Source organism: Melanotaenia boesemani, chromosome 2 (genome assembly GCF_017639745.1).
Source record: "Melanotaenia boesemani isolate fMelBoe1 chromosome 2, fMelBoe1.pri, whole genome shotgun sequence".
NCBI classification, from domain to species: Eukaryota; Metazoa; Chordata; class Actinopteri; order Atheriniformes; family Melanotaeniidae; genus Melanotaenia; species Melanotaenia boesemani.
The window spans coordinates 30,421,480-30,540,379 of NC_055683.1; the positions used below are offsets into that span (position 1 = coordinate 30,421,480).

The 118,900-nt window shown below is 39.1% G+C and overlaps 3 protein-coding genes across 14 annotated transcripts in view; all 3 read left to right on the forward strand.

The window, feature by feature from the left end:
• arf2a (ADP-ribosylation factor 2a) overlaps positions 1–2,895 on the forward strand; it is an 8,141-nt gene extending 5,246 nt beyond the window's left edge. The window contains exons 4-5 of the mRNA XM_041969893.1: positions 3–127; positions 907–2,895. Coding sequence (XP_041825827.1) covers positions 3–127; positions 907–1,068 — 287 coding nt within the window. The 3' untranslated portion in view covers positions 1,069–2,895. The remainder of the gene's footprint in view (positions 1–2; positions 128–906) is intronic.
• Positions 2,896–12,757: 9,862 nt separating this feature from the next.
• Positions 12,758–113,300, forward strand: si:ch211-278a6.1 (SRC kinase signaling inhibitor 1). Of its 12 annotated transcripts, none has more exons than XM_041968601.1 (23): positions 12,758–13,035; positions 73,558–73,587; positions 74,431–74,783; positions 81,739–81,765; positions 91,154–91,349; positions 92,005–92,016; positions 92,447–92,742; positions 94,117–94,925; positions 95,066–95,167; positions 95,582–95,709; positions 97,261–97,281; positions 97,928–98,088; positions 100,287–100,462; positions 101,379–101,509; positions 101,758–101,905; positions 102,676–102,979; positions 103,093–103,357; positions 103,463–103,602; positions 103,718–103,867; positions 104,284–104,415; positions 105,928–106,824; positions 108,579–108,716; positions 112,995–113,300. In XM_041968601.1, the coding sequence occupies exons 1-23, from the start codon at positions 13,014–13,016 to the stop codon at positions 112,998–113,000; spliced, it is 4,644 nt and encodes a 1,547-aa protein (XP_041824535.1). In that variant the 5' UTR covers positions 12,758–13,013; the 3' UTR covers positions 113,001–113,300. The 12 variants fall into 12 exon arrangements, with proteins under 12 accessions (XP_041824535.1, XP_041824540.1, XP_041824508.1 ...); XM_041968574.1 differs by lacking the exon at positions 12,758–13,035 and adding an exon at positions 14,158–14,333 and having other exon boundaries at positions 112,998–113,300; XM_041968570.1 differs by lacking the exon at positions 12,758–13,035 and adding an exon at positions 14,159–14,333.
• LOC121628160 (uncharacterized serine-rich protein C215.13-like) lies at positions 113,292–115,548 on the forward strand (the record flags this gene model as incomplete). Its single annotated transcript, XM_041967089.1, has 1 exon — positions 113,292–115,548. A coding segment is annotated over one exon (558 nt), but the record flags the coding sequence as incomplete, so codon positions are not given.
• Positions 115,549–118,900: the final 3,352 nt, after the last annotated feature.

Genomic DNA, 118,900 nt, shown 5'->3' on the forward strand with positions numbered 1-118,900 from the left:
AGGCCTTATCTTTGTAGTGGACAGCAATGACAGGGAGCGAGTGGGTGAGGCGAAGGAGGAGCTGATGCGAATGCTGGCTGAGGATGAGCTGAGGGATGCTGTGCTGCTTGTGTTTGCTAATAAACAGGTAGGGTATATTCTCATTGACAAGTATGGTCGTCATATAGAGCTTCTGTAAGTTTAAAAATGTATTTTAGACTATTTATTTTTACTATTTGATTTCTGTTTTTATCAAAAACTGTCTAGAAAGTAAATCCAAATTGCTAGTCCTCAGATTTAGTACCCACCATGGTGGTCAAACTGTTCCACGCACAAAAACTGCTATAAAATCATCATACAGCTATTTTTTGCTGCCTCTTTTTTCATAAATCATTCAAACAATCTGCTCAAAAATTCAATAATTTTTTGGATTTTAACCCTTTAAATGCCAGTTTGAATATATGAATTACTCATTCATTAAAAAAACAAAAAAAACAAAACAAAACACACACCTGGAATTATTTTCCATATAATAAATATTAGAAGGATGAGTGTGTGGTGGTGACATTTGCATATGTCAAAGCAACTAAATAGATTTTATTCCATTTGTATTTTTTTTATGATGCTACATTTATGTAGTATCAGAAACTCTCTCTGGGGACTCTGATGGCATAAATGTATTCATTGTACTCATGAATTAACTCATGTCTGTGGATCTATTGTTCCAGCTCATGTCGGCATCACACATCTCACAGCAGCAGTCACATGTTCAGCATTTAGCTGGTCACATGAAGGCTAATAATGCCTCCATCTTTCTCTCTTTGCCTTATAGTATAAAATTCTGTAAAATAAGGATGTGTGCTGATTCCAGCTAGCTGTTCTCTTCTCCCACTTCTGTTATGTAAATATTGCTCTTTGCTCTTCTAGGACCTTCCCAACGCCATGAATGCAGCTGAGATCACAGACAAGCTGAGCCTGCACTCCCTGCGCCACCGTAACTGGTATATCCAGGCTACGTGTGCTACCAGCGGAGATGGGCTTTATGAGGGTCTGGACTGGCTTTCAAGCCAGCTGAAGAATGCAAAATGATCCACCTGTTCCTCCTCTCCATCTGTCAGCTGTCTGCAGTGTTTTTGGGAGACTGCACTGGTCCTGGTCTGGCTTTCTCCTTCTTTTTTTTCCCTCTGTTTCTTCTGAATTGTTGGACCTTTGGCCAGTGCTTTCCTGTACCCATGTACTGTATGTGTGTGCTTGGATAAGTATTTTTTGAATAAATGAATGAATGTTTGTATGTGGGAGCCCTGCTGTGCCTTGACCACAGTTTGCTCTCTGTCACCTCATTCCCCCAGTGTCAGCCCATCCAAAGGCACTGGGTTTCTACAAAGCAAAAAGCAGCAAAAGATGCTGAGTGCTCTGTGTCATCTACAAAGAATGTTTTAAAAGAAAAACCAAATGATAACAATTCAGTTTTAACATTTGCTAATGACATTAAGGCCTTTTGATATTAGTTCAACCTGCTGAGATGAACCATGTAACATTTGACATTCTTCAAAAAAGTTTATCTTTTTAGAATTAAAAGCAAATTTTCTTAGTGACTTTAAGTCCACACACTGCAGGTCCTTAATGAGCAGAATGTAACCCTTCTTCACACCAATTTCTGTAGTTTTTACATTTAAGTTTTTAATCTTTTTTCAGCCCCTCCTGTTAAGATGTCAGATACAACTTTGTGTTTGCTTTTTTGTCATTAAGACTTAATTTCTTTTTTTTAATTTTGTGCATGTAAAGGATCAAAGCATCAGCTAAGAACTGGATCTGAAAAAGGCAATAACTGTTGCAGGGCATGTTTACATATGTGAAGGAGTGTAACTACTGCATGTGTTGTGGTTGTGTTTATCCTCTGGGCCTGTGTGGGTTTCAGCCTCACCCGATCCATTGCAATGACGAGGCCTTTGTTTTTCATTTGTGCATTAAGACTTGCTCCCACTCTGGTTTTTTATTTACTGGTAGATATTTTTATTCTCTTGTAAGTCTCTTGGTTAGGGTGTTTTTTATTATCTTTTTTTTTATTATGTTATTGTTGATCCATGTATGACCTGGTTTACTCCAGTGTGAGCTTCCAGGTGTGCTATTTTTTTTAATGAGTAAAATGCTCTTGGGACCAATTGGTTTGCTTCAGCAGGACACGTATGTGCTCTTGGCCTTTTATTTTTCAGTGCTGTGTACATGTTGAATCGGAAGTATATCACTTGGCCCTGTAAACAGTTACTCACCATTTTAATCTCTGTTGCTTCGGGCCAGGCCACTTCCCCTGTTTGTTATTTACATCTAATGATGCGATTTTTCACAACCCCATCAGCTTGCAAAACACAGGCTTGTGTGAAGATAGCCATTCATCTCTCAACTATTGCAGTGAACCCACATACAATAACATTTCTCATTCTTCTACACCAGCAGACAGTTGTTCCATTTCAGGCAGAATAGTTTTCCCCACACCCATTGATCTCACAGGTCTCTGCAATAATAATAATAATACTACAAAAAACTGTCTTGAACATTCTTCAGCCCTGAGTAAAGATGGCTTACACTGACCTCAACAGGGAGCATCGTATTGTTTTGTTTTTGTAAAACTGGACATTTAGGTGTTTTGTTTGAAAATTGTAAAAAAAAAATGACCAGTCTGTTTCCTTATGTTACATATCTAGTTAGAAATGAAGATCTAAAAAAATACAAATGATTTAAAAATGGATAAAAATGTGTTTTAACTCATCTTCCACCCTTTGTTCAGATGTGAAGCTTTAATTTTCAAGATCATTTCTGTACAAATTACATTGTGTTCAAATATTTTTGTTTGTGTGCCTTTTTAAGCTCATCCTGTAACATCTGATAAATGCACTATATTAAAGAGAATCTCTATTATATGCTTTTCCTTCTAGCCTGATTGGAATCATTTAAAGATATCAGTCTAGATAAATCTTTCCTTTTCACTGAGTCTACAGAATTAAAGTTATCAGTTGTTCTGGCTGAAAATGTCAGATTAAAGTTTAAACTATGGGTCAATCCATTTTGAGTTTGTTTAAATGTCATGGTGTGATGACATACATTAACTTTGATCTTTATGATGGCTATGACAGAAAAGTGACTAAATATATATTTTGAAATAAAGTAGCAGCATCTCAGCATCTGCTCTCCCAGCAAAATTCAGATTTTAATGCACTTTAAATATTATTTGATCGCTTGTCTTGTATAGAAAATGCAGATTTAAGTCACACCAGCCTCAATTGTGTTATCTGGTCATAAAAAGGTTAGGATGCAAATATCTTCTCAGAACTTACTATTATCAGTCATTCATAGTTTCCCCCCAAAGCACAATTTAGACGGCTTTATTATTGTATAAACTAATGCTATTTGTCAGTTGTTACAAATAAGTGGTTGGATTTGTATAGAATGTGCCTTCAAAACAGCTTTTAAAATTAAACCTAAACTTGTTGCAGTACAGTTTTATTACCACTAGAGGGCAATCACACAACACTAATATAAAAAATTATTCTACCATAAAAAAAAAAAAAATCCAGCAAAGAGTAAAGATGCTCACCTACATGTCAGACCGATATGATCTCTAGAGGACCGCAGTTAAATCTTGTTATTAAATAAAGTTGTTAATTTGAATGTTAATTATTATAATAACTGCACCATTAGGCTGGACATGGTATGCCACCAGAGATCAGACATAAAACATCCTGTTAGCAAGGGGGATCATTTTCAGAACTGCCCAGCTGTTGCAGGCTAGCTTGACAAATGTTAATGAAGACTCTGTTCTACTATGGGGAGATTCCGAGATGAGAATCAGTTCCTAAATACCGCTGTTCAGGCTTCTTTTACGCTCCATCTGAAATTCAGGTGGCCAATTCTCCATAGAGTTGTTACCTTGGAAACAGCACCTTATGTATTTATAGAGAGCAGCTGAGAAGACATGTTAAAAGGAGAGCAAGAGACCAGACGGTGTTTGAGGTTTTCTTTGTGCTTTCAGAGCACAGTCTGGGATGGAGATGATATACTTCTTGTTCACTAAGGCACTTTAATTGAGCAGAGGGTAACTTGTGATCTCATCCATGTGCAGACATTATTTCACACCTTTCATTAGCAGCTTCTGCCTCCTACATTGAACTACAACATGCTTGATGACCTAATCTGCTGTTTTTTATTCTAAACTTCCTGCTTTATTGAGGCTCATCTGAGGTAATTATCTTCTATCATCCTGATTCATCTGAAGCAATTTGACTGGTCCAACATGCTCTCCTGACATAATCTATCTCTCTTTCTCACATGCTGCAACGATCAGATAAAGCTAAAATGATCTGTAATTATTTTAATAAAATATGTACTGTCACACTTTATCCACACACAGTGCCACACTTGACCTTTAGTAGGTGCTTTGTGTGGATTCATCCCACCTCGAAGTGTGACATCACACTCTTAAGTTTCACAGCATATTAAACCTTTGCTCACCCCAGTGTGACATTTTCAGCATCTTTTAGTGCCTCTCTGACCTCCTGCAGTGGAAAGTAACCAGTTTACTTTAGTACAGCAGCACTAAAGTATGATTTTATAGTCTGCATGTGTATTACTATTTTAATGGTATTCAACATAAAAAAAAGAAAAAAAAGATGGCAGAATGAATTTGTGTGGCACATTTGCATTTTTTTCTCTTTTACTACATCATTTATTATCTTAAATCCTCCCAGATTGATCTTCTGACCCTTCAGGGAAGTTTCAGTTTTCTGTGAGGAACTGCTGGACTAAACTACTCATAAAGTAATAAAACTTTTCCTGGCCTGACGAGGGAAATTTAGCATTCATCCGCACCAGCATGCTGATGATGCATAAGCCACAAGTTATGTTTTTGCAGCTTCAGTATTTTCACCACATTTAGCTATTTCTGTATCTTTAATCAAGGACTTTTACATGCGATCAAGTGCATTTAGTTGGTTGTAATAGTCTTTGCACTGACATAAAGGATCAATATGCTTCGTCCAGCACTGATCTCCATCCCAGGGGAGAGCTGCAGTGCACCATTATTTTTCATTGATCAAGCTCAGTCAAGAGACAGTTAAAATCAATTGCAAAGGGCAAGAAAAGAATATGTTTACTCAAAAGTGTATGCTTTGACATTAAAGATAAATCTTCATCTCCAGTATCAAAGCAGAGGTGCTTTAAAATGTATTCATTTTTAAAGACTTGTTAGCTAAAGACAATGACCCATTAATTTGAATCATGTGTGTTGCAGAAGGAAACACTTTAAACCTGCAGGACTCATAAGGTCCGGAGTTTGTGAACCCTCATCTACAGTGTATAATCAATATTAAAAAGCTTCAGAGAATCAGGAGGAATCTCTGTGCGCATGGGACAAGGGCAATACTCAAAACTGGATGTTTGTTTTCCTTGGGCCCTCATGCACAACCACATCAATAATAGGCATGACTCTCTGCCGGAAATCACTCCATTGGCTCAGGAACACTTCCCGAAATCCTTGTGAACACAGATTAACATGCAATCCACAAATGAAAGTTAAAGCTCTATCATGCAAAGGTGAAGCCATTGTGTGAACACAGTCTGTAAACTTTGCTGTTTCCTCTGGAGCAAAGTTAATTTCAGTGGTCTAAGGCAAAGTGGGAAACTGTTCATCTGTGGTCAGATGAATGAAAATTTGAAATTCTTTTTGGAAAATGACTGACATTGTGTCCTGTGGACTAAAGAGGAGAGGGACCATCAGCAGACAGTTCAAAAGCCTGCATCCATGATGATATGAGGTTGCCCATGGCAAAGGTTTTAGAGCAGCCAGCTCCCATCCAGAAACCATGTCTTTCAGGGAAGGCCTTGCATACTTCAGCAGCACAATGTTAAATCACTGCCTGGTTTAACATTCTCCCTTTCACAAATAGAAAATTTTGATGCATTATGAAACAAAACATCCAACAATGAAGGTGCCACACAATGGTAAAAATCTCCTTGGTCCAACTTTTTGAGATCTGCTGCTGCCATCAAATTCCAAATGACCTAATATTTTCCATGAAATGCTAAAATATCCCAGTTTTAACATCTGATATGTTGTTTATGTTGTATTGGAAATTAAACACGGGGTTTATTGGATTTGTAAATTATTGCATTCTGTTTTATTTTATTACATCATATACTTTTTAGGAAATTTAATATATATGAGACTGGGTGATATAATATTCAAATTCGTTGTGCAAAATTATGTAAAAAAATAAACAAAACAAAAAAATAAATAAGTAAGAACTCTGTATGATGTTAAATATAATGCATTCATGGATTTATTGTGTGTAATATAAATGGTCACTTTAGTGGCACATAGCAGTCACAGAAGGTGCACAGCAGTGTGCTTGCATCTCTGTTGGTATTTTAAATCAAATCCTGACCGTCCAACCCACACACATACGGCAAAGTAAACAGAGTTCACCACTGACAACACCTTTCTAAAAGACTGGTCATATCTAGCCTTTCACATCACCATGGAAACACACAATTCTCCTGCTTCATCAACAGTGGACCTACACTAAGACCAAGAATGCTCCAGCTTCACAGATGAATTTGTGAGGATCCAGCACAAGTTCAGTTATTTTGTAGATTATATATGTATATATATATATATATATATATATATATATATATATATATATATATATATATATATATATATATATATATATATATATATATATATATATATATAGGTCATGACAAAACAATTACAGTCTGCCAGGAAAGAGAGAAAAACACAAACGAATATTCGAAAGGATTTTTATATATTTTATTTTATTTATATATATATATATAAATAAGTAAAGTAAAATGAAAACTGAGTAAATCTGTTGGATCTACTGCTTTAATCTTTAACATATAATCTTTCGTTTGTTTTGAAAAAGATTTCCAAGGCTTAAAGGGTTAGTGCACTCAAAAATGTGTGAACATTTTTTTTCTTTCTTTATGATATATATATATATATATATATATATACATTATCTATTTTAAAAAACTGGATTTTGTGGGTAAAAAAAGGCCCCTAAAGGCCCTCTACAGGGTAAAACCAGGTTTTATTTTTCTTCAAGTAGAGCTGTACATTGTGCTTGTAATGAAGTTGTATGTTTTTAAGTGTTCTTTTGAGGGATTTGTGTTTGCGCATGCTGTTTAAACTAAAAGAGTATTTTCATCCAAAGGTAAGTTTCTAGTTGTGCTAGCATGTGCTTTAAATAATGATTGTTGCTAGTTACCAAGGGGACTATTCTCTTTATAAACAACTAATAACAACTGAAAATAAACCTTACAAATAACTGAATCAATGTGATTTTTGTATGTATTCAAGTATGAATGCACATATTTTTCTTTTTCTTCCTTGTTGCTGTCATTTGTTTTGTGAAACTCTTTGATCTTCATATCGCTAGGAGAGGTGCTGTAGAAATAAATGAAGTTGGAGTTAAAACAAATACTACACAGTAAAATCACAGTTGTGCTTTGAAGTTTATTTTTATGTGGGATGACTGGAAAGATATAAAAATCCTTTGAAATTTAGCCTTCCTCTTGCAAACAAATCACCTCTTCTCTTCTCTAGTTCATTGATGCACTACTAATCAAACACACACACACACACACACACACACACACACACACACACACACACACACACACACACACACACACACACACACACACACACACACACCAAAACCAAAAACACTGCTAGTATATGCCAACTAAGCCTGGATAATCTCACTATCTGCCAGGTGAAACACATACTATACTATATCACTATGCTTGCCCTTATGTTTTAGTGTTTTCCACCATCATTAGCCCCTTTTTTCTTGCTCTCGCCTGTTTGCACATGATCAAAATAGCAGAGCGTTTTAAATGCATTTTAGCTTCTGTGATCTGAGCGTGTCTGATGCACAGGAATAATTCAACTCTGTTTGTGACATGATTTTTGTAGACAGGCAGTACTGTGCAAAAGTGTTTTGCCGCCCCTCATTTTTTTTACATTTTTCTTCCAAGTAGAATTAAAAGAAAGTCTTGTAATCTTTTAAAGTGATCTTAAGCAACAGTTCTCCAGGCTGACTGAAGGACTTTCAAAGTTTTTATTTTGGACATTGGCATCATCATTGAGGTATAAAAAAGAATCCAGCTGAATGAACGAGCCAGTGTTGTAACTGTAGGTTTAAATAGTTTGTTCCTATTTCTTTGGTATTTTTGCAGTAGCAAGATGATCACAAAAAAAGAACTTTAAGCCAAATTACACAATAACTGGACTGAAAATCAGTGGCAACAGGTTCCATGAAATGATGAATCCTCCCCAGAGCCGAATCCTCAGTATTATTGAAGCAGTGTGGGATCATCACAGAAAAACAGAAGAAAAGGCAGCCAACATCCAAAGAAGAGCTTTGAAATGTCCTTCAAGAATCCAGGAGAATTATATCTGAAGACGGCTTCAGAAAAGAAAAGCGGGTTAAGACTGTTGAGGAAATATACTAATACCTAATAGTAGCTTTCAAGCACATTAGAATTTTGCTAATTCTTTTTGCCTTATAGGCCCATACTGTATTTCCATTTATGTTTGTACAGGTTTCATTAAATTGCTCTAAATTTCCTGCCTAAAAATAAATAAAGAAATAAGGAAGTGACTAGACTTTTTCCCCAGTGTTATAGTTATCTGCCACTTGACTGCTGTGCCTCAGGTGGTTTGCTGAACTATTTACTCATTTCAGTGTGCAGAATGTGCCTGGGTCTTGCATATTGTACATAATAATCACGGAGTATTTTTTGTCCAGCGGTTTGAGGTGTCTCTCAGGAGAATAGCCACATAGTAATACCAGGCTGGACCACATGTATAATAGCTGCTCAGACTCTTTATTTTAAGACTTTAGGAGGTGTTTACTGTTGTCCCTCATGGCTGAATGTGGTTCATTATTTCCAGTGGACATTGCGAATACTGATTTCCACAGGGGCAGTTGGGACAATTTGTCTAAGTAGGTGAAATAGTAGCAGTGACTGCTGGATTTATTCAACATTTAAAATATTTAGATGATAAATTTTTTACTTTGGACTACAGGGGTCTCCATTCAGAGTTTATCAAAGGCTGATGTAAAATGAAAAGAGGTAATATTCATTATTGTGGTCATTTATACTGCACCTCCATCTTATCTCATGCCTGTTATCCTTGTACCCAGAGGATCCTGGTAGCACTGAACATACACTGTCTTTGGCTGGTTGTCTGAGCTGAAGGTTACAATGACACACATGCAACTATGTGCATATATTTGCACATGGATTGATTACATGATTGATCTATTTTGACAGTTACCTTTTCTATTTTTCATATGCAGCAAGAACAGCTCAGCATCTTCCCTGCGAAGGTCGTCTTCCTACATTTAAGTCACACCGTCACTAACAACGCCCCCCCCCTCATTTCATAACCTCAGATAGCCAGACTCCACTGAAGCGAGGGTAGATTTATTGTGCCACAGACTGTGCTGAAGGGTTTCTGGGTCGATGAGCTCGCACAGCTAAGATGGAGAGGAGGAAGGAGGACATCCAGGGCAAACTGGGCTCCTTCTCCTCCTTAGGGACATCCAAGAATTTCTTCCAGGAACATGAATTTCAAAATGGTTATTTGGAAAGTAAAAATAATATTTTAGGCTGAGAGTCCTGAAAACTCACTCTGCAGTTTGGTCCTTTCCGGAGCCAAAAATAAAACAGCAGATGTCATTTTATTAGGAAATAGTGGCAGAGTGTGCTCATCAACACCTCACAGTTACTTAGTCAGCATGTTGCACCTCTGCATGAGCTGCTCCCTGCTAAAGCAAAGTATACAAGCTCTAAAGCACAAAAAACAGAAAAAAAAAACAGAACACATAAAAACAACAAAAAAAAAACAAAAAACATCAGCACTACCCAATCTCCACTATAATTGCTATTAAAAATGTAATAAATCGGTGTAACTACATCCACTACTTCTGGCTGATTATGTACCTCAGCAGTTTTGTTACTAACTGTACATGAAATATGATGACAAAGCCGTAGTATAAATGGAGTAATAAAATAGGAAAAACTGTCATGAATAAATATTCCTGTCAAGTGCACATGCTGTGCGATGTGTATGAGGTGTTCCCTGTCAACATACTGTTTATCACATGAAATGGGCTGTTGAGTACGCTGCCACAGAATGTAAATGATGGGAACCAGGGACAAAAGTTAAGTAAACCATCATCACTGCAAGGGATATTTTGGATACAACATATTTAGATGTGGGTATCCCATATACAAATGTAGATTTGGTGCAAAGCCCAACTCCACAGTAGCAAGCCACTTGGAAACTTCTCCTGCCTCCATGATAAACTGTAGATTTGGCACACTTGTCTTTACAAACACCCTGCTGCTGATCCCATATGCCACACTGAATATTCACTACTTGCAAGAACTAGCTTGTCGCTAGTTTTAGGGGATGCTAAATTATACTTGTTGCCTCTTTGAAAAAACACCATCAGCACCAATATACAGCTGGCATAAAAATGATTAAGCTCCTCCACAGAAGAATATCCAAGACTTTTATGGCTTTTCCAGATGATTTTGCACATATAAAGAATATTTTCTTTGTGCTTTTGAGTCAACAGTGGTTTACATCTTGGAATTGTGGCATATAATCCTTAAACATGCGATGCCCAGGTATTGCAGCAACCTTACTTTTAATACCGACTGTGATTCAGAGATTCAGTACATTTTTTTGTGTATCTCTATTCCTAAATAGCCAAAGCAGTGATCAAAACAAATGAAATTATTTCCCCAAGGGTTTAATAAATTACAAATGTAGCAACAGCTAAAGCAGGCAGGTGCATGACAGTCATATTCAGCTACTTAATAGGCAGATTCAGTTTGTGATCAGGTAATTGCAACCTGCACAGTGTAATAACATGAGAAAAATAAAGGATTAATATGGCATTTTGATTATCTAACAACAATAGCATCATGTACAGAGTCTTGTAAACCTCCCTTGCTATAACTTTAACATGCAATCTATTCTGTCACAGGCTTTTTTCAGCCTGTTTTCAGCTCAGGTGGTGGACATTTCACCCGACAGGCTGGTGCATTTTTTCCCATGAACCAGCTAGATGTGGCGGACATCCCAGCATGCTGCGTAAGTCCCAAGCACCCTGATCATATATTATTCATTCCTCTCATCACTGAAGAGACCTTCCACCCTCTGCCTCTCTCTCTTTCTCCAGCCTCTTAACTTCTTAATTCATCAGCACTTTTCAGCAGCTGTAGCAAAGGACAACCTGTTCTTATTCCCAGCTCTTCAAAACTGCTGTTTTGTCAAAGCTATTAGCATCACTGAGATACATACTCTGTGTCCTTGACATTGGAAACCTTCATGCACAAGCCAGGTAATATTTAGCATCAGGAGCAAAGTACTACCTTTAGAATGCCAGACAAGGCCCCCATTACATTGGTATTACATCTTCTGCAGTGGGTGGGAGTCCAGCCAGGTCAGTGTGACAAAAATATTAAAATCATTAGATGGTGTGTTTGAGGCTCATTGTGGACATTTGGGCACCAACTTGTAGTGACTGTGTGGTCCCAGACTTGGTAGTTTACATGTCTGCATCTTTCTGTAGAAGCTGATGATTAAGTAGCATAGTGTAAATCTTTTTTTATTTTAGTTTTATTTGTGATTGGTAAAATTTAAATTTAAAAATGTATGTGGTTTTGGTAACAGCGGTGTGTGAGGCTGTATAATAATGAGGTTGGACATAATCACCATGTTTGACAGTAAAATTCAGAAACTTGTTCATTTAACCCTTTTATGTTTTCTTCTTGTATCTATTTTTTTTCACTTGCCCTACATCAGATACAAATTTTCATATGATTTCTGTCAGTATGGATCTTTCTCCATTAAGAGGCACTTTTTATTAGCAAATATGCCTCTGTTGTAAATCAGGACGCTGATTGTTGGTGACTTACGGTGACAGCTGACAGGATCCAGAAGAGAAATAATTTATGCTCACAAACAAACATCCAGCAGTACAGAGCCACAGGCCACATTGATGCTGAGTTTGCTCTCTTGTGGCATCACTCTCACTGGATCTGCGGTTGCCATGCCAATCAACTACGCCTCACCTCTGGGCCAGCACAGTTTCATCATTAGCTGCTGTTGTCAGGAGGATGTTTCTCATCCCCCCCTTCCATCCCAGCTTCTCTTGCATCACCAGCACCACCCTCTCCAATCATCACCCTTATATCTGGTACAGTAGATGCTTCAAGCACTTCTCCACCCGCCTCCCCCCTCTGGTAACTCATCCGTGGAGCCCCACACATGACCATGTCCCTGGACTCCCCTCTATTACCATATCATGAGATGTGCCTTAGGCGTGTAGCAATGCAGTGCACTGCCTGTGTCTTTAAGAGGAGAGAGAGTATAATGTGTAACAAGAAGGAAAAAAAAGGCATGAAGAGTGCTAGTGAGATAGAGTGGGTGAGGAAGTGTAAATTTATCGTTGGTAAAATTTTTACCTCATTCTTTCCTGAATGCTGAGCATCCCTGCACCGGCATGCACACTCTTCCAAAGCTCAAACTGCTAAAGTGTACGCCCATCTCCTTTCTCTCTCTCCCACACACCCACACTCAGGCTCTCTCAGCCAGCCTCTCCCTCACACACATATACACACACACACACGTGCTCGCAGCCACACGCGCGCAGTGCTGTCAGGAGCGTTACCGCTGGACCATAGCCATCTCGAGAAGGAGGTTCCGGCGGAGGCAAGAGAAAGCCAGAGAGAGACAAAGGAAAGGAGGACGGTAGAAAGCGAGGAGCGAATAGGAGCGTGGGGACCGGCAAAAGGAAGGAGAGACACAGCGCTTTGTGAAGAACAGAAAGAGAGGAACAGGAGGAGGGAGGAGTAGAGAGGAAAAAAGAGGAGGGGGAACAGGAAACGCGATCACTTTCAGCTGCAGCCGTTCGTGTCGCAGCATGGGCAATGCACCATCCCAAGGCATGTCAACCCTATGTTTATGCATACTTGTGTGGCAGGTATCTTTTTTTTTTTTTTTTGGTCTGTGGCTTGTGCCACCAAACCAACTGGTTGTCCTCCTGTCACACTCTGTGGAAGCAGGGAATGGGGGTTGGGCTGAGTGGTTGTGAAGAGCGACATTGCTTGAAGAGTGATGCTGCAAGGTGGCATCAGTTAATGGGTTATAGGTTAGAAAGGAGGCACAGCAGGGGGGGGAGTCTGTTGAATGTACTGGAAACACACCATGTGTGGGAGCAGCAAGAAATAGGTTGGGGTTGGTGTAGAGCAGAAGAAGCATCACTGAAGCAGGTGGTGTTGGTGGGTGTGATTTTGTGTGTGCAAGACTGAAATGGAAGTGACAGATTTTTGTTTTGTGCACAGACAAGAGTAAAGTGTTATTGTGTCACGTGTGTGTGTGTGTGTGTGTGTGTGTGTGTGTGTGTGTGTGTTAAATGTGGTTGCAGCTGCTGCTGTCAACCACATGGACAACCTCTGGGAAGTGAGGCACTCCAAGCAGAGAGTGTAAAAACAGACAGAAAGCAAAGATGAATAAGACAAATTGAGAAAAATGGTGGATGTAATGATAACTTATTAAAGGAATTGGGCTTTGCCTTAAGTAAAACGGGGGATGGTAATGTAAACGGATGAAAGGGTGGGTCATTTTCTTAATGTGATGCTCTTGCTTTTCCCTTCAGGCCTCAGTCCACCCCCCTTTTTCATCTTTCTTTTAATCCCTTTATCTTGATTTTGATCTGTTTAACTTTACAGCCCTTCTGTTGAAATACTGCCTGCAAGTTTTGCAGCATTAAAAATCTGCTTTAAAATGATCTATATTTTGATGCGCTATATTTGTCTGTTCACATTTCCAACAACTGAGTTTAAAAAACAAGAAATACTGGAAATGGGGTAATGGTAAAAAAATATACTTAAGTCATTTCAAATGGCATACAGGAGAGAAAAATAACCAAAAATGAAGATGCAATGATGTGAAGAAAGGAGAAGAAGACAAAAGAATAAACACTTTTCAGAGAGAGGGTCAGCAGCACACAGCTAAGGGAATTTATCCACGTCAATTTCCCTCTCCTACTCCTCTCTCTCCCTAACCATTTTTTCTTCCCCTCCTCTTCATCCCTCGCTTGCTTCTCACTAAGGGACAGTCTGCTAGCTGGTGTGTAGAAGGGAGGCGAGACAAGAGACAGAGGATATGAAAGACGGGGAAAGGATGAAGGGAAGTTCGACAGAACAGAAGATTAAAAAATGGTTTGCTCGCAGGTGGACGGGTAAGTTATGAAGCAGAGGTCCTGCTTTGGGCAGAAGCAACATGGTTCTACTGAACGGTGCTGAGGGTCTAAATGAGATCATTATTGGGAGTGATTGCGAGGGCTCAGCACTGGAATAGGAAAGCAACTTGTTTGTTTGTGGGCTTTTTCTATTTGTTGTTGAATATTGATCAGTTTGTCTGGTCAGTTTTTGGCTGCTGTGTTTTGCCTTTCACTGACCTTTCATTTCTCAGAGCTGATATTTGAATTGTCTGATGCTCTCATCAGTCTCTAAACTCAGAAATGTGTTTGAGGCTCAGAAGGAGGCAGAGCAAAATCACCTTTTGCACTGGCCAGAGATCAGTGTGTGTGCATGATTTAGTTTTTGCTTTCACTGTAAAGCTTGTCCCTGGAATTGTGTTTATAATCAGTGTCTATCTTAGGAGGATTGACATGGATTACTGTGAATATGCACCCATGGGAACCTTCTTTTTTTTCTTTAAAACATGGATAATAAATTTGGCTGCATGCTCTTTTCATAAACAAGCACAGCTGTCTTGTATAATTTCCTGAAAACAAAACATTTACAACCTGCAATATTCTGTGTTGTCATTGCTACTGGTGGCAATTCTATGTACTAATTCAACAGAATGTTGCTAAATAGACCAATTTAATTGCATTCAAGCCACTAACTAAGCAGCAATTTGTCAGTGCAGACTTAACTCTCCCAAGCTGGTCAGTAAAGAAGAAGCCGTTTGCACTCGGTTGTCAGACTTTTAACATGTCCTGCAGGTACAAATAGAAGTATCTCCATAAGCCCGTTAGAGTTGCACCAGTTCACACTGCAAGGCTAAACCATAAAGAATAGATTAAGAAAGTCAAGCGTTAAGCCCAGTGTTGGCTAGCCACAGAGTTAATACTCATCATAATGTTGCCATTGTGTAGATCCTGGTAGCTTTGTGCTTTCATGTTCCACCTAGCTAAGGTTTATGTCAAAACACATGTCTGTCTATCTGCTGATCCCCTCTAGTGAGATAAAGCCAGATTCATGCCTTTGAGGGCCCTGCAGTGGCTGTTGAACTGCATGCTGAAATGATGTTATAGTGTATGAAAGGAGAGCACTGACAGAGTTAGGGAAACATGCCAAGACTGTGCATGATGTGATGAAGAAATATGATGGTGTCTGTTAAATGTAATGTGATCACCTCTTGGCTATGCTTCCTTGTTTTCTGGAACCTGACCAAAGAAAAATAAACATTTTAGAGGTTTTTGTCTTGACTTTAGGTGCACATAACATACATGGTAAACATGAAAGAGTGGCTGTACTATAGGAGTCTGGATCTAGAGGGAGAGACCTTTCAATCTGTTAAATTCATCCCTAAATTGGTCTGACATTGAAAAATGTATATATCAAAATATAGTAATATTAAGGAAACTTAAATAGATAATGGCTTTCAGATGACGTGTTTTGTTTTTAAAGCAGTTACTGAACCAGTCTGTTTGCCATCTTTTCATTTCAATACTGAGAGCAAAGACAGGTGGACAGCACTGTGTCATGTCACCATGTCCCTGTCAGATGTTTATCTTGCATGCGGGTCTCAACCTCAGTTGAACCACATTATATCTCCCCTTTGTGACAGTCTGCTTGTGGACAATTACGCCCCATGCAATATGAGTTGTAGGTAGAAATGTTTGCTTATTACCAAACTACTGGTCTAAGCTTTCAAGTGTCTATTTATTGACAGCAGCACACAGGGTGCTCACTGTGTTTGTGCAGTCATAGATTTGTACTTATCCACCTGCTTATTCCCCAGATCTGTGCCGCACAAAGCCCCATGAATGCTGGCTTGCTATTGGCTAATGATGATGCAATGTTTTATAGCAGAGGAGCTGCATGTTATGAGGGCATTTCTTGAGTAATTGACCCTGCTGGGAATAGCATAGCTGCACTTGTATTGATGTTAAAGTAAATCAGCTTAACAAAATCTGAAGATGATTGGCACACTCTTCATATTTGGTTTATAGAAGGGTTGAGCATATAATGATCTTATGTCCTTGTCACAGCAAGTTTTAAATGCAGCAGGCTCAAATCTGTGCACCCACATGCATTTGTTTAAATGTGGACTTTGAATTAGGAACGATAAATGAAGATGTACATGCAATATTTGGTTATTATATCATGATTGAGTCATGCCTCAACAGATTCTAATTGTTCTGTGAAAAATTGATTACTACTTAATTGGTAGAAGTTCTCCCATCTTGTAGGAATCTTTGCATTGACATGTATTCTGCAGGGACTAATTAATAAAAAGTTGGGTTGGAAAAAAAAATCAAAGATCAAAGTATTTATGAATGGTTTGTGCAGTTACTCAGGGCTCCGTGGTGTTTATGATGAGTCTCTCACAGCTGCAGTGGTAAGCACACCACTGAGCTCTCAAGGTCATAAATGATTGAAGGGTTTAAATATTACATGCATTTATCAAAGGTCCTTGTTTTCATGCCACAACTATATGCATGACAGAGTTTGACATCTGTGCACAATGTCATGAGGATAATTTTATGTTTTATGAAAAAGGCAATTATTGAAATTTCAGAAGTTGGTCTTAAGGATTTTTGCTTTTCATGAAAAAAAGCAATATTATATTTATATTTAGCTCTTTTTAATTTGGACTTTTCCAAAGTAAAACTGATATTGACCATTACTTACTGAGAAGTGTAGGAATAATGTTTACTTTATGGGTCACTGGTAAATGTCAAAGCTATTTGTCTCACTTATTCTTCTAAAGAAATGTCTGGTCAGACTTGGCAGAAATACAGTAAACTTTAGTCAAGAAAAGCATTATTATTCACATGATTTACATACAGCTGCTTTCACTTAGAATGAGGTGGGCGCTGTGCTCTGCTTCTGAACCCAGTCATGTCCAAGGTCGTGCGAGCTATCCATGCATTCTGCAGACACTTAAACCAGTTCAACTTGGTGCTGCGCTCTGTAACAACATACCGATCTCAACAAATCACCCACCTTCGTTAAACTGACAGACGTTCAGTATAGAGGCATCAGCTATGCAAACTGGCTTTCTGCTTATCCTGACACAGATATGGAAGCTGACACGTTACAGGTGTAGATCTTGGATGAGCCTAAAATTCTTAGATTTCTGTCTTGCTTTAGGGATTTTATGAGCCCACAACTTTTTTAGCTGCTTCTCATCACCTCCTCATCAAAAATGCAATGCCTTTTGACAAAACTATTACTATAACTATGGTTATAACTATAACTATCATGGACATCTCTTCCATTGCCTCATACGTTACACCACACCTTGACACAAATTGGGTGTGTGGACCCTTCTTCCTTGCTTTGCATCCTACCAGCTCTCAACGCATCCTGCATGCAAGCAAAATAATGCTCCATATTTTCAAACATGGTTATATTTTATAATTTCTTTTCTCTGTGAGAAAGAACCTTTTCTGGCAGTTTTTAAAACCATGTCACAATAACCAATTGAATGGACAGGGTGGACAGATACTATAAATGTGGAAATGATGTAACTTGTCTGCAACAAATACATTATTTTGAATCAAAGGTTTCTTGTTTTTGCAACATTTATGCCCTTATGGTGGGCCACAGACTCACCAGTGCCATGTTACCTTACATAAAAGAAGATTCCTGTGTTTCCCCTGCAGTCAGTGGATGGGAAAAATACTGGTATTGAATGTGTTTGCAGATATCCTGAGATATACTGAAATCTGTTTATTAATTTGTGCATTACTTTTTTTTAAAGATTAGGGAAGCCTCTAACGTTAGTTGCAAATAAAAAGTTTGAGCAGTTGTTAGGAGCTTGAAAGTCCATGTATCATTGCCTTTATTCTACAACACAGTCTAAACCCTCCTAAAAAAGCTCATTGTATTTTCTTTAAGTTGTCTTCAGGAATATTTCTCCGACTTCTTGAAGGACATTTCAAAGCTCTTTGGAGCTTTATTTCCTTCCTTTTGTTCTGTTCTCTGTCAAGATGATCCCACACGTCTTTAAAAATTTTGAGGTCCAGGCTCTAGGATGATTCATTACTCTATAATTGCCCCTGATTTGCCGTCCAGTTCTTGTATAATTTGGCATACCTCAGCCTTTTCTTCCCGTGTCCTTTCTGTAAGCATGACTTCTTGACAGCCACCCTTTCATGGGGATCATTTCTGATGAGGCTTCAGCAAACAGGAAAAAAATCAGCTGAATGTCCAGATGCATCTTCCAGGGCCTTTGTCAGGTCTTCTGCTGGAATTTTTCCTATTTCTTAAGGACATCACTTGTAGATGCTGCTTATCCTCCACTTGTCAAGTTGCCTCTCTTTTGCTAGGTACATAATGCTGAGATAAACCAAGTTTTCGGCTAACAGCTCTAAAGGAATCAATTTATTGTTGCAAAAATACTTTCTGACAATGGGAATGTTTGATAAACCACATTTTCTTTGGCATTTGTCAGATACTGTGGTGGAAAAAAAAATCTGACAATGATCCAGATGAAAAAGTCCATTTAGGTTTATTAAAACTCTTGCACAAGAAGAGAGTCATTCAGTTTACCAGCATGTCTGAAGAGTCTAAAGAGGAGAGGGATGTGTGTCTTTTATATATTAAATTTTTACAATACAACTCAAGAAATTGAAATAAATTGTTTCTTTGTGACAAGCTGCTGGCATCAAAGTGTGTAAAGATAAAACAGGTTAGGGGCTTTTTATGCTTGAATGGTTTATAGTTCATTATAAGTGGCTTAACAAACAGAAAGGCACATTTGCCCTGAAATGTCTTACTGCTTCAATGCAAAATATGAAGAAATGAAGGGTGGGTAATTTTAGTCATTTTCTGTTTATTTACATAAATAGAGTTCTATAATTTTCCTCCGCCAGGCCTCTGCAGGGATGTAATCACCTCCTGTCGGCTGGTAAAGTCTGTTCACTAATCAGGTTGGATGGTATGGTCCCCACTTAGACATTTTCAAGTAGATGACTCCATAGCAGCTTGTAGGAAGTGATCCTGAAGTGATTGCTCTGTGGATGCAGGAGAATAATATTTACTTGCTCATTGTCAGAATTTCTCCTGCTCGTGAAGCATGCTGGTCCACAGTGGTTTGCTAAAAGGGTCTCGGTGCCTTAATTTGCTAATGAAAGCTGTGGTTGATTAGACGATAAAACAGTAAAATCTGGTCGATACAGAGATATTTTGTGCTGCCACAGGAAGAGAAATAAAACACATTTTCAAATCGGGTTGTTTTGCAGTGGAAAACTAATAAGAACACCACAACTTGACTTGAATTTAGCTTTACAAGTTGTTGACTGTTTAATAGTAAAATGTGTTACAAAATGTGGCCTGCAGGTAATTAATATACATTCCACAATATTTGAAAGCAGCATCTGTGCTTGCTGCTGGGACAGCTGGTAGTGTGCAGATCAATGAGAAAAAGAAATGGAGGTGATAATGAGGTAAATATTCAGCTTTAGCAGGCAAAAGGCAGTTGTGTTATTTCAGAGCTTACTTTTGCATTGATTAATGAAAACTTGATGCCCTCTTGAGATCTTTGAATGACGTCAGTTGTGTGGGAATTGGAAGAAAAATCAGCTGAATGACTAATAGTTAAATGCAATGCTGAAATTCAGACTTCAGCACTGTGTGAGGCTCCATATTGTCTCTTCTTATTCCATCATTTAACCAGCCTATGGCAACCAACGCAGTGATTGACAGCAGGCACAGCAATCCCACTGTCAGTATTTTTAACATGACAGAAACTTCTTATTTATTTTTAGCCAGTGTGTGTCCACTGAATAAAGATATACACATTTTTGTGTTTCAAGCATCTACTGCAGGATCAAGCTTAAACAAATCTCACTTTGCTGAATGCATGCTCTCAATATGAAATAGTCGTAAATTCTGGTCTCTCTGCCCCCATACCAGTACATACTGGTGCGATGAGTAGCTTCTAGTTTCTTAAACAACTATGTGGACAGACACATCCTGTGATAGTGGAAAAGGTGTTAGTCTGTTTAAGAAGTGTGCAATCATTGGCATGCATCAAGCAGAGAAAACATCTAAGAAGATTGCAGAAACTAATAAAATTGGGTTAAGAACTGTCCAATGCATTATTAAAAACTGGAAGGATAGTGGAGAACCAATGTCTTTCAGGAAGAAATGTGGTTGGGAAAAATCTTGAGTGATCGTGACTGGCTAACACTTAAATGTTTGGTGAAATCAAATCGAAGGAAAACAACAGTAGAACTCAGGTCTTTGTTCAATGGTGAAAGTAAGAGCAATTCCACGTGAACATGAAGGGAACTCGAGGGATTAGGTATGAACCACTGTGTAGCCATAAGAAAACCACTAATTAGTGAGGCTAACTGGAGAAAAAGGTTTTGATTTACTAGGGAGCATAAAGATTGGACTGTGGAGCAATGGAAAAAGGTCATGTGGTCTGATGAGTCCAGATTTACCCTGTTCCAGAGTGATGGAGCATCAAGGTAAAAAGACAGGCAGATGAAGTGAAGCAGCCATCATGCCTAGTAGCTACTGTACAAGCCTGTGGGGGCAGTCTATGATCTGGGGTTGGGGCAGTTGATCAGGTCTAGCTTCAGCAACATTATATGTCCAAAGAATGAAGTCAGCTGATACCTGAATATACTGAATGAGCAGGTTATTCCATCAATGGATTTTTTTCTTCCCTGATGCCCCAGCCATATTCCAAGATGACATTGCCAGGATTCATCAGGATCAGATTGTGAAAGAGTGGTTCAGGGAGCATAGCACATCATTTTCACACATGGATTGGCCACCACAGAGTCCAGACCTGAACCCCACAGAAAATCTTTGAGATGCGCTGGAGAAGGCTTTGCACAGTGGTTGGACTCTCCCATCATCAATACAAGATCTTGGGAAAAATTAATGCAACACTGGATGGAAATAAATATTGTGACATTGCAGAAGCTTAGTGAAACAATGACACAGTGAATGTGTGCCATAATCTAAACTAAAGGCAGTCCCAACGAAATATTAGAGTGTGATCTTTTATCTTTTGGCCAGGCAGTGTATTAAAGTGTACAGCTCTAATCAGTCCAAAAGAAAATGTTAATGTTAAGTAATCTTGTTTTAATTCAGCCTATAAAAAATGTTGTGGTGTAAAACAGTTCTGCAGGGATGCTTTAACATATTTGCAATTACCTTTGAATTTATTTATTGTGGTTTAGCCTTCAAGATTTAATGCACATCTTCTGTCAGAGCAGAAACAGGCTCCTTCATCAGTTGGGTATCAGTTGCCGTCCTAATTGCTTTCTCTCTGCTCAAGCACACCCCAGTAAAGACTGGAAAATTGAATACAGTTCCCATGACAATATCAAGCTACTCCCAGGCCCTTTATTAGACACACACTCATCAACACACACACACACACACACACACACACACACACACACACACACACACACACACACACACACACACACACACAAATGCAATGTAATCAGTAAAATGGATCCACCATAAATTCTATATTTAAAGATTATATTTTGTTTATGTTTGTTTATATTTCCTTATTAATGTGGCTGCTTATCATCATTCATCTTCAACCTGTAGCTTTTGAAGTCTTTCAGAAAGTTGCAAAAAGTTGAGCTATTTCAGTAAAATTTGTGTGCAAGGCAATCAATTCATGCATGCACACCCACAACTTTTTTTCTTGCAGAATTGCAGGAGTCTGAAATCCACATGAACCTCACCTGGTATTTTGTTGTACTACGAATAGCAGTATGCATAAACTCTGTTATTTTTATATTCAGTAGGAATAGGGAACATAGACTCAATTTCTTCTGCTTTCTCCCTGTATGGGATTGCAGTTGTCCAAGCAACAGATCATGTTGCAGTGTTTTTATTCCGGCTCAACTGTGTTTTGTTATGGTGACTATTCTATGTTATTATTAAAGATTTAAGAGCAGGTGACTGGTTAAAAGGGTTGAGAGCAAGTTTAGCTGAATCACTTAAGAATGTGTCAGCTCCTGAGAGAAGGGCGTGTAAGACTGAGCATACATTTCAGATATCTCTGGGCTAAACACTCATTTCTGGCCTCTGTTATTTCACAGAAAATACTGCTGAACTGTGAAGCATATAAAGCTTGAAAAGGGAAAATAGCTGTACTTTAAATATTCCTGCGAAGGAAGGAAAGAAAGAAAGAGAAAAGCTGAATTTTTGGAGAGGAAATAAAGATGGAGATGTTAGTGAGGTGTAAGAAGTAGTAAAAGTCTTCATTCCCCTCTGTTAGTCTTTTTCCATATACGGTTCTCTCCCATTGCTTCTGATTTTCATTTTAAAGATATTAAGGCAGGGATACGAATCAGGGACTGCAGGCTCTGATGATTCTGGACAGATTACTCTCCTGCTTCTAACTGGTTCCAAATATTCATTTTCTCATTCTGGTAATGTTCTCTGTAGTCTCCTTCACCTTTTCCATCTTTGCTTTTCTTCACTTTGGGACTACGGTTGATTTATCAAACTGTAACAAGAGATTTGGTACCACTTTGCGAATTGAAGCTTCAAATATGACTGCATTACCTTGAGGCTTTGGATATAATTTAGTTTTCCATCTTTGCTCTGTCTGAGTCCAAAGTTTAAACCTCCATTAACGTTAACTGTCAGCATCTCAATCTCTTGAACCACTGGCTCAGGTCAGTTTTTGCTTATTCTTCTTTGCATTTTCTCTAACACATGTGACAGAAAATCTCTGCTGCAACTTTTTGGATCACTTTTCATTTCCTTCCTTAATTTCCTCACTCTTTCACAAGGAAACCAATTCCCAGGTTATCGCCCACTAATACACACGTAATGAGCTGAAACCGGCAGAGAAGCAGATATGGACTCAAATTATCCAGGAGTCCAGTCAAGCTTTAAAAATGGCTTTTCTGTAACTGGGATCATGGTGGTCACAAACCTTGCGTGTGAAATTCATGCCTGGGCCCAAACCCACTGCCATAAACAATTAGAGCAGCAAGTATGAAAAGGTCAGGCCTGCTTTACGCTGAGACAAACCTGCATCCCTCTGGTTCTTCTGATGCTGCCTGTGACTTATATGTCTTGATTTGAGAGCTGTGCTGAGATTTGCTTCGATAAGCAGCAGAGGAACTGGTAGTGGTGCTTGAGACAGGCGGACAGGAAAATGGCTGCTTTTAATATAACTGTGTGTGGGGTGTCATTGTGTGGAGCCTAGTTATTGGGTCCTGAATATATATATATAATACAAATGAAATGTAATGAAATTAAATGAGAAATATTTCATTTTTTTCTCAGAGGGAAATGCAATGTTGTAGTTTTTTTTTTTTTTAAATTAAACAATGATGAAAAAACAAGATGAAAATAGTATGTTCTGGATGGTGATGGCTGCTGGCAGGACATTTTCCTACACCTTTCTGTCTTGCATTGAACTTTTAGAAGTGTTTCTTTGAACACTGTAGAGGATGTAAAGAATCGTCCATTATTTTTAGCAGCTTTTGCAACATTCATCTGGAAAATCAGGTCCAGCGGCTCCAGCACAGAACCAGCCTTTTTGATCAGTTTGTTCAGTTTTTTTTTAAGACTCTGGGTGCGTTGCTGCTGTCCCAACAGATGGCTTCAAGCTGATTCCATTTTCAACAACAGACTTTTAGAAGATCATCTTGCTGCAGACATTGCATGATCTTAGCTTCCTTAGGAAGTAGATTGCTCTGTCTGTCCTTGTAAATGGTTTCTGTGTTGCTTTTCCAGTCCAGTCTCTTGTCCAGCTGAACTCTAAGGTAGACTCTGACAAATCTCAAGTTTTAATGTCACATGGAGCCACATTATTGTGTTAATGATATGTATACACATGTGTAATAAGAAAATCCTAATTCTTAGTCCAAAGGTAAATCATAAGAAAAATCACCACCATCATCATAATGACAATAACAATGAAATAGTACAGACAGATACATGTATGTTTATAGCTTTTATGTTCAAAGCGCATATGATATATTTTCTTTTACTAGAAAGAGTTGATTCAAACTATCATTCAATGTAAGAACGCTTCCATGAATAATAATAGACTGTGCTCTTCCCCAAAATATACCCATGCGGTTGTTATGCATGCAGGGAGATATAAATCGGATTCAAAGCATATGAAACCTGTAGTTGTTGTGCAAACACCTGCATGCGAAGGGTACCGCAGCACCCATCCCAGTGATGTTTCTGTATTTCAGCCCTAACCACGATCGTTTTCTAACTCTGAAAAATTTGTTTGAAAAACCAGGAAATGACAAAGGGGATTGTGGAGAAAAGGGGAATGTTGGGGATTGGGCTGCACCCCAAATACGGAGGAGGAAAAATCCACATTGGCTCCGTTTTATAGGAGAAACAAATGGTGTCAGATTAGATGTACTTTCTGACTTTGTACTTAGCTTGAAAAAATTACTGCTACAAATTAAAAAGTCAGTATACGGCCCATTTCTAGCCTGAATTATTCATTTATTTTTACAATATTCAGATTATAGCTTTATTTTAGAAAGATTGAACAGTAAAAAGGAACTACAAATATCATATTTTCCCCAACTAGATCCAAAACACAAAAAGTGTTTATAGATCAAGATTTTTGCATGAGTCTGATCCTGGTCCATCATTCATAGTGGTCCATTTATAAGTATGAAAACCAGCATATTTTGCCCATTGTTATGCTCACTGACCAGGTTAGCTATTTTTTTAGCAATACACGCTAGTAACAATGCACATACAGTGACCATAGCAACATGTTAACTGAGAGAAGTTTGACAGTTATATAGTTGCAACAGATTTAATGAGACAGAATGCAGGGCCTTAAACATTAAGGATTAGATTTAATTATCAAGTCTTGTTTGCCTGCTGTCTTAAGTTCTACAGAGGCTTGCTAAACATGAGGCCCCACTGGGCAACAAGCACCCCAAGACTAAGATGTACACATTTCTGCAAAGTTTTAGTGTTATTTGGTTTACTTTAAACCAAATTATAAACTAGATTTAAATCTAATCATTCATTCATAACTGTGTCTGGCATTTGAATTAATTTCTATGCCCATCTTTACCATTACATCATTAACTCTTACACACTGTACCTTTAAAGCTCCTCCGAATTAATAAATTTAGTCTTGGTAGTATCATGAATCCAATTCATCCAAATTATAGCAAACATCCGTTTGCTGCTGATGCTGAAGGAAACGTGTTAAGGTATCAGTGATTAAAGATCATAAATATCTAAAATTTAATAGTAGGCAATTAACATGCTTGCAACATTTTAGCCTGGACCAAAATTGTGCTCTGTCTTTCCTTCCCTGCTGTTTCCATGGGGAAAAAAGGAAAGTCAGAAAGAAAATCACATGTGTGCACACACACATGAATTTATTTACAAATCATTGCATGCATGTGTCTAACTGTCAGGCACCTGATCAGTTGAGAAGCTCCTCTGTTCTCCAAGCCCTACATTTCTCCCACAGTTACTAGGAAACAAGAGGCTCAGAGCCTGTTGTTGAAGCTGTGGAGGTGCAGCGAAGCAGCAGACCGAAGGAAAAGTGAGAAACATCATTATGAGAAGTCATGCTCTGGGGTTAAATGCTGTATAAATTCTTAGTGCTACATTAGAAAATTACTGCACCGTGCCATTTGTTGTCATCATGACATTGACACCTGTACACATGATGCACGCTCTGTTTCAGTCTGACAGTACAGAGATTTCACTGCACATGCTCAGCACAGCCAACAAGAAGAATTTCTAGTGTTGGCTTTGTTTTTTCTTCTAAAAAATTGAATTTGTGCTGTTTGATTTATGTGTTTTGATGACCCCACTTACCAATTCTTTCTCATAAACAATTCATTAACCTTATTGTACATGCATGCCAGATCACCCGGCCATACATCAAAGAATCTCCCACTAGGTATTGATCGTATAAATTATCTCTGTGTTGGCGTACACCAAGCTACAGTATGTGTTTTGTCTTAACATTGCATATGTAGTTTAGCATTTGCTTGTGTTAATTTATTTCGGGTAGTGAGTTTCCAGTGTTCTTCCACCCTTATTTCATCCTCTTCAGAGAGGTGGAGCTAACAACGTTGCTTCTTTTCCTCGTTCCTTTTGGTTCGACAGATGAGCTTTTAGCTCGGCCAGAAACTTGGGACTGGCAGTTTGTCCAAGTATTGCAGCTTTTTCTTCTTGGCATTACCAGGGTGCCAAAAAGGCCATCGTGGTAAAATATCAACTCCGCCTTCTAGTTGGCAGTAAAAAAATTTGCTACAGAAATTTGCAGAGCTACAGAGAGAAGCTCCAGGGTTTGGCAGCACAGCTCTTCCACTTCAGCCCACCTCCTCCTACTGCCAAACAGATGCTCTGGAGATGAAGGACTGTACACAGATGGGTTCATGCTTGTCATTCAAAACTCTATGATATTTGCTCATTCAGTTGCGTATGGCCAAAAATGTCTTCTTTAGAGATCTGGAGAATGATGCTGGATAGAGAGCATCAGGAATAAGTCAAAGGGTTTGCAAAGATGATTGAATAAGTTATTTATTAGTGATTTGTTCTCTATATGATTACTGAGTTCAGGTTATACAAGTCGCGTCACAGCATCAGCTCATTTTACCAACAAAAATCACTCTTTTCTCACAAGTTCCACTGACACGCCGAAACAAAGTGTGAAATATTCATAATGTCATAGAATTATTAATGTACTATGCCTACTGGAGGGAATTTGTATTTTACTGGCTTTATTAAAAGACATTCTGTTTCTCAGCTGTGGAAAATGCCAGAAAATGACCACCGAAGTCGCATTGGACTTTCTGTTTATTGCTTTGTGTCTTCTTCTGTGTTGGTTTTGAAATTACACAACTGTTTGCTTTGTTTTCCTCTCACCTTCTGTGCCCGAGTTGAGTGCGAAATGAGAATCGAGAAATCACATCTGAAGTGGGGGAAAATCACCCTTGGATACAGCCTGAATTGTTGCTTGGAGAGAAGATAATTATGTGTGTTCAACATGTGCATTTTGCACTTCTCTGTCTACAATAAAACAACATTTACAGTGTCTCATTTAGATTGCAAACACTGGACTATAACACACTTGGGGGAAAAAATGCTTCAAAGAGAGCTGTTACGAATGGAGAAATCTGTCGTAGCTCACTGGCTTATCTTTGACTTTTTATAATGCAAACTTATCAGTAATCAGTGCCAAATATGGAGATGGCATGTTGAAGCCACCAAGTTGTTCCTTTTGTGATTTTGCTTTTCTTCTGATGAATCTGCACTGACTCACTCAACCAAAAATTCACCATGAGGGGTAGAAAGGTGGAAAGAGTATCTTCATTTCCTGCATTGGTATTCTGTTCTGATTTGGTGTGTAAGCCTGTTAACCAGAAACTGTTGTTGCTCTGCATGCAAATGGATTTTTGTAGGAGAGGTCTCACCTTGTGCAGGCAAACAAAGAGCTTTTTGTGTGTGATTTGCATGTTTGTCTGTTGCGCTCTTGTGTGATATTGTTTTCCTAGACTGTTGATAATTAGCATATCATTAGGAACATTCAGGGGTTTCTACTAGGCACTACAATTAGTCAATTCATTTAATTAAATTATAAAATGCTAAGCAAAAGACTCTAGTAATCTCTTGTTTCAATGCAATAAGGAGATAATTCTATGCTTATGTACAGGTTCATAATGGACTTAAACATTTTTTTTCACAAGATTGTTGCAGCATGTTGTGTCAAAAGTCCTTTATGTTTAGCTAACGTCTTTTTAGGGGTCAAGATGCTTGGGTGTAAGACAGCTGCTCAATCCTTTGGCTCAGCTCTTTTGTCTAATTTGTTTTAATGCTGGGTGTATTGATACACTGAATCGATTTTTTAGTATTTGCCAGACAACATATTGAATTTGGTATTATTTTAAATATCACAATACCACTTTATTAAGCCAAAACAGGCAATTTGTTTTCACTTCTAAGAGCTTTTGAGCACTATGCTTTTTCATTTAAGAAAGTGTCATCTATTTTTTTCATTATCATTTTAAAAAATTATTTTTATATTATGTTGATTTAATTAACTCATCCATATATTTTATTTTAAATTAAAAAGTTTTCTTTCAGGTATTAATGTTCATTAATTTTATTTATATTTCATAATACCCTTCCAAAAAAGATCTGAATGCATGCTGTGCAATCATGTGATTTTCTTTTAAGTCTAAAAGTATTGATATTAATGAAAGTTCCATAAAATAATGGTATTGTATCGAGAAGAAAAATGTTGGTATTGCCCATCCGTAATTTGTTTCTCTCATCCAAACAGCTATGCTGGAGGAATTTCTAAAATGCACCTAAACGATGCTTGCTGGAGGAGCTATAAGCAAGTATACACCAATGCAACCTTTGCAGAAATGAGGAAACTGTAATGTCCAAACAGGGTGTTGTTACATTAGAAACTGCATGAAAATTATAAATAAAGAATAGCCAGAGCAGCTTTTATACGGATATAATAAATACTGTTGTATGCTGCATTACGAAATGGTTAGACGATGCAGCTGCGTCACACAACATATTTAACTGATGACTGTTTAAAATGATCCTCTGAGGCACGAGTCTCTAATTGAGCAAAATGCCCCAGCTCGTCTCTCCTTATGTCTGTCCCCTCCTTGGCTTGCATATCTAGTAAGACACAGGCAGAGTAGAGATAAGGGGCTTGTTGGAGGCATGCAAATTTAAATATTATGCAAGTTGAAAGTAAATATGTTTTATGTCAACATAATTAAGTAATCCAAGATGGACTAGTCCACTTTTGAAGCGTTTCAAATAGTCCAGTTTGTAAGAGAAAATAACTCCCTTTGGGAATTTTTGGCTTTGTAACTTTATGCTTAGACAAAAAGTTGCATAAGTGAACCCCCCAAAAAGCAAAACGTGATATTTATTAGATGTAAATACAAAACAGCTTATAAAATGTTTAATAATCTTGAAAATCAAAATCCGTTTTATTGTCCAATCACCAGTTTAAAATCTTTAAACTGATTCTGATTTTATTGGTATAAAAGCAGCAAGACTTGGCTCCACTTATTTTATAGTTCAACCATTTGGTCCATTGACTGGTCATTTAAGCATAAACATATAACACCATGCAGGAAATAAGATACACCCCACTTTTCTGCAGACATTTAAGCATCTCTTTTAGTGTGTGCATATTTTTGTTCTAATGTTGTTGCCTTGTTTTCTGCTTTTGTGATAATGACAGCTGGTTGTGTTTCGAATGATTCATAGCAGAATACTAATGAGGCATGCTGCAGATGTCTTGGAGAAGCCAAGCATTGTCAGGGATGCTGGTCACCTGCATTTATTGGGTTCATGATTTGTTAAAAAACAAACAAACAAACAACAACAACAACAAAAAAACAAAAACAAAACAAAACCTTGTGCATCAAGTTCTGTTTTTCTTTTTGTATCAAGCTTAATTCAACCTTTTGAACTTGATGTGTTGTCATGGTAACTCATGGCACTTGGACAATGCGTATGTGATTGAAAGCACTATGAAGATCAGTCTGAAACAGATAATTGTTTCTGCAGATGCTTCACAGTGAATGAGAAAGTACAACAAGATCTATCAGTAAAAGGTCAGGGGGAGAAAGAACGTCAGTATTGTGCAGAAGAGGGAGGCTCGGGAGATGTCTAATAACAATAGGCAGCAGCGTTGGCCTTCAAAATGTGCCTCATCACTTTCCTCTTTTCCTCATTTCCTCTTTTGGACTCACTCTTTTCTTTTCTTGTTTCATCTTCACGGTTGGATATACCTGATGCTGCCTGAGCATAGCACGAGTCCCTATTGATTTCTCTTCCCTCTGCTCTCCTGGTGGGTGTTTGACGCAGGGGTTCAGTGACACACAGAGCTTTGTTGTGGCCCTTTATTCCTTTTCAACATCCTTGGTCTGGTAAGGCCTATCATATCACAAAAAAATGTTCTATCTTGGTGTGCTGTCGCCCTGAAAGGATAACCTCTGAATTATGGCCTCACTGGTATCAGTCTGAAACCCATGTCTCCTAAACGAGTTTCCATTTTATCAGGACAAACCTAAATAACAGCAAAACCTTTTAATTAGAGAATAAAACATCCCAATGACCACATAATCCATGTAAAGTGGTTTAATTGTGTTTTAAATGGCTGTAGATGTCGTTACTTAAATTTAAATTTAAATTACTGCCAAGGTTACCTGAAGTGCAGAATAGGTTCACACCACATCCTCAAGATGGAGACCAAAGAAAAAAGATGAAGAGACATTATGTCTTGTCTACAATCAATTCAGGAATATTTCACTATTTCACAAGGTAAATGAATCAATATAAAACTGACAACCTGTTCTGTAAAAGGATAAATCAACTGTTTTGTTAATCAAGGACAATTGTTGCTTGTTCTCTGGCTTATTTCTGCAGACTTTCCGGTTTTCTTATTTAACATTATAAAAAAGTTTACATAAGACCAAAACTTGGCCTGTTAATCAGCTAGCTATGATTGCTCTTATTGTCTGTGTGCATGCTGATAAGTAATTACTAATTACAGTGCAGGCAGGCTGAAGACCTTTTATTTTTAGGTAATTTGGAAGAATTGTTCCCTCTAACATCCTGCATCCACCAGTGGAGACAAACACTCAGTCTAAAACTGATTTTGTTAGTGTGATTAACAGACTGAGACTGATTAAAACTCATTATTTGCACACCTTTGTGGACATGTTCTCCTACTAACCAAACACCATAGGTTGGTTTACACGCTAATGTCAGCAGAAAAGGCCACTTTCACTTATCATACTGTAGAGCTCTTGTTATCATTGAATTATCACACCAGCCAACCAGCATCATGAATTCAATTCACCTCCCACCTCTTAAATAGAAGCTGCTGTTACAGTCCCCGCATTTCTGTTTAAAACCAACCTAAGGGCAATTAAGAGACGTTGTGCTCTGACACATTTAACACACATAGGCATCTTTCTACAATGTGTGTGTATTACTGTTTATGGGAGTTCAACAGAGACTTTAATTCCCCTTTTTCTTTTCCCAGTGTATGGCTGCATATTCCTGGCTCTGCTGTATCCTCCTCTTGGGACTGACATGCCTGTTTTTAGCTATGCACTTATGCTTCATTGACAGAGGTGCATCTGTCTTTTACTGCCATTATCATAATTATCACATTACCTTTCCCTCTCTGAGATGCAACCACTTTATTTTGCAGAAGCTTAAAAAGATGTAATTTTGCATTAGAGAACACAGGCTCCTGGTAGAATAGGTGGAAAGGGTTCAATGTTTTCTTTAAAATGCATAAAGAGGTTTTGGAGTTAAATTTGTGTATTCATGCACATTATCTTTGTGATTAGGGGTAATTGTTGGCTTCTTTTGCAGATTTGACTGGAAGCTTTCGGTGGAGGCGTTTTGTTGATGCAGGGCGTCACCAGGGCCGGGGATTGCTTCAGCACTCGTTTCTCTTACATTTTGCCTTTCGCGGGCTTCGGGAAATCTAATTTACTACCAACTACAACTCGCGTCTTGTGACACAAACATGTTTGTTGTAAATCTGGCTTGCTGGTAAATTCATTTTGGTCACATCTCGTTGGTTTTCAATCACTTTCACTGAGGCAACTTTGGAATACTTTAGATTTTTGTATTTGGTTCTCATGCAGAAAGAAAAAGGTTGTAGTTACATTACAGAATCATCACTCTGCATTATCGATCTATAAGCTTGCTTAATATAGAACATGTAAGGTTGTGCTACTATTATAACCAACACACATTGAGGAGAACTCACTTACTTCAATGTAGTTCAGTTTTATGACTGAAAGATTCTGTTTAATCTGAGCTTAATAATGTTTTTATTTAAATGTCATGTCTTATCAATCTAGTACAGTTGCAATGGGAAAACAAAATATAAAATATTCTGATTTCTCAAGTCTTTTACTGAAATATTTTCTTTTTTTACAGTAATAACATAGAGAGATATTAAATAAAAAAAGAAAAAATAATAATATTTATAGAAAATGATTGTGAATGACATGTGTGCTATCGTTACCAAGCCTGTCATCGGTCTGTCACTCTTCTAAAGTATTAAAATATAATTTTTGAGGTCCTGATTGCTACATGCCATCTGCAGTGCCACAGATTACAGAGCCTTTCACACTGATTTTCAAACTCTGCTTTTCTGGTGACTTTTGCCCACAAAATCTGTATTTCAGTAGCATTTTCCATCACCACAGAGTGAGTAAATATAGATTAGTACTGTTTGTAGCTTTATCTATTTTCAAAAAAATAGGTCTCACTCTTAAAGCAGTCTTGACTGTTTAGTTCTGATCATGTGGCTTGCTTGGCTTTTTCTCTAAGGATTCAACTCTACATAACTAGACATTAGTGTTGTGGTGGCTGCTCTCTGCACCAGTCCTCAGGCCTTTTACATTTGCACATTAAAAAAGCAGTAGATAACAAAATGGTTTATTTGTGTGTTTGCACATTTGACTCTGTGGATTTGTGCACATCTGAAATCAATCTTGTTTTCACAGAAAGGTATTATGCAACATGTGGAGCTACATTTAACAGTGTGAGGCTGGCATTTCCATGTAATACAACGAGCATGACATTTGTACACCTGTGGGATAATTCTATGATTGTAAAAGGCTGGTAAATGTAGCATCTTGCACATACAACTAACGTCAGCAGTGTGCATCTTTGTCAGTTGGGGCGACTCTGAAGCAAGCAATTCTGGTGACACCTTGGGGCCGCCAGCACCGTCTCTGCAATCATGCTCCCATTGAGGCCAGTCTTTCATCTCGGGCCTTTCAGAGAAACCTTTCAGAGAGAAGGGAGAGATGGAAAGAGGAAGATCAAGGGGGAGAAAAAGCACCAAGGAAAGAGGAAGAGAAGTGCTTCTGCAGCCCCAAGCGCTCGTTTCCAGTCCTTGCTGTGAAAGAGCCTGATGCCGATGAAGAGCACAGATGCTGAAAGAATGTATAGTGGTGCATGTGTGCTGGTCTTTAAAGAAGAGAACAAGAGCAAGAGGTGCTGTTAAAGCTTATTGTGTGTGTTCACTGTGTCATCAGTCAGTCAGTCTATTTAGGCCTTTGCTATATTCTACCTTCAGCGTTGCTTAAAAACGTAATCATTGAGGCGTAACGTTGCTGTGGGAGGGAAATAGTAATGCGGAGTTTCAATATAGTAGATTATGTTGCAGAAAAGTATAATAGTAAGATGCACTGTGCAGTTGGCGGTACAGTTTCTGCTGTGCAAAGCTGAGTGAAGCAGGTAGATTGGATGGACAGAGGCTGTTTGCAGGGAGCCCAGGGGGAGGAGATGTTTGGTGAGGATTACCAAGTGTTCTTACCTGATGGGCGGCCACTCGGCCAGGTGTTGGTGCTGGGATGCACAGACTCTGCTGCAGGAGGTAAGTACGTTTTGCTGCAGGCATCTATTCTGTAAGATTTCAAACTTAACACATTTAGCTACCTTTTATGTTGCAGAAAGTTGTCTTTTCCAGGCTTTGCTCAGCTTCCAGATTTAAACTTTGCCTTAATTTTTTAACTCAAAAATGTAACCATTTTTAGATTTTATTTTTTTTGGCATCATCGAGTTTTTTAGTTTTGTTTTGTGTTGCATTTATCTAAAACAAACAACCGGTAACCTTTGTTATCTCTCATAGATCATTTAGGTCTAATTTGTCTACCAAAAAGGCAAATTTCATAGTTGATGTGAAACAGTATTTGGTTTCTCTTTGCTCCTCTTGCTCTTGTGGCCATAATGTGTCTGTGTATGTGTGCACACATTTATATATCTGGTGCTGTCTTCTCTGCTTGGACAGTGGTCTGTATGAGCTATGGAGTTCACTTGATGTCCATAATAATTGGGGCAAAGAGGGAGAATGCTGTAAAAATCCAAGTTTGATTAATCTTCCAGCAGGCAGTGGAGAAGGGATGGACAACTTCCTGTTTCTCATCTGTTGCTTTTACACCACCCACCCAACCTTTGAAAGGCCAGGGCTGTACAGGAAAAGAGTCTAATTAGCCACTCCATCCCATTCAAAATGCTCAAAATACTTTGAAGCTAATAGAACACCTTTGAACAAAGAAAAATGTGGTTAAAAAAAAAAAAAAAAAAAAAAAAAATATATATATATATATATATAGCCTATATATATATACATATATATATATATATATATATATATATATATATATATATACATATATATATATTCTCCGTGCCCACTTTCTGTATGATTAAAACGTCACGTTTTCAGTTTTATTGTCATTCTTGTGAATTTGCCATTAAAATAATTTATCTTTTGGAATATCACTTTGGCCTCACAACATTTATTTTTTCCCCCAGCTTAATAATCTAAAGCCTAATCATCACAACATTCCCTAAATGTCCAACTGGATGAAAAAGTAAAGCGATAACATTTTATATCCAAAAGGTTAATCCTACTGTTACATTACACTACAATGCAAACACATTTTTCTGGCCTTCATTCAACCCCATATCTCAGGCGCAGAAGTTCAAATGGGTGCAAAACTGCAGCTCGCCAGGCTGGTTTCATTATGATTCAGTATGATGATAGAACGTAGATCTGAATTAAACTCAACCATGGAGCATCCACACAGTGAACATCTGCCACAGTTTTTAACCACTATATTCTGCAAACACAGGGAAATATGATGGTAATGACTTCCACCTCAGCGACAAGACAATCAAATGCTGTTAATTAGTGCTGGAACTATAAGACTCAATCAGGATAAATTCTCTACAGCTATGAACTGTGATGGAGACAATCAGAGTGTGTATGTGTGCACAGACAGATCTGCTTTTAGTAGATTATGATCATGACAATTATTAATCATGATAATGAGTTGATGAATTTAAGAAGCTGAATTTGGTCTTAAGTTTTTGGATGTTTGGATTAGCAAGCTGGGAGGATTTTGAATAAAATTTTGCAAGTTATTGTGATTAATGTAGCTTGAAAAGGTTGTATAAGAGGATATTCTGTAAGTGAAAACAGACTTCCTTGCTTTAACTTTGGCACCCTGTCTGTCACTTTGATGACAGCGCTTTACAGCGATTTTAGAAGAAGACAAAAATATAAAAAAAAAGGAAAAATCAATTCCCTGTCAGTGATTATCTTCGTGACAGGCTAAGAAGCCTTTCTTTGTTTGAAAAACAAAGTGAAGACGGGTGGAGCTGCGTGAAAGAATGATATTTTGCTGTGTGTGACAGAGGAGAGAGAAATTGGGACAGTGGGAGGAATGGCAAGAGTGTGCATGATTGAGATAAGCGACAGATACATGGGGAGCCAGGCAGAAGTCCTCTCCCACACACTGGGATCCCAGAGATGCCTCCCCCAGAAACTGTGAAGCACACTGCAGTTGCACTGTCACGCAAGGACATATGAAGGGCGCAGGCAGAGGGAGACAAAGAGGTTGGCTGAACCTGAAAGAGAGAAGAAATGATAGACCTTTCTATTCACTGAGTAAGACCACTGGGGCATGCATCATAAAAAACCTTTTTATTAATCATCATAAAAGACTAATTAAAAAGTAATACCCCCGCTTTTTTTAAAGAGTTTGGCAATATCACTTACACAAGCTTTTAAATACATTCTACTTAACATATTAGATGGGTGCGGTGGCAGGTAATGATGTAATTTTACAATTAATGTTGGAGCTTTTTATTATTATTTAAATTTAACAGCTTTTATCTGAATCTCCATTTCATCAGGATTTAGTGTGGAGTCTATTTTGTGTTTGTCTGCCAATTGCAACCATTTCGCTTGATAATCTAAATCAGGAGTGTCCAAAGTCGGTCCTCGAGGGCCGCTGTCCTGCAAATTTTCAATGTTTCCTGCTTCAACACACCTGACTCAAATGAAATGGATCCAACAGCCAATTAAGTTTTGCACAATTACTCATTAAGACACTTGATTCAGTAGAATTGTTCAGTGCACACCTCTTACAGATCGGCCTACTGCCTGTGTTTCAGTAAGCATTTGAGATTGGCTGTCTTCAAATGAACCAAATTTAATGATAATCAGAGTAAATTCTTTTGCAAATATATTTCTTTTGCTTTTGAAGCATCAATCTTCTCATTTACTTTCCTGTTTCCTGCATAACTCCCACTGCTTCTCTTCACTGCAGCTAAATGGATGTGAAATTATGGCTGAAACTGTTCCTACTGTTCCCACTTCCCATAAAAGATGGGGCTATGTGTTGAGCATCACTGTTCTGTTTGCAGGAGAAAGTTCAGAAGTAGAATAGGGCATTGAAGTTATTGTGTCTTGAACCGGCAGTGGAGGTGGTCACACAGCTGAGTCAAGCTGTAGTCAGCATGGTCTAGCACACTGCTTTAGCCATCAATGCTGCTGTCACTCAGTTTTTTTTTTTTTTGTTTTTTTTTTTACCATGGCCCTTAGTTTTTGAAAGCACACACTGATATGCCACTGAGCTGCCTGTTTGGTTAGTAGGGACGACAAACAAAAACAGTTTAATGAAGATGTCTGTAGAACAACTGCTCATGTTGCTTTTTCCCATTTATCGTCAGGCATGCCAACAGACGACTATGGCAGTATCATTGCTAACTGATCAGACCAAATCATTGGCTCACATTGTCCAGATCTCAAAATATTGGACAGACAGCAATGAAATTTGGTCCAGACATCCCAATTCTCTCAATTTCTATTTTATTTGATGTAATTTAAACTTTCAAACAGGATGTTGGAGCAGAAAGCATGTAGATGAAATATTAAAAATGAAAGGTTTTGAGGTTTGTTTTTCTTGTGATTTTCAGCACATCAAGAGATAGATTTTTCTCTTAAAGTTGTCATGTTCCATGTCTTCAATCCAATTAGCAAATGTGATGATGTTAGCTAGCCCAGCTGAGCCTGGAGCTGCTGTGTAATTCTGTATCTGAGTAGTATTGACATACCGACATCTGATTGGGGTGCCGGGTCCATCCATTTGTACACTTCTTTGAAAGGATCTGACATTTACACCTACTTCATGCTGTGACTAAGAAAGTGTTAGTATGAACTCACCTTAGCTTTTTTCCTTTGTTACTTGGCTGTTTTTCCCATTCATTGCAATGAGCTTCACAGTCTTAGCCTGTCACTGTTGTCATATATTTAAATCCGATTTTCCATTAAATCCTTTTATTCTGTGTCCCATCTTCATCACATTCTTCTCTCTGTACCACACTCTCTGCTCCATTTTGCTTTCCTTGGTAACTGTATCTATGCAGAAAGGTGTGAACATGGCCACAGGGAATTCTGTCTGATTGGCATTTTTGATCATGAGTAGCATTTGCCTGTGGACTAGAAAATTCTGTGATTTTTGCCTTGCATACACGAGCAAGCAAAGTCTGACTAGCCTTTATTTTGTGCTGGTGTTCATGAATAACTTGGCACCTCACTGCTGGTTACTGGTCTAATGAGGTGGTTGCTGCCGGTTCACATTGAATTCCAGTCAGTTTTTTTTCCCTGTAGCACTGCAGGCCGAAGTTGCTGGCCTTTTCCACCCTTGTTTAGCCACAGCTGGGAGGCAAACAGGTCTGATGGGAAGGATTGGTCCCCTGGGTGGAGTACTGAGCTATCCCCATCGTCCTGCTCGTCAGAGAGTGAATCTGGGTCAGACTTCGCGTGACCGACAGCCTGCCATTATCACCACTCAGATACACAAAAAGGAAAGACCGAGAGCTAGAAGGAGCTGGGAAGACGGGAGGGAGTGGTTGATTGAGACGAAAAGGACAGAGTGCTCTCCTGCTGGTCTCCCTCTGGCAGGGCGACAGGATTGAGCATTCCTCTCATGGGTGTCTGGCCCTGTATCCCTTTGACACATTCACACTCATCGCTATCATTCTCAAAAGCTGAGTGCTTGGTGCAGACATACACACATATAATTCTGCAAGGCCATGTGCGTATGATGTCTTGGTTTTCTTTTGCCAGACTGTTAGAAGCAGGTCTTTTTAGAATTTAGTAAGTGCAGGCTCTCATTTGTCCAGTTCTCACTGTAATGGCCTTAACTTACACTCATTGTATGGTTCACTACACAAGCTGTCATCATTGTGATGTTGAGGTGACGAGGGCTCATGACCCACTCTATTTCTAGCCTGTCACCAGATGACAGGGGTCGTACTCAGAACCTGCCTCGACTCTCAATTTCTCTCATTTTTTTCTGTCGTCTTACACATTTTTTAATCTTTTTAAAAATTCTATAATCCACATCTTTCATTTGATTTCCTCTCTTCATTTGAAATGTCATGCCTTTTACCACTGCCTCTGTTTCCCTGTGTCCAAAGACAGCCTCCCCTCTCTGCACCCTCCCTAATTTCTTCTGCCTGTAACACCGATGTGCAGTCAGGTAGAAGAGACAAATAAAGCAAATGCCAGGCTGTTCTTCTGACCTGCAGAATTGGGAGCTGACCTGGTTTGCTGTTCCAGGTGAAAAAGCCACAAAAACTCTGTTACTGTGTGTGTCCTTAAGGATGCCCCTATATGAATAAATGTCTATCATATCAGAGATGTGGCAAGGTCAATCTTTCTGATATTTAGTCAGGTGATTAAGTTAATCAGAGTTCAGCAGAGTCCTACAGAGACCGAGAACATTTATGGAGACAGGTGGGGCGTCTTAATACCTAAGAAGAGGATTAATTCTGATAGATGGCAGCATTTGAATGGAGCCCATTAAATCTGGCATGCTAATGTTCTAGATGACCAAATAATTATTTTCTTTACATTTAAGCACTTTTGTAGTACTGAAATATGCAAATATTTGTTCTGTGTCTTTGGACGCATTTTATGCTTCTAAAAGAAATCTTAGAATAATTATTGTTTTGTACAGTGTAGGTTATTTTTCAAAGGATTATCTCTTTTCTAGTTAGGTGAAAACTGCAGTGCAAAAGATTCTAGACTATATTTCATTAGGCTTAAGGAGTACAAATGATTACCTCAGTTCTAGGACAAGACTGTGATGGGAAGAGGGTTTTAAGAAAAGACTGGGAGTTCCTCTTGGATCTGTCAGGCTTAAAGTAGTAAATCCACACGTCTCTACTGACAGACTGTTGCATTACTTGTTCTGTATCCACCTGTTAGCAAGGGAATTTCCTTTGGTTTGAAAGGCTTCAGATGTGCGTGTTTTTGTAAAATAATTAAAGATGTCATAAAAATGGAGGATGAAAAAGAAAAAAAAAAAAAAAAAAATCTTGATAATTGACCTGAAAATGAACTCTTTTGTAACTGAGACGAGAGCTCCAACAGTCCCCTGGTACCAAAATATCTGAGCTTAAAACAGTTTCTTAAGAACAACAGAAATGTTGTTTGATGTTTGATGTCTGTTAGTGTGGATCATTTTTTTGTGTTAGTGTGTTTGTGTGCATCCATTTGCAAGTACAGTAAATGAAGAAACCGCTCTCCTTGCATACAAGTTTAATGTTACACTGAAGGCGTATGCCAAACATTTCCTTAGTCAGGATGTTAAATATGGATGCTGTGATCTGTATCTCCTGACGCTGGTTTGGATACCGTATCTCAGGATATCCATTAACACAGATTTCTGATGCAAACCCAAGCTGTATCCCACATTACATGACCCTTAACTGGAAAATTGCTTTCTGGTGTTGCTATTTACAAATGTAGCTACGCTGAATGAATGAGTACTCGCTAGATCAAACTAGAACTTGATAATATCAGCTGATGTTGGCCATTTTCAGTCATTTTGATATGTTCATTTACCTGACAGCATATAGCAAAGATATTTCAAAACAGATGCTAACAGCGTTGGACTTGGAATAAAATTCTTTCTTTGCTAATTACATTGGGATCAGGGACTGCTGTTTTAAAAACATATACAGTGCTTTTTGTTGGTACAGTGGCATTGCAGAAATCCACCTCAAATTAAAGTAGCTTTCTCACAAATGACACTAATTCAATAAATGTCTGTCATCATTAAACACTCCTTATAGGTTAAATGTGGTGTGTGGATGGCATTATAGGGTTACAGGGTAAACCATCCTCTTTTTCCCAAGGTAAAGGATATATGTAGCGAAGAACTGAGGATGAATATTGTCGGCAAAGTAATTTTGTTATTCCACCTCCACCTCTTAGCCACTACTCTGGTAGTCAATGTCAATGTCTTTTAAACTCACCTTTCCTTGTTATTATTACAGCTAAACTTCACATTTTGCATATTGGCTGCGATGTTGCCTTTGACTATCACCATTAAAAACATTTTTCTTTGTTTAGTTTAGCTTCTTTTTTCCCACTTCTTTTTTTTCCTGCTGATCTCTGACATTATCATGGGAGGATTCATTTAAAAGGAAACAGGTGGTTACATCACTTCTTGTTCCTACCTTATAGAGTAACTAGGGGAAATATAACCCCTCACTTTTTCAGTCAGTTTAGAATAACTAATTAACCTAATTTTTGGACTATAGGAAGAAGCCTGGAGTGAACCCATGCTGGCACTCAAAATGCGTACAAACTCCTCACGTAAAGGTCCCAGCTGAGGCTCACACCAAAATCTTTTTGCTTTAACACTGCTTACCAACCTACCCCTGTGCAACCCCATTTTCCAAGAATAATTAGTGGTTCATTGATGGAAAAGTCAAAGGAAAGAAAGTTATTTTTCAAATTAGCTTTGACCTCCTTAATCATTAGTTCCTACTGTGATGATATTTAGTGTTAACACTTATTTAATTTGGTTACAATAATCAACTTTGCCACTAAATGTCATTACACCTTTAAGATTATGTGATAAAAAAGTAGAATATTTTACAGCTAATTGAGACATAGATCACACTGTTGTGACTAAATAAACACCCAATATATATCAGAAATACAGTATTCAAGTAAAATTCTTTTTGTTTTTTATTTTATTATCTTTAAATTGGCCAAATTAAACTATTTTAACCCTTTAACAGACTGCTCTATCGTTTGGTAGAGCAAATTTGTCAGTGATTACAATGCATTTAAAAAGAAATTGTGAAAGTTAACCTGCCTGAGCCATCTCTACCATTTGGTTTGGGTACGTAATGCCAAAAGTAAGTGTTTATTATTTCATTACTGTTTAAAATTCTGTCCATTTTACTGTTGTTACTATATTATTAATTGTTGTCTCAGACTTTTGTTAAAAATATGGATTTTTCTTTTATTGACCAAAGTAACAAAAAAAAAAACTCTATTTCAAACTCTAAAGGGTTAAATAATGTTGACTTTATGGCTATATTCACCATTATAACAGCCCATATTTTTTCTGAAATGGACTGATTTTTTGCAGATGCACTGTCATGGGTGTTGATGACTGACACAAAGCCAAGGATGGAAAGCCCAAATTAAATTACACCAAAGACCCCCAGAAGACCCACTGCTGCCCCATTGAGCAGAACTAGCACAACATAAACCCTCCAATACCTCCACAAAGCTCATATATCTGCCCTCGCAGTCAAAATAGGGTGAGAAATGGCTTCATATAAACCAGAGTAGTGGTAGTTTAGTTTTATGCTTGTTTCCTCCATGTTATAGCTGCTCTACCAGACATTTTCCTTTTATTCCTTTTCCCCCTCACGCTCTTGTGATAACCCTAATCCTTGCTCATGTGGTACTCTGCATTTTTACAGAAGGTATTGTTAGATACAGCAGCTCATTACTGTTGGTATTTCTCTTTGATACAGATGTCTCTTACTTTAGCCAATTAAATAGCCAATTAGTGGATTCATTAATGACATGCTCTCTTTTTCTGCACGTAGATTATCCATGTCAACATCTCTGCAAATCAAGATCAAACAGAAGCATTGTAAACCCCCCAGATAATAGTCAAATAACTTTCATTTTGTTGTTTCATTGCCAGCAGAACCTTGTCTCTTTTTCTTTCAAGGACGCCTGGATTTTTTTATGATAAGGTTAAGTAGTTAAAAACACTGCCCACTAATGCTGTAAATCCTCTTAAATAGGAAAATTGCCACTCTGGAAATATTAATACTATAATTTAACTCATCAACATCATAGAAAAGATACAGGAACTAAAGATTAATGTGATTATGTTTGACATGTAAACATTAAAACCACAGGTAAGGTGGATGGAGCGTAATGCACAAGGTCAGGATTTGGACAAACAATATGGAGAAGCTACTGTAAGTCAAGGTGCATAAAAGCACAAGTGTTGACTTGAGCTCTTCTAATCTACCCCCTCCTGTTTAGTTAAAATTCCTGTCGTCATGGCAGCGGTTTGATGTAGTGGTCTTCTGCTGAATGTGACGGCTGCCACCGAGTAGAATGCTAAGATTCAGAGTGCCGCAAATTAACAGCTGAAAAGAGGGAGTGACAGAGTGTAGCCATGATGGTGATGGAGCTCTAGTGTAGTACTGCGTAGCCAATACCCGATCAATATGTTGCACAGTCCTGTCCAACTTGGCATTGAAAGGGCTGGCTTACTCCTGTTGGATCTCCTTCAGACCTGATTGCCTCTGCTCGTCCTCCAGCGCTGAATGCTAATTCGTCTGCTTTGCCTAAAGCCCCATGCGTGCTCTCTAACAGTCATTAAGAAGCTGCTTAAGACATCGCAAGATATTATGATTTTCATTGACAGTGATTTTGTAGATTTTGTTTTTTGACTAAATCTGCATAATTACTAAATTTCTCTAAATTTCTCTGAGGTTTTGTACAGAATTAATGACAAATGGGAAAAATTCTGTCAATAAACCACAAAGAGAACAGCTCATGTATACAGTTAAAAGGAAACAAACAAAAATAAAACACTATAATACCTCAACCAGGGCAGCCATCCTATCAGAGAATATAATGAATTTCTGAAAGGTGAAGACTGACCTCTTTCAGAACCGGGTGGTCATCGGGGGAAAGAGGATTGATGGATAGACCTTCAGGGGGCAGCTTCACAGAACTGCTGAGCTAGTACAGCAGCATGATTAATGTAAAGCCCTGTCTATATCTGGAAGCCTATGTAACGATTTGAGTTCTTTTGTAGGAGGAGTACTAAAGGGGCACAGAGTATGTAGTATATTTATGGCTCATTGTGTCAGACTTAAACCTGGTAAATGTTGTTAAACATGATCATGATCATAGATCAGGAATTTACATTATAAAACTAAGTTTGCAGTTAATACGCTCTTCAACAGTTTGTTTTCTCTAACTTATGAGGACTGTGGTACGTTATTACCAGCTCATTTGTATTTTTCTTCTCTTCTTCAACTTTCTTTTGGGAAAATTATTAAATATTTAACATTGCAGCATGTATTATAAAAGGTTCAAAGGGTGCTTATTCAAAGAAACTGTGAGGATTTTGGTCAAGTCTTAAAAATCTATCCATCCATCCATTTTCTATACATCTTAATAGTGTAAATATTAAATTATATGACTGTAGACATTAATATTTTTATTCTCTGTTATATCTGGTAAATGAGCTTCTCTGTAGTAGAACACAGTAGTAACTGTTCGTTGCATCAATTTAAAGAGCTACATACAGGAAGGATACAAGACTACTGTTTAGTGCACAGACCAATCCGTGCATCCAGGATCAAATATTGTGCTTTATTTTTAAACAAATGGTATTAAAATGCCCCTAGTTGCATGACTGCCTCTCCTTTTAATTGCCATGCAGCAAATAAATAAAGCCAAGCTACATTGTTTTGCTTGCTGTTTTGTTTCAGCAGCTCTAAGATGAACTCAATGAGCTGGTGATGAGTTTCCCTCAGAGAAAACAGTTTAAACAGACAAAACTGTATTTCTCTCATGGTCTTACATAGCTGTGTTTTATAAAGCTAACATCCCACCATGGCTCTTGGATTCCTCGTGGACTGATCACATCTAAAGTTAATGTTAGTTTGAGGCAAATTTTCCCTCATGGAGAAACTCAAACCCACAAAGATGAATGCCGGCTGACACACATTCAGAATCCAGTCAGGAAAAAGCTGAAATACGAAGGTTTTCCCAAACTGATTTCAACACTGCCTCTCGGTTTCCTTAACTCACTCATGCCTGACTTGGGTCATTTGTCACAAGGTGCTGCATTCAGGGCTGTGGGGATCTTGCTCATATAAAACTGAGTTATAACACTCAAATTACATTGGATTACTGCAGTGAGGGCCAGTGTACAGTCAACAACAACTCAGTGGAATTCTGTGAGAGGTTTTAAGGGAGTATGGGTAAGTAAAAAACCTAGATACCAGAGATGGAAAAGAATATTGAAAAATTTTTGGACATGGAACAGTCAGTGAGGGAATTTGATACCTGAAACAACATGGAGGCAAAAAGGGGCCAGGGGCAACACTAATGGTATTATTTTGTGTGCCAATTCAGTTGTAGACTATGACTACATAAAATTCACATTGAAGGCTGATCAGGGGAATGTTCATGACTCGAGCTGAGGAATAACAGAGGGCAAAACTGTACTTCCTGTCAGCTCAGCCAGAAATTAGCTGGAGTTACAGTATCTCTACACTGCTCACGTCACATGGACACTGACCTAAGGTTAAGTGTTTTGACCCATGCTGCAGAGAATACAGACATAGAAGTTTGTTTTTGTGGTCTTATAAAAAGGCACAAAAGAACTTTTTGCCCTTGTCATTTGTCCCAGTGCAGACCACTCTACCTCGGTGAATCACATGCATTGTGAATGCGTCAGAGAGATTACCTAAATGACACTCAAGTGGCCATAAATGAGGCAATCTCCAGCCCTGCCTATCCATTACTGTTAGCATCATGATTAGCTTGCAGCCATTTACTCAGCAAATCCATCCATCCTCTCTCTGCCTTTTTCGCTCACTTTACTCCTGCACTTCTGTGGAGCTCCTCTTCCATTTTGTCAATGTCTGCATTTTCTAAGACCAGCGCTTATCGGCTCAACTTTTTCCCCCTCTCTTATCTATGGCCCTGTGGGGCAAGAGATGTCCTGTGTGGCCAAGATGAGGTATAATGAGAAGAGTACTTCTACCTCAACCAGCCTCTCTCACAGATATACCAGCTTAATTTCCCATCTGTCAACTCTCTCTATCTGTCTGTGGGACAGTTTTGGTCTACACTGATGTTGAAGACTTTTTGAACTGTCTTGTGTCAAGTAACTTTAGTTGAAAGACAGTGTTAAGAACACAGGAGGTCCCAGAGGATTTGCCTGTTCAGAGCCTGTGTGATAGTTAAAATTATGGACATGTCAACCAGAGGTGCACAATATCAGGAAAACATGCGATACATGATATCACTGTTGAAAGTTGTGATGACATTGATCTGTGATAAATAAAATCTGATGTTTCTTTGATGTTTTCTCATACATAGCTCCACTCGCAAAACTCTTCTGCAGACAAATGTTGAACTTTAGAGCTTTTGCTATAACGTTATTTTGTGTTGTTTAACCCCATAAAATCCTTAGATTTTAGCTTAAAAGTATTGCTACAGTAAAGATTCAAAGATAAATTCCATTTGCGACTGGTCAGAAATGGCAATGTTATGCACCAATGTTATACGGCTCCCTTTTTGGTCCCTGAAATCTTTTTTCAGCTTTTTCAATTTGTTAACTAGTTGTTGACACTATGTTCATAGCCAGCTGCAACCATTTTCCTGTGTAGTTGCTCAAAGAAAAGCTTTGTCAGATTGTCCCTGTACAATTTATTTTGGATTTCTGCAGACAGCCATAATGCCAGGAAACACTGGGTCTCCTCCTCGGACAAATTTTGTTTGTTTTCATAATCTATTGTTTTGCTTGTTTGAAGAAGTTGCTCCATGTTTCAATGCTCTTATGTCAGCCAGGAAACCCCACCTCCAACTGTTGATGCAAGCAATGTGAAGACGTGAAGAGGTTCTTCAAAGAACCGGTGCTTGGTCCAGGCTCTAGCTTGAACCAGAACTGGAACTAGCTCAGTCCAAAAGGGGCCCTTGTAGTTGTGCTACAGGTGGCAGCAGAGATTCAAAATGTGTCTATTTATTGCCATTTAGACGGTTGTTGCAATATGTATATCGCACTGGCTAATATCATGATTAAGGTCAATTTTTAATATCAGGCCACCCCTTGCTCATTCAGTCAGTTGTGGACTATGTGCTGTGTGGTTTAGTCAGGTCAGTGAGCTGGTGGAGCTGCAGTAATGGAGTACTTCATGTCTATCCTAGTAATACTGATTTTTTTCTGCACCATTTTATTTGTGACACATGTCTGAATAATGCCACAGTGCAGATAATTTATCCCTATTAAAACAAAACAAAACAAAACAAAACAAAAAAGGCAATATCTTGATAATTACCTTAACTTTGGTTTTATTGAAAGGCAGGACAGAATGTGACATTTATGGTTAAAAGCTATGTAATGAAAGCATAAAGCCAAGCATGGTTACAGCTCAGGGTGGGGCAGGGGTCCATGGCTTGGTAGCTACACAAAGAGGCTGCTCAAGGAAGATAGGTTGGGAACTACTGCTATGCTTTACATCCATCAGCCAGCCTACTGACATTGCTTTATCTGTACCCTCCTTATCTGGACTTTAGGTCCTGTCATGCTCAGGTTTGTACATAAATGGGATAAATATAAACCATTTAAGGCATATTTAAGAGACAGACAACCATGCATACTCATGTGCAGAAAAACCCCCACATGAGCACAGAGGAGAATACGCTAACCTCTCCACTGTGCTCCTTTCTCAAAACTTTTTCTTATAGCAGCCATTTATTCCCCCCTATAAGTACAACAGCTTTGCCAGATGTTGCTGTACGTGAATTAGTCTAGAACCTACTTATTAATTTTCTGTTCCAAGGAGGTGCATTAATGGGGGGCTGTTTTGTATTTGCATAGACATAGTTTAACGAAGGATGAGATATCACACAGTGGCCATACCCCATTGGCACTCCTCTGTACAGTCTTATCGTATCACCTCTGCCTCCTATTACATATGGTGTTATGAGTAAGTGGTCTTGGCAAGGCCAAGGAGTGGGAATCTGTTTGGAATGGGATGAGGGTCAGATGCATCCTGCCAGGGAAACTTGCACTCCCAGATTTTGCTGGTTCCTTGTTATACTAATGTCACGTGTAAGTTTACTTGTGCTGTCACATTAAGGCAGTTGCACTAATTGTTCATTGTCTTAAAGGACATTGTTGTACATTTTTAATCTCTCTCTCTCTCTCTCCATATATATATATATATATATATATATATATATATATAAAGGCATGTGTTGCTTTATAGGAGTGGTAGAATGTGTACACAAACAGTGTGATGAAGGAAGCTTTTGGGAAGAAGCTTGAAGCATCAGTAAATAAGTGCAAAATGCAGACTATAGGGATAGAGGACACCAAACACCAGGTTTTGACTCAGAAGAAATACTATTTAAATCTTAGCTGTGGCTTAGCTTTTCTACTGTCTGGTCTTTTTTTGCTATAATATGTCAACCGTATGGTGATACATCCCTACAGGGTTTCTACCTTCAGGTTTTTCTATATAATACATTAAGAAGGAAGACCTTTGCAGTTTCACCTATTCACAAATTAATTTTCTAAAGCTGAGTACATACAGTAGTTTCCAGCATGTGCAAACCAATTTAGGCTCTGCAACCGCACATGCATTCCACAAATTATCGTTTTGGTTTGCCGTTCCAAAGCTGCAGAGAATGGGTTTGTAATCAGCCTATAGTACATAGCAGAGGTGTGGATAATTAGGATTTTCCTGCAAAATATCGCCTCAAAACAAGTATCCCTGTTGTTTGTCTGGTACAGTGTCAGTCAGCATGGTGTGGGCTTTTGCATACTGGTGAACATGATGAAATTTACGTCATGCCTCAAATCTGCTATAGAAACCATGAATTGCCTTTGAGATAAAAACACTTTGAGGCATGCAGGGAGGAAATGGGACAGTATAAGGTGTCAAGCATATGTTGGATTGTTGGGAAGAAAACAACTGAGGTGGCTAGAAAAGGGAAAGATGCAGGAGTGCGATGAAAAATTGTTTTGTAAAGAGTTGAGATGTAACAAGCATGAAGAGGACAGCAGGTGGGACAGGAGTTGAGAGAAAGGACGGGAGATATAGAGACAGTGGAAAGGGCAGAGAACAGAATAAAAATGAGGATGATTGAATGTGATGGAGAGAGGTGGAGACAATGCCTGTTTTCCAGATGCCTTGTGCAAAAGATGAAGGGAAAGAAGGAGGTGTGGTTCCCTCCAGGGAAATGCTCAGGGGAAGAAGAGAGCAATAGGAAGAGGGGGTAAACAGGGGGCAAGTAGAGTTCTCTGAGCAAAGGTGCAGGACAGGCTGTTGAGCAGAATATATTGTGGCCTTTCTCCCATAACCAATTATGGCCTTTAATGACCAAATTATTTATTTGCAGATATAGTATAATTGCACATCAGAGGATAAACTACTGGTAACTAAGCTAATAAATCTCAGATGATTCACTGCAGTCACATGAATATGTGCAGAGACAACCACACACTATGCATCATTTAGTGCATACAACAAGAGGGTGTGGTGAGTTACACTATCTGCTCACTGGATCACAACACTTTCTCTACTGGAACATTAAGTAAACCTGCAGAGATGCTAATGCAATTAAAGCACGCTTGCTCTGTACACAAATAAGAATAATTAAAAGGTCAAAGAGGACACAGTAAGCCATTAATATCTCATCTGTATGAATTTGTCAGTGCGAAATTGCTTGGTGGGTAGAGGGTTGTTTTCGAAGGTAGAGGATACGCTGTTTGGTGCTTGTTATTTACTTGCCCTTGTAAGGTATTAACTCTGTTGCTTATCCACACTGTTACAATCATAGACAGTGTGAACACCAGCTCACGTGTCCCACATGATACATGCCCGACACAGATGATATGCAGTGAATAATTAAATGTATGTGCGTGTCTGCTTGTGTCTTTGTGTGTTAACTCTGTGGGGAGTAAATCTCTGTGTTCAGCAGTTGTCAAACCCTATGTGGCCATTGTGAAGCTCAGCAGGTGGAACCCTGCATAGGGTAAGATATCTGTGAGCTCTTCAGGGAGAAAGTGGAGGGTGGGCCTTTGTCTCATAATCCCACACACTCAACAAAAGTTTTCAGTGAGGTTATTTTATAACACAGTGGGGGACATGCACCATGGTTAAATAAAAGTTTAGTATGTGCTTTAAAAGCAACACTATGTAGGTTTTTTACCTTAAATATATGTGCTTCAGGCTCATTTTGATGGCACTTTGATGACATTTATTATGTACGGTCCTGGAGCCATCCTTACCCCACAGCATAATGAGGCTGAAAACGCACTCAATAACTTTTTTTTCCAGCCTGTGGCGTCATGTGATAGCTTCATTTTGCTTTACAGCACTTTATCACATGGCGGCAACTTGATATCAACACACTGGCTGTTTTGAATGTGTACTGTGGCTGAAGAGTAAGAGGACATTATCTGAGGAAGTGAGGAAATGAAAGAAAGAAGGACAGAGTAGGAGTCAACATCGGATTGATTTTTACTGGCTGGAAAGAACTCTGAAAATAGACAGGATACAAGACAGATGCTGAATTAGCTTTCATTACTTGATGCAAAAGTGTGAAAGTCTGTTAAAGTTCAGTCATTCTGCTAAAAGTTGTGTTTAATCTTGGTTATGTCACAGTAATGAGCAAAAATAATGGACAGCATAGATGAAATATTTACCTCAATATAATGTGTTTACATAGTAACATAACATTAAGCTGGTAAAAGAACCAAATAGAATTAGTGAAGAAGTTGACTGAAAAAATGTTTTAAATATTCATGATGTAAACATTTCAGATCTAAAACATAAGTGGAGTGCTTCAACTAAAATCACTTAAAGAGCACAGACCTCCACCAGGCCATTGTATTTTTTATTTATTTATTTTATTATTATTTTCTTTTTGCCTGTGATTGTGGGCATTATTTTTGAGTTGGAAGCTGTAATGACAAACTCCTTATCTCCCCATAGTAAAGAATCCGAGATCTAAACAGTGATCACTTGTTCTTCATTGCATTTTTGAGACCACCTGAAAATTTAATCAAAATCTGTCCATAACTTTTTAAGTCATGTTGCTAACAGACAGACAGACAGACAAACCAATGCAGAGGTAAAAACTGCACAGTAAGAATGTCATATCTCTTTAGTGGTTAAATTAATAATGTACTTAATTCAGTATCAGCTGTGTGGAGAAGCCAACTCATTTAATTTTTAGGGAGTACTAAGTTTTTGAGATATATAAATTTTTTCTCACATTTGCTGCATTTCAAATATTAATATTAAAAATATTAATATTTAAAACAAAAACTAATTTAATTCTTTACTTTGAGTGAATAAGTACTAAGTTTGTTAGATTTATTAAATGTTTCCCACATTTCTTGCATTTAAGATATTGACTAATACTGGAAATATATAAAATATTAAATCTGATGAATATGGAATAATTTTCTATTGCTTTCAGCTTAAAATAAACTTTGTTTGGCAAAGTCACGAGCAGCTCCCACGCACTCATAAGAGATTCGTGTCTTCACCTATTCCTGTATTTTTCTGAAGGCCTCTGAGGTGCAGATCTGCACTGAGTCTAACATGTTAATTAAACATCATTGCCATCTCAGAGGAGCAGAGCAGCCAAGTCTCTGCCTTCATCCACCTCTGATTTAAACCACAGTTGTTGGTCAGTGTGATTTCTAAGCTTTGCTGACTTTTCACATGGACCTAAGCCCATGGCCCACTGGTGTTAATTACCGTAGCACTTTTCTTGTCCTCCCCAGCCTGTGATTGGCTGTCTCCATCTGAGCGAGGAAGTGCCCCCTGGGCTGTGTGTGCGCATACACACCACCTTAAAGGGGCTCTTTTTAAGATGCAGGGGTTCATCGGCTTTTTCTGCTCCTGTGGGATGTGAGCCCATTTCATTTTTGGAGATTGATGAAATTAAAGGCACTTTTTTGGGTTCCACAGAGAGAAAATAGGAAGAATGTAGGGAGAAGGAGATGAAGGCAGATGGGGAGGAGTGGGGTGATGATGAGTAGAGGACGGGGGAAGCAGGCAGGGAGCGGAGGTGTTGCCGGGGTGACAGAAGCAAAAGATAAGGTGTATTCTGGGACGTTGGCTGGCTGACAGGACAGTCATAAACACAAACACACTCAGTGCACACAGGTCTGCAGGAGGTGGCCTCTCTGAAAGGTGTTTTAGGGCTGGGCGAGCAATGTTTTCTACGCCTGCCCTGCTTGCTTGGCACAACCACTCAGATGGACATAATCGGGGAACTGGAGAGAGCAGCAAATAAGACAGACAGCCGGGGACACACAATGAGACAGAGAGGGTAGAGACAATGCTCAGAACTGGCAGCCTTACTTCTTTCACTCTGTATGTGCATCTTTCTCACTCGCTGTGTTTCTTCCAGTCCTCCTCCTCGCTCCCACCTCTTTCACAATCCTTTCGTCCCTCCCTTTTAACACATTATTCTGCCTAAGCCAGTGTCCCAGTGAGGTGGCAACAGCAGTGGGTGAATGAGGAGGTGAGTGGAGGGATGAAATGACCTGGATGAAAATAGAAAGTGGAGGAAAAGAGGGGTAAGAGGAGCACAGATGGAGAATGCTGGGAAACCCTCAGGTGGGCACTTGGAGAGGAGGTTTTCTCACTCCTCTTTTATGTTTGTGTGTCCAAGTCTTTTTTTTTTTTTAATCTATTTTGTATACCTTTTAACTTGGTTTCATGGCATCCTTTGAAAATTAATGTACTTGCTTGGATTCTTGTGGTGTTTAATTTTGATAACTTGTTAGATTGTGGGACTCTGAATGTGTTTGAGAGCATGTGTGTCTGTGTGATTGCAGTTTTTGTCATTAAAGTCACGTAGCTCTGCTGTCTGCCTCTGCCTGCCTCCTGTATGTTCAAAGGCTCTGGAGCTCGGTGGCTCCTCTAAGACTCAAGCTGTTGCCTCATTCGTGATGCGCTTCTTCACAAACTCTGCCACCGCTTCCCGCACACCCTTCGGGGGTTTTTAAGTCATTTGTAGCCAGTCAGTTTCAGTTCGTCTGATATTTCTAGTTTCATTTCATTTCTTTTTTTTGTTTTGGCTGCCACACTGATTCACATTTGCAGTTGTTTTGTGAGAACTCTTTTTTTTTTAACGAAGTGAAGCTAATTTTGATTTGCGGTGACAGTGAGGGCTTCTGCTGCCATGTATATTGAATATGTCTGTTTCAAAGGAAATGGCAGCATGTCAAAAATAAATAAATAAATAAATTAAAAAAAAAACCTTCAATCAGTGTTGCCACTCCCTTTTCCCACATTGCCCATGTTCATTTCCCCGTCCCTCTGCTGTCTGCTCATATTTAGTGACAGTGTGATCTGGGGAAACTAGTTGGATGATGTTAGCAGGACATCTGGGCCTGCTACACTGGTTATTCTTCATAATTATACCACTCTAATGACCTCTGTGACAGTGTGTGTGAGTGTGTCGCTGGGTGACAAGACATGACAAGTGAGCGCTATTTCTTTCCAGATCTTCATTCGTGATAACTTTACACTAACACACTACTTTCAGATGCAACAATATGACAGAAATAGGTGTGTGTGTGTGTGTGGATGTTTTGTGTGTATTTGTGTGATGGAGTTCTCATTAGCCCACAGAGTTTTAGTCAATAGAGGCCAACAACTCTCCTCCCATCTTTTGTCTTTTCATTCAAAGCACACAAAATCACAAATTAAGCTGTGCATATGTGTGTGTGCCCACTTCAAGCGTGCACATGACAGTGTGCACGGAGCCTGTGCAGAAATTCTTGATTTACTGCTTGGATTTCTCTTGTTCTCTTGTCTTGCTGCTTCTTGTGAAGACACTTTGTTCCCCTGTTAATTAGTCAAGTGAACCCCCAGAGTTTAAACATTATTTATTCATTATGCCCTCAGTTCGATCTCATCGCTGAGCGGTGAGTTAATGTGTGTCTGTGTACGTGCTTTTGGATGTATTAAGGATCAATAGCAGAAGGATGCAGGGTTCAAAAAGTCAGAACATGTCAAACACACACACACACACACACACACACACGCACACATAGATTTAAGGGAGTACACTGTTGGCAAAGCAGCAGCTTTGGAGATTAAAACATAGGAAGCTCTTCCTGACTAAATTACTTCTCTTCCACCTCCTTTGAAACACCTACACTCTGTTGTCTTTTTAAATGAATTTAAAGAATGTGAGACATCAAGAACAAGCAGGCAGTGGGACATCTACAGTGGGCAGCTGACATTCGTGTGTACTGGAACATGTTAACTGTGGAACAGATAAAAGTATGATTTAATGGCTCACTAATCTTTTGTTTTATTGCCATTTCTCTATTTACTAACTTAACTGAAAATAGCAACTATTTTTGTAACATTAAATTGCCAAAATATTCATACTAAGGCATGAATGTCCAGTTTCAGTTCTTGAGGGCCAATGGCCTGCAGGTTTTAGGTCTTTCCCAGTTCAAATGAAATGAATCTCCCCATTAGCTTATTCTCAAGTTTTGCACAAGTGTGTTAGAGACTCATTAATTTGAGCCAGGTGTGTTAATGGAACGATCTAAAACCTGCAGGGCATTGGGCCTTGAGGACTGAAAGTAGGGCCGTCTGAGGCAGAAAATGTTTCTGAAAACAAAGAAATTACACTTTTGCCAAAATTCTGGATGCTTATAGGAAAATCTGTAAAATATGACGAGTAATTAAATAACACAAGCAGGAAAATTCTCACATTGCAGGTGCATGTGAAGCATTGTTGTTTTACCAGAAATATAAGTCAATATGTATTCTGACTTTGTCATAAAAACAATGAAATGTGGCATCAACCAGACAGCTAAACATGAATCACTGAAACAGTTACCAAGTTTTTAGAATTAGGCCTCAAAATAGGCCACTGTCTGTTTCCATCATCAGGATAGATGCCACATCTTATTTAGAATCCTTGACCCTGGATACAAACCCTAAGATGAAGCAAACGGCAATACAGCTCTTAAAGTTATTGAAGAAATTTGCATTTTCTCTAATGGCAGCAATCTGGGTTAGCTGTTAGTGTTTTTAACATCTACCATGATGTCATGTTGTATTTTTTGTATCCAGGCGGTCCAGAATCCAGATCACCCCCAAAATCTAATCACTTGTTCCTTCTTACATTTCTGACATTTCCTGAAAATTTAATCAAAATCCGTCCATAATGTTTATAGTTATGCTGCTGACAGACACACAGACAAACCAGCGCCACCAAAAACATAACCTCTGTCTTCGTGGAGGTAATTAATTAGTAGTAATTAATGCCCCCAATAAATACTAAATATTTTGGTCATCATCCTGTTGTGGAAGTTTTTAGCTGAGATTCACATTGTGATCAGATTTTTTTTTTTTTTTTTTGTATTAAAACTTGCAGTTTCATTGAGCAGTGTGACTTCTGCAAATTCTGACTGAGCTTGGGATGCAGGGAAAAGGCATTTCTCGGTGAACAGTGAGGGAGCTATCTGTCAGAAACACAGCTAGATGTTTGACTCACCCAAGGCTAAATGCACTGTAGGAGGTCTATTTATAACATTAAGGTGTTAGGGCAGACTTAACTTTTTCTTTCTTTTCACCCACTTGCTTTATCCTTGATTTCACACACATTCTGAATTATGAAGTAACACTACACTAGTGCTTAACTACCTAATTCTCTCTTTTAACTTAATTTAACAACACATAACACATTAACACATATAACATGTTTACATGCCAATCTCTGTATTTAGTTTATCTGGACACTTAAGAGTTAACCGCTCACCACATATCATGCAACTAAGAATCAATGCTGCACAGAGGCTGAATAAATGTGCACTGGGCCAAATATTACATTAGCTAGGATTCCCTTTTAAAATATGTAGCTTTGCACGGCTTCATTTTTCTCCAGGCATGGTTGAAATGTTAGTTGAATCTTCCGAACGACGCTTGTCACGACCACGGAGAAGAGAAGACGAGATGTAAAGGGTGACATTGGTTGAAGAGACAGGGAGATGATGAAGGGCTTTGCATGTATCTCTGAGAGTCCTGTCTCACTCTCAAAGTAAGGTTTCTCTTTGATACATTTTTTCCTCTTTCCTTTGCAGTCAAGTTGACTCATGAACAGTCAACCTCTGGCATTATAGCAGCTTTTTCTTCTCACACCATCAGTGTTCAGGTTTTATTTAGAATCTGTTATTAATCACAATTTCCTTGAGAAAATGTTTTACATGCGCTACTGCACTTAGAAATGTTAATTTAGATGATTTTCTTACAGATGGATGCACAGCTCACAATCACATATACAGCATTGTTTATGCTGAAAAGTAATCTAATACTGTACTTTAGTGGTATAATTTTGATTGAACATGCAATTCTTCACTGATAACCATTAGAGAAGCAATTTTCTTCTGTATGGTCAGAAGACTGTTAGCTGGAGAGCAACTTTAGTGACTTGATGTGTCGCTCAAGGACATTTTGTGGAAATGCATGTATACAATTCAGGATTTTTGCTATAAGCTGGAAATCATTATGCCACATTAAAATAATGAACGTCTTAATTTAAATCTCTCTTTTCTGCAGCACTTCAAAGCACAATAAACCTCATTTAACCAGGGCATTATGAGAATATAGATAATTTGTTCAGCTAAAAACCTTAGCATCAGAAAATAATCTGAGAGCTGTATTAATGAAAATGATGAAGGACTTTGATCCACAAAATTATAGAAAATCACCCAAATCCTTCAATGTTATTTAACAGACACCAACACACTGTTCTCTCTAGACTTTTTACATTGTTCATCGTTATTAAACTACACATTGACCTTGCTTTTCATTTCTATTCATCAATATACAAGATAAGAAGTCTAGTTTCACTTGCAGGCCAACAATGAATTAGTTAACAGCTAGTCTGTATACTTTAAGTTCAGATTTACTCCTAAAGGATTATTTGGAAGGCTCCAGGCTTTCTGAAGGTCATTCAGTGATTTTGTTTTGGTCATTGGCTGCTTTTTTTTCCTACTTATTATCAGTCCAGGTCTTGTACCTGACCATTTTTAGAGGAATACATTATTTTTATAGCTAAGCCACTTAATACTGACCTGTAAATCATTCAAACTTAAAAACGGTGCCTAACTTTAGCTATTATCCAGTGTTACTTCTATATATAACAGACAATTCAGCATATATACCTTAAAATATACCTTAAACCAATTTGTTTCTATCAGCCTGTGAGAAAGACAATTTGTTTGTACACATTTCTTTTTCTACTTCTATGCAAAATACCATAGATGGCACAGTTTGATAAACATAAAATAGTATTTTGCATCAACAAGGTAATTCTCAAAGAGCTAGTAGTTAAAAAGTTGGTATATTATCATGATGTGCAGTGTCCTTAGCACAATGAGGAAATGGGCAAGTAGAGGATGCAGGAAGGGGCTGAAATAAAAACTAACTACAGTAGATGAACAGAATCTGTAAATGATGTCCCGATAAAGTAAGAAAAAAAATCTAGAAAAGATCTGGCACAATGCCTGAGAGCTACATCTGGACCTTCAGTTGATCCACTGAAGCTTCATCAGAAACGTTCTCCATGAAAAGGTAGTTGTGAAGAAGAGATTCTTAAGAAGGGAAACAAGGAGATGTGCTGAAGCATGCAAAATTTGTCAAGAACTGGACTCAAATTCAATGACCACCTGTCTTATGGAGTAATAAATCTTTCCCATCAACATGCCGTGTTTGACCATCTTGACAGAGAACAAAACAAAAGGCAGCCAACAACCAAAGAAGCGCTTTGAGGTGTCCTTCAAGAAGCCTGGAGAAATATTCCTGAAAACAAATGAGAGAAATTACATAAAACCTTTCCTCAAAGGATTCAGATTGTGTTGAATATGAGTGGTATTACCAAATATTGACTTTCAGCCTTGTTAGAATCTATATTTTTGCCTTCATTACGGCACCTTATATTATCTTTAAATGAGCTTAAATGTACTACAGCATTGTTTTGTCACAGGAAACAAACTTTAGGGAACAAATTGTTTACAAGTTCAGCGGTTAAGAGTCGACATTATCAGTCATGTGGATATGAGTTAATGGTCATTTGATGGGTGGAAAGTCCAACGTGTCCTTTGTTTTTGGTCTCTATCAACTCCTAAGCAGTTACGTGTGTTTTAGCTCGTAAATGCTTTGCTGTATGTACCTGCTAGTTCTTATTTGACGGTGTGCAGTATATTTGTGGTTGAAACAGCTGTCTGCCATACTATTTGTCCGAAAGGGGCTTGTGGTTAGCTGTTTGCAGGTGGATTCAGGTCATGATTGAGCCATGACTCTGATCCTCTCTCAGTCATTCCCTGGGCTCAGTCACAGCTTAATGTCTTGATGACCACCTAGTGTGTAGCTTAGCCAAAGGCACCAAGGCTAGCAAGGGGTCAGGCATACGTTTTATGAGGATCTGTGCTGAGGATCAGAGAGACTAGATTTGTAGAGCTTGAAATGGTTTGTGAGCATGTCCAGAGGTGCTGTTAAGGGGGGTGATATGAGGACAGTGCTGACGCTAGAGGTGTCATCTACAGATTGAGAAAATGGAGAATTTGTACACATCTGGCCACAGGGCGAGATGGACAGCAGGACAGAGATGACGTAGTTGAGATGAGAGGGGTTAGATATGATTTAAAATTTATATTAGTGTATTTTTATGACTGCAAGGAAGAGATTCTTGTAAAACAAAGGAGAACTTTGGCAAACAAAGATTTCTTAAAGCACTAACAGCTGTTCAAATTGATGGTTTAAGAAAAAGTAAAACGAAGCAGGGATGGAAAAACCTTGAAAAACTGTGAAAGAAAAAAGTGGCTTCTTAAAAGTTATTTTATGAATGTAGCATGTAGCATATGAGCAACAAACTGTGGCTTTTTTTGGCTGTGGATCCAATTTGGATAATGGTGGAAGCTGACAAAATACCCCAACTCGTTATTTTCAGTGACTCAGAAATCCTTTTACTGAGTATTTCTCTCTTTGCTTTTTTTCAAACATCTGCCAAGAAAACACACACATATAACTCAGTGGTGCTGTTATTAAAAAGTATCTGAACATGGCATTAAGTGTGTAAAAAACATGGATACATTTTAATGTCGTCCACACACAGCTGAAAAATGCAGTACTTACAGGGGAGAATACAAGTCTCAGCATAAATATTTACCTACAGTCTGTCATATTAAAGTAGAAAAATCTATATTTCACTTTGTAGATATTAAGTGACAAAGTGGAATAAATATTTCCTCTGCTCTGCTTTTTATTCTTCACCTTCTGCAATTTTAACAGCTGTAATTTTTTCCTCCTCACAGCAAAAAGACAAATGCTGCAAATCAAAGGGGAAAAAAGTGGTTTGGCAACATTGCTTTGTTATGAGTAAAATAAAATACAAATTTCTTATTTCTTCATAAAAGGAATGTGGTGTATGATAGAGTGAAGCTTGAATCAAACAGGCCAGAGTCGGAGCAACTTTCAGTGGGAATCACTGACTGATAAAATAGTAATCTTATTTTTGGGATATCCATCCCTTTGTCTCTTCATCCTCTGGGAATTTCTTTTGTGAGATTAATGTCTTGCCATCAAGTCTTAGACTCCCTCCTGTCAAACGCTCCTAGGTCTATTTATAACCCAACGCCCATTCACAAACACTAATGAGTCTCTAGGTGACAAATAGATTTGGAGGACACCTTGCAAAGCGTGGCTTCTCCTCTCTGCTCTCTTTTTCTCCCCATCACTCATGCAGCTGCTGGCCTCAATACCTGCCTTGTTTTCTTTTTTTGTTTGTTTTTTTCTTGAATTATTTTCATGTTGCTCATTCTGTTCCTGTGTTCACACCTAATCCTGGCTCACTTCTGCCCACTTCTCTTCCACTTTCGCCAGCCTCTTTCTGCCAGCTGCTATATATTCTCATTGTTATTTGTGGTTCTTGAAGTTTTATTCACCTCTGTGGTGAGTCTATGTCACTCTCTCTCTGTAGCTGCCTCTATCTGTCAATCCCCATCTTTGTCTGTACTTCTCTCAGCTAGTTGTAAGTCTGTTCTTGTCCTTACCAGATTAGCGATGGGCTGCTCTGCCGAGTTCTCAGAGGCTTCAGGGCAGAACATTTAACAGCTGTCTAATTCAAGTAGTGTTCAGCCAACAGGTAGCATTAAGAAAGGAAGAATATCCTAAAAATAAACATTTACTGATGGCTCTATAAACATTAAAATATTTTTCTGCTGTCACTTAAAAACCTCAGTACCTAAAACTGTTATACCACGTAGAATATTTATGATTACTGTCTGTAAACACAATTCCAACTTGTCTTTTCCTTGTTTCCCTGCAGAGTAATGCTAGTTTGATGTGACTCAGAAGTGGGATGTTGCAACCCAGAACTGTGTCATTTTCATATCTTGAGATCGAGATAGAAAAAAACAAAAAACAAAAGAAAAAAAAAAAACAAAAAACAAAACTTTTTAAGCTGCCTTTTGGGGAAACTTTGCCTAAGATAAGCTAGATAATCTGAGTTGTGGTGTTGTATTTTTCCTAGATAGCAACAGAGCTGTCACAGCAACCACAAATTTGTAACATCACATAGTTGATAGGTGAATCACTGGGAATACCAAGCAACTGCTAACATCCCAAAGTTCCTTTGTTTATGATTTAGTGTGCATGTGCTGCATGTTAACATAATGCCCAACAAAACCACAAGTATTTAGATTTGACACTGAACAGCAGGCAGTAAAGTCTGTAAACTCTGTTAGGACCTGCTGGTGTGACACGTTTCGCTGTGAGATGAGTTGCACTTGATCAAACCACACTCTCATTGCTATTCAACATACGATTACACTCCTGCCAGTCTATTCCATAGCACAATGGACTTAACATCAAGATTCATGTGGAGACTTAGTGTCAGGACTGCACCCCATGACTGCTGGTCCCAGCCTGACCTCTCAGAATCTTCAACACGGTGCAGCCCCTTACTTGACTCTTGATACCCAACTCTTTCCCCTTTTCTTTCCTCCTCCAGAGAAAGTGCCGGTGTTTGCTGCCTGACTTCTCAGATTTCCCCACAAAGTCTTAGAAGTGATTGGACTTGAGTGGTGAAGGGAGCTTTACCGTCATGGACAATTAAAGACATTAAAGAAGCTAATTCTGCTGTGATACTGAATAGCTGCGCTAGCTAAGATCACAACTGGGTTCATTTCCTCTCCAAAGCTGCTCGATGCAGTGATCAGAAACTCCAATTTCCCCAGCTGCCACCGAATGCAGCATTAAATCAAACAAAGGAAGTAAGACAGTATTATAGCCCAAATCAGTTAATCACTGCAATAAAACATTATTTACTCATTGTTTTGCAGCAGTTACATTTTAAAACATGAGTAAACACATCCACACCTCCTCACAGTCCTGCAGGAAGCTCATGTATTGTAATATTTTATATATAAGTCCACTTTCTGCTGACAGAGCATGTAAAAGTGTTTGTATGACAGTATAACCGTATTTGCTTTAAAAGTCTTTTGTTTCCTCAACACATTTGCGCTGTTATTGGCAGGTTTCTACACAACATCTGTCCATATGTTGCAGCTCAAAAATGTACCAACAAATCAACATAAAAGAAACAGGGAGAGACCAGCAGAGAAGTGTGTTTCTTCTGCAGAGAAACAGAGTAACACACACTTCTACTGGACCATAAAATTTACTGAAGATGATTACTTTGCTATTAATTTATTGTTTCCTTAGGAAATCTGTTTTGCTCTGATTATTCTCATTTAACATGTCCAATTCTGACCTGCAGTTTTTTCCTTTCCTCTGTGGGTGTAACAGAGTTGTTTACCTCTTTTGTTGTTGTTTACAACACGGGGCTTGTCAGTGGGTTGTCTTTGTTGTTTTTACAGTTGAAGTGGGTGCTGTGATGTGCTCACAGTGACAGCTTGTTATCGTCTAACTCGTCATCTCCTCCTCTTCTTTTGTGCCAACGGGCTGCTCTTTCCTACCCACCTGAAACTACATCACTAGAGAATCCTACGCATCCATCTGTATTGCTACCACGCCCCTCCGTCTCTATGCAACCCGTATGAATCGCATTTTTAATGCACACAGCAGACAGCGGGATAGTGAAGAAGAGGCATGCAGAGAGCAGAGGGAAGAAGCGATGCTAAAGAGTGTACTTGTGTTAGTGTACAGGGATCAATGGATTTGTGATGAATGAATGGAAAAGTTTCCTGCATAGCCATTAGAGTCTTGAGTAATGTGATGCATAGGGCAGCCATTTAGAGATGGATCAGCAAGATGCACAAATGAAGCTTATTCATTTGAGTCAGGTATTGTCAGGGAATCTTGAATGTAAAGCATTTCAAAAGCATAAAAACTTGAACAAAGCTAAGCTGAGCAAACTCACCATGTGATGCCATTATTTTCTTCTAGATGCTCACTGATTGATTTTCTGAGAAGACTGTTGTTGTATTTGATTTAGGTTTTCTGTGGCTGGCAGCTGACTTCACATAATGCCACACACTGAGGTAAAAGGTAAAGTTTAGTTTGTCAGCTTGTGGTATTTTGTCACTGTTTGTGATGGAGGCAAAGAGGCAGGCAGCAGAGGTAGATGTAGGATTTGAAGTTGAAGCTGCTGTTTTGCAGCGTTTAGTCTTCTGTTGGCCTCTGTTCTATCCTCTGGGGACTGGTGGAAAAAGCAATTACTCTAACACCCCACTAGGGACTGCTGTGTGTCATTTAACGCCCGGCTCATGCTGGCATCATAACAGGCATGACAGAACCCTCCAAAAGAAGCTGAAACATGGATTCCCTCTGAAATGTGTGGCTGCTTTTGCTTTCCTTCAATTTTTTGCTTTACTTCAATTACATGTTTCGTGAGGTTGTTTTAACATTTATTTTTTGTGCTCAAATAAACTGCCTTGCCTCACAGTGCAGATTTTTTATTTATTTATTTTTTTTAGGAAGTTTAATTTTCCAGCTTTTTCCTGGAGCACAGCTTAAGTAAAATCTTCCTCCCACCCTTTGAATTTCCATTGGTCTTCTTCTGATGCCTGCTGACAGCGAGCTGCGTGTATTTGACAAACGATGATCTGCGTCACACAGATCTGTGTGCGATGTTGATGCAACAACTTGTGCGTCTGCTGCCCTGCTCGTACCACAGCTGTCACAGGCCACTTCTCTCACCATGATGCTAGTGCAACCTTTAACTGCATGCTTGCGTATGTGGTGGCTAGGATAGCTGCAGACGTCTTTGTAGAGCCGTTGACCTGTTGCCCAGGCAACCGATGTCATGCTTTTCTGAGATAATTACAGGTTGTTTTGATTGATTCTTTTTATTTCTTTCTCAGTTTGATGGAGGTAGCCCCCCCCCACCCCACCCCCTTGCTCTTCTAATTAAATAAAAAATAGTTCTGGCAGCAGCAGCCCAATTAAACTGTCAGGATAATTCCCATCAAAGAGTGAAATTGGATCCATAATTCTTATAATTTTAGTGGAAAATTTCTTCTGTGACTCTGCATTTGCACCCCTCCAGGTAGATAAGATGAAAGACTTATTGTCTGAACTCAGCTTCTGTCTTAGAGTCACGAAGAGCTGAATGACAATGACTGCTCTGATAAAAGGGTGGTGTAGATGTAACATTTTGTTAGCTTGTTCTGTTGCTTTAAATGCCACTTTTATGTCTTCTCTTTGGACTACCAAGTACTAAAAGCAGCACAGCATGAAGCTGCTAAATGGGAGTCATCAGCATGTACTGTGCGTTAAGGTGTTTCTAAATGACAAACATCAAGCAATATGAAATCTGGCACAAATGCATTTGCAAATCATACAGTCGCTTGGTGAAACGCAGCTAATTACTGCTTCACTCATGAGACAGACAAACACAAAATGTTCTCATTTTCACATTTGCTTGTATTTCACTCATGGAGCTAATTGTGTCACATCTTTAACATTCCCCCTGTGTTGGGGCACCTCTCCGTGACTGCTTACATCTGTTCTGGGAAATCATTTAATCAGCTCATGCGAGCAATGAATGAGTTTTAGCACATCGTGTAATTCTCCAATTTGATTGATAACCTGTGGCCAGAGCTTAAGTCAACTGACAACAAATGTGCTCCTGTGGGAGGGCGCTTGTTAGGTTAGCCTGCCGGCCCCTTGTGGAAGAAAGAATGGCAGCACACTAATACTACAACATGCTTGGAAGCAGCTCTGCTGGGAATGGTTGCGACAAACTACATGTCAGAGCTAGCTCAATAATCCTGCCACTATAAAAGGAGTAACCTTAACAGGGCTGCTGCTCTGTTAGCAGCAGGGATGGCAAGATTTAATGCAAATTGCACATCATTAGGAAACCTTAGGCTCACATTCTTACAGAAGCAGCACAAATCAGGTTTTTTTTTTTTTGTTTTTTGTTGTTTTTCCGGAAATGTTTTCTCAGATACAGTTTAAAAAAAAACATATACTGCTTGCTTTTATGTCCCCTGAGTATATTGAATAAATTGTGCTAATCTCAGGTGTATTCATAAAGGCTGCATTATTGTGTATTTATTTGTTTTCAATAGAGGAACTGAGCCTGGGGTTTAAGGGTTGGCAGTCCACCTTAAAACATTGACAGCTGACTCTTCTTTTTTTCTACTTTACAGATCTCACAAGTTCACAGTTCAGTTGTTAGTTTTTCCTACAGTCAGTTTAACGCACCTGAATTCCTTCTAAAAATGCTGACTCACTTAACCTGCACAAGGATGCTTTGCAATCAGCCTGAAGCTGTCAGCATGTTGGCTTGTGGATGAGACAAACATTCTCTAAAAGGTCCACAGCAAACGTAATGAATCTGCACTCAACAGCACAACTTCTTAGTATTTCCCTCATTTAATCCTGCTTATAACTACTTTTACCTCCTCTGTCTTTTTCTTACATTTATAAGAAAAGTATTTCTGTCATGGTTTCATGTGGCATTTTTATGTACGCCGTTTGTGTGTGGTCAAACAAAATAATGTAATTTTTGCTGTTTCTTCATTAAGTACTGTGTGACCTTTACAGACTATGAGCTAATTTAATTTGACCTAAGAGGCTACCTCCTTGAATCTAGCACCTTTTATGGAGGTAATAATGGAGCATCAATGGAACAGAACATGAGCAACAACACAACTATTACAGCAATATTTTGATTAGTAAGACATTTTAGTTGAGCAGATTTTCATAATGCATGTATGTAATAGTTTAAAAGACCCTTTTAGATGAGCTTTGAGTATTTTATATACTTTAACACCCAGTGCCTTTAAACCAGGGTTATTCAGTTCAGTTCTTCAAGGGCTCTAGTCCTGCAGGTTTTCAATGTGCCCTCCTCCAACACATCTTACTCAATTTTTTTTTAAAACCAACAGGACTGTGGTTCTTATAGGAGCAAATTTAATGGCCCTGTTTTAAACCAATGAACACACATAGGAGCAGAGTTATGTAGAGGTTCTGTCTTCCTGCTGTTCTTCAAGTCATATTAGGAATATGCAATAAATGACTTAGCTCATGAATCTGTCAACATAAAGGTAGAGAATACATCTTCAATCTGCCTTTTCTATTCTCTGATTTTCTTTGCTACTTAAGCTGCTCAAACAAATTTCACCTAATCAGCTGTGTTTTGGTTAGTGCAGCCTTTTATGGGCCAACATGCATCTGAATGGCTGCGTGCATGTGCTCTAATAAGGCCAATAGGATGGGTAATGACTAATTAGATCTGATTTAGAATAGAGTCCTTGGCAGCCATCACAGCAGCTCATCAATTAACAGTGACCTTTACAAGTGTTTCTGTTTCTCCTCATCTCCTTTATGTGTAGCTGTGCAATGCAGTGGCTAGAATGGTTTTTTATTGGAGTACACTTTGTGTTTCAATAAGCTGTGTTATCTGGTTTTAATCTGTTTTGCTAATAAACTGTAATGGTTAAATTTGGAAAGTCTGTCTTTGGCCAGGTTCTGTCCATTATCTATCCTGAAGTCTTTATTAACAAATAGAATAAATAGATTTGTTTACACACTCCAGTTATTGTTTTCTCACTATAAAAGCGTCATGGATGTATTTTGTTTGGCCATAATGACTGAATACTTTCCTGTACTGAGTATCTGTACAGATTTTAGCCCTTGGAAATATCTTTTTTAATGATCTAAAAGCTAGTCTTATTTAAGGATGTTTTCCAGCAGTGTAGTTCCTTGCGAGGGTTCTGTGTAGTCTTGGTTTCTTTTGTGAGATCCAAAAACTGCAGGATGAATGGTACTACAGGTGATGGTGTTTCCTAACTGTAAAATCTGTCTTTTATAGTTTGTTTTGTTGCTGCTTTCATCACTTTGCACACCGGCTCAGCTGTGCACTAAATCATGCAGCTCTGGTGCCTTTCTCTGCCTTTGAAATTTGTGGTTTATTTTTTCCTTTATTGTGTGGGTGTTTTTTTTTATATAGTCAACAACACTTGTTGATCTTGAAATAGGTGTGAGTGATTAAATCACATCAGATGTGGGCAGATTGTCTCTCCAGTCATGACTTATTTCACTCTAAATACAGGAAGTTCAACTGGCAACAGATGATATTGTAGAGGTCAAAACCTTTTAAGTAAGATTACCTTGATTTTATCCATCTGCTGACGTCCAATAGACAACTGGTAATAACTTACCAGCACCAGATGCTGCTCTGTTCCTGACACTGTACTCTGATGTCCATGAGGGGAGGATCAGGCAGGAAGACGCATTTTCAGCAGGAATCAATAAGGTATCAGATCACCAATGATAAAAATGGATGGTAGTTATTGCATATGCTGCAGATATTTTTCAGAGTGGTGTGCACATTTCTGCAACAGCATCTAGTTAATGCCAATGCCAATCTGGAGCATGCATGTGCGGGAATTTTTGACTGCGTTTGTAGCAAATGTGGCAAACAGACTAAGCTTATTGCATCATTGTGTAAGAGGGCTGGTGTTTTGTCATTTTCAGTTGGACATAATGAATGTTTAATGTCTTTTGTTTAGCATGATAAAGATTAAGAAACTATCAAACCAGCAGTTAAACACTCACTGTTAAGATTTAGAATATTTTTTTTTTTTTTTTTTTTTTGTATTGTTGTCATTATCATTATTGTTTTTATTTTTTATAGATGGGTTAGCAACCTCATGCTTTCAGATTTTTTTATTACAGTTTTTTATTATGTTCATGGTTCATTTCACTTGCCACATACCAATATTATGAAGACTTGTATTTATAAAGTCAGCCAAAGGTTGTTCATTTTGACCTCACAATGTTGCAGCTGTTATCGATTTAATCTGTGGTTGTTTCACTATGTTGGAAATTTCAGGATGATAGCCTTGGGCTTTAAGGCTTAGAGCATCATATTGATTTGTGTTCCAGTCAGCATAATTTTTCGTACTGTCATATTCTCAGTGATGCCATATTTTTGTTAGTTTATTTCCCATCATTTATGTTCCATTAGAATCAGGTTGTTGCTTTTAAGGATAGAACAGGTATGAATTTTTTAACCATGAAACCTACTTTAGATTTATAATCCACTGGAAAAAAATATATGAATCTGTTCAACCACAAATAGAATATCATTTACATTATATTAATTGTATCAGTTAATGTTGAATTTAAAGTTTATGTGCTTTCTGTATTGTTAAGGCATTATAAATATAGGTATAAAAAGGTGAAGTTATTTTAAGCAGTCCTGCATTTGTTTTCATCCCATGAAAGTTAGGTATCTATGACTACCTGCCAGTGTGATGCCCTGTTAATCTGAAGTCCACTCGCCTGTGGAGGTGGATCTCTTTGAATCATCTCTGTTTGCAGGAGAGCATGCAGCCCCTATGCTCTGCCCCTATTTTCTGTCCGTCATCTCTTAACTCTGTTACATCTGCTCACCTCCATCTGGCATCTAACTGAAGGTAGCAGGGGGCTCCCCAGTGAGCTAATCGTGGCAGCAGTGATATAATGAGGTGTGGTTGGAGTGTCTTCTTCTTACCCACTAGCTCTCATGCTCTGACTGACCTGACTCAACAACAGGCTGTAATTAAGAGACTTTCTCACCTGCTGCTGGACTCCTGCAAACGAACAGCCAGCTTTTGCCAGGATGTGAAACAAAGAGGTGCATTATACTCTCGCCTTCAGGTGTCTCTCTTTTCGTTTCTTCTTGTCTCCCCTCACACTAACACGTCATCTCCAGCATTTATCCTCCATTTGAGCACAAATATATTTGTTTGAGCTGCAGATGGCCCCAGAGGTGTTTTGGTGGAGCCACAGCAAGCTGTAATTGTCTGTGTGCTTTTGTGTATTAACAGGTGCTTTTTTCGATCCACATTACTGCTGGCTGCCGCCTCGGTGTTCCCAGCTGTTTCCCATGGAAGTTAAGAGGAGGCAGTGTTTATGGGTGGGAAATAAGAAATGGATAAGGGGGAATAGGTGGGAAGATGGGCATGCCAGTTTTTATTGTGCATGTTTTAATCATCAAGAGGGCGTTCTGTCATCTTGTGAGGAGCAACAGATTGTAGTTGTCTGTGTGAGTTTTACTTTAAGCTGTCTGAGGCTTATAATTGCCTAGGACTATTATTACATCCAGCATCATGGATATGTATGCTGACCTTCTCCTGATGGCTCACTCTTGCTGCCCATTTAACAACTTCACCCTTTTAACTCTTCTCTCCTGGTGTTGCAGTGCCTCAAAGCTTTCAGAGATTACCTTAATGGTGGAGAAAAAAGAAGTGAAGTGCACATGCTTGCAGGCTTATATGTGTGTGTGTGTGTGTGTGTGTGTGTGTGTGTGCGTGTGTGTGTGTATGTGTGTGTGTATGTGTGTGCATGCAGTATTGTTTCTTTATTTAACCCAAAGCCTTGTTACGTTAACCATATATTCAGCACAAAGAGTGAGACATGGAATAAAAGTTTGTTTTTATCTTTAAGCATATGTTTTTGGTTTTCTTTTAAATGAAATCCAAACATCTAAATTAATATATCAGCTGTGATGCATTTCTAAGGTCTGGGACAGTTTGCAGTGAGTCAACAATCTATTAGCAGGAAAGTAGCCACATTGCAAAGAATCTTCAACCATCTTATCAGCTCGTTTCTCTGTGTTTTACTGGATTTTCTAAGTATCTTGATGTGAATAATACAGTTCAAAGTGGAAGTGCTTTTTGAGTTGTGACCTGCAGGTTGGTTTGAGGCCTGCTTGGTGGTTTTGCAGAATGTTATATTTAATTCTGGCTGTGTTCTTCTAGTAATTTGTTTTAACTGTTCCCACTGGAGCATGTAGAGTTATGATTGCCAACAGCTTTAGGCTTGGCTTATTTCCTTTTGCCTGTAGCTTAATAGAAAAGCTTGATTTGCACTTTGCTGTTTTCACCTGCTTCTGCAATTTTGCTTCTTCCCTCGTTCTTTTCTGGTTTAATATTCAGCTGGTTTCTCTGCCCTGTGCTGTCACAGCTGGCATCCCACAAGGAGCCATGGCATGTTAGCCTTAAATGAGGCTTCATATTACAGGGAAGAGTTCGCTTTGCCTTCCATAACCATCTGCATAACAACAGAACCTCTGGGCAGGACACTGCCCCGAGAATCTGAGGGGGGGGGGGGGGGGGGGGAAACTGGTTCTCTTTAATAATACAGATGAGACACTTATCTTAAAAATTCTTAGCAGAAATGATCTGATGGGAACAAAGTCAGAGTGCAAATTAAAAGACAAGTTGATTGAAAACTTTGCTTTATCTATTGCCTTTTTGCTTACTTATTGACCTTAATTTTTTTTACCTGCTTTCTTTTCAGTTATTCAGTAAATTGTTTTTTTCAGCTTTATGTTGAATTATTCATCAGAAAGAAAAAAAGATGAAACATTGACTCACTTATATACAATATGCATAATAGATTTCCATGTTTTGTTAATCAGTTGTAATTAAGTTGACGTGTTGTTTAGATAAAATGGAAAATTTACCTATATATGTAAATTGGAACATTTTGCTCATTTATAAAATGATGGCAAAAATTAAGATTAAAAATGAGGAAACTAAGAAGGCCTTGAAGCCACAAGTGACACTGATTGCAAAAACCACGGTGGATTTCAGACAACTATGTTTTTATATGAATGCAAAAAGTATATTCACTTTTGCATTCCCCCAAAAAATGCTCAGTTGGTAGCCTCAAACTGCAGCTGCATATGTGACAAAAAGGACTAACTCAAATGTTTGAAGTACCTGTGAAATTAGATTTAAATCCAGAGCTGTAGCCCATAGCTTTCTTATCAGAGACATGAAGCCTCTTGTAGACCCTCCACTCCCTCTGACCCGCTTGTTCTACATCCCCGAAATATTAAGCTGCACTGCCTGCCACTTCCACATCCATCAAAGCACCCAAACCACTCTCCCTGATTCTCCATACCCTGTGACAGTGCATAATGAGCAGCATCCTCTATTCCTGACTTGAAACTTCAATTCAGTTCGTAGTCTTGAGAAAAGGTGTGGAAAAAAAAACTAATTTAGTCTTTTGAGGCAAGTAATTCAGGATTTAGCTGTGGAGATACAGAATTTTATATGTGTGATTTGATGGTAATTGTGGGTGGGTTGGCAAACACCTCACGTCACAAGCTGAAATCCTTTAATACATAAATATCCCACTGAGGGCGGTGGGAACTGGTGACAGAAAAAAATGAAAAGTTGGGGAGAATGTGACTCACTGTAGACAAATCTTACGATTTATTAGTAAAAATATTTGGAAGTTACCATGTAAGACTTCAGTAATTGTTGTTTGTTTGATAAATGATGTAAAATCAATGGAAACTTCTACTGATAAAAGGCTTTAGGCTTTATTTGTTTTTTTCATAGACCTATAAAAAAAGAGCAAGCAGAGTTAATTGGACTGTTTCTCTTGTTACAAGCTGGTTTTTGTTGGTTTCTTCCCTGAACTGTTTGTCTTTCTCCTATCTCTCAGCACCCACTACAGCAGACCTTTTTCATTCAGGCAGGTTGATGATCTTGACCATGCCCTCTATCTTTGCAGTGGAACGGTCATTGGCTGAGCTCACAGATCTTATCGGTCCTGTTGTCACTCAACCAACACGCTTCACCATTTTCCTGCAGGATTTGAGTCTTTGTTGTCACTAGTTGGCCAGCTGCACACCCCGACTTGCTGACGGCTATTTCTTTCTTTCTATAAAATCTCTCTCCAGAAATGCATCCCATCTAGGCCATTTTATGTATGTTTAAATGACGCTACCATTGTGTGGGCTTTCTCAGTTTGTTTTGGCTGTCAGGTTTTTTTGTTGCCAGCTTCTGTAGAAATGTACTCACTGTGAATGACAAATGTACGGATGAATAACCTGTTCCCTTTTTTTATTCTTACTTTCTTGCCCACACAACTTTCATTCCAGCAGTGCTTCACATTGAGCTTTGTGTGCAGCTTTGCAAAGTGTCTCCACAAACTGCAATTTGAAAAAAGTTTTGGGGGTTGAATTGCAAAACAGTTTTGCAGGTGCCCTTTTTTTTAAGAACAAAGTTTATTATTTTTGGCAAACGCTTGGAAGCCGGTCATTTGAACATTTGTTTTGATGTTAAGAGTCCTGCTTACCATATAAGCTGAAACATAAACCTAATTTATAATTTCTATTTTTGAAGAGAAAATATTCTATAGGATGCCAAACACTACCTTTTTAAATATGGTGTCTCTGAATGGACAAACAACTCAGTGTGTGAAATCAGAACCCTGTTAGCTTCAAAACTGCAGTACCAGCTTTGCTTTTGCTAAGTAATGCCTTAACAGGAACCAAAAGCAGTCATTGCTGCACCTGAGGCCCCTGGACCCACTCATAGATGAAAACATGTTTATGTCTGGAAAACATTTCACCATTTACGACCACCATCCATTCACAACTGGTTTTTGCATTTGAAGCAAATTCTATGCTCTTCTTTACCATTGCATGTTAGTAATTCTTGCACACTGCACTTTTAAAATAACACCTTGTTTTATTTTATAACCCAACATAAAGCAAAATGTGTCCTGTTTATTTAATAAATGTTTATTTTAGAACCGGTATTATCTTCATTTCTGGGGCCACTGTTGATATTGTCAGATGATTAGCTGTGTCTAGCATAGTAGCCATTTAAAAAAAGAAATATGTTTCCAGCCATTAAAAATACAGGAATACCAGGTCTCCTCAGGAGCACTTTGTATTAGTTGCAAAGTTGCAAAAAGTATGATTTTCAAGCTTTCCAACACTGTCCAACATGTGGAAATTCAAAAATATTTGAAGATTGGCTTTTAAGTGTTGGCACTCCTCCTGTGAAAAAACATGGTCAAAAAGCTTGAACAATGTATATTGTAAGTTATTATTTTAATTAAACTTTAAAAATGTTAGCTTCCATACACCAGTTTGCTGATTCCTTACTATAATATATGCATGCATTTTATTCTGTGCTTTACTAATAAAGGTACAATGCAGGTAACAACAGGTGTCAACAGGTGGCATAGTTCATCCAAGAGAAATTTAAAGAAGTTCATAACCAGGAAATATCTTTAATTGCTGCATTTCATTTCATGTTCCTGGATTTTTGTTGACTTATGGAATTAATATTTTCGTCAATTTTTCCAATACCTTTGTTTTGAGTCAGTGCTCATATACAAGCAAGGAAGGATTGCTTTTCGATACAAGTATAGACAAAGAGGTGAGGGAGGAGACGAGAGCAATAAAGACGTTGATGAAAAAAAGTTTTTCTTTAGGAGTGCTGAAGCTGAAATCATGAGGTATTGGGAAATGGTGCACAAGTGCATAACTTGCTGCTGGCAGCAGTGTAAGGCTGGATTCCCATCTTCCTTCTTAAGCTATGCTAGCAAAGCGAAGTAAACAACCCAGGATTCACTTCGGCAACGCAAGATATCACCCCACTGAAAGTGAATGAGAAAGGAGACTGTTAACATCTGACCGTTAACACATGAATCTGGCCTAAGGGGTCGTTTTGATGAGCAACATTCAGTGCCAGAGGATTCTTTCCCTGTTAAGCCAATATTTGCTAATTTTACAGGCAGATGGACATGTCTGTCTGACTTTGACTTTGTTGAACATTTCTCACCATTCTTTATTGTTTCACCTTAATAATTATCTTGCCAGTGGAGCTCCTCTTTAGTTCGTATTAAGCTTTAGTTAAGATTGAAAAGGTCTGTTTGGAAAGTAGTTTTATTTGTTAAACAATCACATATTGTCATATGTTTGGGTGGAGATAAGAAAAAAGACTGAAGGATTATAGTTTGATTTAGCCTGTGCAGCTTTTAGTTTTTGTCGATAGGCTGAGTAGTTACTTTGGACTGTCATGGTGGATGCTCAGTCACAACAGCTATAACACTAGGCCCAGCTTTTCTTGCCATTGTAATTGGACCCTTGAGTGAAGTCCTTGTTAGTTGATGTGCAGTAAGCTCCAGTCTAATGAAGTGTAAATCAGAGATCGGGGAGGCTGAGAGGGAGCAGATGAATACAGCCAGCAGCCATAGAGTGCAATAGAAATTCAATGCTAATACTATTAGCCAGGGGGTCAGTCCATTCTGTCTAACCCCTGCTCAGTTTATCAGCACTTCATAATGGGAAGGACATAAGGGCAGGGTGTTGAAACTGCAGATCACACATAAGTGTGATATCTGTGAGTATGAATATAATAATAAATAGGTTCAAAGCCAGATCACGGTTGGACTGCAGCTGTGTCAAAATGTGTCAACCTTCTGCCCTGAATAGGGTTCCTCTGGGTTGAGGTTTGACCGCTGGAGAGTGATGCATCGTCATTGTGGCCAACTTCCTTCTCTTCTGCGTTCATTAACAGTCCATTTGTTGCTTCTGCCCTTAAGGAGCCTCAATCTGCTGCTCACTTGTCAGCTCATCTTAATGTTGCTGATGAGAACTTAATGTGCAGATGGTCAACTTAATTCAGTTCTATTAAGACCCAGCATTTTCTGCGCTTTTAGTTTAACCAGTGATGCTTTTATGATCAATCTGTAAATTAATTGTTTGTGTGCCTGTGTGTTATTTGTTTTGTAATTTCTTTGTACAACGGCATGATGATGGTCTTCATCATTCTGCGGGATATTGTAAGACACGAATCACACTCATGGCAAACCATTTCCCCATGTGTTAACCCTTATGAATCCATTAGAATGCATATTTAATCCAGATAAAGTGCTATCATGTCTCGATAGCTCTTTTCTGATAGTCATGTGACAATGTTCTGTTGTGTTTGTTTGCAAATCTGTGCACAAACACACAAATTAACCCTTGGCATGTTTCTCTTTTAGCCAACGCCGGGCCCTGTTTCCCTAAGCAAGGTAACTCACCGGGCGAATGGCTCCCTGCTCCTTTTTATCACATCCTAAGTTCGTTGTTATTCCAGTCACATATTTTATGTTACCCCATACCATCTCCTTTTGGCTCTCTCTATTCCATTCATGTGTACCTTCCACATTGGACTGTGCTGTCTGTCAGATATATCACAGATAAAAGGCCAAGTGCTGTCAGAGTGACAGGAATGCTTAAAAGTGCAGAGAAGGGACAGTAAGTTTTACGAAAAACAGCAATATCTAAAGAAAGTGCCAGAAGGTGTAGAAGGAAGGTGGTAATGATGGACAGGAGCCCGTGAGAAAACCCTGAACAATGAAAGAAATGTCTGACAAGTCAGAAGGGAAACACGTCAGTTTTAAGTATTTTGTTTTTCTGTATTTCACTAGAAAACAATGAAAGCTGTTTAATGACAAGCAAACACGCCACAATGAACCATACCACAAAACAAATCCAGTTTTAGCCTCCTCCTTTGATCTATGACGGAAACATTTTATTTTTCACATTTTTCTTCCACTCAAAACTTGAAATCAATAATTCTGCAAGGAACAGCTCTGTCCTTGTGGCAAATAGTTTAACATCCCATTTCTCTCACTCTCTCTCTCTCACTCTCTCTCTCTCCTGTCCCTGCTGTGCCTTATTTTTTTACTCTTGTTTTTCTCGGCTTCATTGGTTTCCACCTATGTGTGCTTGCTGTGTGCATGTATGCCTCCACATTTAAATCTCTCTGCATACTCATGTGGGTGGCGATTCACTTCTTTCTTGCACTTTCCACCCTTCCTTTTCTCCCTTCCTTCCTTTCCCTTATCTCTACATCTGTCCTTGTCCTTTAGATCCCGAGCGTGGTGGCAGTCACATGATCTCGACAGATGACTTGGAGTATCCTCGTGAGTACCGGACACTGGGAAACAGTGCGCGGCGCTTCTCCAACGTGGGCCTGGTGCATACATCAGAACACCGCCACACTGTCACCGCTGCCCAGAGTCTGGAGGCCCTGACCAACCTGCACAAGGTGGACATGGAGCGCAAGAGGGATGCGTTCATGGACCACTTGAAGAGCAAGTACCAACAGCAACAGCAGCAGCAGCTGCAGCATCCACACCACAGTCCCCACCACAACCCACCATCACCCTCGCCTTCCCACGCCAGCATGAGGGGCACGTCAGAGCGGTCAGCACGAGAACAGGTAATCAGTATACCATTATCAATAAATGTATTATGTGGCCATTAAGACTTCAATCAGATTATCAAAGCTATCAAACCTTGCATAGTTGTGAAAGATTACATCATATGATATTGATGACATCATCACACCCATTCCCATTTCTTCCATGTTGGACTACTTATAGTTGTGTTCTTAGTTCATAGTAGCCCTTCAGAGTTAGAAGGACAGGTTTACTACACCGGTGGTTTCCAACCTCTTTTTCTTGAAGACCTTCTTCGTACACCTGCCAAAAAGCTGTGGACTCCTGCCCCTCATCATGCTGAAACCATGGCTTTGTGCCGTCATTAGCTAACTTTTTGACACAAATAATGCTTTCTGTCTGAGTCCTGTCTTTAATAAAACCAAGGTAAAAGTAATTATCAATGAATCATCTGCACAGTGGTGTCTCTCAGGCACATTTTAATAATGAAATGTTGCAGGAAAACTGAAGATTACCAGGACAGACATGAACTACTCTACTACTGTCGCTCCACTAGCTCACTGACTTCACTGAACTACACACATGAATGAAAATTGATTGGAAGCTCAAGGTGTGGCCTCCTAAGTAGGTTTTTTTTTCCTCAGCATTTACTTAGTATTTTTCGGCTCCCAAAGCGCTGGTTCCATGTGAATAAAAAATTCAATTGATCATCATTCCAAAATTTAAGTGGATACACCTTAACTCTTTAGTGTATGGACGTGGCCTTAATTTTAACAACCAGGCTCTGTACAGTCAAAACCTTATGGTCCCCAGGTTGGGAACCACTGCTCTGCACCACTGGCGACAAAAAAAAAAAAAAAAACAGTTCATAGATTTCGTTTCATGTGACGTCCAGAGTGAATGCAGCTGTTGAAGCTCAGCTTTTCTATGTATGTGTGATTTCTTTTATATCATTGTGTAAGTTGTGAATGCACATATGCTAATTCAGTTCAGTTCTTTTAGTTCTGTTTCTGCGCTGTTCTTTTCCTATTTTGCACAACCCCCTCCAACTGCAGTTCATTCTGACCAGTCTCACAGCCTCACCACCGCTCCACTGTGCTTACTATCTCTATAGCACACACGGACATAATGTACTAAACACCAACGTGCTGGCTTTGTGTGTCAGCACCGCTGCTCTGTGTGAACTGGGGAAAATTCAGCGTAAAGACGTGACAGAAAAGCACACGAGGGGAGAGTGGTGAGAATAAAAGGGATAGAGTGAGAGAGTGAGTAAGTGAAAGACAGGTGGAGTCCTGGTTGTCATGGCAACCTCTCCCATATATGGCAAGTAGGGATATCTCATTGCAAAGGTCAGGTTGTGTATAGGAGGAGGAACTGCACAATAATGAAGACAGAAGGGAGAGAGGAATGATGAGTGGAAGGCAGGTGGTTAAAAAAAACTGAGGCAACCACCTGGAGAGCGGACAGATCCTGAAGTGACAGGGCATTTTCACTGCACTGGGGAGGAAGCAACAGAGCCCAGGATTTCTTGTCATTTTGTGGGTGTGAAGAGTATGGACAGCGAGGAGGCAAGGAGGGGTGCGCAGCAGCCAGTCAAGCAGCCCGCTGATCAATTAACCAGCACCAGCAGGACCCAACCACCCATCTGTGAAGGAGTTAATCGGCTGGTGTTGTAATGAATTAAATAAAGAATTTCCGCCGCATGTGCAACTGTAGAGCAAGACAGAGAGAGAGAGAGAGAAAGACTGAGTAAGGAAGAGGGAGGTCGGTAAGAGAAGCAGAGGGAGGGAGAGGTGGGCAAAAACGCCATGAGGATTTGCTGCACCTGACGGACAGTTTGGGGATGACTGGAGTGGTGGACAGGCACAGGTGCACTGCAGGTGAGATGGAACTGGAAGCTAGAGGCTGCTGTAGACAAGTGTGTGTGTAGGAGGGAGTGTGTGTGTGTGTGTGTGCATGGAAATAAGGATGTACTGGCTGGTATTAGATTCCACGCCTGTTTGTTATGGTTGTTGTAGTGACATAGAGAGTAGGGTGCATATGCTCAGTAAGTAGAAGCCCAGACTAGACAAAAACTGAGTGGACGATAGCTCAGAGCTTTTTGTGTTCCCGTCTCAGAGAGGGTTGATTTGCTGTGTAGATAATGAAAATAGGATGAGAGGCTGCTGTGATGTTGATACCAAACTGACCGGAGGAGGATTTAGGGGGAGCGGGTAAGAATGATTAAGACAGGGGGGGTGCAGCAGGGATGACGACATGAGAAAGAAAAGGTGGAGGGAGGGGGTAGTGAGAACAGTCTGCTTTACATGCAGGTCAGGTAATGCAGCACACCACTCTGTGTGGCTACATCTCTCCATTATAGCTCTGTGGCTATGTCCAGTTAGTGCATATCCATGTGTCAGTGTGTAAACATAAAGATCGATGGCTAAACTAAGGAATAAGAGTTGCATTTTAAACCCAAATTAATCCAACATCTCAAAAATATCTTAGTAACTCATATTGCCTTGAGCTTGTTTCCTTTTACATCCCCTGGAAATAAATGAAAGAGTTACCAGTTATAGAAGACGCTCACGTACATACATGAGATATGATATAACAATTTCATTTAACACTAAACCAACTGTTTGATTTTAGTTTTTATATATAAATAAACATTTTTGGCATGTATTTTCCAATTTAATTACAAGAAAGAAATTATTAAATTAGCCTGTAGTGTGTATTTCTAAATCAAGTACTTGCACAAGTCTAAATATGCAGAAAGCCTAAAGTTAAAAGAGAGCACTTGCAAACCTTAACCACTTGTTGCATGTGCCTGATTAACAGGAAACATTTCCCCAACAATTCCTAAAAATGGGAATGTTATAAAAGAGAAAAACATACTGGTTGACCAAAGAAGATGTCAAAGTATCAGGACAGAAAGCACAAAGCAATATGCTCAAAAATAGGGGAAAAAAAAGAAAAAAAATGAAACGTGGGTTGATTTTTGTGACCAAACTGCAAAAATTGTTGAAGAAAATTAAATTTGAATACAGAAAAGCCAAATGCAAACCACCAGTTACACCAGGAGAAAACAGGGTTACAGTGGGTCAAAGATTATCAGTTAAAGGTGGTGATGAAATTATTATATAGTAATGAAGATGCAAGATGTAAGATGTGCAAAAACTTCTGTTTAGTGCAGGTCCACTGGAACATATGAAAATAACCTGCTTGAAGAAAACAGACGCATTTCCTTTGTGATTTGATTGCAGTACTGATTGCCAGGTTGAACAACATTTAGAGGGAAATTCAAATAAATACTCTTCAGTTTGCTCTCACAACCTCGCTGCAGTATTTGCAACTCAAAGTCCAAGCTCTGTTTATTTGCCACCATCATTAGAACAGTTAAAAAGGGACTGAAGAACTGTGAGTTAGCGCCATTGATGCAACAGAGAAACACTGGCAGAGACGGACGCACGAGAATACAAATTGCTTCTCCGTCATTAAGGCCAGTCCTCAGACTCATTAACTTTGTTTGAACAAGTGAACAGTAATTATTTATGACGCACAAATAATGCCTCAGAGCTGCTGTCAGCAGGGTAGGGTCAGTGGTGATGCTGGGCTAAATAAATGACTGGCAGATGGCCAGGTCATAAAAACCAGTTTAAATCATGTGTGGAAACACATTACGTATTAGTTTGTCTCTACCGATGACCTTTTACCTCTGTTTGAGAATAGCTTATCTTCAGAGGAGATGCAGGTGACTAACAGAGTCAGATCTCCCTCAAATCTGTGGAAAAAAAAAAGATCCCCCCTGAGGGCTTATTTATCTTATCAAAAAATTATGGAGCATTTGATCCTCCTGACTTTAAAGCTACATGAATTTTGGTAGACATCAATAATGAAAACAAGTTAAAGAACAAAACAGCTAGCTAGGAGACAGAAATTCTCCACAGCATAACATCAAAGTTGCCTTTAATAATAGCTGCTTTGACATATGTTGGGAGACATTTATATGCTATGGAGGAGAGGAAGCGTGGGTCGAAATTATGCACCATATCATTTTGTGTTCCACTTGTCTCGGTGCAAGTGAGCACCAGCACACTTGTAGATCCACTTCTAACATTTTAGGTAGTATGAGGAACTCCCTAGCATTACTTGGTTGACGAAATAATGCATTGCAAATTGCTGTGCAATACAGTAGCTTTTCGTTTACGAGGATTTATGGAATGATGAACTTCTTTTTGTGACTGCTTTTGTTCATAATTAGCTCCTTCGCCATACTCTTCATACACTACTAAAAGCTGAATTTGTGCGTGTAATGTAATCACAGAGGGCATGCACCTAAAAGATAAATGTCAATACACAAAGCCTGCTTAGTCTCAGAGAGTGCTGTTGATTCTCGCATTGCACAACGGATATGAATAAGGCACTCTCAGCTTTTTTTTTCTTTTCTTTTTTTCTCTTTGGAACGTTTTATTTGCAGTTTAGTTACAAAGTCTACTGCTGTGTCCAAAAAGCACTATGTACTTTAAGCAAAAACTGAAGCATGTGGTGTGTTTGCAAAGCATAGAGGCAAAATTTATTTAGAAGGGTAATATATAGTTTAATCCTAAATATGAAAAGCAGCACAGAAATATTGAAATCACTTAATATGATAGTAATTCTAGATGTAAAAACAGTGACTAAAAGAACCCTTGAGACTGCGTCATCCTTTTCGTGTACTTTGAATACAGTGTACTGTGTCAAGTTGCTAACATCTGGATTTTAAAGAAACACTTCTAAAGTCAACAAACAAACAAAAAAAGACCATCTGTTTTCACACATGCAATGCTGGCCCCATATTTTCTGGACTTGTTCCAGAGGTCTTTTATACGAGAATGGATTTTGCAAATGTCCACAACATTTAGTTGAACCTTTGCTTAGTTTACCCAACCAGTTTCCTTGTAAGAAGTGCAGTGAAACCATGCATGACCACACATGAACAATTAGTCTGCGGGGAACTAACAGCTGGTGAGTGTCCATGCTCATAACAGTTCCTACTTTATTTATTTATTTAATTTTTCTAAGCTGGTCTTCATTTTGAGTACACTTACCATTAGTATCAACAGAAATCATTATTATGACAAATAGAAACCTTTATGCTCTTTTGTCAACATGCATCATGTCTTTCCTCCAGGGTGCTCTTCCTAACTGAAAACTGTGGGAAAAGACCAGTGAATCAAAACCAGATTACCAGTACATTATTTTATTATTATGTGCAATAATAGTTTCTAACTGTCTGAGTATAAATATCATCATGGAGACAAAACTGGATAAGTCATTTCTTGCACAGACACTAAGTCATGTTTTTATGTCTGTTGCCAAATAAGATATTACTGCAGGCCTTTATTTTTTGCACCATTGTTTTTAATTTCTTGGATCTAGAAGTAAAATATCCCTGCACATATCACCACTGAGAGGAAGATCCTTTAATATGATCGTTTCACAGGACACACAGTTCAAGCTTTGAAAAAAAAAAAGCTTTATTCAAGGACTTGGATTGGAAAAAAATGCCTCAAATGTTCATTCGAAAGAGATTCTATCCAAAGATAGACATCATCCTAACACTTAAACTGAGTTGTGAATTATTAATTATATGATTATGACAAATATTTATTCCTGATTACTGAATAACTCTTACCAAACTTCTAACTTCTACAACTTTTCCTTGTGGTGGTATCTCACCCGAAATAGTATGTACAGGCAAGTATATGCTGGCTTGGTTCCTGTCATGCATGTAAACAAGTTGACAGGATTTCTGCAACTGTTTCTATATTGGTGCAGAAGCACAGAGCTTATATTGCAAAATGAAAAAAAAAGCCTTTGTCTTTTTGACCCAGAAACTTTACCTCCATACATTTTCTTTTCTTTCTTTCTGTTTTGCCTCATTAGGACCAATCAAGAAGTTTCACTTGAATGGAAAGACAAAAAGAAAATGAAGGAAAAGCATCAAGAGGAAGGATATTGGGGTTCAATGAGGGAACATAAAATGAAAGCTTAGATTACAGTAAGGTTTGAATCACTAAAAGCGGCTGCCACTGATGCTTGTGTTTACAGGAGCAATATAAGGTTTTGTCTACACTGCATTAAAATTGAAGGCAGATAATGAAAAACCACAAGCTATCATAAATCAAAACTTGTCTGTCACTTTTTTATCCTTGCTCAGAGTAATGTGGCCTCTGCAGAAGGAAAGCTGAATGAATTGAAAATTGCCTGCAGATAAGAATAAGAACTAGAATAAGAGTTTGGATTAGAATTAAAATTCATGAACTCTGCCCAATCTTTTTTTTATTATTCCATGTCAGTTTGAGGTATTTCTGGGCCATCGGTGGCTTGGCCTGGTTTTAACTGTGGGGTAATTAGGGTTTAATGGAAAACTCATTTCCTGAGGCCTCTGCTGACATACAAGCACCTTTTCTTACACGTCATAGCAGCAGGTATGGGCAAAGTGGATAGAAAAGAAATACAGCATGTACTGGTGAAAATAAGCAGGTGTTCTGGTGAGGTTCTGATGAAAAGAGCACAGCAGGTGGATTGAGAATGGAAAAGATGGAAGAGAATGGAGGAGACAGGGTGGTTTCTGAAGTCTGGGAGAGAAGCCAGCGTTCCTACAGCAGAGTCGGCTGCTGTGTGATTTGATTTCACTCTTTTCATTTCCAACAGCGCAATCTGGTTTCAGGGATTCTGTAACCTGAAGCCTGCAAAACACAGCCATCACCTCCATTATCAACCAATCAATGCTTGTGGTTTAGATAGCTGCATTACGTGAAGCTGTCAGCGTTATTAAAGAGTTTTAAAACTATCCAGATTAGTCAAAAGAGGACAACACGTGCAACTTGTGCTATTTCTAGCTGGTACATAGGATTTTATGTAAAAAATCAAGCTGAATCAAGTTTGTGTACATGTTTTCCTTCTGTGTTTAAAAAAGTAACTTTTTTCTTCATTTCTCTTTTCCTTCCTTCTTTTGTCCTTCAACAGCAACAACCCAACTACTGGAGCTTTAAGGTCAGTGTTGCTTGTCAAAGTGCCACTATGCGTTTGTCATTCTTCCATCTATTGTGTATGTGTGTGTATGTGTGTGTGTGCAACCGTATGCATGTTTTACTATGTAGCATCACGTCCACCCCCTCAGGCAATGCTCTGTCTCTGCAGTCCTTTTGCTCTTTCAACATGCAGCTCACTTGGCTTCTCTTGGCTCCCTGAGCAATGAGTGTGTGTGTGAATATGTGTGATTGTGGGGTGTGTGGGAGCAGAAGTGTCAGGGGTGGTGACAGCTTAAACTTATCCATCTCTACTTAATCTGCGAACAGCGTTTCTCTGTGGATTTATGACACCTCTGCCAGCTGGCATTAATGGCTAGAAGTCATGTGACCCTGCAGATTCCTGATGTGCTGCAGAGGCGCATCTGAAATAATGCTTTGAAATTAGATGAGAGCCATGAGTTGTGGTTGAATTTCAAGACTGAAGAACAGGCATTTGAAGTGTGCTGAATTTAAACATAATTTCTTTCCTGATTTTGAACCAGCATGCATTACATTTTGGTTTTTTACCTTATATATTCTTTTTCTTTATCTAAACCAAACAGATTATGAAAGAAGTAGTCAGAGCTTATCTGAGGTGCAGTGTTCCCTGAATCCATGCTTCTATAGACATTTTCGTTCACATCCTTGAGGAATTTCACCCCAGTCTTCTTCACAACGTTGTGGCTTATGGGAATATTTTTGCACAGCCCTTTTAAGGTCCCACATCGGTTTAAATCAGATTGAGGTCTGGACTTTGACTGGATCATTAAAAAACTTTTATTTATTCATTTTTTTTTTCAGCCATTCTGTTTAAGATCTACTGCTGTGTCCGGGATCATTGTCCTGCTAGATGAACTAGTTTCAGGCATGTTTTAGCTTTTGGGCAGATGGCCTCTCATTTGGCTTCAGAGTACTTTGGTCATAGCTGACTCTGACTGGAAGGTGTTCATGTCCTGTGGCTGCAAATGTTTTTTTTTTTTTTTTTTAACTAAACTTCATACTGTGTTTTATGTTTTGGTTTTGTCAGTCCAAATGACATTTTTTTTCCAGTAGTTTTGTGGCATTTTCAGATGCTAATTTGCACACCTAAGCTGTTCTTAAACAAAACATGCTTTTTCAGTTTTGTTTAACTTTACCATGCTTACTGAAGCCTGCGGAGTCTGCGATGTAGCTAGTTTTTTTTTTTCTTTTTTTTTTGCAGCTTCTGTGAGCATCACAGTCTGATCTTTAGGTGAACTTTCTGGAACGTCTAATCCTGCTAAGATTGGCAGTTTTCTTGGATTTGTGAACAATCTTTCTCACTGTAGAATGATGAACTGCAAATAATTTTGAAAGAGACTTTTATATTACCTTCATACTTTTAACCCTTTTTCAGAATGATGAGCAGCTTGCTTCCCTAAGATCATTGATGTCTCTCCTCCTTGGCATTGTGTTAACACACACCTGAATGCTCCAGGCCTGCCAAACCTTTGCTATTAGAAGTGCTCACACTTGCTGATGATCAATAAATCAAGTACATTTGATTAGCAGCACCTGGCTGCTACTCACTCTCTTAATTCCCATGAAAGCGGAAAGGTGTACTCCACACACACTGAATGGGGATTTTGGCCCAGCTTTTGTTGAATAAATATTGAGGCAGTGTAGGATGCTATGTGCTGTTCTTTCAGACCCTGCACATCCCAATATGGGTGGCTACCTTTTTGTTAATTATAAAATGTTGATTTGCAGGCCTCAGAAATTGTTTCTTCTACCATAAATAAGAAAGAAATTTTATTTATTGGCATCACAAGAGGCTTCAGCAGTTATAAACTGAAAATTGACAACTACAATGTTTCATGTGGTAGATTTAAATATATATATATTTGCTGTCCATATACAAACTGTTTGAGACATTTTATGTCAGCACCTCATCCTGCACAGTTTTCTTCCTCTGCAGTAAAAACTTCAGAACCATGCCCAACTCCCTACAAGTCTTCCTGGATTTTCCCAAATATTGTAAGCAAACAAATAATTAACCACTATCAGGGCCAAATAAATAGTTTTTCACTAGTAGAATAAATATATGTATAAACATGTAATCAATTTATTCCATACTATAGGCACTTTTTTGTGTCATTTACATGTGTAAGTTTCTCTCTTATCGGTCAGATAATTAAATCAGTAAGCGAAATCTTAAACATCATCTCCTCTGCAGAAAAGAATTAATTTTCTTCTTCTCCCTGTACTTGCTGCGTCTCCGTTTAGTTCCATGCACGGTTGCCTCCTGGTCTTCTGCAGAGAAATGAGTCCTTGGTTGTTGGGGGATTTTGTCCAGAAGACTGGCACGAAGTAAAAAAATTTGAGGAGACTTAATTGGATGGAGAAGGCACAATTAAAGTCAAACAGATATGAGATACAGATCTATTTAGGGAGCTGGCTTTCTTCCACTTTTCTAAAAGTAAGATGACTGGTCTGTTTTTCTGAGGAAAAGAGTGGGTAGATATGGAAATGTCAGACTCATAATGCCAAAATCCAGACAGTAGTAGCATAAGCAAAGTGACTAGCTATGAGACTGACCTCTGTCAGCAGAGACTGAAGTGGAGGCCGATATGTTGACATAAAGCAGCTCAGCAAGAATCAAAAGCAAGCTTTGGAAGTGATGGGAGAGGACAAGTGAATGACAGGGATAAAAAGTGTGAGAAGACATGACCGGAGGCAAAGAGGGGAGGTAAAGATATTCAGAGGAGAAACAGAATAAGGTTGATGAGGGAAGAATTGAGCAGATGGACAAGGTGTGAGCTCTGTAATTTTAACAATTTAATACATAACACCCTGAAACTAAAAGGTTCGCACACATCAAGCTGTGTTTGACATTTCTGCATTTCGTCTTGCTCAAGCTGAATGTCACGTCATTTAAAAGGAGAGTTGTTGCACTCGAGGGAAGAAGATTAGAAAGCAAATCTGGGAGCATCCATCATGTGACGAACCAGCTTCATGATGAGGTTGTGTCGTTTAGCCACATTTGCTCCCCAAATGGTTGTATGTTTAAGAATTTCACATGAATAAATATTGAATCTGCCTTATCTTAAACCAAGCAGACTCTGTATTCATTATCTGAAGACACATTATGCATGATAATAAGCCTTTCTGCATGGCCACAACCAGCCTGATTCAAACATGATTACCACCTCCTCAGCAGTATTGATGAAAAAAGAGAAAGGCAGCATCGGATTGAACTACCAGGCTCAATAAAAAATGAGTGCAGGCTGTTTCATTTGTTCTACAGAAAAGTTAAACTGTACATATTGAGGCTGCAGTTGTCGCCACAGCATGTCAAATTATACTCCTGAAATATTAAACAAGCTCATTAAAGTTTATGACGGTCGGATCGCAGATTCTTCTGGAAATTAATTGAGCCTCATCAAACCGCACGTCGGGCAACATCCGATCTGACAGAAAATTAGGTTTTAGGGGACCTATTGAGGTTTGAACAAAATAAATAAATAAAAGCTTAATCTCTATTGAAAAGATTAGACAGATAAATGAGTATTTTAATGGCTATGGAGCCAGTAAACTTGTTATTTACATTTTGGTTGCATTTTCTAATTAAAACATCCTGTGGTTTAAAATAAATATGTTTAGTGAAAATACAAATATACTGAAATTTGACATTTTTAACAAAGGGAAAGGTAATCACTTTGGTTGCTTGTGTAAAGGTAACTAGTTTCCAAGTTAAATTATACACGTAGGCACCTGGTATTTTACCTTAAAACAGTTATTTGTGAATGTTTGTGTGTTTATGTGTTGCTGCACTCGTGTTAGTGTTATGAGCACATGAAACTAGAAAAGACAGAGTGGGAGGCTGTGTTGAGTTTAATGCAGTTTGTAGCCTATAGTCTGTTGTCAGACCACCTTATATCTATTATTCTTGTTGTACTTCTATTCTAAGATTTCCTTTCCAGTTCCTTCCCCATATTTCCGGCTCTAATTTTTCCTCTCCTCTGCAATACATGTATAGAGTGTGGGGCTTTAATCTAATTAAGATCTGCTGGAATGTCTGGACCTTGAATGAAAAGGAGACATGATCATGTCTGACACTGGCATGTCTTACAGGGCCAGATGCATGACCAGAGGGTGCATTTACATGTGTTATTTACACTGCAAAGAGATATTTTCAGTTTTCATACAGTTTTCAAGATAAACCACAGTGATGGATGTCAGTGTTTGGAACACGTTGTAAGAAGCAACCTCACTCAGAGCAGGCGATATCCAGGAAGCTTACATTGTTTAATACATAGAAAATCTGTTTGTTCAGCAGCACAACACTTTGACAATATAAGTGTACTCCTTTTTTTCTTACACATAGTTTTCTTTTTAAGCTGGAGGAGAATTTGAAATGTGAATCTTGCCCTTATAAAACACTCACTGATGCAGAATCATGTTTTCAATTATCTAGCCTCGACATGAAAGTTACAGAGTTTCCTTCCACATTCATAGTCAAATTTGGTTCTGCTTTTCAATGCCAGCTGAGTTCCTGGTCATTGTTTTTGCAGAGTTGTAGATTGTATTAGTAAAACTGATACTACTGATACCTCGGCCTGTTGCACAGAAGACTTTAAACTTCCTTCTTAGATGTGACACGTTAGGTTTAATCTCTTTAGCTGGGGGATTCACTTAGGATGTTGCACAGAATCTCTTACAGGCATTCTTAGTGAGGTTAAATGTGAAAGGATTTACTGCATTGTACGTATTTATGGCAAAATTCTGCGGTTTCCATGGAGATTGTTATTCATTTTCTGTTATAATCTCACAGAAAAAGAGAAAAAAATGTCTTTTGTGCAAAAGTTTAACTTGCTTTAGATAAATCTGTAAGTACAAGGTCAAGGTAAAGTGATCTTGCAGTGGGTCAGTCATAAATTGAACCTTTTCTTTGTATGGTCCCCCCGGTAGCTTTTTATTTTTTAACCACACAAGTAGGAGACAGTGAGGACTTTTTCAGATTTTATTAGACGTAGCCTATAGTTGCTGTTGGGCAAAAACCCAATGTCCAAAATTCGTGATTTTTTCTTTTCCTTCATAAATCAGTACTATTGGTCACCCTTTATTGTCTGTAGTTTTACAAATATTTAACCAAAGATATATGATGTAAAACACAATACCAAGTTTGACCACATTATGTCCAATTATATAAAAACCATACAGTTTTATTCATTTCTTGAAAAATAACAGTTTTGCACCCGACAGCAGGGCTATGTTTTATGTGTTTTCACGCGTTAATACAGCACATAAAACCATTCACGTTAAATGATGGTTTTTCATTAGATATGCATCAAAATACTGATGACAAAACTGCCTGGAAGGAGAAGTTTGATAGTATAGCACAAATACTGACAGGACTGGCTAAAAGCTAACCTTTATGGTTCTCATTTTGACAATTTTTGGCAAGTAGAGGAGCCATTCACAATGATATATGGTGGATGTCTGAAGAACCTATTTGTGTTTCCTGGCTTTGTGCTTCTGACCCCTAAACATGCTCTCACTTGCCTTTTTTATTGACATTGAAACCTCAGATATTGCCTGTATTATTAATTAACTATTTAATCTTTTGTATTGCAAAATTTAAATTAAAAAAAGACTTAGGAAGCAGGTTTTATTATAATGCTTGAGTCGTAAGATCAACTTTTCTTTCATGTTTGCAAACTGTAAATGACACCACCACAATGCGGTTTACGTAAACGTATCAAACTCTACATATGAAAACACTGAAAGCTCATTGACAAACACTTTTCGTTGTATTCCAGACATGAACCCAAGTCAATCCTGGCTGCATTGAAATGCTTCAGAGTTCATAAATAAACTGCTTGCTACCATACAGAGCTAGTATAGCTGCTTTCCTCTGTTTACAGTCAATAAAGCTGGTGGTTGAGCTTCATTTTTAAACATGAGAATGATATCGACCTTGTGGTGTAAGTATTGTTTTGGTGGGAACAAAAGAGAAAATTCCCAAGATGTTACATCCTCCTTAAAATTTCACTTTTACAAATTTTACAGACTAAAACTCAGAAATGTAGCAGAAACAGAATCTAAAGGATTAGTTAAATGATTGATCACAGGATTTATGTCACATGAAATGTAATGAAAACCCAACCTCAGCAGGTAAACATGTTTACGATGAATTTTCCTGTAATGAGGCCAGGATGCTGCACGCTGCAGAATGTGTCGCGTCCCTGTGATGCTGCTGGCGGCATTGTTGCTCATTGTGGTCACTGTTTAGATGAATGACCCTATTAGAAAACATGGTGGGGGTTATCTGTCAGCATCACAGTTTCCCTTTGTGCCCAGACATTGTCTCCCACCACTATCTCTGGACTCTGTGTAGGTGTGGGACTGAATTATGTATGATGGTGTCAAAAGAACAGTGACATTACATTCTGAATGCCTGCAGGGGGTTTGTAAGTTACCTTGTAAACCCACTGTACATGTGAAAGCGTACAGTGGCAGTAGATTTAAAGAACAAATTACCAATGATTGCGGTACTTAAATGTTATTTCCTGCGCTGCTGCAGTCTATTCCTCCAGCAAGGCATTAGCCAAGGGAGAGAAATGTGATCATTGCCACTTGTCTCTGTTGGCAGCACTGCACAAAAAGGACCAAATTTTCAAGCCAAATTTAGTGGAGAGTTGAAACAGCCCCAAAGATTTTGGTGTAGATTGGGATCATGTTTGTTAACCTCTTCTTGATGAGGCCATATAAACATTTAATGGTTATCTACTCTTAAATTAAAAAAAAAAAAACACATTACTTTTAGTGAAAATCAGAGGATTGCACCTCACTTTATCTTGTAATTAGTAAAGTCAAGTCTGATGAGTAACTGTACAAAAGTACAAGCTAAAAAAGTGAACATGAGCAGTTTTACTGACATTTAAATATAGGTGTTATTCAGGGTCACTATTTTAGGAAACTCACTAACTGATGCTGATGATCAACACCTCCATCAATCGTCAGAGTCGGGATAGTGCCCAAATTCACCATAGAAACACTATGAGGATCCAGAAAGAGGTGAACCCTAAGATAGTATATTAAAAGAGGAGTACATCAATGTAAACCTTCCCTAATCTTCATGGAAACTACGAGGACCTTCATGTTTATTGTTAAACAAAGGCAGAGTCATAGGAGAACACATTAGCAGAGTTGTTATTTGACCAAAAACAACATAAGTATGACATGATTTACGCCTTAGTGATTTTTTTTTTCTATTTTACTGTCTGGCTGTTAGGTTGTGGAGTTTTTTTCTCGCAGTGATGACACAGAGATCTTTTTAATCAGCAGTGTGTGTGGTTTGCTTGAAGAGGAAAAATTAGCAGAAGTTCTAAAGTGGGCAGTGATGTTGTCATATTTTGTTACATTCCCATAGAATTGCTTGGGGTTTGAACTGTGTTTCATTTGGGTTGCAATGCCTGGTAGTCTTTTAACTGAGTTTCTCCTCGTCATTTTGGTCTGCTTAATCTTATGGTGCAAATGTCTTCTGTACTCATGCTACCCCCTGTACACTGGGGCCCTAGTCAAGACGTAGTTCAAATATAATAAATCTAATCATGTCATTAAGTTATCTTATTGGTAAATGACACACAAAACTAATTTATACATTTATCATCCACCAATTCACTATTTCTGGTCATACTAGGAGGAGTATGCTAACCCAATTTCTATTAGTTCAGAATCTCAGAAGGGAATGGATCCTGATGATTGCTTAATGTTGTGGAAGGCCATTGTGGAAATGTAATGTTTATTGTTAAAAATTCTCTTATTTCATATGAAATTAAATATACTTTATTAATCACAAGAGGGAAATTACATATGCAGCATAGTCAAAGTGCAACTGAAGGACTTCCAGAAAATTTCCTGCAGCTAGTGCACATTAACGTGTCGCTCCTGCTGTAAATCATCTGATTATTACAGGACTGTGCAGGGATGTACGAAAATGATACAGCGCATTGAAGAGGCACCTCTAAACCTGGGACAAAATGTACTTAAACAGACAAGCCCCTAAATTTTAGAGAAAATAAAAGAGTCAAGGCAAATCTGACAAAACTACTTTAACAGTGAGGTAGCATCAATGATATACTCAGCATAGTTAAACTACTGATATCTCAGAGTCAAAACCATAGATACAGTGCAATCTCCAACTGGAGAATGGATCAATGGATGAGTCAGGGGTGGGCAAGTTTGGTCCTAGAGAGCCACAGTCCTGCAGGTTTTTAGAAGTTTCCCTACCCTAACACACTTGATTCAAATTAAATGGATCCAACAGCTTATCAAGTTCTACTCAGTTACTCGTTCATTTGAATCAAGTGTCTTTAAAAAGGGAAACATCTAAAACTTCCATTATTGCAACTTTCAAGGACCAAACTGACATACCCCTGGGATAAGGGAAAGCAGGTCAACATGTTTAGCCAAAAAAAAACTTTTAGTCAACAAGCTAATAGATGGCCTTCTGTGTTGTTTAAACCAGTTCCCATGAATTAAATACAACATTAATGAAATCCACAGTAGATCCAAGCTGCAGCTTGACTCAAGCAGATAGAAAGAGGTGGCAACTGTTGTAGTCATGCTTCAAAGAGAAGAAGACAGGCACAGCTACTATAACGAGGCTAAAGACGTGTCTGCTCCCTCCATTGAAAGTATCAGCAGACAGCATTTTGGGAGCTCGTTACAGCAGCCTCTGAGGTGGAGGAAACACTACAGCGGTGGGAAATCTGGGAATTCAGTTCAGTGAGTCCCAGCTGCACTAACGGCGAGAGACGCCTGGGCATAGGCCAGCGGGATAAACCCACTGTGACAGCCTGGGATTTGCATGAGCTTCTCCTCCCATCCCACAAGCACTCATTTAAAAGTTTGTAGGTGCATAGGGATAAGAGTTTGGATGAGGATGTGTGGGTGGTGTGCAGAGTTGAGTAAACAGAACAACTTTTGTTAAGCTGAAGCTGTTTCAGCTTGAAATAGTGTTTTTCCCAAATCAAGTGATATAAACAGAAGAGGATGCCCTTAGACCAGGGCTACTCAGTTGACTCCAATGAGGGCTAACCTGTATGACCCAATTGAGAAGCCCTGCCTTAGACTAAATGCCATTTGACTGCACTGCATTTTGCTGCTTCATTCTACCGATGTCACATTCTGTGATGCTTGTAATCTTAGTGAGTGGCTGGTTGCTAATACCATTGTCAAGGTCTCGATAATCTTGTTAGGTGGCTCATTGTGTGGTGTCTCATTGTGTGTGTCTATGTCTTCCAGTTGGTCTTACTCCATCAGCCCTGACAAATCCATTCTTTCTGCCTCAGATTCACCTCTCACTAAAATTATTGTACATCTCTGTGTGTTCTCCTGTCCTGCAGAGCCGCAGCCCAAAACATTCCCAGTCTACCCAGTCTGGGCTTGCCGACCAGGCTGCCAAGCTTTCCTTTGCCTCCGCTGAATCCTTGGAGACCATGTCAGAAGCAGACATTCCCCTTGGTTTCAACCGGATGAATCGATTTCGCCAGAGCCTGCCGCTGTCCCGCTCTGCCAGCCAGAATAAGCTACGATCTCCAGGTACAGATTTGAAGTACTCCTGGCAGGCTGTGTCGCAACATGCTGGTTGGACTCAGGACAGATTTGCAACGTTCTCTTTGCTGCGTGTGGCCAGTGATGTGAACCATGGTGCTTATAGAAAATGGAAGGACATTTACTACAAAAGTGTTACTTGAGTGTAATTACCCTGCTAATAGAAATTTTGTATATTTATTAAACACAACTTTGTAAAATGTTACAGTTGGTTTATTTTCATTGTGTCTGTTGGGTTGGGTTTACTTAAATAAGGATGGACTAAGCCAACATGCTAAAATTACCCAAGCAGTTATTTTGGTGAGCTTCAATTTGGCTGTAAGAGGGTTAATCGAGCAGGACTAAGGATATTGCTGCTTGCAAGTGCAAGTGTAAACAACACAGGACAGGTGTGGAACAAAGGGGCCTTTGGAGTATAGAGAGGATTAGTGCAAAGCTAGTGCAGACTCATGGAACAAGGTGTGAGCATACTGAATTACAAGTTTAAGCAGAATAGCATACCTGCCTATCTTCCCTGTCTCTACACTAACCATTGTTTTTTTTTCTTCTCTCCAACATGTCTCAAAATATTTTTTCCCCACTTCTAATTTGTGGTCTGTGTTTGCCTTGTTTGTTCTTTTTGTTTGTCCCATGGTGTATGAAGATGAATTTGCAGGTTAGTCAGGCTTCAGACACATCTCACTCTATAAAATCAATGGTGAATCTAGTTTTCTGTGGAGTTCAACTATTCCTTAGTTGTTTAATACCAGTTGCTGCCTTTTAATTATTAATAGGATGCAGGATTTTTATTATAATGAGTTGCTGAAAAATTTTAAACCTGTGCATGCATCTAGACAACTTGGAATCTTAAGCAGCTTCTTATATGACATAAAATTGTCTGTTATTGTGATGATTCATGCAGACATCTGATGATGAAAGCCACTATCTAGAACTTGTTTACTAAGTGAACGAACATTTGGATCATAACTAATACTGCAGTTTGTATAATTTGCCAAAGGATTTGAATTACTTTGCTAGTTATTTTTCCATCCACCAAAGCCAACAGCCTCTGATTTAACCACCTCTCTCTTACCGTTTTCTTTTAGGCGTGCTGTTCCTGCAGTTTGGAGATGAGACACGGCGGGTGCACATCACCCATGAGCTGAGCAGCCTGGACACGCTGCATGCTCTCATCGTGCACATGTTCCCTCAAAAGTTGACAGCAGGTATGCTGAAGTCACCCAACACGGCCATCTTGATCAAGGATGAGGCCCGTAACGTTTTCTATGAGCTGGAGGATGTCCGGGACATTCAGGACCGCAGCATCATCAAGATTTACCGAAAAGAACCCATTTACGCTTCTTATCCTGCTGCGGCACACCTGGCTAATGGAGACCTGAGGGTGAGCAGGGGGAGCTGGGAGGTGACAAAGGTCAAACTGGGTTACTGTTGTCTGATCTCTTACAAGTTTGCAACTGAGCCATCAGTGAGAGCTGTTATATTGTACAAGAGAAGTGGTGAAGTAATAGTATATATTTTAGCAGTACTAACTTTGACAGGCTATTGGGGTTATTAATTTAACAGGTATTCCCAGTGGAAATGTATTTTTTATCTCCAACTAGGCCATCTGTTGCTGCGCAGACACTAGAGAACAATGTTCCTTCATAAAATGAGCATATTTTAACACTCAAAGTTATTTCTGCTTCAGTAAAGATCAAGAGAGCCTGAGGGAGATCTTTTTTCTTTAATTATTTGAAACAAAACCCTGCTTACCATGTACATTCTTCACACAATACAAGGAAAATAAATTCTATTAACCATGCAAGGCAGGCAGTGGAAAGTGATTGTGCTTGTGTGCAGTCCTTGTACTGTGTTTGTACATGTTTACATTTCTGTTTGCATTTGTGTTTGTACCTGCATGTGCAAGAATCTAAAACAGAAAACAGGGTAAAGAAATAGCCAGACACCCTGGAGAATCATATATCCATTTTAATGTACGCTCAAGCTCTATTTGATATCAGAAAATAAAGACATGACTAAGCATTAGATGCGCTATCTGTTTCTTATTTAAATAACTGTTGGGTTTCTGTTTAGATATTTTTTAATTGTTTCCATATGTCCCTGGGAATGATATTTAATGTTCTTAGTACATCATATTGTTAGCTTGAATGCAGAGAAGTGAATAAAAAGATTTAAAAAAAAAAGGCACAGATAAGCTAGGTATCTAGTGTAGTCTCATTTTAAAGAATCTGAAGGCTTCAAAAGTGACAAAAATCACAACAGGAGTTATTCCACAGCAGGAAAACAGAAGCAGAGATGGACAGGAAAAAGCATCAGTGCAGGTTTCATCATTCACAAAAAAAGGCCAGCAGAGAAAACAAAAAAGAAATATAATGGTGACACAGTACACCCTGTTAGAAGATGATCAACTCTAACTTTATCTTGTGGGTTTTGTCATCACTCTCCTAATAATAATTTGTTGCATATTGATGTGGTACTATACTGACTTAGTCATGTGACACCCACTGAAAGCTTTGCAGTTCTCCATCTTTCATATTAACCTAATACATAAAACTCTAAGCGGCATGTTTTAGATTAAAATTTCTTCTTAAAATCCTAATTTGACTTTTGTAAAATCCATCGGCTTCATTTGATGCATGTAGGCTGGAGCCACCTGCTTAGTATCTGTAGGATCATGTACAGCTCACACATGGAAATGCAGCATTCTCATCCATAGGTCTCCATGGTAACATTCATCCCTGCTTACTCATTTCAGAGGGAAATGGTGTATTCCTCCCGTGAATCTTCCCCAACTCGCCGCCTCAACACCCTTCCTTCCTCATCGGCCTCAGCGTCTTCTGGCTCTCCTTCCCGCTCTCGCCTCTCCTACAGCAGTGGCCGCCCTCCCTCCTTCTCTGGTTCCCACCCGCAGCATGAGCAGCCTAGGCATCCCCACCATCCTTCAGCTGGCCATGCTGCCAATGCGGGCCTGTCTCCTTCAACCAGTGCCATACTGGAGCGCCGCGATGTCAAACCTGATGAAGAAGTTTCTGCAAAAAACAAGGCGCTGATGAAGAGCGAGGGGTTGTATGCAGATCCGTACAGCCTGATGCACGAGGGCCGCCTCAGCATTGCCTCAACTCAGTCATTAGCTGCCATTGGAGATCCCTTCAGCTTCCCTGTTACAACCGGTCTGTATCGCCGTGGTTCTGTACGCTCCCTCAGCACCTATTCTGCTGCTGCTCTTCAAGGGGACCTGGAGGACTCCTTCTACAAGCCTGGAGGTTCTTTGTACTCTGACACTTACTCCTCTGCCACCCTAGGCATGGGTTTTCGCATGCCTCCCTCATCCCCACAAAAAATCCCCGATATGCAGTTGAGGGACAGGGACTCATATTCCAGCACACCCAGGGCCTCACCTGTCAGGCAGACTTTTCGCAAGGACTCTGCCTCCTCTGTGTTTGTAGAGAGCCCAAAGTCACGACCGAGCTCTGGTTCAGATCCTCTGTGTCTCACAGCCGGACCTGGGGAGGGCAACAGGGCTGGTTTTGGTTCATTATCTGGACAAGACGCAGAAACAAGCAGGTCAGTATTAGCCTCTGTGATGATCAATTATTTCTTTATTACTTTTATTCTGTTTCTTAAGCAATGTGTTATTTTTACTTTTTTTTTTATTTCTTACTGAATTGATTTCTTATGCAGTCATAGAATATGATTATTTGCAGGGATCATCGCCTGGAACGTATGGAGGCCATGGAAAAGCAGATAGCCAGCCTAACTGGTTTGGTCCAGAGTGTGTTGACCAGAGCGCCAGACAGTGACAGCACGTAAGACCCTCCATTATACCCCATTAACCCTCTAAAAGTCACAAATACAGCTTCAGCTTTGACACTTAGGCAGCATTATTGACAGGACCAGCAGCAGACTATTATCAGATCCATTATCAGCTCCATGGCAGTGAAGTGGTGCACTACCTTCTGCAAGCACAGCACAAGTAGAGAGCACTAAAAATCAGCTGCAGGCCACACCGTGCTATTGATCTATTCACAGAGATGTGTAAGATAGCTTTTCAGTAGAGTTTGAGGTCCTTACATACATTATCTCATGACATCTTCTCTTATGTACATAGCAGGGGTTCATTTAGTAGTAGTTAACTTATGTAAAAAGTCTGATAGTATCCGATAGTGGTGCTGGTAGCATTAGCACTGTAATTGCCTTGCCCTGTGGCCGTTGATCCTCAGATGCGGCCTGCTGCGTCTCTGCATGATGGCTGGCTGCCCTCCAGACCAAGGGACGGAGTTTTCACGGCCATTACCTTTCTCTTCCAGCGAGAAGACTGAAACCAACAGTGATGGCTCCGCCACAGGAAGTGAGTACAGCAGAGTAATTGAGACCTGCGTTCTGAAGCATTACTAACACTGCTGTCCCTGTTCTGATCCCCGTGCGGTTTTGAGACACTTTAACCGTTTCATCTTCCTGCTAACACTACACCAGAATCCAAATAACCTAGCAATGATGGAGATCTCCTGTTGAACTGTGAGAAGGTGGACAACATGTGAGTCCAGGAGGCTGCAATGTTTATCAAATGGTTTATCAAGTAAAGCCTTGTTGAGTTGTTTATTTGTGTTTTCTCACCCGTAATTTGGTTCACTTTGTCCATACCAAAGAGGGAAGGTTAATTATACACACATATTTTGCTGTTGTACAATCCAAGGCAAAGCTGAATAGGATTTAGTTTTCATTCATTTGCTGAGAGTAGTGAAGCTTCCAAATAATGTTTTTTTGTGTGTTTGTGTGTGTGTGTGTGTGTGCGTGTGTGTGTGTGTAGCCATCAATACATTATCAATATAATTGCCAATTAATTCTCCATCCAAGTATAACTAAATTACTGGAGCTGAACTGGAAATTGCATGGCACCCTTTTTTTTAATGAGCTAAATTAAGTGCACATTAAAGGATAGGATGCCACAACCACTGGCTGCACACCTGCCTCAGTTTACAATTTGTTATAAGCTAAGTGAATACCACACTGGTTGAGGAGGTATTAAGCTTTTGGAAGCATGCCTTTTAAGTCTAAAAATGACTTTACCAAACAGGAGAGTGCAACAGCTTGGTTTAACTGAACCCAAAAGGTTAAAAACTCACTGAAGTAGAGGTTAGATCAACCACCATCCCACCATCAACCCACATCCCTTGAGATGCTAAAAATTAAGATTTTTACCTCCTTTATCCTTTTACTTTTCTACTTTTCCTTTAATGCTTGAAAAATTCTAAGTGACTCATAAAAATAAATTAACAAGCTTTTCTAGGAAAGGTTAAATGACTTGGAAGTGTATGTATTGAATTATTCAGATAAAAAAAGTTTTTAGTATCACTAAAGCACAAATACAGAAAACTGGAGCAAATGACTGTCAGCCAAACATAAATATAGTTTCTAGTAGTTCTGGAGCCGTTAAAAGGTGTGAAATAAATAGACAAGCATACAGCATTGTAAACATAACCTTCTGGATGAGGTAATAAAACAGACAGCTCTGAAGCAGTTGGAAAGTTTATTTGTTCATTTTTTTATGTTATCTGCAGGCTGGATGTGTCCTGTTTCTAAATCTCTTTTTCTCTTCTGTTCTGTCCAAAATTTTGTAGCACAGGTTTGACATGAGCTAGCCTTTTCTTGGCCAGACCTTCACAGGATCAGAGTAACAAAAATACTACTAATAAAAAAAAATCAGCTGCTTTTGGAGCTTCCTCACAAATTGGTATACTGCCAAAAGATGAATGCATCACCAGTTACTGACTTCACTGCAGTCTATAGAAATGTTCTTCAGCATCATTCATCTGTGCATGAACTTTGAAGACTTTTTCTCTCCTCCTTTGTTTCTCGGTCACTCCCGTTAATTTCATGGCTCACTCTTTCTATATTCCAGCTGGACGGCTGAAGCAGAAAGGTAGTTGCCATCTACTACTCTATCACCCTTTTTATTTCTCCTGTCAGACTTCTCCCATGGCTCTCTGCCCTCTGTATGGGTGTGTGGTGTTGCTGGGCATCTGGCAGTGTCTGTTCTCATGTTTTCCTCTTGGCTGGTTTCCCAGAGAGCGGACTCCTCTCCTTTTGTCTCCGTTTCTAATCCTTGAATTTCTGCTTGGTTATTCCTTTTGGAATATCCAAAGTTTGTTTTGTCCCACACTGGACACTCTCTTGTGAGTGTGTATGTGTGGTCAAATAAATAGCGGGTTAACATCCATACTCACAAAGCCCTGTGTTTGGATAAGAGCATTGTTATTCTTTTGTCTCACAACTGAATAGAGCAATTAAACTTCTCTACGGGTTACTAATAGCATGAGCTGGCATTTCTTCCAGTAGGTAACAAGAGTTTTGTGAATATGGTGCTTTTTAATTTGCTTTTCTACACTGGATACAGTGTGTGTGTGTTAGTGTGTGCTCAGATTTTCTATACATGTACATTTCTTCCTGCTTTTATGCTGAAAGCGTGTGTGTGTTACTGTTTTGTATTGTATGTAAAATCTCACCGGAGCATAACCAAGCAAATTTGTTTCCCAATGACCCTCAACGTCCTGCTCTGTGATTGGCAGCTAATACACCGTCGGCACCTCTGGCTCTGATGCCACCACCCCCCTCTAACACAACCCCAGTGAACAGTGTCGGTCGCTTGCAGTTGAAGCTCCATCTGCACGGTCTGCAGCAAAATGCCACGGACCTGCGGAAACAGCTCTCTCAGCTACGCAAGATGCAGGTATCCACTGCGAAAAGCCATTCATTTGTTTCTTAAACTGTCTGTTCTTTGATATTTCACCACATAATGTATCATCTTTTGGTCAAAGTTTAGAGTTTGAACCTCCATGGGGTTATTGGAAGCACAAATAGCAGTTTATGACCTCAGTTATAAGTGTTTCACAGTATATTATCCACCGTCTTTGTCTTAATCTACCTAATGTACCTATTACACATATTTTTTTAAGAATTACACATCATTACCTAATTCTTTATAGTTCTTGTGCTTTCTGTCATCGTTTATGTGAGGAGATTTAGGGAAAACCTTTTTTCTTATGTTTATTTCACACTAAGTCATAATGTAAAAAAGCAAGACCTCATTTACAAGAAATGTATTTAAAAAAAGAGATCACAATTTAACTAATCGGCTTTCCAAAAGACAGACGTATTAAACTTTGCGGAACTCAAAGCATTTAAAAATAAAAAGATGGCATCATCTCTCTCCCTAGTGTCCTGATGACTTTGCATAATGCACAGTCTTGTGAACGCCTCTTATTAACAACTTTCCTCTGAGGAATTGGTCCGTAAAAAAGTGTTGACAGCGTCCTCAGTGGATTATGCACAGAAACCGGGACACTGTCTCTGGTTTAAGATGAACTCAGATATTTATGCTGAAACAAAGTGAAAGTATCTTGATTACTATGAGGAATTCTTTTCAGTGTTTCTCCCACTTCCCTTTTGGCACACCTGAAGAGTGTGCATCATGTGTAAGTCAAGCAAATCAAGATACCTCTCAATGCACTCTACTTGTGGTTCACTTTTGCAGAGATCCACTAAGAAGCATCCCAAACATCTGTATTTTGCATCACCTGTTATTAAATGCTATATGGTATTTCAATAATATGGAGCTTGCAGAAGCAGCAGCTTTGATGTTTATTTGATGTTAACTTCAGTAAGGCACCTATAGTAAATAACACCTGCAGAGAGCTGTGCGACATGACACATTGAGGGCATTCAATCTTTTGAGGACTAATAATGGAACAGGAAGATAAAAGCTAGACTCGCATCTTCCACTACTCTACAAAGACCAAAATTGTCAGCGGATGCAGAATTAGAAGTAAGGAAGTGTTAATAAATCTGTAGATGAGGTCCTTATGCATTTCATCTATCTCTGATTCAAGTGCTGCCACAGTTACTGTAGGAAGAAACAAGAGGAGATGATGAGATAAATGCTTTCAGTTGCAGTGGAGTGGAGTTTCTCGCAGAGGAAATGAAGTGTAATGGGAGATGAAGATGATGAGCATGCAGCGCTGTCATTTGTTCCATAACAACAGTCACAAGGGTTTCTCAAACTGGGTAGTCAGTGAGATGGAGAGCCAAACAGCCATAGCTCTGGTTTACACGGGGAAGACACAGTGCTGCTTACATGTCTGCGTGCCGGAATGTGACCTCTGCACCTGGGCTACTACTGTTGCCGTCCCTGGTGATGGCCCTCTGCTTCAATTTTGCATGTGGCTCATGAATTAAATAGAGAGGGAAGGTGAAGGAAGAATAGTCTGTTGAATGAGAGGGAGCAGAGGACTGCAATGTGACCATTTTTTAATGTATTTGATATTTTTATTTAAATTATTGCCCTATTCCTGCATCTGTTAACAGCAGTCTATAATTAGAAATACAATCTAACTTTAGATGTCAGTGATGTTGTTGTCTTTCTAGAACATAAGGATGATGAATTATTAATTTTTCTAGCTTACCAGGTGATTTCATCTTGGGGAGTTGTATTACATGCAGTTGGCCTGTTGAATATTCCATTCATAACCCTGACAGGGGGCTCAGTTTACACTCAAGTGCTTCTGTCATGGACAACCTTCATTTTCCTCAGGGCAACCCAGCTTTCTGTTTGTGTGTGTATCAGCATGTGCATAAGATAACTCTCCAGAGACCCCACAGAGCGAATTCATGGCTGCTTTCCTGCAGCGCTTTCAAAACATGCTAGCGTATGATCGCTGGGATGGAGCAAATTTTCTTATCACTTTAAAAGGCAGATAGAGTAATGGGATTAAAAAGGAAGCCATGACCTGAACTCCAAATCACAAAGTGTTAAAATCAGGAGTTCAACAAGATATTATTAGCTAACATCAATACGAATGTAAGAGCTGCAACTCTGCATGTATTTCTGTAATGTTGTCTGTATGTGTGTGTGTGTGTGTGTGCGTGTAGTTAGAAAACCAGGATTCAATCAGAACCCTTCTCAGACGAACGGAGGCGGAACTGAATGTGCGCGTGGCAGATGCCGTGAGGAAGCAGGAAGATCCTCTGCAGAGACAGCGCCTCCTTGTGGAGGAGGAAAGACTCAAGTACCTCAATGAGGAGGAGCTCATCATCCAGCAGCTCCAGTCAGTCACAGTTTATTTATGTGGCACAAACATGCTTTGTAAATCTAAAAACTAGCTATTTGTCTTTAATTCTTATTTATTAATATGTAAAAATTATGAAACTATATTATAACCTGTTTTAAAGGTGGTTTTTGTCCCTTCATATAATGATTAAACTGTATTACACAAGTTGGTTTCAACACACATTTTCTAGTTTCCTCAGAAATGAGAAAAGTCTGTGTCTCTTTTACAATTACATGACTCATGGGGTGACACAGTGATAGAAAGAAATTGTAACTGTAATTAAGACTAGCGGTGAGCAAGATGCTTATTAAGATCTGAGGAATATGGCTGTCCAGTAGCTAATTAAAGTGACTGCAAAAATGAGCGCAGAGAGCTACCTTGAGATTTAATAATCAGATAACTTGCTTCAGCTTAATTTGTGGAAATGTTCACCATGATAATGATTCCTGGATGTCTCTGTTCAGGGCAAAGGAAGTCCTGAATCACACTCTGAGCAGAATTTGCATTTCAGGGTAATTAGTTGAACTCTGGATGATCTTTGCTAATTGCTGTTTGTTATTCTGCCTGGCAATGGGCGGCAAACAGTTTTTGTTCATCATGTACATCCAAGCAGGCTATTTAACAGAAGTTTGACCAGACTAGCAATTCACTCAACATGAGAACTTTCCAAGACAGATGTAATGTTTTTTTCCTCCTCATTTTCAGCAAGAAGTTTTTCTGAAATACCACCACTTACTCCTCCAGTTCAGCTGTCCAGAGCTTTTAATCTAGCTGCCAGTTGACTGAGAGACCATATATTGGCTAAAAAATTCACTTAAACTTGAGCAACATAATTTTCAGATAAATATTCAGTCAAATTTGAAGCATGGCAGAGGAATCCCTCGTGCTCAGCCTTCTGTCTGTTCCATTTCAGCGACCTGGAGAAGTCAGTGGAGGAGATCCAGAAGGAGTCGTCTGTCAACCACAAGCTGGTGACGGTGCAAGAGCTGGAGGAGAAGGCCACTGTTCTGAGAAAGCTGGGAGAAACACTCACAGAGCTAAAAAGTGAGTCATGCTGGCACATCTCACATTTTGTGCATAGCACCAAACAGAAGACACTTGTTTACTCTGGTAGACAGTTTATTTTGCACTAATTACTCACCAAGGCACTGATTATCTTTTATCTTTCACTCACCCACTGCCAGTCTGCAACAATTAATCAGCCTTGGACTGCTCATTGCCTAAATGAACTTTCTGGCTATTCAGTAACTTATTATGGCTTTGTGGCTGTTTGTTGTGTTACTCCTCTGCAGATCAGTTCCCAGGCCTGCAGAGTAAGATGCGGGTGGTGCTGCGAGTGGAGGTGGAAGCTGTCAAATTCCTTAAAGAAGAGCCACACAGACTTGACGCCCTGTTAAAACGCTGCAAGACAATAACCGACACCCTCGCCACGTTGCGCAAGTATGAACCAGTTCTGGTGACCACCAGTACACCTGTGGTTACTTTACAGCCTAAATAACATATTGTGTTGAATCTGATAAGCTGTCTTTACTCTGAGGTTGAAAAGCTTCAACAATCTTTCAAATCCTGATAAAGACGTATTTGTTGAATAAATTATTTTGCTTTTAGCCGTTACTGTTAGCTTACAAGAAAGCATATCAATTTGTAATCAGTTGGAGGTTTTTTCCATTTGTACCTCCACCGTGGGTATTAAGTTTTCACCTTCCTTGTTTGGTGTGTCAGCAGAACATTATGGATTTTCATTAAATGTAGGAGATAGACAAGCCTTGAACCAAGAAAATTTTATTAGATTTTGTTGATCGATTCCAGAGATCTTCATTTTTTTAAGCAGAGCTCTCTAACTATCAAAGATAAAATTATCTGAAATCACAGTTTGAGGTGAAAATAGCAGCTCTTAAGCATCCATTCAGGCAGCTACTACTACCAAAGCTCTTTTCAATCACATGAATAAAAACCTTTTGATTTTTTGGAGAGTGGGAAATGTGCTTTTCAGCACTGCTAATCAACCTTGTGCCCAGAAAGCATCATCAGCCTTTCTTTTCTGATCTTTGTGTGTAATGAGAAATTAAATAATTTATTCTGTAAAGATGGAGAATTTTTGCTCTTTTTGTGACATTACTGGCATTCACTAACATGTGTTTCCCAGTATAACTCAAGTGTGTAACATCTCCCAGTGTTAATTAATGACATAGTATTCCATGTCTTGCCAGACAAGCAAATGAAGGGGTTTGGAAGAAGCAAGATGACTTTTCTAATCCTTCATCAAAGCACAACGACGACTTGCGAAAGTTGTCAGACTTTGACATTCCCACCAGCCCACTAACCATAAATGACCTTGGAGGAGGCAACAGTCTCTCTAACTGGAGCCCCCACTCCAGCCTCAGTCGTGGTCTTGGGAATCCATCCGGCCCTCATAAGGACAATCATCCTCCTGTTCCCCACAAAGGAAAAGCACTTGAGGAGCTGGAGCGCCGTTCTGTAGCTGACAAAGCTTTGTCAATGGAAGTGCGATTGGTAGGAAAAATGTTTGCTTCTTTTTTTCCATATCCATCATAACACAGTTAAACCAGTTAAGCAACACCACACTGGCTCATGTAAAGTATTTAGATCCTGTCTTGCCTTTGCAGGCAGCAGAGCGGGACTGGGAGGAGAAGCGAGCCAGTCTTACCCAGTACAGTGCCCAGGACATCAACCGGCTTCTGGAGGAGACCCAGGCTGAGCTCATGAAGGCCATTCCAGACCTGGACTTTGCTGCCAAACAGATCAAGCCCTCCTCTAACGCACCTTCCACCCAGACAACACCCCAAAGTGGGGCAGCAACTCTAGAGCACCGCACCAACAAGCCTCAACACAAGCTCTCTGCAAAAGAGGGGGGTTCCAGGCGTGGTTCTGGTAAGATAAAGAGCAATGAAGCAAAGTCTCTCTGTATTGCATTTTTAAATGAAAGAGTTTTGTATCTATAGTTTGTCTCAAAAGATGTTTTACTTTCTTTTCCAGATGAGCTGACAGTACCTCGGTATCGCACAGAGAAGCCCTCTAAGTCTCCCCCACCTCCTCCACCTAGACGCAGTTTCCCCTCTTCCCCAGGACTCACCACACGTAGTGGAGAGATGCTGGTTCCAGGAAAAAGCATAAAGGTAAAGTGCTCATATGAAATACCCCCTCGTATAAATACAGAGACATTTTACTGACAGAAAGACATTTAGTTTCTGTTCATGTACATATGTGAATTTTATATATTTGTGTTTTTAGAAATCTGAATCTGAAGAGGCTGAACTTCAAAAGCCTCACATAAAATTGAGGAGGACTGTGTCCGAAAACCCCCGTCCAGCATCCACACCTCCAACACTGGCCTCTGGAGAAAAAGGAGAAGAGGTGGAGAAAATTGCTGCTGAACTGGAGGTAAGATAAAAATGGATTGTTGTCTGTGTTGATTATCTGCTCAGTGAATAAGAAAGCGCCATTGTTTTAATTGTTTATTTATTATGTCTTCAACCTGCCCCTGGATTCCTCCAGCATACATACACATAGGGTGCATGCAGATATGCTCATCATCACCATTACCACATGTTCAAGCAGCAGGAGCCATATGTCCTCCTGCCTCTGGCACTGGAAAAGCCCAAAGATCACAAACTGCTCAGTGGCACACATCATCACCCAGGGCTCACAGATCACAGCCAGACAGATGGACCCTGATAGCTGCTTGTACTGTTTGAGATGGCCTGTCTGAAATTGGGTGGAATAAAGAATCAACAGTAAAAGATTTTGCTGATGTGTATTTTTAATCTTTTTTTAAACCTCCACTTTTCCATCCCCAGCTGTTTGAGAGAGCCCCGCTCAGGGTATCTCGACCCCCTTCCTTTTCCCTGCCTGTAAGCCCATGCGGCAGGAAAAGCGAACCCCCCTCCAGACTGGACCTGTGGCCTCCAGAGGCCTCAGGTACAACTGAGGTAACACTCTGGCTGACCCTGAGCAATGTGGATTGCTGCCCTGTTAAGCCTGTCTCTGTTCTTTCTAACCTTGCAACCACTCACAGAAATCACCCACTTCCACTCAGCGATTAGCCACGTCCACTCTAGCAGTCCTCGTCTCTAAGTGTCCCTGCAATAGATACGACTGCTAATCTCTTTTTATGTGCATGCATGCAGTGTTAAAGCAGCCAAAAGATATGCAAAGCACACCAAAGCAAAGTTGTATTTTCACTCATGTCTGACTGTAAACACAGGTTTTAACAGAGAATGTAACTCTCATATGCTTAATAAAATTACAATAAATTGAAGTTACATTAATAAACCCTTGTCAAAAAGCATTTAAATTTACCTCTGCCTCACTAATTGTTACTTTTACTGGCTAACTTCCGTGCACAACAATAAAGATGAAAAATGAGAAGTTAAGAGTTGTGTGGCAGTTTGATAAATGTAAGATATGACACAGAATCTGTGTTGAGAAGCTTTCTGATTAGATTAACAGTCCATGGCTTGCATTTTGCCCATTAGCTTTTTCCTTTATTCTCCTTTTTAATGCTTTCTTTGTCCAGATGTGTTGGCTACACTCAAAGCCCAGAAACACAGTCTAAATCTGAGAGTTTTTCACCTAATGATAGCTGATGGGTTTCCACATTGTCTTTTATTTGGTCTTAGGTAATGCAAGGAAACGGTGTTTGGATTTTAGCATTGATGCTCAACTTTCAGTGAGGGCACATACATGTCTAATGAGAAGGTCACAACAAGATAATGAATTTTGTCAGGCTTAAAAAGGTCCTAGCTGTGAGGAACATATACAAGTGGGGTTTAGGCATAGTAGCTCCTATTCATCCATTCTCATTGCTGCTGGTGGTGTTTCGTTTATTTGATTGGCTCACTCATGAAAGGGTTAGGGGACAGAGGATTCCTCCAATCCAGCTGTCAAATATCACCTTTGGAAGGGCCTACCCTGTCAAACAGTCTAACAGGGTTAGGGTCACGTTACAACTTGAAATCTTGTTTTCATTTTGCCTGAATTTTGTTTCAGCAGATCACATACAGAATTGCTTGCTAGAGATTCAAAGAGCTGATTAACTGATGGCTTGGAGCACCAAGCTAATAAAAGACTAAGATGGGTTATAATTTTCTGTGAGCACTGATTGTCCTTTGCATGTGGCTGGTATACTTTGAAGACACATCTTAATGCATATGTAGATTTTTTTATATGAATGTAGTGACTTCTTTAAGTTGTGTGCAGTGGATTGTTTCAGTGTTTGTCTGTTAAGAGCTAAAAAGTTCAAGCTGTAAAGTATTGTAAAGCTATAAACAGGGTATTATTGATACACGCATTACATATATGTTAAAAACATTACTTTTCTTTTAGTTTTTCTTAGTTGTGTTTGGCTTTGTTTTCATCATTTTAAATGTATGTGCCATCACTGTTACAGCTATGACCAGCTTTGTGTTTATTTATACCTCAAGTGCTTTCTCCACTCATAGGGAAGGTACTTGTCTCCTGTCCCCCACATCGTGTTGACGGAGTGTTTACCGACTTCGCCCTCAACTCTAGAGGATCCTGTCAGAGACTTAGCAAATGACCATATAGAGGAGACGCCAACAGAAGACAGTACAGATCATGACAAGATCCTCAAGACTTCTATTTCAAGGGAAAGACATTCAAAAGGAAGTGAATCTCTTCCTCAGCAAGAGCTGTGCGTTTTAAATAGAGATTTCAAACAGGAAGTTGCCCTCCTTTTGACAGACCTGGAGATGAGGGTGGTGTCTCCTGGTGAGGCCCAAGAACTCATGACTACGGGGAAAATTCTGCAAACTTTAACTATCTCACCACAGACTCAAAAAGTCTCTGAAGCTGAGCTGAGGGAACGGCCTGTCCTTGTGCTCTTCTGGAAAGAAAAAACTGCTGCAGAAGCCTACAAACTACTACTCTCTCTCCTGGAATGGCCCAAACCAGTTCCCAAACCTAGAATAAAATCCTCTCACCACCCAGTCCAGCAGAGCTTACTGATGGAGGCTCTGAGGAAAGGGATAGAGTCAGGGGAAAGCAGGCTTACTTTTAAGCACGCAACAGAAATTAAGATGCAACAGAGCACTCTGGAGTCCAATGGCAGCTCAGTGAGCAACCTCACCAATCAGAGGAGAGCAACACAAGATGTCCGACTCAATGCCTACAAGAGGCTGGACAGCTTAGAAGAAACTATTAGAGAGCTGGAGAACACCTTAATAGAGATCAGTGGGCATCCCACTGCTGAGCTGTTCTACACTGAAACAACCAGCAGAAGTACTCCTGCACAGAGAACTGGAGGTCTGACGTTGGAGACCAAGAAGCCACCAGTCCCACCAAAACCCACATCAACTTTCAGCCCAGGATCAATCCAGGTTCATTGCAAACTCGTGCTGTGCAGATTCCTGTTCTGAAGCAGCATGCTCTTTTTTCCTCCTTTGTCTCTTGTCTGCAGATGACTAGTGGAACTTTTTCCAAGCCTCTGATGTCTGCTCCCTGATTAAATCAACACCTAATTGTATTTGAAACTGAAAATATGATCAAGAGGACAGACAACAGACTTCCTGCCTACCTGTCTGTTCTGTGCTTCGTGCTGGAGCTGCTGTCCTGCTGAGTCCTAAGTGGTTAATTGTTTCTTTATTGATCTCCCCTGACATCTGCTCTGTTTGTGAATTTAGCTAACTTCACATCACCTTAGATAAATGCATAGATCATGCAAATTTCTCTATTTTCTTCTGATTTTCTCCTTTTTACTTGTGAGCAAAGATTAGAAAGAATTACATTTCTTTCTAATCTTTGCTTTGCCTTCAATTACATCAATCTGATGTAAAACTATGAAAAATTTTCATTTTGATAAATTCAAAATGTACTTAAGGTTATATTCTGCATAATACTAAATTCAAAATGTAAGAATATGATCATATGTATGAATATTATTTTTTTCATACCTGGTCAAGTTCTGTTTAGGGTTAATACCTCTGGTATAAATAGAGAATTTAGAAATCAGAGCTGGGACAATAACAGAAATCTGACTCTTTATTCCACTTCTTTTTAATATCTAATGACCATAATTTGAATTTTTGATTACCAGATATTGCAAGAAGCCTTCTTTCAAAACTACCTCAAGCTAAATGAGCAAAATCAGGATTAGTAATTGTCAAAAGGCTTACAGCATTTATGCATCAGCTGCCTCATCCATTAATTGTCTTGACAGCTTGCACAGTATTCCCTCATGCTCTGAATGTATCCTCGTACTCAGGGCCAGGCTGAAATACTTGACAGTCACTGTCATGGTGAGTTTCAACCCTCTGATGTGGAGCTCGGGAGCATTCCCGTGGGCATGGCTGAGGATTACAAAGTCTTCACACATTATTTCATCACTCAAATTTCAGTCTCGTTGATCGTTTCAACATGACCCTTCTTCCTGCTCTTGTCAAATGTTAGCTGCTCACCAAATTCATAGGCCAGAGATCTGTTTTCAGTCCCAATTACAGTTCAGTTTTTAATATAAACATTTCAGGAGAGGTGCTTATTAACCCATCAATCTTTAAATTGACTTTGTTATGTCTCTTCAAAATGTAGCTACACATAAAAGATGGCTTTACCAGTTTTTCTGCTTTGGCATAATGAAATAATTAGTTAACTTCACTATAGTCAGTTGAATACTTTTCTGTTCAGCTGCTGTTTCTGTATGAAGAGGGGACACAGCTGGATGGAAATTTGGCTGAATGTCTGTTTGTTTTTGTGCATAAAAGAGACAGCCAGAGTAGCTTGGCATGAAAGATCATTAACCACAATGCCTCACAGATCCTGCTGCGAGGAGGTTAGGCTACGCAACATCAGTTCTGATGCTGCATTTCTATATTCTGTTCTTTGTTATTTTCTGTTGATAGATGGTGAAATTCTGTGAAGTGGATAGTTTAGCTTTATGGCAGCTACCATCTCACATCTTAAAAATCTCATTGGTCTCAGGAGGAAGACTTGCTTGCTGAAGTCAAACTCTGCTGGATCGGTGTGTTTGTCAAGTGGAAATTGAAGATGTTGTAGAGTAGAAATGAAATATACCTTTGTGTACCGCATATTTACTCTCCTTTCTTCTCTGCTTTCCCCTCTGTTATTCCCCTCTCAGGGAGGAAATAATTCCAGTGTTGGTAAGGTTGCACACTCTTCAGCTGCATCTAAACTGAAGCATCTGCAGCAGAACAGCACAGACAAAACTAAAAGTGGCAAGAAAGAGGAGTTAATGAAGACCCAGGGCCAGCAGCAGGTAGGACTTTAATTCCTTTGATTTGGCAAGTTGTGGTTTTATTTGATTGACCATAGAAGAAGGTCCGTGCAAAATGGTGGTCTATAGACAGGGCCGGCCTGAGCCTTTTTTGGGCTCCAAGCAGAATTTGATTCGGGTGCCCTCCCTGACCACCTCACACCTCTGGTGCTGAACTTGTCTTAACTGCTTAACTTACTGGTGCTCGATCCTTTCATACACTCTAAATGCAACACAGCTATTCATGTGAACTGTTTGTAGTTGGCCTCCATCATACTGGTGGCACTCTGGCTCTGGTTTTAAACCTTAAATTCAGAAAAAAATGTTTATTTTTTTTATATGTTATATTTTTTTGCACTTTTAATATGCAGTGGGATGTATGCATGTGCACCAACAGACAAGACAACCAGTTTAATTACCTTTCCTCCTAAAATTTAGAACAGAGGTACAAGAGTGTCCAAAAATGCAATCTTCCATAACAAAATAGCTTAAAACGTTAGCTAGCCATGAAATTTCTGGTAGGCAATCATACTTTAATATGTATAGAATCTAGTTTTTGTGTGTATTAACATTTTTTTGACGTTATTTTATGATTTATTTGTATACTTTTAAAATTGTGTATTTATGTTAAACTAAGATTTCTTGACATTTCAAGTACACTTGGGGGGACTTACAAGGTGGCATGGGGGCCCCAAGTGTCCACGTAGATCTCTTATGCATTTGGCCGGCCCTGTCCATAGAAATCATAAAAAATAAGGTGCAAATCATTATCATTTTGTCATCTTTCCACAACTTAAACAAGTTTTCAAAGTTTTATTCTTTGAAGCAAGAAAGGTGTGCATCTATTTATGAGACCCATTCTGCCTTCTACACACCGATCACTTTTCAGTGCCATTTTGTTCTCCCCACAGAACTACTGCACATCCTCTGCATGCTCCATCCCTCAGAGAGTCTGACATTATGTGTAATATTTAAGATATGCATTCAAGTCTGTTTTAGACAGATGGTTGCAAAGATTAACTGAATTTACAGCCAAAAAATTAGTTTATGATTAAAAACGTTTTCATGTAAAAGTTGCATTATTTAGACACTCTCATCTGTACATTGTTGAAATGGATCAAAGGCTTTTCTGCAGGCTCTGTTCAGCGTGGAGGGGCATGTGTTACAGGTCAAACGAAGAGCTGCAATTACCTAGACATTTTTTTATCTGAAAAATCTAAAGTTATCTCTTAAATGTGGTATTCAGACCCATTAAAGGTATTAAAATGTTTTTACTGAATACATAAAATCTGAAAACTTAGATTAAGAGCTAGTTGAAAAACTTCTTAAAGCTCCTCTTTACATTTGTCCTCATATGCCTTCTAGCTGTTTTACAATTTAATTTGCTAGAATATGAAATAGTGCTTTAAAGGTTAAGGGCTGGACATAAGGATGCTAGATGGCCTCCAGAGGCAAGGAAATTGAACTGTTGAAGCATGTCGGTCGAGCAAAGCTAAAAGAAGATTTTCATGCTATATCTGTGCACAAGGGCCAGGAAAAGCTTAATGTCAATGCAATTTAAAAAATAACAGAGGCAGTGAATTGCAACTAAACCTTCAGAACCCACGAGCATTCTGACTTAAAGTCAGTTTTAAAGATTGTGGAGAAATGTTTGAGGCAGAGAGATTTGAGAGATGGGAAAGTAATGAGGCTTTGGTCTTCTCACACTCAGCAAAGATAGGAAAGAACCTCTGCAATGCCATGTAATAACCACCACTCGACTTACTGGCAATCACTGATCATTTAATTTGAAGAGGGCATTTCTTTTTCCACCATTAAGTCTTTCACGTTTCCTCTTCTTTATATTTCTTTTCTCCCTTTTTCCGCTCTCTGTATTCTGCAATTTACCCACGCTGCCCCCTTTCTCCTTTTTACTCACCCTCTGCCAGTCTCACTCATTCCCTGAGATTTTGAGGCTGAGTGGATGCCTACACTTGTCTAATGAAAGGAAAATTAATCCTATTATTTCAGAATGAAACTCACACGGCACAGTCTCTTTGTGGACAAAACGTTCAAAACAGCCATTGTGAAAGGCTCTGGATGTATGAAAGCGTTATCCTTAGAGGGACAGCGGACAGTAAAAGCTGACTGACACCAGGGGAAGTTTAAGGGGGCGACATACTGCAACTGGATGATGAACGACAAAGAAAAACAAAGAACCGGCTGATATAAAAAGCCATGTGGCAGATTTATAAATCTGCATTTATAAGTGTGAAGTAAATGGCTGACAGGTTAAGTACTGTAGGTGCAGGTGTTATCAGGCATAAGAACAGAGAACATTCATTATATAAATATATATTATATAGATATTCAAGCGTTAACTGTAAAGATTTCTGAAATGTTGAACATGAAAACTGCTTAGAGAATGATAATAATATAGCTGAGTGGCTGTTTGATTTACATGGAGCCCTTTAGAGCTAATTAAGACTTTGCCCACTCTTTGTTCACTTTTTTCTGTGTTTTTAACACCCTCCCTAACATCGGTAAAATGTTTTTTTTACACCTTCAGCATGATTAAGCTAAACTAAATAAAATTAACTAACCCCTGAACCTTATTTCACCTGTAAGCTCACAACTCCTGATTTGCACCTTTGACTCGTGTTTGTGTTCAAACAATCAGACTTACCCACCTTGGGTGACTTCTCTTCTCAGCCCTCAGCTCAAGGTAAAAGTATCTCTTCTGCTATACTTCTCCCTAAACATGACCCTAAACTTTAGCCTACCTTCTGCTTCCTTTTGGTGTTTCAGATTCTTCTTGTTTTGTCTCCTCCTGCCAAATTACAGCTACGTTTGTAGTGCATTTTGAACTGGGACAGTTGCAAGACATACACACACCCACAACTTTGGAGTAGCCCAGCTTTCTATTAACGCAGCTGCTGCTCATAAACGTGTTGTGAAAGCCAGCTGGAGGGAGAGTTTAAGACATCACTATATCCCATCTGCACTCAGCTAAAACAAGATGCACTGGCACTGCTTTTGAGTTTTATGTTCACCATGCTTGTAGCATTGCCAGTTTCTCAGTTGATTAGCTGTCTAATCCATTTAAAATGTGATGACTTAGCATTGTGGTCATCGGCTGACTATAAAAATTTTGGGATTGAAATCTGGTTTGGCAATTAGATGTACCTTATTGCTTTCTAAGAAGTCCTCCTGCAACTCGTGGTACAAATAGTCTTGATATGCGGACTATTAAGAAGTATTCACTGAACCCTCACTTAGTAATATTAAGGCAACCCAGGCAGAAAGGTATGCTTCGAACCAGTTTGCTGAGTAAAAACAGACAGATCAAAGCCACAATTTCTTCTTGTTTGCTTTGCTACTGATCAAGCAGAACATGACAATGGGATCACTTTCATGCCTCAAGACTGTCTATACCCTACTACCTCTGCTAGTAAAAAAACAGGCTGTGTATAGGAGAGGCCATGGGGTTGGGATAGCTGTCATTTGGCAGAAAGGTCTGAGAGTGTGAGGGGGTTGGGATAGCTGTCATTTGGCAAAAAGGTCTGAGAGTGTGAGATGTGGGGAGACTCCTTCCTCACATTTGTACACCAGAATAGCTGTCAGCTAGGTTTGAGAAGGCTTTTTCAAGAAGATGGAGCAGCCATGCCTTATAAGAACAGAGCGAATGCAAGACTGGCTCTTTTCTATCAATGTAATCCCCCCAAAATATATCTGATAAAAATTTTATCTAACAGTTTTTGTCTCATTCTGTTAAATTTTTTGTCTGCATCCTGCACATGGAACATGCAAACATCTGTTAGATGCATATAGATGCACATTTTTAATGAGGAAAATAAGTTTTCTTCATGTTTCATGCTGTTGAAATAGTGCCATCTTGTGGTTCAGTGTTGCATTACATAAAGAAAAGAAAGGTGTGGTTCTGAATGCTCATCTGGACATTTTGTATTTTTATTTAATGAAAGTCATTAAAACAAGTGTCAAAGTGAAAGAAGCCAACAGTATGACTTGCAGCTGACCTCTTTCACTGTTGCACCTTATCAATGGTATCAGTGGTTTGGTCATCATGTGTAGATGGTTGCCTGTATTAAGGCTTGCATCGCACATGCTGATATCAACCTGAATAACAATCTCCTGTATTTGTTTCCTGTTTTGTTTTCACTTCCCGTCCCTCCACTACATGTTTCTTCTGACACTTGTTCCTGTGGCGCAACCTCACCCACCCCGTCACCCTCTGTGAACCTGTGCTGCCCTGCACCTCCCGGCCTGCCCATCTTCCTGCAGCAGTGAGTGACCTGTCCAGCCTCCTTCTCCTCCTGTTCACCTGATCACAGAGATGCACACACCTATCAGCCCTCTTTTCTTTACCAGCTCCTTTCACATCTCCAGTTTTAAAATGTGCTCCAAATCCCACTCTGTGCATTTGTAGATGAGAGTGAGTATGTATGTGTGTGCAAGCATGCTTGCACAGGCATGTCTGAGTGTAATGGTACAGGAAGGTACTGTAGGGAACTGTGCCCACAACCAATTTTAAGGCTTTAATTTTTCATGATTTCCCATTTTGACCCCTGAAAACCTCATTTCTTCGCGCTCCCCCTTCACCCCCTCCTGTTTTCTGTGTCCCTGCTCTACTTGAAGGCCTTGGGGACCAACAGTACCGGCTGTATTGAACCATACCTCTCTGGTCTCAAAGCAGGCATTTTTTCAGGCCGAGTAGCTTCTCCTGCAGCAGCGTTGGCCCCTGGCCTAAGGAAATGCCACCAGGAGGGGGCACTGCCCTCCTTGACAGTTTCATCAAGCCAAGCGAAGGCCCTCCTGGCAAGCCTGTCTGCCTCTGGTCTGACCGCTGAGGCCTTGCTCTTCTCCTCTGCCCTCCGCCAGCGTCGCCTTCTACGTGAGCAGCGAGCATCCTCCCTGCCCAGCAGCCAGTCCTCCTCCTCCACACCCACCACTACCTCCTCATCTTCCTCTTCACCCACCACCCCTACTCCATCCCTGTCCCCCTCCTCTCCCACCCCTCTAAGTTCCTTTAATTTCTCATCTGGAGTTGCCAAGCCAAGCAGACAAAGCCTTGTCAGCCCCAGCCTCAGCAACTGCAAGGATGTGAATGAGGACGTCACCCCTGGCAGCTCTTATTGATGAACAAGAGGAGAACTAGGACATGGGGGAATGCAACTTAAGCATCAACACATCATGAACCGTTAAAATAAATCATGTATATTAACCCTAAATGATTTTTTACTCATATGTTCTTTCAGGACTTTTTAACACCGCCTTTTTCTTCTTGTTGGACTCACTCAAGTCAGCAGTCTTCAGAATTTCATTATAAATGGAGTCTCAGCCTTTTTCTTGGGCAGGATTTCTACTCTGATCTGGTACCATTGTTCCGCTGCAGTTCTCCAACGTGGTCCTACTGCCAGTTTCCCGGATAGAGAGCACACAAACGGGCCTCCTCTCCCACCAGCTGCCTGCTGTAAGCTGATGTGGTCGGATGTATTCTCACATACCCTCGCTCAGTGGGTTGTTAGTGGTATCGTTAAAATATCTAGACTGTAATCATAGAAAATAGATCTGCAATAATCCCCAAGTGAGTCCAGTAGTTATGTATTTTCAATATTACATTGCTCTAACATACCTGCATTGCCTGGCAGAGTGTGAAATCTGCTGAGAAAAAAAAAAAGAAAACAAAACATGGTGATGTTTGTGGTTTGTAGGTATTGTGTAAAAAGGGCATTAGTTGCTTTTCTTGCATCACCTGCGTTTCAAACTTTGAATTGGTGCTATATTTTCCCCTCTGTTTGTGCACACTTATAAAGATTTTACATGATAGTTCTACCCCGTCCATCCTCTTGTCTCACAGTCTGTTTTAAATTAATTTATATTTCAATGTTTAAATGCACATCTACAGATCAAATAAACACTAATTAGAAACAATTAGAGACATTTTATTTAGGCTATTACAGTATATTCACAAAAGCACATTGCAATGAGTGGCCCTGAAACAGCACATCTGTTTAAAATAGTACAAAGAAGCACGGTTTCACAAACAGAAGGGGAAAAATGCAAATGATGACTTGTACAAATGTTAATTTTCTTTATATGTGTACTAATTAGATAATTATGACAATCAGGATGTGTTCACAGTAGCATCATGAAGGTTGCTCCGACATTTTAGCACCCGGCATCAAAACCCATCCCAAAGATTCAAGCACACACAGTGATGAATAATCATACACGGAGTCTGTCACACATGCACTTGTAAAGCCAAGCTGTACAGCACAGAATCAGCTTGTTTTTCTTTTAGCAAATCTTGTATGATGATTTATTTGAAGCCCCATCTGTTGCACCACTGATAAAGAGCACACTGGTAAAATACCCCTTATTGACCAGAAAAGATTCTGATTTACAGACAGAAATATGTTTTCCTTTGAGACACTTCTGTCTTTAAAGCAGTCAGTCTGCTGTCATGAAGCTAACCAGAGTTTTTAGTAGTTTGCACATCCATCACTGTAGTGAACTGGTGACACTTGGTGTGTTTCGAAGATAAAGAATGTTAATCAGCACAACAGACAACAGATGGTTCTTGGCCCTCGAAGGTACTGAGATGTTAATATATAATGTAAAGAAAGCACAGACTCTTCTCAAACATAAAATCCAGCTTCAGCTCAAACAAAACCATTCAAACCCTTTAGTTAAGGGAAAATAGTGCAATGACATCATGTTATATGATGAAATTGAGAAATTTTATTGGTTTTAAAGAAACATATAAGCTAATTTTTTTTAGTTTGGTGCGATTGTGATTCAGAAAACTTAGCACAAAATCAACGAATGACTTAAAGACCTAAAGTGGTACAGCTCACAGCAAATTCAGAGAACTGAAAGAAAGTAAGATCTCCTAGAGTGGGTTGAGTATAAAAGTAAAAACATGTTGTGAACAACTTGTAACTTCATCAACAAATATGACTTTAATCTCTACCATGCAAAGGAAAAAAAAGAAAAAATAATATATAAAAAGATGAAGAAATGCTACCCCTGGCTGTGAAAGCACCATTAATGCTGAGAAATAGAGACAGATTTATAATATTATATGTTGCCTTCTGCTTTAATAACATTTTTGGGAAAGATCCTTCTCATTTCAGTGAGACAATGTCAAACATGAAACAACACGACTCTTGTAAAAAAAATAAAAATAAAAATAAAAAATAGCTTAGCTGCTAAAGCAGCTGTCTGCAGTTCAGACCCCTCACACACTAACAATATTTTCTGCTCAGTTAAAAAAAAAACTGTTTGGCATCTTAATTCGTGAAAATGATTCTAAGCTCTCCACTGGCACCAAATTCAAAATCTAATTACTAATTGAAATTAGTTTTCAAAATCCATATTCTTCATTTTCAACATTGTTGTTGTCTGTGAACTTTTTAAGAAAATAGTTTAAATTCTTTGCAGATGACTGCATCGTTTTTTATTGCCAGATTTACTGAAGCATTAAAGCAGCTTGGTGCTTCTCTGTGACAGCAGCTGGAGTTATGATAGAAATGAACTATTCCGAAGCCGCCTGCCTTGAGTGTTTGCATCGTGGCTGAAGGAGACGAGTTCAAACAGACAGTCGCAGACAAAGTGTTTCTTACCTGCTGTTCACCAGAATGACTGTGTGAAATCGACTCTTTGTGACACTGAGATTAAAACGTGTGCAAGAGGGGCTTGTGTCAAAGAGTTGACAGCGTGAGGAGATGGGATTAGTTTGAAGGCTACTTTAATAGGGCTGGCTTTGACTCGCTCTGTCTCCATGAGAGCGCATGTGATATAAGAAACCTGAAGAGATGTGAGGATGGGCTTGACAGAGAGACACTAATCAGATGTTCTTTCCCAGTCACTTTCAGTTTACTGGTGTCTCACTAATAAAATCACTTATTCTAGAACAATTTCTGATGGGCCTCAATTACAAACAATCAGTGCAATATCTAATTGGCACACTTAGTTTTACCACGGTAGTGCTCTTTGCCTTTGACATACTCTTGCCTGTTTGTCTACAAGGACCTGTTACCATGTTTTTCCCAGTGCCTGTAAGACTCTTGCCAGAAATCTGCAGATGATCTAGTATTGCAGTATTAGATCACAACAGCACAGACAGAACTTTTACCCAAAGAAGCTAAGAGAGAACTGGTTTGTTCCCATTTTTTTCACCGAAAAAGGAAATCAGCACTTGTAATGCAGAGTGTGTCAGTTTTCAGTGGCGCTGGACTAGACTGACCCTGAGCTCTATAACAGTGTGCAAAGCTGCAAACTCACAGAGCAGCGAATTAAGCCTCGACCCTGGGTACTCTGTAGATCTGCCAAGCTGGTTCAAGCCCTTTGGGTTTCTTATGTGGTGAAGTCAAATGAAAGAAATTCACTTACTCACACTGTTCCACTCTCAAATCCATAACCCTTCAAGTTAAATCTGCTGCATGTGCATCTGGTGAGTGTTTGGGAGGAAGTATGCTCGCTTGGTAGTTTTCCCTTAAGTAAAGTTGGAGACAGACACCCCCCGCCGCACCACCACCACCTCCAGTGTGTGACAATGCCCTTGACTTTCTTTTTTTTTTTTTTTTAAGACAAGTGTTGGCAGGCTGTGATTTCAACATGGCCGTAGGCTTCAGGCATGTCGAACACACTCAGTGGACGTCTGGCAATCAGAAAATCTCATGCAAACTTGAAATGAAACAGGAGAACTATACATATATAAATATATCTAAGTGAGATGTTCGTGTATGATATAATTGTGAAAAAAATGTGATATACATATATATATATACATATATATATATTTAGGCCTAGATTAAATTATACACTGTAAAATGTCATCATCTCTTCTGTTTTATATATTAGTGACCATTTTGTACAGATTTTTCTTTTTTAATTCATTAAGAGAGATATTACATTTCACACAGATTATTTATTCATATGCAGAACATTTTTATATTTGTTTAAAATATCTGTATAGATAGCTGTTAGATTCTGTAATATACACAGAAGCTCATTTTGAAATTTTAGGATTTTTCTTTACAAACACTGAGTTAGATATTATGTAATTTTCACTTGTATAAGGCTTGTCCTTAAAAATGCTCGTCCAGTTTATCTGCACCTTTAGCTCAAGTGGAGGATGCTGGAACGGTGCCTGCTTGTAGGAGCTTATTTTGCTACTATCATTTTAATTTGAGTGGTTTGTCTTTCTTTTTCTGGTTTCAGCCCATTCGGTTTTTATTATTCCTGCTGTGTTAGTGATGCTGAAGATGATAAGAATCACAGATGTTGTGCTGTGAAATGGGCCCAAAAGCGTCAAATGAGGCCTCGCTGCTTTGATAAAAGAGTTACTTGGCTTTAATTTTTCTCTGAGCAAAGATGGCGGCAATATGGAGGATCAGTGCAGAAGAGTTCAGACAACAGGTGGATGTACTTTTTTTTTTTTTTTTTTTGCTTATAATGCTGCAGTTTGTGTCTTTATGTAGCAGTTGAGTTAAACTTTCAAAGTTGTAAAAGCCACTGAGATGAATTAATGTGGGAATAATACAGTGTTGAATAGATTTAAAATATCTTTTCTTTTGCCATTGTATATTTTCTTTAAATAATGAATTTACAGTCTATAGTATGTTTATGAGATTTTTACATGGATGTGTGGATGTTCACAAATCTTGGCATCAAAAATAGAAAAACAAAATTGACTTGTAAATAGGCCGAGTCATTCCTAGCCAGTTCAACAAATTGTTATGTCCAAAAGATGTTTTCTTAATAAACTAAAATGATGGGTACAAAGGTATATACACAACAATGCATGTATAGTCTCAAGCAAACGCACGGTGCAGTTGATTTAAAAAAAAAATGTTGTCTACGTGTTTTCTCAAAAATATGAGAAAGAAATAGAGAAGAAGTGGTTCTGTGTTAGAGGTTTACAAACATGAAGAATGGCACATTATTTTGGTATCTGTGACACAGGCATGTTCAGTCTTTCTGTGAAGTTATGTGATGATGACGATAGTGGCGGAGAGTGTTGAACGTCTAGGAATCCGAATGCTGGAACGCACCCTGACCAGAGAAGTCACCAGTGAAGACGTACTCTTTCCACAGAGTGATTCTCCCATTTGTAGAGTAGTGTGATATAAGAACAAGAATAATACAGAAAATAGATCTATGATATAATGATATATAAATCT

Excerpts from the sequence above, each read along its gene's own strand:
- si:ch211-278a6.1 (XM_041968570.1), top strand. The coding sequence starts at position 14,258 with ATGAAAGACGGGGAAAGGATGAAGGGAAGTTCGACAGAACAGAAGATT. Across the intron at positions 100,463-101,378 it reads CTCATCATCCAGCAGCTCCA|CGACCTGGAGAAGTCAGTGG; the intron begins GTCAGTCACAGT and ends GTTCCATTTCAG. Across the intron at positions 103,358-103,462 it reads GGGTTCCAGGCGTGGTTCTG|ATGAGCTGACAGTACCTCGG; the intron begins GTAAGATAAAGA and ends TTTCTTTTCCAG.